The 144,179-nt window shown below is 36.3% G+C and overlaps 4 protein-coding genes across 70 annotated transcripts in view; all 4 read right to left on the bottom strand.

Moving 5' to 3' along the window:
- LOC18437511 (Putative adipose-regulatory protein (Seipin)) overlaps window positions 1–10,294 on the bottom strand; it is an 11,954-nt gene extending 1,660 nt beyond the window's left edge. The window contains exon 1 of the mRNA XM_006847720.4: window positions 8,161–10,294. Within this exon, the coding sequence (XP_006847783.2) occupies window positions 8,161–10,293 (2,133 nt within the window). The 5' untranslated portion in view covers window position 10,294. The remainder of the gene's footprint in view (window positions 1–8,160) is intronic.
- Window positions 10,295–21,069: 10,775 nt separating this feature from the next.
- On the bottom strand, window positions 21,070–40,349 carry LOC18437510 (uncharacterized). Of its 11 annotated transcripts, none has more exons than XM_088865218.1 (6): window positions 39,980–40,224; window positions 38,261–39,032; window positions 27,559–28,735; window positions 27,366–27,438; window positions 27,159–27,228; window positions 21,070–21,537 (listed from the first exon to the last, which is right to left on the bottom strand). In XM_088865218.1, the coding sequence occupies exons 3-5, from the start codon at window positions 28,587–28,589 to the stop codon at window positions 27,187–27,189; spliced, it is 1,146 nt and encodes a 381-aa protein (XP_088721344.1). In that variant the 5' UTR covers window positions 28,590–28,735; window positions 38,261–39,032; window positions 39,980–40,224; the 3' UTR covers window positions 21,070–21,537; window positions 27,159–27,186. The 11 variants fall into 11 exon arrangements, with proteins under 11 accessions (XP_088721344.1, XP_088721328.1, XP_020524875.1 ...); XM_088865202.1 differs by having other exon boundaries at window positions 38,978–39,032; XM_088865214.1 differs by lacking the exon at window positions 21,070–21,537 and adding an exon at window positions 21,913–22,211.
- Window positions 40,350–47,391: 7,042 nt separating this feature from the next.
- LOC148783829 (uncharacterized) lies at window positions 47,392–94,727 on the bottom strand. Of its 43 annotated transcripts, XR_016054358.1 has the most exons (7): window positions 94,618–94,727; window positions 89,453–89,602; window positions 75,758–76,914; window positions 75,583–75,655; window positions 75,388–75,481; window positions 74,595–74,671; window positions 47,392–47,719 (listed from the first exon to the last, which is right to left on the bottom strand). XR_016054358.1 is itself a non-coding variant. In XM_088865105.1 (6 exons), exons 3-5 carry the CDS (start codon window positions 76,852–76,854, stop codon window positions 75,428–75,430), a joined length of 1,224 nt encoding a protein of 407 aa, XP_088721231.1. In that variant the 5' UTR covers window positions 76,855–76,914; window positions 89,453–89,602; window positions 94,618–94,727; the 3' UTR covers window positions 47,392–47,719; window positions 75,388–75,427. The 43 variants fall into 43 exon arrangements, 27 of the variants coding, with proteins under 27 accessions (XP_088721231.1, XP_088721220.1, XP_088721121.1 ...); XR_016054340.1 differs by lacking the exon at window positions 89,453–89,602 and having other exon boundaries at window positions 75,758–76,970; XR_016054231.1 differs by lacking the exon at window positions 89,453–89,602 and having other exon boundaries at window positions 75,388–75,505.
- Window positions 94,728–96,639: 1,912 nt separating this feature from the next.
- LOC18437507 (uncharacterized) lies at window positions 96,640–124,406 on the bottom strand. 15 transcript variants are annotated; one of them, XM_088865146.1, is made up of 8 exons: window positions 124,275–124,406; window positions 121,506–121,630; window positions 120,415–121,162; window positions 119,382–119,478; window positions 106,307–107,537; window positions 106,121–106,193; window positions 105,623–105,692; window positions 104,567–104,916 (listed from the first exon to the last, which is right to left on the bottom strand). In XM_088865146.1, the coding sequence occupies exons 5-7, from the start codon at window positions 107,404–107,406 to the stop codon at window positions 105,672–105,674; spliced, it is 1,194 nt and encodes a 397-aa protein (XP_088721272.1). In that variant the 5' UTR covers window positions 107,407–107,537; window positions 119,382–119,478; window positions 120,415–121,162; window positions 121,506–121,630; window positions 124,275–124,406; the 3' UTR covers window positions 104,567–104,916; window positions 105,623–105,671. The 15 variants fall into 15 exon arrangements, 8 of the variants coding, with proteins under 8 accessions (XP_088721272.1, XP_088721301.1, XP_020524890.1 ...); XM_088865175.1 differs by having other exon boundaries at window positions 106,307–107,515; XR_016054427.1 differs by lacking the exons at window positions 120,415–121,162; window positions 121,506–121,630 and adding an exon at window positions 96,640–96,916 and having other exon boundaries at window positions 104,837–104,916.
- Between the last annotated feature and the right edge of the window lie 19,773 nt (window positions 124,407–144,179).

Here is a 144,179-nt window from a genome sequence, read left to right as displayed (position 1 = left end):
TGCACCCATTACATGAAACTTCAAAAATGCATATACAATAGGCTCGTGATGGTAGTCCAACTAGGAGTACAATAATTGTAGCATTATCCATTCATATGTTCTCACCGTGATCCACTCATATACATTGAGAAGACGAACTTGTTAATTCCCTTTTCCTTTCAAAACCTATTGAATGTAATGTGACTTGATGATTTTACTTGTTCACATTACCTTCTTTTTTTCTTTTTTTTTTACCCCTCTCTCTCTCTCTCTCATGCCATTTAAGGGCATTCTTGGGGTTGTAGCATCTGCTGAGATGGTACAGGAGAAAGCATAGCACTATGTTGTGATGCTATGGAGTGTAGCACTCTGGTTTGGTGCTACCATTTGAAAATGTTTGTTGTACATGACACGATAAATTCGACTAAATGTCCGGCGCTAATATAAGTTACTTACTCTCCTAGTAGCGAAGGAAAAGGGCTGGGTTTTTTTCGTAGCGTAGTAATAGTGGGCGGGTCTCATGAGATTTATGCCGACTGTCGGAATCAAACGAAGGAAGGTCGAAGGACCATTCGATTCATTAAGGGGCATAGATCTAGGCCTATTTGTTCAGTCAATCACCAAAGGGGGGGCGGGGCCGGGGGCAGGGGGCTATGGATGTGACGAGACCTCCCAGCCTCGATTCTTTTGCATAGTCCATGAGCCAGCTGCAGGCAGCAGAGCTGTGGGGCATAGCGGCACCCTCGCCTGGCGCCATTCCCGGACCTAGCAACAGACGAGCGGGAAGGGCCAGAATTCAGACTGGACCAGACTCTTCTTTGTTTGAGCTTTTGATTGGCAACTTTTGAATTTGTATTTGAAATAGATTATGAGCTTAAGCAAGCCCTCTTTTTCTTTTGAGTTCTCAATAGACAAGAATCCTAGATCTAGGTTTGCTTTCCATGTGTCCAAGGGGTTGAGGGCGTTCTCTTTTTCCATCCTCCAGTGAGAAATCTAGATCTTGCTTTTTGATAAGGAGAAGTGTTGTATCTCCTCATATTTCCATGGTGGTGCTGATATCCTCCCCTTTTTTAATCTGTAATAGATATCTCCAAAACCCAAAACAGTTTGGGCACTCTCTTGCATTCGATAGTTTGTTTGATCAAAATCAAATATTCATTCCTTAGTCAACTTACATTGGTAATTTTTACTGATCTAGAGAAAGCTTATGATAGAGTGCCTGAAATTTGATTTGGTGGGTGTTGGAAAAGACATGTCTCTAGACACTACATCGACTTGGTGAGAGAAATGTACAAGTGCTAACTAGTGTACGAACAACTAATGGAGAGACGAATGAGTTTTCAGTGACACTAGGTCTACATCAAGGGTCAGCATTGAGCTCGTACCTCTTTGTCTTAGGTATGGACGACTTAACTAGGCACCTACAGGTTGAAGTACCGTGGTGCATGGTGTTCGCAAATGACATAGTTTTGATTGATAAAACCTGAAACAGCGTCAGCACAAAGTTGGAACTTTGGAGGAATTCTCTAGAATAGTTAGAACTTTGCAAGAATGCACTAGAATCCAATGGTTTTAAAATTAGTCAGACTAAGACAGAATATATGGAGTGCAAGTTAGTAATAATAGGAGTAGAGACGAGGAAGTAGTCAAGATTGACAGTCAGGAAATATAAAAAAGACCGCACTTTCGATATCTTGGATCGATAATCCAGGAAAATAGAAAAATCGAGGAAGATGTCGCACACAAAATTAGAGCTGGGTGGATGAAGTGGATATATGTAACTAAAATTTTATGTGATCATCACATAACAATGAGGTTGAAGGACAAGTTCTAAAGGGCAAGTTCTATAGGACAACAATGAGACCAGCTTTGTTCTATGGGGCAGAATGTTGGGCGGATAAAAAACAATATACCCAAAGAATGAGTGTAGCGGAGATGAGGATGTTGAGATGGATGAGTGGCAAGACAAGAAAGAGATAGAATCTGAAATGAATCTATTCGAGAGAATTTAGGTGTGGCACCAATAGGCGATAAAATGAGAAAGAGTAGCCTTAAGTGGGCTGGCCATGTATGGCGACGACCGAGTACAACATCTGTTAGGAGGTGCGAGTTAGTTCAAGTGGAAAGACTGAAAAGGGCAAAGAGTAGGCCTAAAAAGACATAGTTGGAAGTAGTCCGAAAAGTTATGGGGACTTATGGCCTCACTGAGGACATGACTTTTAATAGAGTTGAATGGAGAACCAAGATTCATGTAGCCAACCCCAATTATATGGAAAAAGGCTAAAATGAAGATGATGATGAGTCAACTGACATTGGTAAATCTGAACCAACTGGAATATCCACATATGGTCCACCACATTTAATTGTCTTTCTTCTTTTGTAGCATTGTCCATGGAAACTGGTTTTCCAATGGCTATTGCAATTCGACCAATGAGATAGGAGACAAACGGCATGATGGAAGATTTGGTTGTTGAACCAGTTGTGAATCAAATGAGTTTTGGGATTCCTAGCAGAGTCCCCTCCAGCCTTTGAGATGAAGAAATCAGTCATAACAGAACCAAAAGCTGCCATTTGTAACCTTGACTAAGTCTTCACAAGTCTGAAATTTAATGTGTGAATTCCTATTAGTGATGACTTGAAAGACAACCCATTATCTTTCAAATTTGTTCGATCTTTAGCACCAAAAACTCCTTTGAGGTCTTAAAAAAAAAACCCAACTAAACAATTCTTGAATTCATCTCTTGTTTGCTGTGATTCCTCTTCTAGGATTACCTTTGGTTTGCCATTAACATACTCCAAGGAAGGGTAGGTTTTCTGCAGGACGATCAATGGGATGCATGCAGATGTGCTAACAATGAAGAAGGATCTTAATTTGTTCAACTCAATGGTTTAAAAAGCGGACCGGTGACCTGGATCGGGCACCTCAAAAACCGATCCGGATATGCGAATCGACGATCCAGATCGGGAATCGGCTGAATCGGTAGGATTAAAGCTTCAAAAAAATTCGAAAAAATTATTAAAATTCATTATAAATGTTGTTTTTAAGGAATCCAATAAAAAATGAGGGTACTACATTATTAACTTTCATTTTTTTTATCAATTTGTGAATATTGAGATGTTCTTTCCCTGTATAAACTTATTTTAACTATTAAATTTGCATCACATAAAAGAAAAATCATAAAATTATCATGGATAAAATATATAATTATATATGGACTATTATAAAGAGTAGACTAATCAATGAAAGAATGGCCATTAAAATCTCGTTTTGGCGAAAAACCCTAACCCGCTAAAAAAACCCAAACTATTACAGCTTAAATAACTATAATCCAAAATTATTACAACCTCACTAATTATAATATTATATACTGAAATTACAATTATTAGTTTACATTTTATAATTATTTTATTAGACAAATAATAACAAATTAAAAATATTTTATAATATTATCTAATTTAAAATGTATTATTGACAACTGTAAGAAAAATAGTACATTACATGATTTCTAATGTAAAAATTCATAAATAAAATAAAAGATTTGGTTATCAATGTAAAAATTAATAAAATGCGTACAAATTTTGGAAATAACACTTCAATTTTTCAAAAATTTATTTTTTTAGGTTTCTATAATAAATTTAGTACAAGAGATTGTTAGTAGAAAGATGGAGATTTCAAATAGAATAAACTTTTTATTTTTATTTTTTTTATACCTTTCATATTATTTACAAAAATAATTATACCACTATATACAACAAAAATTAACTTTTATATAAAAAATTAATTTTTTTATTTTTTCATTTTTTTATGTCTTTTATATTATTTACAAAAATATTTATATTTATACCAACCACTATATACACAACAAAAATATTTATATTTATACCAACCACTATATATACAACAAAAATACAACACATGCCCGAGGGGATTCGAATACAACAAAAAAATTTATATTTATATTAACCACTGTATACACAACAAAAATGCAACACATGCCCAAGGGGATTCGAATGCAACACATGCCCAAGGGGATGCCCAAGGGGATTCGACCTTGGGACCTCAAGTAAAAAAATCAAAGTCATAACCATCAAGCCATCTAACTACGTGTGATTATAAATTGCTGATTAATAGACTATATTTACATTTCGTTTTCATTTAATGATGTTTGGGAATTATCCCACATCGAAAGATGGGTATTCAACTTTGGTATATAAATACCTATGCAATATGAAATATAAAATGTGTGTAAAAATACCTGTGCGCGTGTGAGTGTGCGTGGGGCACGCTCGCACGTGCGCTTGGACACACGTGTGCGCGTGTGAGTGTGCGTGGGGCACGCTTGCACGTGCATGTCATGCGTTACGTGTGTGAACCGGGCTGAACACGTGTGAGTGCGTAGCGCACGCTTGCACATGCGCTTGGACACACGTGTGCACGTGCGAGTGTGCGTGGGGCACGCTCGCACGTGGGCTTGGACACACGTGTGCGCGTGAGTGTACGTGGGGCACGCTCGCACGTGCGTGTCATGTGTTACGTGTGTGAACCGGGCTGAACACGTGTGAGTGCGTGGGGCACGCTCGCACATGCGCTTGGACACACGTGTGCACGTGCGAGTGTGCGTGGGGCACGCTCGCATGTGCGCTTAAGCACACGTGTGCACGTGTGAGTGTGCGTGGGGCACGCTCGCACGTGCGTGTCATGCTTTACGTGGCTGAACCGGATAGAACCGAATGGGAACCGGCGGTTCCACTCAAGAACCGGGCGGTTCCCGGTTTTTGGTTGGAACCGCCACGGGCACGCGTGTTTCCGAGGCGAACCGGACGAGTTCGGTTCGACTTGCTGTTTTTTAAAACACTGGTTCAACTGATTCAACTGTTCATGTTGATCCTTCTTCTCTTTGTTCATGGCACCAGCCATGTCATTGAAATAGTTGACAATAGGGAGGGAGGGGGAAATGGTTGTTAGGGTGGTAATAACGAAATGAGTGGAGCAGGGAAGTCTCCAATATTTGAGGATCTGTCCAGCCTCTGATGATGCTTGCTTAGCTTCGATATAATCATGATGTAATGCCATGCCTATAAATTTAGAATTTACACCATAATACCAAGCTCACTAGGGGAAAAAGTCAACATCTAAAAATGTCCTTTTCAAGAATCAATGACCATAATAACAATCTCCAAAAGCCTTCGACACTTGAGAGAATACCTGAGCTTCTGTCTAGTCTCTGATAATGCTTGCTTCATTAGCATCTACGGATTAGCTTCACCAAAAGCATGTCATATTGTCATGCCAATAAATTGAGAATCTACACCATAAATAAAACTTGCTAGGTGATAAAGACACCTCAGTGTGTTCAGTGTCCTTTTCAAGTGTCAATGACCTCAACAACAATCTCATAAAGCCTTTGACAATAGAGAGAAAACACGTGTGAGTGCGTGGGGCACGCTCGTACATGCGCTTGGACACACGTGTGCACGTGCGAATGCGCGTGGGGCACGTTCGTGCGTGCGCTTGGACACACGTGTGCGCGTGTGAGTGTGCGTGGGGCACGCTTGCACGTGCGTGTCATACGTTACGTGTGTGAACCGGGCTGAACACGTGTGAGTGCATGGGGCACGCTCGTACATGCGCTTGGACACACGTGTGCACGTGCGAGTGTGCGTGGGGCACGCTCGCACGTGCGCTTAAACACACGTGTGCACGTGTGAGTGTACGTGGGGCACGCTCGCACGTGCGTGTCATGCGTTACGTGGCTGAACCGGGCTGAACCGGATAGAACCGAATGGGAACCGGCGGTTCCACTCTAGAACCGGGCGGTTCCTGGTTTTTGGTTGGAACCGGCACGGGCACGCGTGTTTCCAAGTCGAACCGGGCGAGTCCGGTTTGACTCGCCGTTTTTTAAAAAACTGGTTCAACTGATTCAACTGTTCATGTTGATCCTTCTTCTCATTGTTCATGGCACCAGCCATGTCATTGAAATAGTTGACAATAGGGAGGGAGGGGGAAATGGTTGTTAGGGTGGGAAGTCTCCAATATTTGAGGATCTGTCCAGCCTCTGATGATGCTTGCTTAGCTTCGATATAATCATGATGTAATGCCATGCCTATAAATTTAGAATTTACACCATAATACCAAGCTCACTAGGGGAAAAAGTCAACATCTAAAAATGTCCTTTTCAAGAATCAATGACCATAATAACAATCTCCAAAATCCTTCGACACTTGAGAGAATACCTGAGCTTCTGTCTAGTCTCTGATAATGCTTGCTTCATTAGCATCTACGGATTAGCTTCACCAAAAGCATGTCATATTGTCATGCCAATAAATTGAGAATCTACACCATAAATAAAACTTGCTAGGTGAGAAAGACACCTCAGTGTGTTCAGTGTTCTTTTCAAGTGTCAATGACCTCAACAACAACCTTTGACAAGAGAGAAAACATTAATGCGGAAAAAGTCTGCAATTGCAACAGATATGCATGCTGCACTTATCCTAGCCAGGCTAAGACATGCCCTCTATCGCAATCAAATGGTCCGCCATGCCAGCTTGACCATTTAGTATTTCTAAATAATTTAAGTAATGGAATTGCATATAGAAAGCCATTCCATTTTATTAAAAAATAGCTTTTAAGATTTCTCTTAAATTTTCTCTTTCCCTTTTCTCCATATCTTTAAAAAATTTATTTTATTTTTCTTAAATCCCTTAAAAAGGAACACTAATAAGTGGAAAAACCTCTAAAATTTTGCCAGACTCTAGTGGAGTTTGCTATGGCAGGACAATGATGACCCTTGGAACATTAGGAACAAGGGAAAATAAAAAGTTCTGGTATGTTCTATTACAGCTAAAAAACCAGCAAAAGTGAGCACCTTGGCGTGTTCTGCTCTCAAAACCATTCTCAACTGTAGACATGGAAACTCCTGGTATGCTCTATTACAGCTAAAGAAACCAGCAAAAGTGAGCACCTGGGCATGTTCTGCTCTCAAAACTATTCTCAACTGTAGACATGGAAACTCCTGCTTCTAATGTTTCTCACTCAAACGTTGACCACACACGGATCCCCTGTCAACTAGAAAATGCTTTCTACCATGCCGGATAATTCTTCTAGGAACACAAAAGAAGTCCAGTATTTGTAATTTTTTCGACATTAGGGCAGTGGTGTTTGCTTTCCATTGGTTTACCCACTATAGGGTAGTCCTACAGAAACCGACATACAAATAAAGAAGACTCCAGCTCACAATTATTGCCATTGCCTTCACCATATGTAATAGATCTCCATATAGATCTCATATTGTATGTCTTTGGTTCTAACTTCTAAAGAATGCAGTGGAATGCAGAGGACATTCTAGCAGTTTGAGTTCCTTCAGAAGTTGACTAATGCTGCAGTAGAAGTCGCCCAGATACTGACCTTGCTCTACTTCATAACTCTGCAACACTGGTTCCATTATTTCAAATGTAATTCTTATTGCCAATTTATAAACATCTGTAATGTTGATCATGTGATGCTCTCCAAAAATTAGTCCAAAGAAAACTAGTGATGTTTTCGACTTTGCAAAACTTAAAAAAAAAGCATATCTGTAGCTGGGTGTGAGTGAGTGAATGAATGGCGCTTGATTCTAGCAAAAATCAGGTATGCTATAGCACCTGACACATTAGTTATATCCATCAAAAAGTAAACCAGCTGTTTGGGTTATCCACAGACCAAGTCTAGTATAAGAAGGATGTGACAATGTTGCAACAAACCATGTGTTTCCTACTTTTCATCTTTTTTGAGCGTCCAGCAGATGTGAATCAATATTCTACATAAGCATACATTAATGTTTCAAAAAAGTTACATCAATGACCATGCTCCAGGGTCCTTTCCATTTCGCTTTATTTTATTTTTTTTCTGGGGAGACCCTCTTTAGTCTAGAACATGATTCCTCAATTGATAGAAATCACCTTAAGGAACATTTCCTTGCATACTACCCAGTAATTATAGGCAAAGTGCCAAGTTCAAGTCACAAGGAGCAAAATTACCCAAATTTAACAAAACCCAAGGGCAACCAACCATCATCTTCCATGAGATTAAGACAGATTCTGTCATATGAAAACCCAAAAAGCAAAGACAAACACAAACCAATAAATATTAAATTGAAAGAAGCATCACAAAAAGCTAGAGTCGAGTACGCAATAAGACAATACCTGGAAGACTCCAAGTTTCCTGTTGTAATCTGATTCTGGCAAAGTTAACGAGATAGTGAGCTGCAATTTATGGTTGGCTGGGATAAGTCTTTGTCCTGTACACTTTACAGGCTTCAACTTTTCTCTATATTTCTCATAAGGAGCGCTCACACAACAGGATTTAATTGGCGATATCGCAACCGGACTGGACATCGTATAATCAAAATTCAAGGTCTCTGTCATCTGAATTGGTTTCTCCACAATATTTTGCATCACAATCCCCCCCATGAAAAAGGCCATAAGAAAAAGAAGAATCAGGATAGACCCAACATAGGATGACCAGAAACAACCCCATCCAATCCTCTTCACCAATTTAGCAATTGATAGTTCTTCCCAAAAATTCCCTTGAACAAACATACCAACCCGATCAGGTAGGAAGGTGTAAACTTTAGACAAGATGCTATTTGTGCTTTCCCTTGCAAGGATTACAATTTGGAATGGGTGGATGACACATTTTAAAGAGGTTTGAAGCAACCAAATTGGAAAACATATAAATTTAACAAATAAACCTAACTGAAATTCAATGGATTTAAGTATGAATCTAGCAACCCAAACCAAAAAATCTCCAATTGAAGCTACAGAATACCTCCTACTCAATCCTACATTATCTTCAGTATCGACAACCCCTTCAGAAACCACCGTGCCCAAACAACTGGACGCCAAAGAATCAACTACTGCTAAGCCTTTCTCAGATTCCCTTTCCTCAAATGGACCCTTAGAAATACCACATAACTCATTGTTACCACTAATTACGACACTACTTCTGCTATGATTTAAACCCAATCTAGATTTAAGAGGCAAAGAATCAATGCTTCTTATGCCTTCATGAGATTCATTTCTCTTGAGGAAAAGTATAGATGAAACATTTAATTTATCATCTTTCCTTCTACTGACACTATCACCACTGCCCACAATTGAACTGAATGCAGAAGAAGGTTGGACACCAACCCCACGACCTTCCACAGTCAATAAAGAAACCCCACCTGAACCATCACTAGTGCTACTGATTCGACCACTTCTGCCATTAATTTCTCCCGAACTTAGACCAGAAGTCAGAGAATCAGTTCCTTTCAAATCATCATCCATTTCACTTGTTGAATGCGAAACCCTAGATTTATCAGGGAAGCAATCATTTTTAAAACTGATTTGACTTTGACCCAACATAGAAGCTGAAGAATTTAGAAAATCTCCATCAAACTCATTTTTCATAGATGAAGCAGAAGAAATCTCATGTAAATGGTCCCTTCTATTGACATTCAAATTTAACTTCTCTGCGTCATACTCATTTCTCACAATTGAAACCGCGAAATTTATTCCCATGTTATCACTATCATTGCCAGAGTTAACCAAACTTAAATTCTCCTTCTCACATTCATTTCTAGCAATTGATACTCCCAAATTTTTGTCTTTAAAGCCATCTATGTTACTGAATCCATCAGAAGTAGAGCTACGGGACAATGAATCGCACCTTTGATATTCAATTTTAGGATCAAATATGTAATTCAGGGATCTTTTCTTTCTTCTCTTAAAAAGCTGGCGGCTTTCTGCAACAGAAGATGAATCAAGGGTTTGATTGCTCTGCGACTTCTCTTCCAAACTTTCAAGCACAGAAATATCACCCTCCTCTGAAAAATCACCAGTTGGATCTCTGCCCAACCTTTCTTGATAAGATGGCCGAAATTCATCAAGAGCATCAAAAAAACGCATATTCCTCCTCTTAAATAACTGGTTAATTTCAGTGACAGAAGATGATTCTAGGCCTCCATCGCGCTGCAACTTCTCTCTCAAACCTTCAAAAATCTCTCCCTTCTCTACAAAATGGACATCAGGTTCATCATAAGCCAGAGGTTCATCAAAAGCATCAAAGAAATCGATGTTTTTCATTCTACTACAGAGTTCGCTTGTTTCTCCAGCATTATAGAATTCTAGGGTTTGATCGTGCCGAGAATTCTCACTCCAACCTTTGGGGACAGAATTCTCTCTGTTCTCTGAGAAATAAGAGTCAAATCCATTAGAAGAATCCTTAGAAGAAGCTGGAAATATGTCAAGAGCATCGAAGAAACGATCGGAGCTCTTTATCATCGTCATCATCATCCATGAGCTGGAAACGATCGAGAACTAAAACACAGAGGGGCAAGGAGCAAGAATTTGTAGGTGCGCTCATCTTACGCCATTGAATGGCTCAAATGTGTTCGATTACATCAAGGCAGGCATGGGATGTGGTTTGCATGAGGTTGCGCTATTCAACAATCAAAGCTCAAATTTTATGATGGTATATAATTTTTATGTAAAATGTTATTAGGATTATCTCAAAATTTATTTTTATATCTAATTATAAAATTAATCTATCTTTATATCTGATTATAAAATTTTTAATTTCAAAAATCATTAAAATCAAGTAGATCAACGTATGAAAATCTTGAAAATGAACTGTGTAGATAATATGTTGTAAAATAAACTATTTTTAAGATTTAAAATCTTTTTATTTTTCATGATCATATCTCGATATCTAGATAATTAATGAATGGGTTTTTCAACATTAAAACTACCTTTTCGGATCGATTTTTGAGGTGCATCCATAGTTCTACATTATAAGGTTGTATCCTTATATAAACTTTTTCTATTTTATTTTGATAGGGCTGCAGCCCTATAAAAATAAGTAAATCCTCACCTCATTACTCATTTAAAATTGTAAGTAGAAAAGCTTTACATCAATCATCTTCTTGAATATTATGGTTGTGAAAAAAAAATAGGATTTCTAAGCTCTAAAAATAATACATATTGTAACAAATTATCTAAACGCTCTATTTTGCTTTAAAAATAAATGCTCATAGATCCACAAAATTTGTACCACTTTGTAAGTTTCAAAATTTATTGTTTGTATTAGAAATTTATTTTAAAATCATCATAGAGATTTTCGTTGTCCGAGTACTTTCAATACAAGGATGTGATGTGAGGCTTTATTTTGTTTCCATAAAGCCTAGGCTTTATAGAAACCTCATCCTTTATTAAAAGAAATAATTTTGTTGTAAAACATTTTTAGGATGGCCTCAAATTTTCATTTTTATTGCAAATTATAGAATTTTTTTTAAATCAAGTAGATCAATAAACATGTGAAAATCTTGAAAATGGGTGGTCCTAATAATGGGTTGCTAGATGCACTATTTTTAGGACTCAAAAATATTTTTTTTATATGTATATTTATACATCTTGATGTCGAGGTGATCAATTAGAGGGTTTTTCAACTTCATAACTGTCACACCCCAAGAATTTACAATACAGATATTCTTGAGATGTGACTGTCCAAAACATATATACAACTCTTGATAGGACAAATTTACAGTGGCGAGGTTTTACAAAGTAAATAAAGAAAGCTAGCACAACAACAATATCTTCCAAAGTTGATCTTGACTAGCACTCAAAATGAATCCGTAGTTATCCTGAAAAAAATGTTTAACATAGTTTGATGAGTTTGGCTACTCAGTAAGTGATCATCATAATCCTAAAAATAATCATGGTTGGAAGATATCAATATTTTCCAAAAGGAGATATATTAACCGAAATGCATCAACAGTTTCACTTTCAATAAATGCATAATTAAGTATAATTTGAATAATTGAAATGCATATAACACTTTAACGGTAGTGCATAATTCAAAGGATTTCACAAAATACCCTACTGGCGTCCCAAGTAGGTCACATATATACTCCATCAGCGTCTTGATGGGTCCACTTAATCCCTATTGGCGTCCCAGATAGGTCTACTTAATCCCTGGAGGTCCACTTATACCTCACCGGCGTACCGGATGAGTTCACTTAATCCCTACCGACGTCCCAGATAGGTCCACTTATACCTCACCGGCGAACCGGATGAGTCCACTTGCATACTTAAATTATTTCTAAATCTCTTTAAACATTCGAAAGCAGCAATATCATGTACTCAACATATCACTGGAATCATTAATATGAATCTCACTAAAACCATTAATAACATTCACTTTCAATAACATTTCAAAAATAACCAATTAAATATTTTGGGCTCAAATTTAGAAAGGTAGCAGTTCGTAAAGACATTCTAGCATAATTGCCAATTTAATATGTATAGAAAAACTCTTATAAAAATTTAAGAATACAAAATTATCACAATTTATGGGATATCAATTGACAAATGAACATTTCACAGACAATACTATAATCAAATGCAAAAATATCAGTTTTCAAATAATAAGGCAGTCATTTGCACATGAAATTTACAATGTCTAAATATTCAAAAACAGTAGAAAGAATTTTCACAATTTTACTAACAGCAGAAACATTACATTTATTTTTAATAATTTTACAGTATCTAAAATTTTCTAACAATAGACAAGAAAAATAAATAAATTTATTTTTCTAAGAATTTACAGCATTTAAAATTTCTAACATAGATAAAATATCACAATTTTTATTAAAAAGATTATTTTTCAAGATAATGAGGTCGCGTGCACATAAAATTTATCGCGCCTAAAATTCATGATAATAAGTAAAAATAATTATTTCATTTTATTTTTAAAAAGAACGGATTATTTTTCGAGACAATAAGGTCACTTACACACAAAACTTATAAAATAAAGATCCTGGACGGAAATATCACTATTTATTAAAAACATACTATTTTTCAGGAAGATGATGTCACTTACACACAAAACTTATAAAATAAATATCCTGAACGAAAATATCACTATTTACTAAAAACAGACTATTTTTCAAGAAGACGATGTCACTTACCTAAAATATTTTGTGAGAGAGCTTCCGATAAAAATTCGGTTAGAGAGAGAGAGAGAGAGAAACCTCGCCTCTCGTATTTAAACTCTTACGACACCTTATAATAATATTTTATGAAGTTACACCTCATACACGAGGTGTAACGTTTATATTACCTCTTATACACTTAAAGTCCACGTTCACTGGAAGTGGCAAGGCAGCAGCAAACAAACAAACTCAAACTAAAAGCTTTGAAAATGGTGATGGTTCTTAAGGACAATCATGCTCATATGGACCATCACTTATTAAAAGTTTCGTTTCTTTTTTTTTTTTTTTTTTTTTTTTTTTGAAAGTTTAAGATTGTTACAATAACCGTCTTTTTAGGTGCACCTTAATTTTATATTTTAATGTTGCTACCTTACATTAAGGGTGGCAATGGGCAAAGTCTAGGTAGATCAGTGCTAGCCCTAGCCCTGCCATGACCTTATTAGGGTCTAGGACAAACATAAATAAAGAAAAATATGAGGGAAAAATAGAATATATATATATATATATATAAAAGCCTATAGGTGAAAATGAACAGTGGTTTCGTCTACTCTCATCATCATCCAAACTTCATTGCACGGTCATAATTGTCTGATAGTGTTTTAATTTTTACTTTTTTCATTAATCAAAATGATATGAAATTTGGAACTTGTGTATATCTTAGTGAGGCGCACCTAATAAAAATACGAAAAAAATAATTCGTAAAATATAAATTGACCAAAATACCCCCAAATTTTTGGGGTATTTTGGTCAATTTATATTTTACGAATTATTTTTTTAATATTTTTATTTGGTGCGCCTGATGTACAAAAGCTCCAAATTTCATGTCATTCCGATTAGTGAACAAAAATGAAAAATAAAACACTACCGGACAACTATGACCTTGTGATGAAGTTTGGATGGTGATAAGGGTAGGCAAAATCACTGTCCATTTTCACCTATAAGCATTGAAGAGATGGGAAGAGTTTTCCATATATATATATATATATATATATATATATATATATATATATATATATATATATATATATATATATATATATATATATGGCTTGGCCAAGGCCTAGCCTAGCCCTCCAACCATATTTTATGGCTCATACCCTACTTTTTAGGGCCAGCCGAGGGGACCAGGTTTTGTGGCTCATACCCTACTTTTTAGGGCCAGCCGAGGGGACCGGGTTTTGTGGCTCATACCCTACTTTTTAGGGCCAGCCGAGGGGACCGGGTCGGGCCTTTATGGTGGTAAATATATTCGTGTTCTCATCTATGTTAATGATATAATTAATAGTGGAAATGATCCTACTATAATTGGATTTTGAAATGGCTTTCTCTAGGTTTAGTGAAATATTTCCTGGCATAGATGTGGCCAAGTCCAGTAAGGGCCTTTTTCCTATGCCAACGTAAGTATACATTAAAGATACTCCAAGATATTGGCATGTTTGGAACCTTCATAATTTCCTATGGACCAAAACTTAAAGTTAAATTCTAGTGATGATGAGCTACTTGAAGATTCTTCTTCTTATAGGAGGCTCATTGGCATACTGATATTTTTTACTATTACTTGTCTGGACGTTATTTTCAGTCTCCATATCCTTAGTCAGTTTATGCAAAGCTCACATAAACCTCATCTTGATGCAGCGTTATGATTACTTCGGTACCTCAGGTTTGCCCTGGGACTTGGCAATTCATTATCTTCCTACAGTAAACTTGATGTTATTGGATATTGTGATTCCGATTGGGCTAGTGCCCGATGACACGACAATCTGGCAGTTGTTATTGCACTTTTTTTAGTAACAACCCAATTTATTGAAAAACCACGAACAAAACACAGTTTCCTAGTGTTTTGTCAAACTCTATAGCACTTCTAAGTTGTGAGTTGACTTGGTTGAAATATCTACACCCCGATCTTGGTATTCTTCACTCAACCCATTACGATGTTTTGCAATAACAAAGCCGCTCTACATTGTGGTCAATCTAGTTTTCCACGAAAGAATGAAGCATATAGAACTGGATTGCCACCTTGATTGTAAAAAGATCAACTCTGAACTACTTCGACTTCCAATCAATTCGGGATACTTTTACAAAAGTCCTCAAGCACAAACGGTTCAATTATGTTAGTGGCAAGTTGAGCATCATCTTCATTCATGCTCCAAGGGGAGTATTGGATATAGATTTGCCATGTATATTAGTTGTACTTATTCTTATTTGTAACCTATCATCTCCACAATTATGGGATATCCAATAAATCTTGGGACGTTACTGATTCTTAGGTTTATAACTTTGAGATTACAGTGTACATAAATAGAATAAGCAATTCAATTCACGTTTTACATGGAATATTTGACAACGGTGGATGATTGTTGATTATAAATTATCCATAAATCCATTTATGCACATCGAATTTGCCAATTTTTAAAAAATATTGAACATTACACGAATGCGCACCAAATTTTAGCATTTAGTCAAATTTAATTTTAAATAAAATCTCTTAAAAAAAAAGTTGGGAAAAGTATGTATATGTCTGTTATAGTTTCCGTTATTACCAAAATACTAAATAGTTTCTGTTATTACTGGAATGTCCGTTTCTTTTACTTCATAACAAAAAATTTAAAATATGACTTTTTTACCCTTTTTCGTTTGTTGAACAACCAAAAATATGACAGAAGATTGGAATTTGCATCCCTATTTTCGGTTGTTCAAAATAGATCATTTTTTGTTGTTCAACATCCGAAAATGTCTTATTTTCGGTTGTTGAACAACCGAAAATATAACAACTTGAATTTGCATCATTATTTTCGATTGTTTGACAATCGAAAATATCCACAACCTAAAATAGGACATTTTTGATTGTTCGACAACTGAAAATATGACATTTTCAATTTTTCGACAACCGAAAATAGGACATTTTCGGTTGTTCGACATCCGAAAATATGATATTTTCAGTTGTTCAACATCCGAAAATGTCTTGTTTTTGTTATTGAACAACAGAAATTAGGACTGCAGATTCCATAAACTTGTTAGAATACACAATCATATTTTCTATTGTTCAACATCAAAAAATATGACGTTTTCGATTGTTCAACATCCAAAAATGTATTGTTTTCGGTTGTTGAACAACGGAAAATAAGACTGCATATTCTATAAGCTTGTTGGAATACACAATCCTATTTTCGGTTTTTCAAAAACAAAAAATAGAATATTTTTTGTTGTTCAACATCCGAAAATATCTTGTTTTTGTTTGTTGAACAACTGACAATAGGACAAAAGCTTGGAATTTGTATTTTTATTTTCTACACTGATATATAAACAAATGTTTTAAATATTTAAACGAGCTCCGTTATTTACGGTTGTTCAAGAACCGAAATGAGCTTATTTTTTGTTTTTGAACAACCGAAAATCCAACAAAAAAAAAAACGAACATTCTAGTAATAACGAAAACTATTTGGTATTTTGATAATAACGGAAATTATAACGAATGTATACATAATTTTTCCAAAAAAAAAAAGGAGTTCCATCAAATTGTTTCTAAACAACCCTAGATATATCTATACCCTACCCTACATGTGTATCCAAAAACATACGGCTTTATGTGAGTTAAGATGGACGTTGTCTAGAAGTACACTGGACATAATTACATATGGACGTTGCACAAAAAATCCCAATAAAATACATCTCCAACTTTTAAATTTCCCTTTTTTTCATATTTATTATCAACTCTGGCTAAAAACTTTTAGAGGATAAAAAAATCCATCTTCAAGATGAATTTTAGAGGGGGCAGCATAAAACCCCATTCATTTCCATATATTTACAAAAATATATTTAAAGTGCTTCAAATAAAAATATTAAAATCATCACTTATTAGATTTTTTTAAAAATCCTCCTAAAATTTTCAACTTCTTTTCTCTTGCTCTAGAGCTGGTTAGGCATCTCTCTCTCCATAATCTCCTCCCTCTCATGCCCCTCTCTCACTCTACATAATCCCCTTTATCTCATGTTCTTTCTCTCCATACCCCCTCTCATGCCCTCCTCTTTCTCTCTCCCTCTGCTTCTCTCTCCATATGTCTTGGTTCAGTGAACTCATTAATTAGTTAGATTAGGAGAAAGAAACTCTATTAAAATAAATATCATAGTTTTTAAAATTTATGGAGAAAAACAGATGTCACAATACCGGAATAATATGTTTTTAATGCAACAATATCACAATAACCCAAGACTCACTATCAAAGAGATAAAAAAAGAACAATCAAAATGAGGTGGAAGAAAAACAACTTTTATTTAATTAAAAAGCGGTACAAGCATTACGAACTTGATACATGTGACCCAATTTTCGCACCACACACATTTCTTTAAATAAAGGTTTTTATAACCATATTAACTACAATAACTACCTACTTACAACAATAACGGCCTATTTATAACAATAACTACTAACCACCTAGTAGTTTCATAACTTCCTATTACACATAATTACAAATACAACCTCACTACATCACTCAAAATAAAACAAGAAAAGATTAATAATATTTCTAAAACATACACTTTAACAATTTTAACACTCCTCCTTAATGATTTTTTAGAAAGGAGACAATGCTTAACTCTCAAATGTGATGCAATCATCTCGATCACTTCCTGAAATCGAAAATCCAGACATTCAATGAGCCACCAAGGATATTTGCATAGCCCACCATTGAATATAAGTCACATAGGGATGGATTATACTCCCTCTTTAACCCATGAATGACACGCCGCTTTATTTGCGCGTCCAAAAGAGGTTCTTCCATATCAACAAGATTGATCTAAACACGGATTCTTGATCTTTAAGATGAATTAGGAAATAGAAATATCATCTTGAGTTGATTTCCCAACTCAACAATAAAACTATTTGACCTTCCACATGAATATGTCTTTAAGAAGACAATCAATCTTCACCAAGGGAGTCAAGACAATATTACCACCACCCTTATGGCTCTAATACCATGTAGAGCAAGACGAATGTCACAATATTATGACAATGTACTTCTCAAAAAGTTTAAAAATGTCACATTAGCCTAAGACTCACCACCAAATAGATGGAAGAACAATCAAAATTAGGTGAAAGAAAAACAACTTTTCACTCTATGATGAAAAATAGAGTTCATTTAAACATTACAAACTTCATACATATGACCTAAATTTTCTTCACAAATCTCTCTTTAAATAAAGGTTCTTACAACCATATTTATTACAATAACTCTCCACTTACAACAATAACCATGTATTTACAGTAATAAGTACTGACCACCTAGTAGTTCCATAACTTTCGACTACATATGATAATAAATACAACCTCACTACATCTCTCAAAATAAAATAAAGATTAATATGATTTCTAAAAATATACTTTAACAATTTTAATATTCCCCCTTAAAATGATTTTCTTGAAAAGAAACCATGTCTAGCTGTTAAAAATTATTTTTCTTCCAAAAAAAAAAAAGACAATTGAATTTCTTCGCCAAGAGAGTCATCACTACCTTTGTGGCTCTTATATCTTGTGGAGAAAGAAGTATGTCACAATATAGAAACATTATGTTTCTCAATTAGTGTAATAATGTCACACTGATCTAAGACTTACCACCAAAGAGATTAAAGAATAACAATCAAGATGAGGTGGAAGAAAAATAACTTTTATTCGATTAAAGAGGAACATATAAGTATTACAAACTTGATACATACGACATAATTTGTTACCACACACGTCTCTTGAAATAGTGGTTCTTACAACCATATTTACTACAATATCACTCATTGATAACATAACTACCTATTTACAACAATATCTATTTACCATGTAATAGTTCCATAACTTCCTAATATAAATAATTAATACAACCTCACTACATCACTCAAATAAAATAATATAAAAACTAATATGATTTCTAGAAAATACACTTTAACAATTTTAATGTTCTACTTAGAAGTGATTTTCTAGAAATGAGACAATATTTAGATCTTAAGTGTGATACGATCATCTTCATCATTTCTTGAAATCGAATATCCAGACATTTGATGAGCCACCAAGGATATTCTTAAGCTCCACCAAGGATGGCTGTGTAGCCCACCCTTGAGTAGAAATAACACAAGGAACATACTCCTTCCTTACTCCATGAATGATGTGTTGCTTCATTCAATATCAATAATAGAGATATCTTAACAAGATTTTTTTATCTTTAAGAAGCTGGGAAATAGAAAGACCACCTTGAGTTGAGTTCCCAACTAAGTACTAAAATGTTTCGACCTTCCACCCAAATTTATTTTCAAAAAGACCATAGATCTTCTTCACCGTGGGAGTCAAGACAATATTACCACCACCTTTGTGGCTCTAATACCATGTGGAGAAAAACAGATGCCACAACACCGAAACAATCGGCTTCTTAATTAGTGTAATAATGTCATACTACCCCAAGACTCACCACCAAAAAGATTAAAAACAATGGAAGAAACAAACAATTTATTCAATTAAAAAAATGGTACATATGCATTACAACCTTGATACATGTGATCCAATTTTCCACCACACATCTCTCTTTAAACATAAGTTCTTACAACCATATTTATTACAAAAACTACCCACGTACAACAATAATTACATATTTATAACAGTAACTGCTAACTACGTAGTAGTTCCATAACTTCCTATTACACATAATTACAATACTACCAGATCACTCAAAATAAAATAAAGTATAATATGATTTCTAAAAAATACACTTTAACAATTTTAAAAAATCAAATACATAGCATTTGAATATTTTAGAAATTTTTTTAATCCTCTTAAAATATTCAACTTTCTTATCCTTTTTCCACTAGAGATGGGAAGTTATCACTCTTCATAACCCCATCCTTTCCTTCTCTCAATAATCTTGTCCCTCTTTATGCCCTTCTCTCTCTCCCTCCCTCTCCCAATACCTCCCTTCTCACACTCTCTCTCCCTTTGTATCTCTTGGATTTGTGAACTCACTAGTAGTTTGATTAAGAAAAAAAAACTTTTTAGTGATAATATTATAGTTGGTAAAATCCCCCTAAAGATAGTTTTTTAATATTTTTTAGAGCTTTTCTTGTCATACTCCTAAAATTTTCTACTTTTTTCTCTCTCCTTAAAATAGATACATACAACTTTCTTCTTTCTCTAACTATTTTCCCCTAAAGATGGGTAAGCTCTATCTCTCTCTCCCAAAAGATAGTTATCTATCCTAAAATCTCTATAGCTCCTTTCTTCTTTCTCTAACTATTTTCCCCTAAAGATGGGTAAGCTCTATCTCTCTCTCCCAAAAGATAGTTATCTATCCTAAAATCTCTATAGCTCCTTATTTTTGAGATGTGTCCACCTCTTCAGCTTCATTGGTATATTGGTATATGATCGCCGCATACGAATGAAACTGAAGGGGAAGTTCTATAAAATAGTTGTGATACCAACTTTGTTTTATTGGACATTATATTGAGCAATCAAGAAACAATATGCCCATAGGATAAGTGTAGCTAAGATGATGATGTTGAGATAGGTAAGTTACGAAACCAAAAGCGTTAAAATTCGAAATGAATACACTAAGGAGAAATTAGATGTGGCTCCAACAGGTGATAAGATGAGAGCAATAGACTTATGTAGGTTGGTCGTATGCAGCACAAACCCAGTACAACACATGTTAGACAGTATATTGAGCAATCAAGAAACAATATGCCCATAGGATAAGTGTAGCTAAGTTGAGATAGGTAAGTTGCGAAACCAAAAGGGTTAAAATTCGAAATGACTACACTAAGGAGAAATTAAATGTGGCTCCAATAAGTGATAAGATGAGAGCAAGTAGACTTAAGTAGATTGGTCATATGCAACACAAACCCAGTACAACACATATTAGAAAGTGTGGGTTGGCTTAAGTGAAAGATTCAAAAAGGTTAAAAGATAAGCCTAAAAAGATATGGTTGGCAATAACGAGAAAAGATATAGAGATTTATGACATCACTAAAGACATGGCCCTTGATAGAGCATAATAATGGACCAAGATTCTTGAGCTGGCCCCAAATAGTTTCGTGAGCTGGCCTCAAATAGTTGAGAAAAAACTTTGATGATGATGAGATAGATTCCAGATACATGATTAAAAAATAAGAGGTCAAACAAATCTTTCCTAACAATCGTCTACACACTATCATGTAACAGAGAACACAAACTTCTTTTATTTTTTAATTATTTTTATTCTACTTCCAGCTTTGATAAGGAAGATGCGTACTTCTCGACTGATCTTCAGTGCATAATGAAATACCTGATGAATTCAAATTCATAAACCAACTTCTTTTTTGGTTTATTCTGAGTTGCTTTGCCTTTCCAATGATCTAATCTCATTTCCCCCTTCAAACAGATAAAGCAATAAATAAGAAAATAACTAAGAATATAGGTTTCCCAACTGAATATTTGATTCCCCCATTTCCCCGCCCTCTTTTTTCTCCGAAAAAAAGTGCCTCCATAAGATCCAATTGTGAAGAATGAATGCTTGAGTTTTGCAGTAGAGGAATTAAGGCACTGTCATGAGCATCCAATATGAATTAATCATTAGTCTTGAACTAGAGGTCGAAAACCTGAAATGAAAAGCTAAATTGCTAAATGAAGAAACCCTAATCAATAAGCATACTACACTACCAAACTTTGCACAACATCAAAACAAAAATTACGCCAGACTAACTCTGTGCTCCCCCTCTCCCTCCCTGTTTTGATGTTGAGAGGACATGATAAACGAAGATGTGAGGTGCACAGCAACCACAAAATGAATAAGCACAAGATCTCTCTAACAGGTCAGAATGTAAAAAGCAAAAAACCAATATTTGGGATTTCGGAGCTTGCAAAAACTAAGAAATAGCTTAGATGAATGAAGAAAATGAACATTAAAAGCACAGAGAATTCATGTCACCCCAATTTTGCATTCTCAAGTTAATATAACATGGGCAGCAACAACTATTCCAAACAAGATACAAAAGTTTACAGGAAATTTTGTACACGATACAAGAGAGAGAGAGAGAGAGAGAGAGATTGCAGACCATCGAATATCATTTAGTAACTCAAAATTAGTTTCAATTTGGCTGATGAAACCCTCTGAGGTGCTACCCACTGACTGCCTCATAAACTTTGGTAAATGAATTATCTATAGGGAGAATAGATTGCAGTCCAATGATTCAGCCATCCTGCGACCTGCACATACCCTTCTAACACAAGATGAAATCTCAAACACTCTCAGCATTACAATCCAATCTATCCTACATATATCTTGTTATATCCATTTGCTGTCAACCTTATGCAATCATATCCTCCCATTTCAATTGATTTCATCGTACATTGAAAATCATCTAGTCATATCCTATTAGACAGAGTCAGACAAATAGATTTAGTGCTGCTTCAGAACCCAATTATGAGAGGTATTCAGAATTAGGGCAAGAAATCTCTCCATATAGCCTTAGTAAATAGGATTTTTATGCATGTGTTTTTAGGCATATGTAGGATTAAGATAAATTATCATTTTAAAAAAAATTATCTTTCCTCAAAGAAATAAGAAATATGACACTCTGTTACATTACTTATGAACATTTTATTCTATAAAACGATTTGCCAATTTAATGTAAGTAATAAAAATAGAGGCCTAATAAATAAGGTTTCCATAAGAGGATTAAGCCAAATTTTAGTTCTTCGATTTTTAACAATTCTTTCTAAAAATTAAGTAATATAGTTTTAAAGAAATTACCAAAACCTAAAACTAAGGGCCAGTTTGGATGTCAAATAAATTGTTATCCAATAAAAATACAGTTTTTCAAATACCAATTGCAAAAACAACCAAGCCTTCTTTCTTTTCTTATAAAGCCGTTTGGGTGTTAAAGTCTATTTTTCTCGCTGCGATTCTCTCCCTCGACAAGGAGGGGATAACTACGCAATTAACGCTCTCTCTCACCTCGTTGCGTGTTTCTCCCTCTAACCTTGATGCAACCACAAATCCATGAGCAGAAGAATGGAGCAAACCGTGAAGGTGAATTAAAGATCTCCTTGCTTCCCTCTTCTCTTCTCCCCTTTAACAAAAGACCCAAGCTAGCAAACCCCAATAGTAAATTAAAAATTTCCTTGCTTCCCTCTTCTCTTCTCCCCTTTAAAAAGAGGCCCAAGCTCCTGTTATTGTTGTTCTTCTTCTCTCATCTTCTCTGCCTTATTTGAGCTTCCTCTTTTACCTCTGTTTTGGAGGTATGATGAGCATCTGCCCCTGGTTTTAGAAAAGTGAGCGATATAGAGGGGAGGAGCTTGGTCATTCTCGAGAGAGACAAACAGGCTTTAGTCCAACCTGCTGTGGAACTTCTGTAAGCAAACAGAAACTCCAGTGGTTGTCTCCTTCAAAATTTCTTTGTGACAGTTGATTTTCCTTGGAAGATTTCGGGTTGATGTAGTTTAGAGAGAGAAAGAGAGTAGATTTAGGGTTTATGAGGTAAAGTGAGAGTAGATTTGGGGTTTCTGAGGTAGAAAAAGAGAGTAGATTTGGGGTTTATGAGGTTGAGAGAGAGAGTAGATTTGGGGTTTCTGAGGTTTCAGGTGTGGATTGTTGGGTCACAACGTGGGGTTTGCATGGGGGTGAGAGAGCCACACTTTCATAAATAAATAAAAAACAAGTCCGACTTGAATTTTGTTTTACAGTAACTTTTGCCTTGAGACTGCAGAACTTTTTATTTCAATCTAAAAATATAGTAGTGCTAGTTTGGATGTACCCAAAATTGCAATATTTTTGGATTGCACTCCAAAAATCTTGTGAAATAGATTTGACCCATTTGGACAACCATAAGATTTTACTAGATTTTTAGATTGAAATAAAAAATTCTGCAGTCTCAAAGCAACAATTACTGTAAAAAAAAATTCAAGTCAGGCTTGATTTTTTTTTTTATGAAAGTGCGGTTCTCTCACCCCCATGCAAACCCCACCTTGTGACCCACCAACCCACACCGTGAAACCACAGAAACCCCAAATCTACTATCTCTCTCGACCTCATAAACTCCAAATCTACTCTCTTTCTTTACCTCAAAAACCCCAATTCTACTATCTCTCTACCTCAAAACCCCAAATCTACTATCTTACTCTCTCTCTCTCTCTCTCTCTCTCTCTCTCTAAACTACGTCAACGCAAAATCTTCAAAGGAAAATCAATTGTCACAAAGAAATTCTGAAAGAGACAACCACTTGAGTTTTTGTTTGCTCACAGAAGTTCCACAACAGGCTGGACTAAAGCCTATTTGTCTCTCGAGAATGATCAAGCTCCTCCCCTCTCTCTCTCTCTCTCTTTTCTAAACCAGGGGCAGACGCTCATCGTACCTCCAAAACAGAGGTAAAAGAGGAAGCTCAAATAAGGCAGAGAAGATGAGCGAAGAAGAACAACAATAACAGGAGCTTGGGTCTCTTGTTAAAGGGGAAAAGAGAAGAGAGAAGCAAGGAGATCTTTAATTCACCATTAGGATTTGTTAGCTTGAGTCTCTTGTTAAAGGGGAGAAGATAAGAGGGAAGCAAGGAGATCTTTAATTCACCATTACGGTTTGCGCCATTCTTCTGCTCGTGGATCTGTGGTTGCATCAAGGTTGGAGGGAGAAACACACAACAAGGTGAGAGAGAGCGTTAATTGCAAAGTTGTACCCTTCTTGCTGAGGGAGAGAATCGCAGAGAGAAAAAAAGATTTTCACACCCAAACTGCTTTATAAAAAAAGAAAAACACTTGGTATTTTTTGCAATTGGTATTTGAAAAACTATATTTTTATTGGATAATTTATTTTTATTTGACATCCAAACTGGCCCAAAATCTTGTGGCCGTCCAAACGGTTCAAATCTATTTCACAAGAGTTTTGGATTTCAATCCAAAAATGTTGCAATTTTGGGTACATCCAAACCAACATATAAACAGATTATCTCCTTACACAACAGATTGCTAATAAATTCTCAAAATTATCTTGAACTCCTTAATTTTTTATTTTCCAATGATGGAAAAATTATATCGTACCTTATTTTCCAAAGTTTAAGAAGTTTTATTATTTTGGAATAATTTTTATGATTTAGAAGTGTGAAACTCACCATCATCATCATCTGAACCTTATCCCAACTATTTGAGATCAGCTATTTAAAGGTGTAAAACTAAACAAAAAAAGAAAAAAGAAAGGGATTGTATACAGGAAAATTGTTTCATGAGGGTTGGACCACAGACTACATATGCAATCCAAAAATTGTAAAGCATCCATCTTAAAGATGGATGCAAGTAGGTGTTCCATCTAAAAACAATGGAAACTAACAGTTCCAATGTTTTCTTTCTAGAGTTATTATTTCTAGTTTTTTAATTTTATTTATTTTTCATATTCATGATCTCTATGTTAGAGATTACATGTCCTTAAAAATTACGTCCAAAAATCCATCTATCAATAGGCCCGCATTTGTACATATGCGGGCTTGGCCGCATAGAAACCGGGTCCTTGTATACAGTGAGACCATTTACCTTTGGTATAGGGAGGTCCCAATTACCTACAACCATCCGATGTGAAATTTGAGTGTGTCACAAAGTTTGAGAAAATTTCTTTTGAACTTTGGGCTTTGTCTATGAAATAATTGCAACAACCCAATTTCACATCCAATGGTCAAGAATAATTTTGACCACCTTGTACCAAAGGTAAATATTCTCATTATATATTTTCCCACAAAAAAAAATAGTAGTTTCATTGTTGTGCTTGTACATAACACCAGCTGTTGACTAGTAACATATAAAGTCATAGTTCTACACAGTGTTTTCAAAATTGCCAAGCCAGCTCAAAACTGACCGAGCTGGCTTGGAACAGGTAGGAGACCGGTCCAAGTCCCCCACTTGGGACTCACCTCCTAAAAATCATGTTTCTACGAGTACAATGTCACAGAAACAGTTTTTTTAAGATTGATTCGACAATCCTAAACCTCGTTTAAAAATTTTAAGCAACCAAGATTTAAATTTTAAATTTTTTTTAATTTCATTGAGTTAGTTGAGCCCGACGAACCAGCTCGATGAGTCAGCTCCACTGGCTTGGAACCTGTGGATGGGCAATTTGACCCACAGATCCAATTTTATAACACTGGTTTTACACAGAATGGAAACTCGTGAACGAAGGAATGGATGCTTAAGGCACAATATCATGATGAAGACAATTAATCTGACAATAGAATCAAAACAAAAGCCTATCATTCCAAAATATAAACATCACTTACAGCCAGAGAGAGAAAAATTAAGCATTCTAAATAAGAAATGTAGGGGTGGGGACCAAAACAAATAACAAAAAAAAAAGCATCCTCACACCAATTTATTTGCGCTTCTAGAGATCAATTCAAGGACATTCTACAGGTCCACATTAATTAATGGTAAAAATAAAATTTACAGAAAGCTAGAGGGAGAAAATTAGCCATGTTGCCACTGATTGTAGTTGTGTACTATGCAAGAATAGAGGAATGAGATACTAAACTAAACAATCATATGACTTCCATCAAAAAAGCTTCTTCCATTTCCATGGAGTAGTTATCATGACAATTACTGTGTTAAATATGTAAAGATCAATTTTCTTTCATGATGTTAATTTCTTTTGTTAGTAATGTTTATATCTCCCATAAAATGAGTGTAGTTGAGATGAGGATGTTGAGATGGATGAGTGGCAAGACAAGAAGGGATAGAATTCGAAATGAATCCATTCGAAAAAGTTTAGGTGTGGCACCAATAGGCGATAAGATGAGAAAAAGTAGACTTAGGTGGGCTGGCGATGTGTGGCGTCGACCCAGTACAACACATGTTAGGAGATGCGAATTAATTCAAGCAGAAGGATTGAAAAGGGCAAAGGGTCGGCTAAAAAAGACGTGGTTGGAAGTAGTACGAAAAGATATGAGGACTTATGGCCTCATTGAGGGTATGGCCTTAATAGACCAGAATGGCGGAACAGGATTCCCCAATTAATTGGGAATAGGCTATGATGATGATGATGATGAGTAATGTTTATATCCATTTATGGAAAAGACAAACAAATCAGGCAAGAAAAGGGAAGGTAATGCGTGCATAGCGGACATATCAAAGAAAATCAATTACCACCGATATATTCATCTTTAAAAAGAGAATACCGCCTTATTCTCTCATACCTTTATCCACAATATTTATCTTTCTGCGTCATGCTCCAAACCCAAATCTCTGAAATCCTCCAAAAGCAACCTGCAAAGAAATAAAAATAAAAATTGAAAAATAAAACTCATCTAAAACTGCAGGCAATTGATAGTTGCCAATGTGAACAGTTTGTAATTCTTTAACAGTTAAAAAGAGTCAATTTGAACATATGCAGTGGGTTATACCGTGGAGCTAGGGTCAAGTTCATGCTCAGGAATGGCACTCATTGGGACAGCCACAGCATTGTTAGAAGTCCACCTGAGAAACAATGTATAAATATAGACGATAATATTTTCCATTATCAGTAGTTGGAAACCCCCCTCAAAGAAAACAAGAAACATGGGAAAAAGTTCTAACAGCAGCATTTCACGCTGTTACCTTGAACAAGTGCGCTTGTCATGACCTTGCTGCTTGCAATTAACACATGTCTTTCGCTTCTTTGATGCATTCTCCCAACCGAGATTCAGATTAGTAGTTGGAGGGCACCCTGTTTTGTTTGTATGTTGAGGATCCCCCAGAGTCACATTCTCATTAATAGAAGCTGGTTGACTTACTTTGTAAGTATTATCTCCTTGAACACCACCATTTTGTGTGAATGTCCTCAATTTGTTGGCAATGACGTCTTGCAAAAGCTTTTGTATACCACGCATGGCAAAACGGTAGCTCTCTGCAGTTGTGGCCCCCTCCGCCACAACTTTAAGGGCATGATCACGTAGATCAATGTATCGCAAGGTCAAAGGCTCATGAGAGTTATCATCTTGCTCTTGCATATTGCATTCTCGACTCTTGTTTTCAACTTGGTTCTCGAGTTCTTTGTCAAAAGCGCCAATGAAGTTTAAGTTTTTTGCTCTGTTAGCTGCACGCCTATGAGATCGAAGAAGCACAACATTGGAAGGAGAGACCATTGCATGAGAATGCTCCTTAAAAAACTTTTTAATGACCCATTGTCCAGACTCCACTCTCTTAGCATAAATCCTCGCTTTGCACCCTTCTCTCGTATGTGGTCGTGGATTCTCACTCATTAGGTACTTTTTTCCTCGGTGACCTTGCCTAGAGCACACATAGTATTGACTGACATTCTGACCATTCTTTGCACGGCGATTGCCATAGATGCGGATGCCAAAACCCATCTGCCGTGCATATTCATTATAAAAGGCCCTCACTGCTTCTTCAGATTCAAATACCATGCCTTCAAATGGCTCCATATTTCTACGAACTTCACAATCAATTGTTGCATTCCCTGGTGAATTTTTCCCCATCTTGTCATTCCTGTCCTCCTGCGAGTGCTCAACTTCATTATTGGCATGCAAGTGCTCATTTTCCCCAGAGTCATCTATCGCCTCAACATTACTCAAAGCACGCACATTACTATTAGAAGTGTCTCCAGATACAGGAACAGTCGATTCCATTCTCTCAAACTTGTCTCCCCAGAATCTTATATCACCTAAGTTTGCCCATGCCACTTACATTTCTATATGAAGCTTCTCAAATTCAAGACTGCTTAATTCAAATCTTCTACCAGAGAGCTCAGATAATAAGACAAATCCCTTGAAATCTACAAATACAGTCATATCTTTAGTTCTACAAAAAATGTAGAAACAACGCATATGTTTACACAATTGAAAAGAACTCTCGTTTACTCAAAACAATACAGGTTATGTGCACAACTATATGTACATAATATTAATTATATGCATATTGCTATATCAATACATTACAAACTGCTCTCGTATAAACAAAGTCCAAATAAGCTACCAAATAGTCACCAAACACTGAACGACTAACAATTTTTAAAATAAAAAAAAGTCTCCTTTAAAAAGTGCTGTTCAACAAGAAAATCTACAAAAAAACATAAAGTAGGCAAATCTTAAAATCAACCAATTTAAATAACCACAGTTTAGAAAAAATAAATATGAACAAGCATACAATAAATTTATGAAAAAGTAACCAAACAAACCAGAAGTTTGTATAAAATTGCCGAAAAAGAGCATTGGTTCAAGTCATAAGAAGATAATTAATAGTCCCTCTGATTGGCCCAAAATATAATTAAGGGACCTAGGCCCTCTAAGAATTTGACAGGATAAAAAGAAATAAGGAAAAATGTCCTTACCAAAGGGTACCCTAAAACTCAGTTTGCTGCCAAGTTAAAAGACTGACAGTGCAATAAAATAGATTGGGTTGTCCTGCCATCACGTGCTTCTGGAGAAGGGCTAAATAAGGAGTGCACTTTCAAGGATGACCGAATGTGCATATTGACAACCGTATACACAACCATGTATGGGCCAAATGACCCAGGTAGAAAGCAGTACTGAGTGGAACTACATGGCCTTCAGACTGCAATAGAGTGAGGGATCCAGTAATATCTAGGCTGCATTGATTTCTCATCTGGGCTTACTGGAACAAAGGTGCCCAGGGATGACAGTCATTTATCAAATTCACATAGACAATGGTCAAGAATTGGGAGGGATCCATCAATATCTAAGTTGCATTGATTTCTCATCTGGGCATACTGGAACGAGGTGCCCAGGGATGACAGTCAATGACTTAAAAAGCCTGGTCTGACCATATGCACATGCTTCTAGATGTACTTTCCCATGTGTTTTGGCCATGTCCTTTTGTATTTGGCAATATAGGACCAAGTGTTTTAGCCTCAAGGAATTCATGAAAGTATGGCCCTTCTCTTGTGAGGTAGGAGAGGTTGTTGGCTTTCTCCTCACCAAAAACCTTCCAAGGGAATAAAATCAAGTACAAGGCATAGCATAACATGGTATTCAACCAATTAAAATATAGGAATGAGATGCTTTTCCATGAGATAGCGAATCGACATGAGGAGTGTGAGGGTTCAAGATTCAAATTAGTTCCAAGAAAAAGTCAAGAAGATCACTAAAAAAAAAAAACTAATGAATTGATTGAAATAAAAAAGGAAGCTAACAAGCCTAGTTTCAATGATTTCACCCATCATCAGTGACTGGACTCTAGACACAAGGAAAGCTAGCTAGAATTTGTAAGCTTTGATACGGACAAGGTTGATTACCAGCTAAGGATAAAAAGATGGACATGGATACAGATAAAGGAGATACGAGTTGACATTGCTCGAAATCGAGCAAATGATATGGACATGTGTATCCTATCTAATACATTGATACTTATCTAATACAACTTATATGGTACACAGAACATGTGCATCCAACACATTTTTAAAGGACATGGTATTTGAATCTAGGACGTAGTGCTGCAATCATAAACACTAAACCAATCAAGTCACAGCTTAATTCCCAGGTATTTAACAATTTAATACCTACATATGCCATATTATAACGCATAATATCCATGTCATATTTTCAGTATTTCTATTAAGAGAAATGATCCTATAGAACCCTCCCCCACCCATGTATGTAGGACCCCAAAGGATCACCATTAAATTTGGCACGGATCTCTAAAAATGTCGAGTCCCACACCCATGTGATAACTTTTCCAGAGATCCATGCCAAATTTAATGGTGATCCTTTGGGGTCCTACACACATGGGTGGGGGAGGGTCGTATAGGATCATTACTCTTCTATTAATACCAGTACACTAAGAATAAAAAAAAATTCGACTATATCAAAGTTTGCAGTCTTTTGGGTGCGATGGTAGACCAAAGGGTTTAAGGGAGTCTTCACTATCCTAATCAGACTGACAACATAACCAAGGCAAGCGGCTAAAATATGTACAGAAGACACTGGTTACAGGGCAGGCAACAATGTGTCTAATATTTCAAAGAGATATTAAGATTCAGAGGTAGGAATTTTGTGGACCCTCGGGGGGTTTTGCGACAAAGACTATATTCCAAGTAGCAAATGCAATATAAGGCTATAGACCAAGGAGATCTGAGGGATTTTCATGTCAAGAGCTCATAGAACATTGGCAGCTAAGACCACAAATAGGCTGGTGTCAAGACTCTTGGGAGCCAACACCATATAGGATTGTGGAATTTGGGTGGCATATATGCAGCAGTACCGTAACAACGGATAATATTCTACATAGGGGCTTACAAAGCCCTAGCATGTTTTGTGTACCAAGACAAGAACAAGCTTGTTCCACCACCTACTCATGAATTGCAATGTTGAGAGAGCCAGGTGGTCACATGCTTTAATTCTAGAATGACATGGATAGACCTTCTATTGTGGAAATTAAACACGCACATTTTATGCGGGGTTGGTTCTCCAAACCCTTTAAGGGAAGGGACGATACCATGGAAGATATTTGCCACCATAATTACCAGGGGAGGAGAGAAAAAAGCTTCGGGGTCGAGAGTAGAAGAGCGGAGAGAGGAAGAATCAAAGTTCTGTGGTCGAGGGAACATTTTCCGTAGATTGGAAAATGTAGGGATCGAGATCCCTGACTTTTAGGGATCGAGTGCCATATCTGCAAAGGAGTGAATCCCCTATGGGATGGGATTGCAGTCTACCATGTTAGGATCGAGGTTCCCAAAGTTCAATTATCCGTTGTATTGTAATTTGGCAGTGAGTTCTATTTAACAATATTTTAACTTTTTCCAAATTCACAAACAAAAGTATCAAGGTAAACAAGAATCATCATAGAAAATCTATTGGACTTTTGGTTATCAAGGGAGTAAGATTTAAAAAATGAGTCATGATACAGAAAGCAATATGGCCATATAATTCTTCATAAACTCCTTGGCCATGATCTCTCTCATTCCCTCTCTCTCTAGCTCTCTCAACAGCTGGTGAAGAGATACATTCACTAGAGACTTTTATGGATTTCTTATTCTCTTCAAATTCCTTTTATGGACTCTTATCATAATTCCAACTTCTTCCTTTCTTTGAAACTAGACAGAAGTCACATTTCACAAGGTGCGTAAAGTTGTGAACTATAAAATATACAGGAAATAATGGCATTTAGAAAGTTTGTAGCTCATAAAAGTTGTAGATCCACACTCCATTGTATATGAACCCAAAAAATGTGTCGTTGAAACTCGCACCCAATGCATAGGATACTTGATTCCGTGTTGGTGGAATCACGGTTCCGCTTACTCATGACACGATGATTTTTGGTATGGGAATCTGGGTCCCATTAACATAGGATCAAGATCTTTCATTTCCCTAATTGAGATCCTTAATATCAAGGAATCCCCATATATGATCCCATGTTTCAGATCGTCGGAATGAAATCGTGCAGAAGCAAACCCTCAAGAGAAGATCCTAATAACTACGTTTACCACCTCTTATTCAGGAACTTTTATGGAATATAATAATCTTATCTTTAGAAAGTCGCTAATTAAGAATCAAGGTCCTCTAAGAGTGATGCAGCCCAGAATACTGCTCTCTAGTAACTAGATAAGAGAGACAAGTTGAAATTTACTGGAGGAACCACACGAGAGCAACTAGTCATTAAATATGTTCTTTTATATTTTTTATTATTTTTTGAGATATTTTATTTATTGAGTGACAAGTAGTAATTTCCAGAAAGTCTTTTTATTCACTTAAAGTTTTTTATAATGAATATTCATGATTAGATTAGTAGGATGGTCAAGATTAAGTCTTGTTTAGAGTTTTCTAATAAAGATATGTAATCAAACATAAAAGAAACATCGTGTTATGGACTTTATTCAAAACCCTAGAGCAATAAGTACCCATTCTTTTATCAATGATTTTTTAATCTTTCTTTAACTTTGGATCTTCCCTATTTCTTCTTTGCTAAAACCCTAGCTCCAAGCTACTAGGTCTGTGCTAGGTTGGTATCAGAGTCTGACAGTCTGTATAGATAGTACTATAGCACAGACGATACCATACAATGTTCGGATGGTATCGTAGCACTGTACAGATGGTATTGTAACATCGATTTTTGTGTCCTAGATCAACAACCATGCCTCCACATAGAGGAAAAGTAGTAATTCATAGAAGCCTTTGATGCTAAATTGCAAAAAAGGACTGTAGATCTGAGGTGATTGGTCGAAGTCCTAGCTCTGCGTTTGGTGCAGATGGAACCCCCGTCTCAGAATGATGAGATTGAGGCAAATGTGGAACCCATGAATCCCTTCAATGATCAATCTTCAAGGAGAGAGGTAGCTGATAGTACTGATAGGGATAGTAGGAGGTAGGAAACCACTCTCAAGGTTGAGATCTCGGAGTGTTATGGAAGTCTATCCAAGGACAACCATGCAAAAACTTTCTTTTTAGCAAATGGTTCTCAAGATCAACACGTCGTGGACTGGGACTAACAACGAGTCTTTGACAAGTACCTAGATGAAGATTTGGGTGTTGTGAAGGACGTGGGAGATCATAGCTTTAATGGTGATCCAATCCATAAAGAGGATTAAGAAGATGATCCTACCATTGGAGAGGATTTTGTGGATGCTCCTATTCTTGAAGAAGAATAGGGTGGATGTCTAGGAGTTATTCCCAAAATATTGAAGGTAATTGATTTTTTAGTCCCAAAGAAAGTAGCGAGGAGAATGGTGTTGATGGATGTAATGATCCTAATGTTTTTCTTCTTCGAGTTTTACCTGAATTTGGGGTATCACATAAGGTTCACACCAAAGAGTTCAACGTATTTTCTCCTGATCTCTCAATTGATGAGTTTAATATAGGAGATTCTCTCCAAAAGGGTTGTTGAAGTCATTCTTTATGAGAGAACTCAGGCTGACTCTGCTCTGCTTTGATGGAATAACCAAATCTAATCCTTATCATCTTTCCCTAAAACCTAAGCCTAAGGAACCTAATATTTGCATCTCGACCTCACAAAATTCAGCAAAAGCAAGCCTTAAAGTTCAAAGATTTTCTTCCACTCTAAGAGCAGAGTTTTCCTTAGGTATGTCTATGATCGATAGTGTTGTGTGCTTGCATCGCACCAGTGTTAGTTTTCATTTACACAAAACATGATGGATAAGATGTATACGAGAGGGAACATAACCTGGAAAACATTGATCTCTAGTTGTTTTGAATTGTATATCTTTAAAGTCGAGTTACAATGTTTCCAAAAGATGAAATACTCTGGCTTTTGGTCTTCTCAATCCACCCTTGCTGGTATTGTTGCATCAATATGGTGTAGTGGACAATTGGAGAGTATGGAAGCAATTAAGCAAGCACATGTTAAAGCTGTGAAACGTGGGTTTGGCAGTAATCTTTGCACCGGCATTGCACTCTCCGAGGACGTATGATTGGAAGTGATTCAAGATTCTTCCCTCCTATGCTTGTTCATGGCTCATAAGTTGAGCCAGCACAAGATTGAACCATGCGAAGTGGTGCAGAAGATTAATGATAATGCCTAAAATTGAAGCTTCCCAGCTACATTCGCACTTCCAAAGTTTTAATTTCAAGCATCTCATTCCATATCATGGTCATACCTCCAACGACGAGTCGTCGTATTCGAGGGCGAATGCTTCTAAGGAAGGGGGGCTGATGCTAGAATACTACTCTTGAGTATCTAGATAAGAGAGACAAGCTTAAAGTTTAGAGGAAGACCCTAGTCATTAAGTCTGTCCTTTTATATATTTTATTTATTTCTTGAGTCATTTATTTCCTTAAGGGCATGAATAGTAATTTCTAAATTCTTTTGTCTATTTAATCACTTAAGTCTATTATAGTAAATGGCCAGGATAAGATTAGTTAGATGGCCAAGATTAACTCTTGTTTAGGTTTTCTTATACAAAGATTTTCTTATCAAGCATAAGGAAGTATCATGTTCTGGACTTTATTCAAAACCCTGGAGCAGCATGTGCTCCTTCTTTTATCTCTCGCTTTTTAATCTTTATGCAATTTTGGATCTTCCCAATCTTTTTCTTTGTCAAACCCTAGCTCCAAGCTACTAGGTATGTGCCAAAAAGCAAGCCTGAAATTGATGAGCATAGCTAGAGAAGAGTTTTTTGTTTTTTGGTAGCTAGAGAAGAGTTTCCCCTTTGATGGCTATTAAATCTCCCAAGTGACTACAATAGGGGGTGATTCTCCTCAATCGTGAACATCTGAATGAACCCGAGTTGGTCTGGGTACCTGCTAGGCGCTTAGAAACTAAAAGAGATGAGATGCAGATGGGCAGGTTGTAGTCTAAATCTCTGAACTACTGGGTGCGTGTAACTCTTACTTTGTAAATGCAATATCGATCTTTGTGGGTTTCAAGCTTCATGTGGTGAAGCATGAGACACTAGACATAGCAGAACCGGATTGCCTTAGTGTTATAAGGTACGCAAGGAAAGAAAACATGCCTCTCTAGTAAGGACTTGCTATATTTTTTATGAGGTTTATAATATTCATAATTTGAGTATATTCCTTCCAAATTGTAGCAAGGGAAGCTAATGATGTGGCAGATGCCCTTGAAAGAAGTGACTGCTACAGGGTAGCCTTCTGGTGAAGGGTTTAATATCGGCTACAGAGATGTCTCCTTGTCATTGACTTGACATGTTTATTTTGGGGTCTTGTATTGTGATGGTTCTCTAATAAACTCTGGTAAATGATCCAAGGAAAGAAAACCAAAAACCCAAAGAAAATAACCCTAGATAATGGTAACCATATAGGCCACAACACAAGCACACACACAAACAAACAATGGGATGGAGCTAAGAGATAGAGACTCCCCTCCCCTTCCCCCATTCCAAAGACATCCACCACCACCTGCTTGCCAGCCAGTAACTATCAACACCAGCCACCACCATTTCCCAATCCCTCCATCGTCTCAATCCTCTTCAAAATCACTCTAAGAGCAAATGCGTCAGAATATGTATCCAATATTGAACCTCCGACCAGGCCAATGCTTGGGTTGCTGCAAGTGTGTTCTGGAAAGAGGAAAGCACCCATGTTCTCCTTGGTCGAAAGCCAAATCATTCTCTGAAGTTCTGCAATCTGATTCAAACCCAGTCTTCCCTGCTGTTCTTATCCTTCTCCACAGATTGTTGATAGCAAAAGTTGTATATCCCTTGACAAAAAAGAGGTTCAACACACAATGGACAAATTCAATAAACTGCTTGATGGGCTATTTCTTGGAGAGACATCCTTAGTGGAGCCTTATGGTTCAATGAATTTGACAAACCTTGAAGATAACTCATCACTTTGAAATCATTTCTAAAGGTAAATCTCATTCATTTTCAAGTTCACAAATTAGGATAATTTTGTTAAAATGGAAAGTGCGGGACCCTCGTTCACTGGCATCTGTTACATGCACTTTGAATAAAGGCAAACTTCCCCAGATTACAAACTCAAATAGATTCCCATAAGGCTGACTTACTAGATCAACATCAATACTGTTAATGACCCAAATCATTGGATTGTATTGCTGCTGCTATTGGGAAGCCAATATCCATGGATACTGCGACCAAGGAAAGCAATTAGCATGTGCTGGAGTCTGTTATAAAAATTTAACCTGGTTCATCTCTACAATGGTAGATTCTGATAATGAACTAAACACCCAAGTTTTCTCTATGGGTCATGAAGAAGCTTCCTGCACACACAAAGAGGTTCCAGTGAACCCTGTTGCAGAAATTTGAGAAAAACCAAAACAGACAAAGGAAAGGGAACAGATTCGATATGAGGGCAGGAATGGAGGTCTGTCAACCAGAAATACAAGAGCTCAAACGAATCCAAGAAAATAGTGAAACCTCTGTTTCCATGTCATCCTCACCTTTGCAATTTCAGCACTGGATGAAGTGCCGGAGTCACAGTTGAAAGAGGATTAACCTAAGGTGGCTATAAATAAACAGAGGCAAAAGAGCTCTCCTAGCAAAGAGAAAATCAAATCCAAGGAGAAGAACTAGATGGATTTGATGGGCTAAAGGAACTCAAAACATAGTAGAAATTTCCAGAGGTTGTGTTTGAAAATGTTACAGAGCAGCCACCAAAAAGTTGGAGGGCACTCCATTCCAGCAGGATAAGAGAAAGGAGTTACACTAAGAAAGCCCAAAAGATGGTGGAAAAACTTCCTTAGAGAACCATGAAATTTTCAGTGCAAAAAATTATCAATATATACAAAAGAAAACCAGTCCAAAAGTCTTGGGAAACAAGAAGAGGGAGTCTTTGCCAGGAAAATAGGAACAGATGAGAGTTTGCTTGAAAATCAGGAAGCAAATTTCATTAACAATCCAGTGCTGGAATCTCCTCTGTCAGCCACAGATGCCCTAAATCACTGGCCACCCGAAAACATCGGCTTCCCATTGGCTAGATCAAGCTTAGATCCAGATCCAGCCACCTCATTAGCCCTTTAAAACTTCAAATCTGATTCTTTCAACACATTGGATGGTTCAAATTTGGGATAAATGAGCAAGTATGTTTGGGGGGCAACGAATTTCAAAACAATTCCAGCCTGAGGTCAAATATTATACTCCGTAAAAGACCAAATTAAAGCACCAAAATAGTAAAGATATACAATAACACCACAAGATGCTACAAGCACCACCATGCTATATATAGAAATGGTAATGAATGCTACGAGTTCGTTGCGTATACCATTAGCACCTTTGAGGACGAAGAACAGTGTGCTACTCAGAGTTTAGCAACTGATGGCCCTCATCGCAAATGTGAAAACTCAGTCCATATGCTACCAAGAAGCACATACTACTAATAATAATGAACATGCTTTAAATATATGCCTAAAGAAAGACTAGGTAGCATATAAAAAATAAAAAGAGAAAAAGACAGAAAAAGATAAGAAGAAATGGAAGAGATATCCTTTGCAATAATACTGGCAGAATCCCTTTTATCCACAGATTTCCCCAAGCCCTGGCCCAAAGCTGGAAAAATTATATGGAAGGCTTCCACTGCTGCGCTTATATGGGTTATTTGGATAGAAAGGAATAATAGGATATTTCAGGGACTCTTCGACAGTGGCCTGCACTTCTCCACAAAGTCAAGACCTTGGTTACCTTTTGGGCAACCAATCACAAAGTCATCGCTGGTACACCTACAAACTTTTTTCTAAGCCACTGGGATAATATCCTATTTCATCAGCAGCGGAAAACTCAAAAATCCAATTACTGGCAACCACCTCCGAGGGGAACTATCAAACTTAATTTTGATGGTTGCTCAAAGGGCAATCCAGGCCCCGCTGGGGCCGGTGGAGTCTTCCGAGATCACGAGAGGAATATTTTACTTACGTCTGCCGAACCCCTAGGCCACACGGACTCACAACGTGCTGAAGCAATGGCACTGTTGATGGGGCTCAAGCTCTTAAACCCCTCTTGGGGATCTCACTTGATAGTTGAAGGGGACGCATACAATATTATTTCTTGGGCTTCTAGAAAGTCTACACCAACTTGGTACATAGCTTCGATCTTTGATGAGATTGAATTCATTTGCAGGGATATCAGCATCTCATGGAGGCATATCTTCAGGACGTCCAATGAGCTCGCACATCTCATGGCCAATGACGGAGCCGATCTTACAAACAGTCTTGGACCTCCTTGAAGTTAGCTGCAGATTTCCTCTCCCAGTTTTGCTCACCACTTGTATTCATGTTGTAAAAAAGGGTGTTTTACAAACCCTTTCACCATTTGGCTGTGCCAACTTTTTGATGTCACAGCACTGGACTGTTGTCCTTTCCTGTTGCTTCTGTAGAGGGATCACCTAGACCCGTCAGTGCTCCGGTAGGTCCCAAGTTTGTATGGGATGCTCCTAACACATGTACATACTACTTCTTTTTTAATGATACAGTTAACTTTATCAAAAAAGAAAATTAATAATAATAATACTACTGGCAGAATCTTGAAAGCCCCAAAAGCCCAAAAAAGTCAAAATCTAAATGACAAGCAAAGTAGTAGCACATCACAGAATCTCTTATGCTAGAGTATAGAGTTAGGCATCACGATACGAACTCTTGTACTCGTCCTCACATTTGGACAACAAACTATCGAGCAAATAGTCTTCGACCTGTTGTACATAATATTTGAGATTAATAACTGGGGGGCCGCCGGGGCAAACCCTACTAGCCTAGAGAGAAAATAATACAAAAAGTAACATTGAAATAACCAATAACCTTTGTTTTCATTCTCGTCACTAGACCCTGTGGCATTTCAAATCCAAAGAACAAAAATGTGATAATCACAAAAAGAAAAGGCCAGATCAAATTTAGTAGTTTTCACAAGTTTTAGTACTTCATGTCCAAAGAATTAAAACCAAAAGCAAAGCATCATCATAATCACAAATGAATGTCATTTTTTCCTTTTTTTTCTTCTTGTTTGTAAGTCCAAACAAAGAATAACATTTTTGTTTTCTTGATCATCTATAGAAGGAATGACATTACCCTAATTCTGAGCCTAAAAGCAAAAAAAAAAAAAAAAGACAATCAAACTTATTACACAATCAGTTTCTGTTTTCCTTCCCCAGTTACACATTACTAGAAGTTAGAAGCACTATCAATATCAATATCAACTCACATCTAGGAAACCAGTTTCTTTTTTCTCCTTGTTAGTATACGCGGCTCACATTTTTCTATTCTGAGTGTAAAATATATGTACATATTTCTTTGAACGTATGAATGCAGGATATGTTAAAGTCAACTTCCACAAAGAAGAAAATCAATAGGCATATATACGAAGTTACGGCAGGACAAGAAGAAAATGCATTAGGTCAACCCAAAGTGAAAATTCGTTTCTTCTCTGATACCCCTTTACTACTATTAATATCATTGCTCAACTAAACAAAGAGAAAATAGAGAGGAATAAACAAATAATGAAAAATTCCACAGAGAACCAGAGAAACATATAGAGAGAGAGAGGGAGGGAGAGTGGTGGGGCATGGAAAGAAAGAGAAATGGGGAATAGGGTGGGTCAGAGAGAGAGAGAGGGTGGTGGGGCATGGATAGAGAGAGAGAGTACCTGAAGTAAGTTGAAGGCGGGGTATTGGGAAAGAGGAGGGCGGGAACAGGGGTTGCGGACGAGGAGGAGGAGAAGGAGGAGGAGGAGGAGGAGGAGATGGAGCTGAGAGGAGGCGGCCCTTCGTTCTACAGGCCGCATGGTACATGTGCCACAGTGTTCAGTCATTTTGCTTTGTGGATTTTTGAGCTTTGACCTCCGTTGCTGATTTGCCCGGTTTTGGAAGGAAATAACATCAACATTCCAGCGACCGCTGCACTGAGCCATGGTTGTTTTACTGCAGGGACCGGTGAAACGGATAGCTCGACGACTTAAGGATCGGGCGAATTCATGATACGGTAAATAAATAGCATTAATATGCTTTATTTTTGTTACGAGAAAAATGAAACAATTTGGTACTTTAGTGGAGACTTTGAATTTTTTTTAATTTGATATAAATAAATTTGGTATTTATATATAAAAATAATAAAACATATCAAAATAATAAAAAAATTTAAAAACTTTAAAAATTAAAAAAAATGTTTATATATAGGTATTTTTTTCTGAACGAAGCTTTGGCCGAAGCAGATCGAATCACGCCGAAGCAACAGCACCACGTTTCTCTTTGCTTTGATTTATGCTTAATATCCGAAAGCTTCGGCCTCTTCGGCCGAAGCAAAGTGAATTTGATAACATTGATTATTATGCATCTGCCCCCCTCGATCAAAATACCTAGCAGAGTTGATTGTTTCAGTCTAAAATTTTGTGACCATTTAATAAGTATTAGATGATTATTTTTAAAAGAAAATTTTAAATTTTGAGTTTTGTAACATTATAGGACCAGTTTCTATGTGGGCAAGCCCATATATATGTAGAAATGCAGGCATCTTAATAAATCTATTTGTTGAGATGGATTTCAAGACTTAAGTTTTTAGGACATGTAATCTCTAATACGGAGATTATGAATATAAATAAATAAATTTTAAAAACTAAAAATAATAATTCTAGTAAGAAAACATTTGAATCATTAATTTCCATTGTGTTTGGATGAAACACTTACTTGCATCCATCTTTAAGATGGATGCTTTACACTTTCTGGACTGTATATGTAAAAATGCAGTTCAGCCTACATGAAACAAGTTTCCAACACTATATCAAGTCGTTCAAAAATTGGACTATCTCTCTTGAGGTATTTGTTTTTTCTACTACATATAAAGTTTATTTGTAAAATTGTTTCTAATATTATTTTATGGGTTGTCCCCAAATTTGACTTCTAAAAAGTATCCATAGCATATTTTGCCTAAAAGAGGAAATGGATAGTATATTCCCTCAGGAGGAGGAAATCTTTTAGAGGCCGTTTGGATACCTGAAAATATATTCCTAACGTAATACATTACTTGCAAATAGATTATGACTATTTGGGTAGTATTTAGATGCAACCTGGAAAATACATTGCTACGATTTAGCTATGTTTAGAAGAAATATAGAAAATGCATTACCAATATTTTACCAGCACTTGCCTATAAACTATAATTTCTTTCTTTCTTGTCACAAAATTCTATTGAAATGTAGAATTAAAGTTATCGTCCCACCATTCCAAAAAGATTTTCTAATAATAACATAATTTCCAATCCAAAAAGATTTTTTAATAATAACTTGTATCATTCTAAAGTCATCATCACACCATTTTCTACTTATTTTGCATGCCTCTTTGGCACTTATATGGAATCCCATATCTTCTAACATGACTAGACTTTGGTTTCAACATGATAAGTCATTGGAATATTATGATTGGATTAACATGTTCTTATTGTGATAGGTTTTATGTTTATTTATTTTTTATAGAAGTCTTTCAAATGTCTCTATATAATTTTAAATAAGCAATAAATTTATGATACCAAATTCAAAATCTTTATGGTACAAGTTAAAAAATGAGAAGAAGTTTGATTAGTAAACTAGAAAGTTTGATAATTACAGTAGAAATTTTGAGGCATTGGAGGAGACTAAAGAAGTAAGGCGTATTCACACCAAAATAACTGGTTAAAAAAAAGGTGCACCTTATGCAAATCAGGGTTTAAGAGATAGGAGGCGCGCTTAGAGAGGATGAAACATGCAAATCAGTTATTAGCGCTCAAGAGAGAGGGGATGGATTTAAAGAGGGAGTGAGCACTTATGCAAACCAGTTATTATAGCTTAAGAAGAGAGAGGGTAGAGCTTACCGTGAAAATACATTGTTACTGTTTGGGTAGTATTTAGAAACACTCTATGAAAATCCCGTGATTCATTGTTTGGGTAGTATTTAGATGCAACCTAGAAATACATTTTTACTATGTCTAGAATAAATATGGGAAATACATTACCAATATTTTATTTCTTCTTTTTTGGGTTTATACCCAAAACATAGTTGAGCGTGCAATCCTTATTAGTATGTAGCTCAAACTTTATAATTGCATCGGGCATAAGAATGAGCCACACCTTTTGTATGCCTTTGCGTCTTGACTTGGAATATTCAAGATGTTAACACTTTGGAATAACATATTTTTATTATGATAAGCCATCATGATTTTTATGTTTTTTTTCTTGTACTAAAGCGTATCAATCATCTCTCTCCATAAAACTTCCATAGGCAAATTCAAAAGAAAAAAAATAGTTTGGAGAAATTGACTAGTAACCAAGAATGTTATAATTGAGATGTATTGAACGAGAAATTACATTGAGGCATTGGAGGAGATTGAAGAGGTAAATTAATTTTAAAAAGTTTTGAAAAAAAAATTGAAGCACACTGATTTCATGATTCTTTGTGAGCGAACTCAAGTATTTCAAATTTATCAGCAAACAATAGCAGCAAAAAAACAGAAAAAATAAAGCCAAAAAAATAAACATAATGATTTTAGAAGAGAACCCAAATCTTTTTTTTTTTTTTTTTTTTAACAATATCTGTAACTGTGATTGCAGAACCCAAAAAATAATCTTAAATAGCTACATTCGTTTTATTAAATAAAGGTAGCTATTGGTTCTTGGTCGAAGAATATGGGCTACTGCGTTTTAGCTACTAGTTAGAAAACTATTTTTTTTTTTTTTTCTTTCTTTGTGGTTTATTAAGATGAATTACGGGATTTTTTTTTTTTTTTTCTTTCTTTGTGGTTTATTAGGAGATGAATTACAGGATTTTTGAGAAATGTGCCCAAAAGATTTCTCCCGATTACCCATCAAGGGCCTAATAGATTTTTCAACCTTCACAAGATCGTAATAGATTACTCCTTAAACGGTTGGAGAGGCATTTGAAGCTCAAATTTGAAGCAAATATCTCCAAAAACATCTAGTAGCAAAGGCTTGACAAAGATATCAGCTACTTGATTACGAGAGGAAACAAAACAAGTAATGAGTAATCCAAGAGTAACTTTTTCATGCACAAAATGATAGTCTAACTAAACGTGCTTTGTTTGTACATGAAAAATAAGATTAACTGTCATGTAGAGAGCACTACTATCATCACAAAAAAATGTTAGTGGCTGAAGAAGAGAAAACTCAATATCTCGAAGAATTTAAAAAAAAAACCATATCAATTATACAGTAGTGGATGTCATAGATCGGTATTCAGCTTCAACATTGGAACGAACCATAGTCGACTATTTTTTAATACTCCAAGATATGCAGTTGGAACCAATATAGGTACAGAAACTAATGGTTGGATACACAACCTAGTCCACGATATAGCTTAAGGGAACTAATAGATAAGATTCTTATACCATATAATTGTGTATTATTGATATAACGAAGAATCCGTTTAAATGCCTAAAAATATGCAATTATAAGGGCATGCATAAATTGACACATTATAGTAACACTATGGGAAAAGATTGATTCGGTTATGGTAATGTATTGGAGTGCACCAACAATGCTATTATAAAAAGATAGAGTAGAAATGGATCAGAATTCTCATTAATATTATTTTTCATTGCCATTAGTATTGAAATAATTTTGGCACCGAGCATCTGAGCACGATCAAGAAGATCCTTAGTATATTTGCTTTGTGAGATTTGTTTGTAGCATAGTATCGAAGATATGAAAAACACCAACAACCAAATACTCGAAGTGATGAGTAGTGTGGTAAGCGTCCAAATAATAATGAGTATGGTAAATCCATTTTTAAAATGGTAGAAAGAATTTTATTGATAACAAATATTATAGTATGAAGGGTTCAACCAAAAAACGTTTAGGAATTCATGTATGAAATATCATTGTAGGGCCTAATTCTACAATAATCTTATATTTCCTTTCAGCTATTCTATTTTTCTCAGGGGTTCCCAAACATGATAAATATTATATGATTTCATTGTTATTAAGATAATCAATAAATTCTTTCTTAGCAAGCTCATCACCTCCATCACATTAAAAAACTCGAATTCTTTGATCAAACCTCCTTTCAATAAAATTTCTTAAATGCAGCGAAGAATTCAAATTTTAGTTTCAAATTATATGTCCAAGTAAAACGACGATAATCATCAACAATTACCACATAACTCTAATTAGATAAAATTCGAGCAGGACCCCACAAGTCTAAATAAATATTAAATAGAGGTTCAGTAGAGGTTTTATCAATACCACTAAAAAGAAGTTTATAATTTTTTCCCATCTGACAACTAGCACATACATAATGAGATTTATTACATGCATCAACATTAATCAACTATTTAGATTCTAAGTAACGAACAACTTTATTTTGTAGATGTCCAAGATATTGATGTCACGCGGCTTTTAATGTTCTTTTATTCCGAATAGATAATAGAGGTTGTTTCACTTCTTCAAGTGCATACAATCTTCCCATTCTACTCATGCTGGTTAGAGTCCTCCAAGTGCTCATTTCCTTAATCAAAAAACCATTTGATGAGAACTCAAAAATACAAGGGAAATTTTTGAGAGACACACCTGAAAGATTTCTCTCAATTATTCTCCCGATTTCCCGTCAAGCACCTAATAGATTTTTTAACCTTCACGAAGGCGTAAAAGATTTCCTGATTTTTTTGGAAATTCTGGATCATCTTTCTCACTTCCTTATTATTAAAGTGTACCCAAATAATGGAAATGTCTTATCTATGTGTAATCTATTTTCATGTAATAGATTTTCAAGTTGTTTTCATGTAATAGATTTTCAAGTTCCAAACAACGCTTAAAGTGTACCCAAACAGTCGAAATCTCATATTTACTTTTCCTTACTATTAAAGTGTACTCAAAAAGTGGAAATGCCATATTTCCTGGTAATCTATGGTCATATTATAGATTTTCAGGTACCCAAACGGCCCCTTAGGGAAAAAATAAAAACAAATGAAAGATATACAATGTGTTTTTTTAGCACTTAATAACAACCAAATACTTAAAGGGTGCAGTTTCTATAAGGTTGCAACCTTAAACAATCCAATTAAGGCACACCTCCAAATTTTATCATAACATGTAATTATGTTCTAAAAAATTCTTAGGATTATCTTAAAATCTATTTTCATTTCTAATTAAAAAATTTTAAACTCCAAAAATAGTTAAAATCAAGGAGATCTATAAACATATGAAAATCTTAAAAATTGACAGCCTAGATAATGTATTGCAAGATGCAGTATTTCTGAGACTAAAAAACTTTTTTTTATATATTCATACATCTCGATGTCGAGATGATCAAATAAAGGGTTTTTCAACATTAAAACAACCTTTCCGATAGATTTTTAAGGTGTATCTATACTTTTACATTTTAAGGTTGCAACCTTATATAAACTTTTCCCATACTTAAATAACAATTAAGGGTGACATTTGTATGAGGTGGGAAAGAAATTTGAGAGAGAGAGAGAGAGATGAACTCTTTGATAAAATAATTATGCTCTACACAAATCTTGTGGTGGTTCTTTCATTATATATATAATAATAATACAATAGTGTAATATACATTAACCTATCTTGTCATATTTAATATATACTTAATTATCTTGTTATATTCTCATCTCAAAAGGAAAGAGCAATACTTTTGTTTCTATTACTCCTCAAACATGGTTGGAGAGGCATTTGAAGCTCAAATTTGAAGCAAATATCTCCAAAAACATCTCGTTGCAAAGGCTTGACAAAGATATCATCTACTTGATTACAAGAGGAAACAAAACAAGTGATGAGTAATCCAAGAGTAACTTTTTCACGCACAAAATAACAATCTAACTAAACGTGCTTTGTATGTGCATGAAAAACAAGATCAACTGTCATGTAGAGAGCACTAATATCATCACAGAAAAATGTTGATGGCTGAAGAAGAGGAAACTCAATATCTCGAAAAAAAATTTTTAAAAAATGTATCAATTATATAGTAGTGGATGTCATAGATCGGTATTCGGCTTCAACATTGGAACAAGCCATAGTTGACTATTTTTTAATGCTCCAAGATATGCAGTTGGAACCAAGATAGGTGCAGAAACTAGTGGTTGGATACCCAACCTAGTCTACATCAGAGAAGGCATATAACTTAAGGGAACTAATAGATAAGATTTTTATACCATATAATTGTGTATTATTGATATAATGAAGAATTTATAATTGTGTATTATTGATATAACGAAGAATCCGCTTAACTGCCTGAAAATATGCAATTATGGGGGCATGCATAAATTGACACATTGTAGTAACACTATGGAAATGGACTGGTTGGGTTATGCTGGAAATATGCAATTATAGGGGCATGCATAAACTGACATATTGTTGTAGCACTATGGGAATGAATTGGTTGGGTTATGGTAATGTATTGTCGTGCACCAACAATGCTCTTATAAAAGATAGATCAGAAATGGATCAGAATTCCCTTAATATTATTTTTCATTGTTATTAGTGTTGAAATAGTTTTGACACCGAGCATCTGAGCACGATCAAGAAAATCCTTAGTATAATTTTCTTTGTGAGATTTGTTTGTAGCATAGTATCGAAGATATGAAAAACACTAACAACCAACACTCGAAGTGAGGAGCAGTCTGGTAAGCGTCCAAACAATAATGAGTATGGTAAATCTATTTTTAAAATGGTAGAAAGAATTCTATTGATAACAAATATCATAATATGAAAGGCTTCAACCCAAAAACGTTTAGGAATTCATGTATGAAATATCATTGTAGGGCCTAATTCTATAATAATTTTATATTTCCTTTCAGCTAGTCCATTTTTCTCAAGGGTTCCCAAACATGATAATTATTGTATGATTTTAATTTTATTAAGATGATCAATAAATTATTTCTTAGCAAACTCATCACTTCCATCACATTAAAAAACTCGAATTCTTTGATCAAACCTCCTTTCAACTATACAATAAAATTTCTTAAATGCAGCGAAAAATTCAAATTGTCATTTCAAATGATATGTCCAAGAAAAACGAGGATAATCATCAACAATTACCACATAACTCTGATTAGATAAAATTCGAGCAGGAACCCACAAGTCTAAATAAATATTAAATAGAGGTTCAGTAGAGGTTTTATCAACACCACTAAAAAGAAGTTTACAATTTTTTCCCATCTAACAACTAGCACATACGTAATGAGATTTATTATATGCATCAACATTAATCAATTATTTAGATTCTAAGTAACAAACAACTTTATTTTGTAGATGTCCAAGACGTTGATGTCACGCAGCTTTTGATGTTCTTTTATTCCAAATAGATAATGGAGGTTGTTTCACTTCTTCAAGTGCATACAATCTTCCCATTCTACTCATGCTGGTCAGAATCCTCCAAGTGCTCATTTCCTTAATCAAAAAACCATTTGATGAGAATTCAAAAATACAAGGGAAATTTTTTGTAAATTGATTAACAAATAACATGTTATTTTTTTTAGGTACCAAAAGAACATTAGAAACATTGAATTTTCTATATGCAATCCCAATATCTGCATCACCAACATGTGAAATATTTAATTGTTCATCATTCCCAACCATGACTCTATTTGTGCCTCTATATGGATAGAGATCAACTTACCTGGATCTCCTGTCATATGAGTGGAGGCACCTGTGTCTAGGAACCATTCTAAGTCTTGTGAATAAGCTATAGTCATTTGCAGTACGGGCTTAATGAATATCTTTTGCTTAATACATGTAGTTGAATTGATGCCAACACTTTAATGCCATATGTCCAAGTTTCACACAAATTTGACACTTTTTTTGAGGTGTTTGAGTAGACTGTTGTATTTGGAAATCTTATTGGAAGCCTTCATTCATATGTCACAAAGACTTTCTTGATTTTTCTAGCGTATCCCACAATACATCTAGCTAGTTTAAACAAACACAACTCCTCGAGAGTTGAAGAAAAGTTGACCCCCAAAATTGTTCCTCCCTCTAGCTCTGTAATTTCGAGTACCCTTGTTGGGTCCAAACTTTTTTTGTTGTCCTACAAGGGCTATGTTTTGATTTGGATCTGAGTGTTCTTTAGAGATATATAGCTGATTTTTTATTTCATGGCTTTGAAAAAGAGGTATAATTTCATAATATGAAGGAATAAAAGGCTTAAGCATTGCCGTAGCAAGACCCTCATATTTTGAGCCAAGTCCATTAAGAAGCCAAAAATACTTATTTTCATCATGTACATGTTTTCCAATAGCCACTAAATCATCATAAATACTTTTGAATTTGCATATGTATTGAATTCCCTTTCTTGAAGAGTTGAAGCTCCTTAGCTTGAGAATACCTGCATAGGCATTCTTCAATCATTTTCAAACTTTTGCTTAAGTCTTGCAGTCAACAACAAGGTCAAGACACTCTTCTAATAATATCAATGTAATCCAGGCATTAAGAAGCCGATCGGACTTCAATCATGATTTGTAGTCTAGCTTTTCAATTTTACTCTTACCATCATGAGGGGAAATCCTTTGACTTTGTGTAGGGAAATCACCGTTAATAAGTCCAAAAAGTTCATGACTCTCAATGAGAGAGCATTTGAGTTTTTCATAGTAAATGATTGTTTTGTGTCAAACTTAACTGACACAAAATTTCCTATATTAAAGGTAGAGCGATATGGATACTTGAACATTGAGGATGTAACATTAATTCTAGCAAAGAAATATTTGGGAATAAATTGATGAGCTAACAGAGGCACAACAAAAATTGGAGCTTGGATTCTTTAAGAGCGAAGAGCAGCCTCACCAGTTCAAAAGCATAAGAATTTGGGTTTTAAGAGATGAAAAATGAAACAGAGCATACAAACTTGCAAGACGAAATTTGCAAAGGAAAAAAATTGTATTTCCAAACGGACAAAATTTTAGGACGAAATTGGCAACAAGAGGGATGAACACACAATGATGATAAAATTTATCGTGCACCACTCTGAATATTGAGGGCTGATAAACACGCTTTGCATCTTAGCCAAGTTTTTGCAAGATGAAAGACGAAATTTGGTTTGCAAACAATACAACAATTGGTTTGCAAACAACTTGAGAATGGCCGGACCCTTGCAATACATTTTGGTGAAGGCAAAAATTCAAGACATGAAGGAGAAATATTGTATAGAGAGAGACATACCTCTAACAGATGAAGTCTAGAGGGATGGACGTACAGGAACAACTGACATGGAAGCTGAAATTGAAATCAATGATGCTCTGATATCATGAGGAAATTTTAGAGAGAAAGGAATTTTTTGAACAAATAATTATGCCCCAAACAAATCTTGTGGTGGTTCTTTCTTTATATATATATAGTAGTAATACAATGGTATAATATACACTTTCCTATCTTGTCAAATGCAATATACACTTTTCTTATTTTGTTACAATGTCATCTAAAAAAGACATAAGTTTGTTTTATATTATTTTTGGTGTCAGAAACCTTAAAATGGCTTGAAAATCCATATTCAATCCTAATTAGTAAATTTAAAATTTCAAAAAATAGTAGTGATCAAGAATATCTATAAACACTAGAAACTCTTGAAAATGAACTGTCCAGGTAACTTGTTACAATATGCATTATTTTGGGACTTGAAATTCTTTTTTTCTTTTTCTTTCTTTATATCCATACATCTTGAAGTTGAGATGATCAATCGAAAGATTTTCCTACTTAAGAACACTCTTTTCTATTAGATATTTATGGTGCACCTTCTATAATATAAGGTTCCAATAAACTTTTTCCAACAATCAATGACATGTTTTTCCCTTCGGGCAGGAGATTTGTATATAATATATTACTGCTTAAAAAATCGAATTGACTCAAAATCACCAAAACCTATAGGATTCAATTTTCACTAAAAACTAGGGTTTTTGTTTTTTGTTTTGTTGGGGTGGGGAGTAAACTAGAAAACTAGATGTATCAGTAATGCTTTAATACTTTTTTGCATTTTTCAACCAATAATCAATCTCTAACCGCCAAAAATTCACTATTTTGATAAAAAAATTGCATTTGGTTGAAATTTTAATGAAAATCTCACCATAATTAGCCTAAAACCTAATTCACTTTTCTCGCAATCTCTCTCACATTATCAACCACATCATCTGATCTTGATTCAAAATGTTGGTGATTGAGCCTTTACACTATCTCCTAGAATAATTTGTTGGATCATGAAACAAAATAGAAAGAAATCAAGATTTCAGATATTGGGGATTCTTTTAACTGAAATTGAAACTACTTGATTTCGCTCTCAAATTTTCACTAAATTAACTTGACCTAGATTTCTTCCAAAAAAATGTTCCTAACAAATTGATATGCAATTCCCTAACAATTGTTTTGAATCAAAACCAAAAATATCAAATATCAATTATATATATATATATATATATATATATATATATATATATATATATATATATATATATTGGTCAATTTATTTCATGTAAAATATTTTTTTGATATTTTTAGAAGATTCACCTGTTTTTTATAAACACACATCTAGAATTTCAATGATTTGGATTAATAGAAAAATAAATAAATTTCAAATACTACCGGACATCCATAGTCGTCAAATTGGCCCAAATTCAATCTGGGCCGTTGGGCTCATATGTTCATATGAGCTAGTGGGTTAATCCCAACTTTTTCTATATATATATATATATATATATATATATATATATATATATATATATTCGAAAAATATCAAAAACGTATTTTACATGAAAAAATTTGATCAAAATACCCTCGAAAAGTTTTGGGGGGTATTTTGGTCATTTTTTTTTAAATAACTTTTTTTATATTTCTATTAGGTGTGTCTTGATGAGAATAACATGTACCTAAAATTTAATGTGATTTGGATTTGTAGAAAAATAAATAAAATTCAAGCACTATCGGACATTCGTGATCGTTAGATCGATCCAGATTCAATCTGGGCCATTGGGCTCATATAATCCCAGCTTTTCCCTATATATATATATATATATATATATATATATATATATATATATATATATGCCATGATTTCATGCAACCGTTGTATAGTAATATGATGCAACAATACTAAAAAAATAACTTAAGGCCATTTGTTTGATCCAAAATTTGAAATATACACTCTTTTCATTCTAATGAGCAATCACAAAAAAGAAAAAAAATTGAAAGCACAATCTAGAAAGTATTTTTTTAGCCCAATTAACATAGGCCGTTCATTTTGGTGAGATGCATAGATCTAGGCCTTAGAAGGATTTTTTCATTTCCAAGTTATTTGGATGGATTTATTATCATTAGATGAACAATGTTAAAAATGGAAAAAATGATTTTGAGTTTATAAAGGTTAAGATCTTGAAATTCACAAAATGAATGGTCTAGATTCGTTTTTGGAGGGGACGCATTTTGACCATATCTAGGGTTCATATTAAACTTTTTTTTTTTGGGGATGGATTATTGAGATGAAGAGAGTGTGCGTGCAAAATTTGGGGTCATACAAATACCACAAACATGGTTTTTTAGAAGTGTCGTTTCATTATACTATGATACAACCGTTGCATTGGATCATTGCTATATATATATATATATATATATATATATATATATATATATGGGTTTGTCTAGAGTTAACAATCCTTGAAAATACAAAGGTTCAAGTTAGAAAGGGTTGTGATGGCTGTATTTATCAAAACAATCATTACTTTGTTTATTAAAAAATTATTTAAATATGTAATTTTACCATTAAATAAGGGTAAATTTGAAATTTTCATAAAAATACAATGACATTTTGGAAGATAGTATCCTGGAGCTTTATTTGTAGAGTGATATTGTCCTTTAGTTAAAATTTCAACTTTACCGCTTATGGAGATGACAAAAGTACATTTTGTCTTGTAGTAATATTTACAAAATTACCTCACAAAAGTAATATTTTTTAAAGATAGACTAGAAAATTAATAAGTCCACCCTTTACAACTCTCTTTATCTTGAACCTTTGTAATTAGAAGGGCTGTGCAGTTTAGATTATCCCTATAGATATATATATACATATAAGAATCTAGACCGATCCAATGATCATGATTGCATTTCGTATTTTAATTTTAAATTTTTTTATATAAATCCAAATCACTTGAAATTTTGGATGTGTGTTATTTAAAATATTATAAACTAATAAAATAGTAAAAAAATATTTCGTAAAAAATAAATTGACCAAAATACCCCGAAAATATTTTAGGTGTATTTTGATCAATTTATATTTTGTGAATTAGTTTTTAATATTTTTATTAGCCACACATTGATGAGAAAAATAGAAGCCTAAAATTTCACATGATTTGGATTTGTAGAAAAAATTAAAATTCAAATATGAAATGAGATCGTGTCAGTCAGATCGGCCCAGATTGTTGGGCCTATATATATATATAAATGGGTGCAGTTGGCATACTGATGCATCCGTAGGTGTAGAGGTAAGGTGCACCATCAAATTTTATCATGGTATATAATTTTGATGTAAAATGTTCTTAGGATTATCTCAAAATCTATTTTTATATCTAATTATAAAATTTTAAATTTCAAAAACGGCTAAAATCAAGTAGATCTATAAACATATGAAAATCTTGAAAATGGATAGTGCAGATACTATGTTGTAAAATACATTATTTTTGAGACTTAAAATCTTTTTCTTTTTCATATTCATACATCTAGATGTCAAGATGATCAATCAAGAGGTTTTCCAACATTAAAACTCCTTTTTTCGATGGAATTTTGAGTGGCATCTTTAATTCTACATTATAAGGTTACAGGCGGTCTTTCTTTGCCACGGGATAAAGCTCTAGGCCTGGATGGTTTTTCTTTAGCTTTCTTCCATAGATTTTGGGAGCTGATTAAGGTGGACTATTGGAATTTGTTAAGGGTTTCTTCATCAGAGGGGACATTTTTAAAGGGGTGAACTCTACCTTTCTAGCCCTAATTCTGAAGAAATCTTCGAATGCTAGTTTGTCGGATATCCGCCCTATTCGCCTTTTAACTAGTCTTTATAAAATCATAGCAAAAGTGTTGGTAGAGCATTTGAAAAGTGTTTTACCTCACCTTATCTCTAATACCCAATCTGCCTTTATCAAGGACTGTTAGATTACATATAGTATTATGATCGCACAAGAATGTATCCATTCGAGAGTTCAAACCAATATGTCTGGTATCTGGCTAAAATTAGATATGGAGAAAGGTTATGATAGAGTGGAGTGGGGATACTGCAAGAAATCTTACAATGTATGGGATTTTGTGACAGATGGAGGAGTCGGATGGTTGGATGTCTTTTCTCAGCCCATTTCTCGGTACTTTTGAAGGGTAGCTCGATTGGTTTTTTTTAAGCGTCTAGTTTTTCAAGCTTCTAGAGGTCTTCGCCAAGGGGATCCACTATCTCCCTTCCTATTCACTATTTCTGCTGAATGTTTCAGCTTAATGCTGAGTAATGTGGAGTGACTGGGGTATTTCTCAGGGTTCTCGATTGCTAATTCAGGTATGGTGATTTCCCATCTGCAATATGCGGATGGTACTCTTATCTTTTGTGATGCAGACCCTCTACATATTAAGAACATTGTGTTATTCTTTAAATTTTGTGAAGTTACTGTTGGCTTTAAGTTGAACTTTCATAAGTCCTCCTTGGTAGGCATCAATTGCCCTGATTCTGTGACCGAGTCTTTGGCTACAATGATGGGCTGTAATGTCGGCTCCTTTCCCCTTATCTATCTCGGCTTACCAATTTCTGATTCTAGATTTCCTTTAGCAGTTTGGGATAGAGTGCTGGAAAGAGTTCAATGTAAGCTGGATTTATGGAAACCTAATTACTTATTTCTTGATAGAAGCGTGACGCTCTTAAGATCTTGTTTAGCAAATCTTCTAGTTTATCAGATGTCATTGATTAATTTGTCTCGGTCGCAAACAAGATTGAGAAGATGATGAGGGACTTCTTTTGGGGATCCACTAACGAGCAGAGGAAATTCCATTTGCTTAGATGGAAGAGGGTGTGTACTCTCAAAAAGGAAGAGGGGCTGGGCATTAGAAGTATTAGACTGGTTAATCAAGCTCTTATGTGTAAATGGTGGTGGATGAGCCTCTATTTGAAAGAGCAGTTGTAGTTCTAAGTCTTTTTGGTTAAATATGGGTTGGACAGGTCCGGAGTTTGGCTAGGAGGTGGTAGAAGAGGGGCTACCTCCCATATGCAGAGGAATATTGTATTATGCAGACCTATGATTGTTAGTTACTTTAGATGGTCTGTAGGGTGTCACAACCTAATATCCTTTTGACATCATAAGTGGGTGGGGGAGTTTCCTTTTAAGTATCTTTTTCCAAAATTATTTCAGATTAATTCAAGACCAAATATCAAGGTCTACGAGGTGATTGAGAGAAGAGGTGATTCCATTTTGTAGAATATTCTATTGCCCTATCCAAGACTAAATGACACACTCTTTGCCCAATGGTGTGCGTTAATGAAATTACTTGAAACAATCTATATTTCTGCAGAGGCGGAGGACCAAATGGTATGGGAGATTGAGAGTGACGGTTTGTTTACAGTCAAGTCTTGCTACAATCTTCTTTTTTACGATCGATGGAGATGGTATCCGCCCTCAGATTGTACAAATCTGGAAATGGTCTATACCCCATAAATTTCGCTGGTTGTAATGAACATGGTCCTAACTATTGACAAGCTGATTAAAAGGGGTAAGATTCTAACAAATATTTGTTTGTTTTGTAAAACTGATGGTGAATCTAGTATCTATCTCTTTATACACTGCCTTTTTACAGTCTAAATTTGGTACTGGTTGTTTGGAGTGATTCATATTAGTTTGGCTCTACCTTTGACGGTGGAGGGTATTCTTACTCAACTCTCTTTACCCCACCTACCGGAGTCTGGTAAGTCTTTATGGAAAATTACCAAAGGGGTTATTCTTAGGGAGGTTTGGAAAGAGAAGAATAGAAGAACTTTCGAAGGAGTCACTCTACCTTTGGATGATTTGATTCACTCTATTAAATGTTCAATCTGGTCGTGGCTTTGTGTTTCTAAGGTGGGATGGGGTACGACCAAGATTGACGTTTTTGCCAACCTCAACAATCTTTTGCAGTTGGGTGCCATGAGTTATAGACCTAACAATCTTTTTCAGTTGGGTGCCATGAGTTCTAGACCTAAAAGCTTCTGGATAGCACCTACTATGGGTACTTTGAAGCGCAATTTTGATGGAACTTCCTTTGGTAACCCAAGGTTAGCTGGTATTTGTGGCATTTTGAGGGACTGTGAATGTAAAACTCTCTTTTTGTATTCCTACCGGCAAACTTTGCTGAACTGTTTACGTTTTATCAAGGTTTGAAGATTTCTAGAGAGAGAAACTATGGCCTTTCATGCTGAATAAAGGGGGATTCTCTTAATGTGGTCAAGTGGTGTAACAAGGAACAGCTCATTCCGTGGAAACTAAAATATCTTTGGCTACGTATCATGGACTTATCCTTTACCATCTCAGTTTCTTTCACGCATGTTTATCGAGAAGCAAACTCGATGACAGACTGTCTAGCCAAAGGGGGAATCGCTTTATCTTCTCTTATTATCTCTGACAATGTAATTACATTCCAAAAGCGTTAATAAAATTATCAACATTTGGCAAAATGTTACATCCTTATATATATATATATATATATATATATATATATATATATATATATATAATCAAGTAGTTGATTTTTAATGTTTGATTGTACACTTTTTATTTTTTACTCTTTTTCTCGACTCTCGTGCTGTAATAATCCTAAAATTTCAAAAAAAAAGAAAAAAAAAAGAAAAAGAGAAACTTTTAATAAATGATGGTCCATATGAGCATGATGGTCCTTAGGGACCATCACTACTTTCAAAAGCTTTGATTTAAGTTTTTACTGCCTTGCCACGTCCTTTAGTGGACGTGGGCTTAAAATGTTCAGGTGTAATATAATTGTTACACCTCATGTATGAAGTGTAACTTAATAAGATAATATAATAAGGTGTCTTAAGAATTTAAATAGGAAAGGCGAGGACTCCCACCCTAGAAAATTTTTGAAATCTTTCTCTCTCTAGTTGAAACGCAGTGAGCTCATTCTCTCTCTAGCCGAATTTTTATCGGAAGCTCCCTCTCAAATATTTTAGAGCTCTTTCTCTCTCTAGCCGAATTTTTATCGGAAGCTCCCTCTCAAATATTTTATGTAAGTGACTTCATTGATTTGAAAAATAATCCGTTCTTTTTTTAAATAAAATGAAATAATTACTTCTGCTTATTATCATGAATTTTAGGCGCGATAAATTTTATGTGCAAACGACCTCATTATTTTGAAAAATAATCTTTTTAATAAAATTATGATATTAGAAATTTTAAATGCTGTAAATTCTTAGAAAAATAAATTTATTTATTTTTCTTGTCTATTGTTAAAAATTTTTAGATACTGTAAAATTATTAGAAATAAATGTGATAGTTCTGCTTTTAGTAAAATTGTGAGATTTCTTTCTATTGTTTTTGAATATTTAGACATTATAAATTTCATGTGCAAATGACTACCTTATTATTTGAAAACTGATGTTTTTGTAATTATTATAGCATTGTTTGTGAAATGTTTATTTGCGAATTAACATCCCATAAAATGTGATAATTTCGTATTCTTGAATTTCTATAAGAGTTTTTTTATACATATTAGATTGGCAATTATGCTAAAATATCTTTACGAACTGCTACCTTTCTAAATTTGAGCCCAAAATATTTGACTGGTTATTTTTGAAATGTTATTGAAAGTGACTGTTATTACTGGTTTCAGTGAAATTCATATTCATAATTTCAGTGATATGTTGAGTACATGATATTGCTGCTTTCGAATGTTTAAAGAGATTTACAAATACTTTAAGTATGCAAGTGGACTCATCCGGTTCGCCGGTGAGGTATAAGTGGACCTATCCGTTCCGTCGGTAGGGATTAAGTGGACTCATCCGGTATACCGGTGAGGTATAAGTGGATCTGCAGGGATTAAGTGGACCTATCTGGGACGCCGATAGAGATTAAGTGGACCCATCAGGACGTTGATGGGGTATATAGATGACCTACTTGGGACGCCAGTAGGGTATTTTGTGAAATCTATTGAATTATGCATTGCTGTTAAACTGTTATACGCATTTCAATTATTCAAAATTATACTTAGTTATGCATTTTTAAAATTGAAACTGCTAATGCATTTCTGTTAATAGATCTCTTTTTTGAAAATATTGATATCTTTCAATCATGATTATTTTTAGGATTACGATGATCACTTACTGAGTAGCCAAACTCATCAAATTATGGTAAACATTTTTTCAGAATAACTGCGGTTTTATTTTGAGTGTTTGTTAGAATCAACTCTGGAAGATATTGTAGTTGTGCTTAAACTTTCTTTTGTTACTTTGTATGAATTCGCCACTGTAAATTTGTCATATCAAGAGATGTATATATGTTCTGACTATCACATCTCAGGAATATTAGTATTGTAAATTCTTGGGGTGTGATAAATATGGTATCAGAGTAATAGGTTTAAGATTCTTAAGAAATTTAAAAAGAATCTACTTAAAATCACATTTATTGCGTGTACGGACTGGGACAATATCAGAGAAAAATATCCCTATCTTTTTCAATAATCAGGTACACAAATTTAGAGGACTAAATTTTTTCAAGGGGAGAAGAATGTAATAATCCTAAAATTTCAAAAAGAAAAAAAAAAAAGAAACTTTTAATAAGTGATGGTCCATATGAGCATAATGGTCCTTAGGGACCATCACTACTTTCAAAAGCTTTTGGTTTAGGTTTTTGCTGCCTTGTCACGTCCTTTAGTGGACGTGGGCTCTAAACGTTCAGGTGTAATATAATTGTTACACCTCATGTATGAGGTGTAACTTAATAAGATAATATAATAAGGTATCTTAAGAATTTAAATAGAAAAGACGAGGACTCCCACCCTAGAAATTTTTTGAAATCTTTATCTCTCTAGTCGAAACGCAGTGAGCTTTTTCTCTCTCTAGCCGAATTTTTATCAGAAGCTCCCTCTCAAATATTTTAGAACTTTTTCTCACTGTAGCCGAATTTTTATCGGAACCTCCCTCTCAAATATTTTAGATAATTGACTTCATTATCTTGAAAAATAATCCGTTCCTTTTAAAAATAAAATGAAATAATTACTTCTGCTTATTATCATGAATTTTAAGCGCGATAAATTTTATGCGCAAGAGACCTCATTATTTTGAAAAATAATCTTTTTAATAAAATTATGATATTAGAAATTTTAAATGCTGTAAATTCTTAGAAAAATAAATTTATTTATGTTTCTTGTCTATTGTTAGAAAATTTTAGATAGTGTAAAATTATTATAAATAAATGTGATATTTCTACTTTTAGTAAAATTGTGAGATTTCTTTCTACTGATTTTTAATATTTAGACATTATAAATTTCATGTGCAAATGACTGCCTTATTATTTAAAAACTGATATTTTTGCAATTGATTATAGCATTGTCTGTGAAATATTTATTTACGAATTAACATCCCATAAATTATGATAATTCCGTATTTTTGAATTTCTATAAGAGTTTTTTTATACATATTAGATTGACAATTATGCTAAAATGTCTTTACGAACTGCTACCTTTCTAAATTTGAGCCCAAAATATTTGACTGGTTATTTTTGAGATGTTATTGAAAATGACTGTTATTAATGGTTTCAGTAAAATTCATATTAATAATTTCAGTGATATGTTGAGTACATGATATTGCTGCTTTCGAATGTTTAAAGAGATTTACAAATACTTTAAGTATGCAAGTGGTGAGGTATAAGTGGACCTATCCAGTACGCCGGTAGGGATTAAGTGGACTCATCCGGTACGCCGGTGATGTATAAGTAGACCTGCAGGGATTAAGTGGACATATTTGGGACGTCGATAGCGATTAAGTGGACCCATCAGGATGCTGATGGGGTATATAGCTGACCTACTTGGGATGCCAATAGGGTATTTTGTGAAATCTTTTGAATTATGCACTGCTGTTAAAATATTATACGCATTTCAATTATTCGAATTATACTTACTTATTCATTTTTTAAAGTGAAATTGTTAATGCATTTCTATTAATAGATCTCCTTTTTGAAAATATTGATATCTTTCAACCATGATTATTTTAGAATTATGATGATCACTTACTGAGTAGCCAAACTCATCAAATTATGGTAAACGTTTTTTCAGGATAACTGCGGTTTCATTTTGAGTGCTCGTCAGGTTCAACTCCGGAAGATATTGTAGTTGTGCTTAAACTTTCTTTTGTTACTTTGTAAGATTTCGCCACTGTAAATTTGTCCTATCAAGAAATGTATATATGTTCTGGCTATTACATCTGAGGAATATCAGTATTGTAAATTCTTGGGGTGTGATACGTGCTCTCTCTCTCTCTTAAAGACTAGCCGGCCCAAGGGCCAATTAAACCCTCACTGACCAATTGACTGATTAATCCATATTTTTAAACATTTAATACGCACACACGCACGTGTGTATGGCATGGGATTCCGACCGCTTAATGGCACGATTATCGACGATTCCAAATCCAAATTAGAGTATTTTAAAACCCTAGCAATCATTGTCGTGATAATAATTCTTAGGGAAAATTTCTTATAGAACCTTAATTCCTCATATTATTTCATGATAACTTTCTTTATGTCGATTTCACACTACCCCTTCATCTCTTGTCTCCTCTTTTATTGACTTTTGACCATAAAAATTAGCCCCAATAAAAATTTTAATACCATTTCATCCCAAAAACTTTTTAAACCATCTTTTTCCCTTTCCAACCATTAAAAATGTTTTTAGGTTGAAATGATATAAAAAGATTTGTTGAGGTTAATTTTTATAATCAAAAGTCAATAAAAAAAAGGAGATAAAAGATGATGGTGTATGGTGAAATCTTTAAGGATTTTCGTATGCTCCTTGAAACAAAAACAGAAAAAAGGTCTACCATGAAATAATACGAGAAATTAAAGTTCTATACAAAAGTTTCCCTAATTCTTATAATGATATTATTACTGGATGGTTTTATTGGGATATTAACATTTGCCTATGTATTTGGAAGGTTAATTGTTTTATGTGGGCAGACGGGCATAAAACCACATCCTACTTGGAAATCTATTATATAGGTTATCTTGAGATTTTCATATATTATATTAAGTATACTATTTATTAAAAAAAAGTTGTTATTGACATAAAAAAAAATTAATTCGAATTAAACAATAAAAATACAAATGTATCAAAAAAGTTTATAATGACAAACTTGAAAGTAAATTTTAATGTAAACCAAATTTAAAATATTATAACTTATTTATCGACATCACATCTTTAACTTAATTTCAATTATTTTACAAATTACTCCACTTTTTTTTATTACGATTTTTAGAACTATTTTTCAATAAATTTAATGTTTCTTTTCAAATTCCAATTAGTAATTTTGCTTCGATACTACGTACAAGTTGTTATCGGGAACGGTCTTTATCATATGATAATAAGGGGATGCCCTAAACTAATGGGATAAATTCATTTTACTGAGATGCTATTGGGCATCTTACAGATAACAATTTATATGGAATTTAATATAAATATCACTGTGGTACTAAAAGAATGTGCCACAAGTTTTACAGGCATGTCCTTTGTTTGCCTTTTTTTGGGATTTTTTTATTTTTTGCCTCAAAATGCCTTCATTTCAGAACTCGAAGAACCAAGGTAATTTCTTTTTGATTGATTTTCAGTTTGGAGCTTTAAGTTCCAAACCTACTTTTTTTTGTTTAAAAATTAGCATAGAACTTAAAGTTCGAAATAAATTATACTATAAAACACCATACTAATAGTTAACTTAAGACTTCTTATTCAAAATATTTTGACCATATAATACCCCTATATATTTAAAAATCACGTATGACCAAATATAGTTTTTGTATTTTAATAAAGGTATTTTTGTCATTTTAAAATTCCTACAAAAATTTCAAATTTAAAAAGGTTCTTTAGACTTTTAAAATAATAATTGGAATATAAAAGTAATTTAAAATTACAATAAGCCTTTCTCAAAATTTTCAACAAACTATTGGTAATGTAACTTTTATGTTTATGAGGACATTTTATTGTTAAAAAGTTTGGAATAGACAATTTTAAATTCACCATTATGAGTTTGTCAAGTGTTAACGACACCTCAAAATAGTACAATTTTTTTCTTTTGGTGAAACAAAAAAAGCACTAAGGTTTTTATAGATGAATAAAAAATGCTAAGGTGAATTCCAGAATGGATTATGAAGGCTATATTTATCAAAAAACTCATAACTTTTTATTTTAAATCTATTTTTTATAGGTAAATAAATTATTAAGTAACAATAAATTTAAAATTTTCACAAAAGTTCAATAGTATTTTAGTATTCATCAGGGATGATATATATATATATATATATATATATATATATATATATATATATATATATATATATATATATATATATATATGGGTGCGGTTTGTATAGAGCCTAAGCTCTAAACAATCAAATTAGAGTCTACCTTCAAATAGTATCAAGAAATGTGGTTTCCATACTTAAAATCTTTGTGATGGCCTTAAAACATATTTACATCTTTATTTATAAAGTTCAAAGCTTCAAAAATAGTGTAGATCGACAGATCTATGAAAACTTAAAAATCTTGAAAATTGACGGTCCAAAAATGCATTACAAAATACATTATTTCCAAAACTTGGAATCCATTTTTTTCTCATGTCCATGCATTTTGATATCGAGGTGGTCAATTTGAGGATATTTGGGTATCAAAACAATCTCTTCTAGTGAAAATTTTGAGGTACGCTCTAATTTGATTTTTTAGAGCTTCGGCTCTCTATAAACTTTTTCCTATATATATATATATATATATATATATATCATGGGGCAATGATTTCATGCAACCGTTGTATAGTAATATGATGCGACAACCTTAAAAAACCATCTTATGTCCATTTGTTTGATCCAAAATTTGAAATACGCAATCTTTTCATTCTAATGAACAATCACAAAGAAAGGAAAAATTGAAAACACAACGTAGAAAGTATTTTTTTCGTCCAATTAACATAAGCCGTTTATTTTGGTGAGATGCTTAGATCTAGGCCTTATAATGATTTTTTCATTTCCAATTTTTTGGATGGCTTTATTATCATTAGATGAACAATGTTAAAAAAGATAAAAATGATTTGAGTTTATAAAGGCTAAGATCTTGAAATTCACAAAATAAATGGTCTAGATTTGTTTTTTGGGGGGGACTCATTTTAACCATATCTAGAGTTCGAATTGAACTTTTTTTTTTTGGAGGGATTGATTATTGAGGTGAAGAGAGAGTGTGTGCAAAATTTGGGGTCATACAAATGCCACAAACATGATTTTCTAGAAGTGTCATTGCATTATACTATATTGCAACCATCATTGCTCATATATCATGAGTACTATTCATGGGTATTGCTCACAGGGATAAAATGAAAGAATTTTAAGTTTAAGTTAGAATATATGGGTCAATGTATTATTTTATTGGACACTTTGCATACTTGGAACATTAAATAATAATATATAAGAGGTGTGAAGGGCCTTGAGGGGGTCATTAATTCGACATGATTTTTAAAAATTGAAATAGAGAAAAGCTTAGGCTTTGAAACCCTAGCTTAGTTTCTTTGAATTATACTTGTGTTTAACTTTGTTTCTTGTCGATTTGACTGTTCCCTTAAATTCGTCCTACATCAAATTGGTATCAGAGCCTGTGATCTAGACGATAAGTACTATAGCAGTGTATGAAGTTACTGTAGCATCAAGGTTTTGGTGCCTTAGGTCAACAACAAAGTAGGGAAGTTATAATGAGAGTATAGGATTTACTGATTTTGGTCAAAGTTTTGTCAAAACAACCTAGATCTTGTTGATTTCAACTTTTTTTTGGTTGATTATTTACCTAGGTTTTGTGATTTTGATGAACCTATGGCAGCGAGAGGGGTCGTAGAAGGGGGATTTTTATAGATCCACTTAGTGATCCTGTAGATGATAGAATTGAAGAACTTGAAAGGAAAATACACTAGCTAGTGCCGCAGTTCACGAGCCTCAATAATGGGCAAGACGATGATCTTTCTGCCCAAGTGGATTTCAAGTACAAGACTTTTTCACTTTTGCGCTCCGCTTAGGGATATGTGTGATAAGAATAATGACAAAAGACCGAGATGTCATTGATCTCATAAATACACTCGTTGTGTGTTTTAGAGCTGAGTTTAGGCAAATTCAGCAGGGTTACATAGCTGAAGTCGTGCAATTTCAACAAATTAATATAATTAAAAATATTCTACCGACATACATTGACCCTTTCCTTGAGGGTTTCTCATTTCTAATGTACAATAATTGTGTTTTGATTAGTGTAGTAACTCACGAGTCCCATGATCATGCTTACAATATTCGAGTTGAATAATATTGTCAAACTAGTCGAGAAAGAGGAAGATTATTTTTATTTTTTATTTTTATTCAACACTAAAGGATATATATTATAGTTTTATCTTTTAGGGTTTATTTCTAGGGTTTTTTAGTTTTTTAGGAATTCTAAGGATTTTATATATTATTTATTTATTTCATGAGTACTATTCACACGTATAGTTCGCAGGGGTAAACTTTTCATTATGAATTTTCAGTTTAAGTTAGGATATATGGGTCAATGTATTATTTGTTTGGACACCCTTTGTACTTGGAACATTAAATTATGGTATATGTGAGGGGGCAGTGATTTCATGCAACGGTGGTCTAGTAATATAATACAACAACCTTTGAAAACTATGTTAGGGCCATTTGTTTAACCCAAATTTTAAAATATACACTCTTTTCATTCTAATAAATAATCACAAAAAAGAAAAATTTGAAAATGCAACCTAAAAAGTGTTTTTTTAGGTCAATTAATATAGGCTGTCCATTTTAGTGAGATGCGTAGAATGATCTTTTTTGTTCTCAAATTTTTCAGATAACTTTATTATCATTAGATTAACAATATTAAGAAATAAAAAATTGATTTTTAATTCATCAAGGCCTAGATCTTGAAATTCATCAAATGGACAGTTTAGATTCATTATTAGAGGGGACTCATTTTGACCATATATAGGGTGCAAATTATTATTATTATTATTATTAGTTTTTGAATTAATTATTGAGATAAAAAGGGTGTGTGCAAAATTTTGAGTCATACAAATACCACAAACATGGTTTTCTAGAATTGTGGTTGCATTATACGATGATACAACCGTTGCATGAAATCACTACCCTATATGAGGTGTGTGGTGCTTTGAGGGGGGTCATAATTCCACATGATTTTAGGGACCATTTGAGTTGCAGATCGTAATGCTCCTAGAGAGACATATTTCGAATATAGAGGAGTTCCTGTTCCCAACAATCAACGAGATCATAGCCCCACCCGATCTTCTATGAACCGTACGAGCACGTCCTTCGTCAAGCCCCCACCCCACAACCGTGCTTACGGTTCTATACCCCAACCCAACTTGCTCTGGTCCCGGGTCATCCCTTTCTATTCCTCAGTAAGCTGACTTCTACAGCACAACCCTCCTTGGTCTCTTCACGACCGCAGGTCTGTAGTAGAGTGAAAGGATGTGATTGGGCAAGTGATCGATTGACGAGGTTTCTTCCTCGCATTCAGATGCGGCCCCTCTCCGCGACAGGTGGTTCGGGCAAGGTACACTCATTAAGATCAATAAGACCTCTTAAAAAAATTGTAAGAGCGAAAAGCTTAGGCTTTGGTACCCTAGCTGGGGGTATGGAAAAGAAACTCTATATTTCTTTGAAATATGTTTGTGTTTAGCTTTGTTTCTTGTTGATTTTATTGTTCCCTCAAATTCTCCCTACATCAAATCCTTGAAATATTAATCCTAATTTTGCATCTCAAGTCAAAACCCTAATTTATTTACACCATTAACTTCAAAACCCTAGGACTGGTTGTGGAGACTCTCAGGATATGATTCAAAGTCTATTCTACACCATTTTCTTCTCTTTAGGTTGTAGGTTGGCCTTATATTGATTGGAATCAATTTTATTTAGGTCTTCAATGCATCAATGTTTGAAATTTCATCTCTCGAGTAATACAACAAATTCCTAAATTGCATGTTGATTTACATAAATTTCTTTATTAAGTTTTATGGATGATTACCTGCAAACATTTTAGATGGACAACCTTATTTGAATTTGAAGTATTCTCCAAATATGTTTTGAGTTATTTTAATAAACTATTAATGAGTATTGATATTAGTTTTGAGTTCGTTTGGTTATCAAAGCATGTTCTGTCATAAGGCTAGAAGTTTGTTTCTGATAAGGATCTATCCTAGAGCTTTAAGGTGTCTATCAGAGTTTTCTTTTTTTTTTTAATGTTAACAGTAAATATTCATTAATATAAGGAGATAAACTTCAATAATACAATTACAAAGAGAAAAAATAGGGTAAGAAACCCTACTTCAAAGAAAGACCAACCAACACTCCTGAAAAACAAACAATCACTAAAACTCGTAGACCCTAATCTATCGAGAAGCTTGAAAAACCCGTTATCTACCTGAAGCAAGAAAGCTTGTTCCTCTCTAGTCCCTGAGCCCAATCCTCACCAACTCGAAACCACACCAAAGCACCATCTCTTTTGTAGGAATCACACATGCCGGCGTTGGGGAAACACCCAAACGACACTCAAAAATGCCCATAGTGGCGTCAAAAGGAGTCGGCAAAACCAGCGGCCAAAATTTGGGTATAAAATATAGAGAAGGAGGGGAGGGGAAGGGAAGAAGAACTAATGAGGGAGCAGATGAAGAACCAAGGTCATTGATAACTTGTCTAGGATGCTATATAGGCCATAATTGGAGATCTTACTTCTTAGAAGAAAAAATTCCTCCATGATAAGGGAGAAGTGGCTTTCAATCCTGTCTTGGGAGTTAACCACAAGAAGAAAAATCCTCCATGACAAGGAAAAAAACATAGCCTTCAACAAGGCCTATTATGGCTTGGGCGTTAATCACAAATGACCTAAAATAGGGGATGACAAGGTCTCAGATCCCCAAAGAAGGGAAAACCCCATCTTAGGCGTTAGTCTACCTAGATGAGGTGAAAGTCGAGGGAAAGAGATAAGAGTGCAAGAGAATTAGAAGATCTATGACGAAGGTTGGAGATTGGCATAGATGGAAAGAAGAGACGACAATAGAACAGAGAGAGGGGGAGGGGGAGGGAGAATCCCCCCTCCCAAAACGTCGAGAAGCTCTATGCTACCTTAAAAATGAAAAAGCAACCGAGAAAGACTTCGAAAATGGGTTGGAAAATCTAACCTCTAGGAAGAGGAGGAGAGAGAGAGAGAGAGAGAGAGGTAAAGCTAGAGAAAGAAAGAGAAACGAAAGTTAGATTCGCCTCACCGGATACGGGATTTGGCCCACAAGAGGCTATATCTGACTCAAAGGAGTTGAGATCAGGGCGGATGCTCTCTCTCTTTCTCAAGGCAAAAGCGGAGGCAGCTGCTGCAGAGTGATGGCGGTGGCTACTACTGCTACTTGGCGGTGCCTGCTGCTGTTGCTAGGCAATAGTGGTGGGCTGCTGCTGCTTCTAGGCAGCTGTGGCGGTGGATGCCGCTGCTACCAGGTGGAGGTGATGGTGGCTACTCCACTGGATGGCTTGAACGGAGGTGGAACTCTTGACTATGGCTAGCAAACCCTAGTAGAGCAAAAACGATTACTTAATTTTTGTTATAAAACTGTGTCCATCGGGTCTTTGAAGTGCTTTCTAAGTTTGTGATATTGTGCTCCTCAGTATTTTCAGTGTCGTCCCATGGCTAATAGAGAGTTTTTGAGGCCATTTGGCTGATGCCCTCGATTTTCAAACTTAGTAACTTCGGTCAATTGGCCATCTAGAGCATATGAAGTGTCCTTCCTTTGGTCAAGGAAAATTCTATATTAGTGTCAGAATGAGTTTACATTCCATGGCTGACCAAGGCAATGTGAACCAGTGTCATGGTAAAGGCCGTGGGTGTGTTCAAGTCACATGTGCACGGTAACAAACGTTTCAACAAGGTCTTGACCTATAGGTAGGGAGCAGTGGGGGCAGATGCTTTCTCTAACCCTTGGCAAGAGCACATTTAGTTCTTAACGGTGTCAAATTTGAGTTTGTAGAAAAACAAAATAAAATAAACGCCACAACACATTTAATCCAGAGGCCTGGCACAAATAGGTGGCATTTTTCCAAACCACGAAGGCATTTCTCTTCTCTCCTTCTCTTCTTCAATTGGGAGGGCTAACTCCATAGAGGCTGAGACCCGTGCCCTACTCAAAGGTTTGAGGCGGTTCAACCTATCGTGGGCTCTTCCCTTACTATTGAAAGGGATTCCAAAAACATCATCTCTTGGGCATCAAGCATATCTCAACCCCCTTGGAGGCTTTGGCACATCTTTGATGAAATTCATAATCTTTGTAGGTCTACTGGACTCATACTTGGAGGAGGCCAATCAAATAGCCGATGACCTAGATAAACAAGGAGCTTCACTGGAGTAATCACTAATTTCAGATGGCGCAATCTGCTTTGCGTTTTGTTTTTGGTTTTTTGACAGTTTTAGTTTTTTAGGCAACTCTTCTTTTTTTGTGTTCCTCAATGACCTTTCTCGGTGACTTTGACTTGCCCTTTGGTCTCTTTTGTATCTTTTGTACTTTCTATTTTCCTTCAATGCAATATTAACAACATAAAAAACAACTATAACAGAAAGATTTGGGGTCTCGATTTGCTCGGGAGTTCATTTTCTCCACTGTGAAATTTGTACTTTCCTGAGAGGTCATGTTGATGGAAAAATTAGAAGTCAGATGAGCCAGAGAGATAAAAAATTAGAAAGTAAGAGAGAATTCAGACGAGCCAGAGAGATGAGTGTCCAAGAGGATATTGGTTTTCAAAGACGGTCATTCTTATGCTCAAGCGCTTAAAAGAAATGTTTCCCAAGAAAGTGTGACCAAAGCTAAACAAGAGAGTGGATGTTTGATTGAAGGTTTTTCAGAGTCTGTACCAATTCTAAATGTCTCGAATGAGATCTGCAATGCAAGACAGAAAGCTTGGCGATCGACAATCTTGGGATCTTTCTCATCATCTTTGACAAACACTGATGGATTTGGATCAATGGGTCTTGAAGGTATGGAATCCCACTGTCAAGCATTTTGTTAAATTCTTTAATAGTAACAGGGTTTTATTTTTTCTGGCTTCGAGTGATGTTTGTGATGAGATTCTTAAAGAGCCATTGGAGACTTAAAGGAAAATTGCTGACTATCAAAGATTGGAGTGTATCGATTAATGAATAAAAAATTTTACCAGAGAAACTTTGGATTAGGATTCTTGGCTTACCTTTACATATCTGGAATTTTTGATGCGTTTCAATCTATTGGGTTCAAAGTGGTAAATTTATAGAAATTGATTGGAATTCAATCATTAGTTATAATATTGGGATTGTTCGTATCAAGATTGAAAGGGTGAAGGGAATGCTAATACCTGAAAAGATTATTATTAGGACTAAGAATTTTGAATTTATGTTGAATATCAAAGTAGAAGATTTACAAGATACTATTAGAAAAGAAGATCGTCAGATCAAGAGTTTGGTGGTTGATCATGGGGTAAAGATGGATGAAAAATGACAGATAGTGAATGATAGAAAGGGGGTTAGGGGTAAAACTCATCAATGGCGGAAACTGAGTGATCTGAGAAGAAATTTGAATCAGGGAAGACGATGGACACGTGGAATGGTAGGGACATGTGGCATAATTGGGAGAATGACGTGTGATACCTGTGCAACTAGACAAACCTAGCAATTTTCAAATTGGAGGAAAGAGGAATTTGAGCACTAAGAAAATTTGGAAGGTTAAGGAGTATAAAACTCAAGGCGGTTATAATGATGGATCCCTTAATCGTAAGGCTAATGTCTATGAGACGATAGACTCTACGATTGGGATTGAATCATCAGCTATGTTAGATACACATATAGACAAAGGGCAAAATGGGAAGAGAATTTCTGATGGAAGTGAATTGTCAGGTCAGTTTTTGAAATCTCGAAGGACAAATTGTAATCAACAGGTGGAGGGCATGGGTGCCTTGGTAAGAGGTGATGGGTAAGGAAAAACGCTGGAATTTAGGGATACGTTGTCTCAGAATTTGAAGAATGGCTTGGAGGAAGTTATTCAAGACCGGTTTATAAGTGCAGAGCGTGGCATGGTGAAACCAGGGAAATCAAAGTTCATAATTGAAGAGATGAATGGATTTCGACGTCTTCTCCCCTACAGAAAATCGGTGTTTGCAAGAAAGATAAAACTCCCTAATGAGTCTGATGGTAGTGACTGGCCTAAAGAACTTGTTATTGTGATCGATAGGGAAAATTAAAATAACTCCTTGAATGACAGTTTGATGAAATCTCGAACGAAGGTGGGAGAGTTTTCAAAAAGTTTTAGTGGCGAGACGAAGAAGTAATCGAAGATGCTATTCCTCTGAGAATGGTGCCAGCTATTGCGGGAGATCAGTATGAGCATGATCAAGTGGTGCTTATGCTTGAAGGGATGAAAGTGCGTTCTCCGGAATCAACATAAGAAATAGTGGAAGCTGTGACAGCCCTACCCAGCCCTGATTGTCAAGAGAAGAAGAAGGCAGATGGAAAGAAAGGGGGAACATAAGGAATCATCCAGCAAGCTTACAACAAATAAAAGATGTGTTGTTTCTTCTAGTGGAGGTAAAGAAGGTAAGAAGAAGATTGTTGGTTAGTCTGGCTCTATGCCTGCTAGCAGATATGCTACCATACACATCTCATCTATTTCTAAATGATTAAGGTCTTATCTTGGAACATTCAGGGTTTGTGTGATAGAAAGCATAAACTTGAGCTTCTAATTTTGATTAAGCATGAATGCCCTGATGTGGTTTTGTTGTAAGAAACTAAAGTAATTAGCCCTACTTTTTTTGCTGTTAAATCTTTGTGGGAGAACAGACCTCTACAAGTTTGCTGCAAAGATTCTATAGGTGTCTCTGATGGTATTTGGACTTTATGGGACCTTAGTGTCCTTCAATGTATATAGATCGTTGTTGATATCTAGTCTGTTTCTTGTAGCTTTTTGCTTTTATCCGGTAATTTTTATTTCATGATTACGAATGCATATGGGCTGAATTCTCCTATGTTACAATCGAGATTTTGGGATGAAATTTCTAAATTTGGTAGGGAATTCTCTTTTCCCTGGACTATAGGTGGGGATTTTAATGGCACTAAATGGCCTGAAGAATCTAGTACCTCTCACAAGATCAATTCTTGCATGAGAGGTCTTTTGAATTTTATCTCTGAATTTGGATTGTTGGACTTTCGAGCAACTGGGACCAATTTCACATGGTCTAACAATTGTTGTACTAACCCTATTATGACTAAATAGGATGGGTTTCTAGTCAACAACAGTTGGGTTGAACAGTTTCCTAAGGCTGGGGTCAGAGGCCTTCCTAAACTTTCATAATATCATATCCCTCTGATCTGGAAAAGTAAAACACCTATACATAGGAGAGGGTATTTCAAATTCGAAATGGCATGGATTAAGAATAAAGATGTTAATGAGTTGGTGAAGAATGTTTGGTTAAATGCAGGGGTGGTAGGTTGGAGTGGTTTCAGAGTTTCTAAGAAGGTGCAAAGTGTAAAAAAGCAACTTATTAGATGGAACCAGAATAATGGTGTTAACTACAAGAGAATTCAAAATTTCTGAAATTGACGTGAAAGAAGGGAATTCGGGAGTTATAGAGTGTGAGGACATAATTCTTAGAAACAATCTTAATAGGGAATTATAGGGATGTTTGATGGAGGAGGAAATTTATTGGAAGCAACGAGCTAGGGTGAGATGGCTGAAAAAGGGAGATCTTAATACTTGCTTCTTCCATGCTACGACAAATGCTAGGAAGAGAGCAAACATTATTCAGGGTTTAAAGCTTGATGGGGTATTGGAAGATCGACTTGGAAAATGCTATTGTAAAGCATTTTCTGGAAGCCTTCTCTGCTAGGTTTGTACCCAAAATTGATTTCAGTCAGGTGCCATTCTCCAAATTGTCTCTTGAGTGGTTTGAATGGGTGGTGAGACCTTTCTCAGAAGTAGAGATAAAGGAAATTGTGTTGAGCTTGGCAGGAGATAGAGTACCAGGACCGGATGGGTTCCCTCTAAGGTTCTTTCATAATTATTGGGTTTCCTCTAGGTTGAAATTTTTTGTATGGTTAATGAATTTTTTGATAGAGGGGTGGTTAATAGAAGTATCAATTTAACCTTTATTGCTCTGATCCAAAAAAAAGGGATTATTGAAAGCCTAAAAGACATTAGACCTATCAGTCTATTGACAATTATGTATAAGAATTTGGTAAAATGTTTGGCAATTAGGCTTAAAAGAGTATTACCCATGGTTGTTAAAGGGCCACAGTCTGCCTTTATCCAAAACCGACAGATTTTGAATAGTATTTTATGTGCCTAGGAGATTATAAGTTCAAGGATTGCTAAGAATAAACCAGGAATTATATATAAGATTGATTTGGAAAAATCATATGATAAGGTTGAGTGGAAAATCCTATTGCAAACCATGAAGGTGATGGGTTTTGGTGATAGAAGGCTGAAATGGATTAGGGGTTGTTTGGAATCTACTCATTTCTCAATTTTGATTAAAGGTAAACCTAAATGTTTTTTTAAGGCATCAAGAGGGATTAGGCAAGGGGATCCTCTCTCTCCTCTCCTTTTTACAATTATGGGGGAAATATTTAGTGTGACCCTAATTTCAGTTGTTGATATGGGTATTCTTAATGGTTTTACAGTCACGAATAATGGGACCGTGGTCTCACATCTACAATATGCTAATGATACCCTTATATTTTGTGGGGCAAATGAACAAGAAATTAAATCTCTCAAGATATTCCTAAAGTGTTTTGAGGTGATCACTGGTCAGAAAGTAAATCTCCAAAAAACACACATTTTTGGAGTGGCATGTGATGAAAGTAAGGTTAGTGAGTTTGTTGAATTAGTAAACTGTGGGGTTGGAAGTTTTCCTATTAGGTATTTAGGACTGCCTCTAGTATCTAGTAATAGACCTTCGGCTTTTTGGGATGTATTGGTTCAGAGATTGCAATATAAGCTGCATCCTTGGAAATTTAAACTGTTATCTCTTGGAAGAAGGTTTACTCCCATTACATCAACTTTAGCAAATTTGCCGATTTATTTTCTCTTTACCAACTACCGTCAAGAGTGATAAACATGTTGGAAGGGATTATGAGAAGGTTTCTACGAGGAGAAAATGAAAATAAGACGTACTTTTATTTAGTTAAGTGGAAAAAGGTAAGTACTCCAATAATTGATGAAGGGGATGGGGATTAAGAGACTAAACCTATGAATAGTACTCTCTTAACTAAGTGGTGGTGGAGAGCTGCAAATGAGAAAGATCAATTATGGAGGAAAATATTGGGGGAAAAATATGGGTGTGATATTGGACATGGCCTTATTGCTAGGGGCAATAATAAAAAGGGCATTACTTCTATATGGAAAAGTATTGTTGCTCATTGGATTTTCTTTCTAAGTAATGTGCAAGTGATTGTAGGAAAAGGTGATGAAGTTAGATTTTGGCAGCAAAACTGGATAGATAATTGCCCTTTAAAGTTTCAATTTCCTAATCTCTTTGCTGAAGTTATTACTACAAGCAAATTGGTCAGTGAGATGGTAAATGGTAAGGCTTTAACACAATTTGGGATATTCAATGTTCTTATCGAAGGAGTTAGTAATGTGATGGCATATCAACTAATTAATTATCTAATTTTGTTGCAGCATCATTTTTATTGCCCTGATGAAGTTGATAGATATATCTGGCTTCCAACTAGTTCTGGTAAGTTTTATGTTAAGTCTGCATATCAGTTAATGTATTATGATAGCGTGAGATGGGAAGATAAAAGTCTTGCAAAAGTTTGGAGATGGCCGGTTTCCCTTAAGATTCGTTCCTTTATCTGGTTGTTAACCCAAAAGAAACGGTTAACAGTAGATATGTTGATAAAAAGAGGGAAAATTTTTCCTATTGTATGTTCAATATGTAAATGTGATGAAGAATAAGTGGAACATTTGTTTTTTAGTTGTCCTGATGGGAAGAAGATATGGGGATGGGTGTTTAAACGGTTGGTGGTACAAGTAAATTTTCAAACACAAGCTTGTAGATTCACTGCTGAATGGGATCTAACAAAAGTTGGTAAGAAAGGAAAATTTATATTGAAAGTGGTCAAAGCTGCCGGGAGATATGGAAAAAACGGAATAGGCGATGTTTTGAAAGTGTAAGCAAATCACTTGGGGAGATACAAGAAAAAATTAGAACTACTGTTGTAGAGTGGGGAGATACAGGAAAAAATTAAAACTACTGTTGTAGAGTGGTTAGCTATTAACAAGATGTGGTGAGGGGTGTCACAAACAGATTTGATGTATAATTTGCATATCCTGCTAAAAGAAAGAAGTTCTAAAGAGGTTAGAATTGGGATTTGAAAAGCACCTGAGGATGGGTGGATAAAAATGAACTTTGATGAAAGTTTATTGGGTAATCCAGGTCCGGCAAGGGTAGGTGGTTTCATCTGTGACTGTCGAGGAAATGTTTTGTTAAAATTTTCAGATACAACTAATGAAGCTGAACTCAGATCTTTGCTTCAGGGAGTTAAAACTGAGTTAACAATTTAGCAAACCAGTCTTCATAGAGGGGGATTCACTTAATGTAATTGAGTGGATAAAGAAAAAATCTGTCTTGGATTTTACAGGGGTTAGTAAGAGAAGCGACTGCTGAATGCAAAGGTATGATTGTGAGATTTGATCATGTTTTTCGTGAATCAAATATGGAAGCTGATCGATTGGTAAACGATAGAGTTGCTTTGTAAGATTTAAATGTTTTGTTGTTTTGATAGTGTTTTTATTTTCTTGTATTTGTTTTTTTTATTTATGTTTGTAATAGCCGTTTTTCTGGTTCTCTGATGATTGTACTCTGTTGAAAGTTTGATGAAATGAAAGGTTAATTAAAAAAAAAAAAAAAAACAGTTATAACGGTGACAAAAATATACATAAACTGCAAGTAACACTTCCGTCACATGAAAATGAAAGAGAGAGAGAGACCAAAATATACAGGGGTATTCCAGGCGCCTTGAAGTTGCCCACCTGATAACCTAATGAACCTCGGTGAATGAATCATGCAGACCTTGGATTGCTATCCTATAATTCAAGATTGATATCACCTACATGGATTCGTCCAACACAGGATGAAAACATTAAACAATCAATCCAATATAGAGACACATCAATAAAAGTTAGCTCTTCTCAAAATATCAGTCACACAATTTTACATGGAGGAATGAACAAGTGAAACAATGAAATCGGTGCTCAGCTAATGATCCTAGTTTTCATTTGACAAGTACAAAGAGAAAACGTATTTTCCCATCCCCAGCGTAATTCAAGGAAATTATGAAAAGCCATTTGATAATCAAACCCAATAATTTAAATGTTTAGAAATCAAAAGATTGAAAGAACTAATTTATTTTTGTACCATGCAATAGTAGGGGTGTGAGTGCTAGAAGAAAACATTTTTAAGGATCCTGTGCTTCAAAAGATCTTTCTTGTATTTTCACGGTGCACTATTGTGATGATTTCATGAATTGTGAAAATGCACAACACAATTAAACAAGAACATTGAAACTTTCATCTTCACAAGTCAGTAAATGATTCGTTCACTATTGTGATGATTTCATGAATTGTGAAAATGCACAACACAATTAAACAAGAACATTGAAACTTTCATCTTCACAAGTCAGTAAATGATTCGTTCTCTTTATAAAGTATTTTTTATTTTATAGAGTGATGTTTCTATCAATTTATTGGAATGATAAGATCATTTAACAGAGAAGTGAATTTAAAGCACAACACATATATTAGATAAAAATCACTACCAACTTACTCATCTTTACAAGGGAACACAGCACCTTTATTTACAATGTTCATCTTTCTGCATATCCTCCAAGCTCAAATCTTTGTTGTCCATCAATAGAAACCTGCAAAACCAAGAAATAAATAATCTAAATCTATAAGCAAGTAAGCAAATCCTTAACAATAGATAATAGTGATTTGAGCAGACAAAGCAGGTTATAAATACCTGAGTGGAATGGACAAATTCATTCTCAGGGACGGCACTCGTTGGAACACACGTAACATTATCAGAAGTCGTCCTGAGTAACAAAAATAACTTCCAATTATCAAGGGTTGAAAATCCCCCATTAAAGAAACAACTGTATTATGTGAAAAATTCTAAAAGCAGCCTTTTCAATTACCCCCTTGAATCTGAATATGAACAGGTACGTTTGTCATGACCTTGCTTTTTACAATTAACACATGTCTTTCTCCTCTTTGATGAATTCTCCCAGCCTAGATTTAGTCTAGTTGTGGGGGTGCAGTCTCTTGTCATTGTCTGTTGAGGATCATCAAAATTCACATTCTCCAAAGTGGAAGCTGGTTGACTCTCGTCGCTAGTATTACCTCCTTGAACACCACCTATATGTGTGATCATCTTAACTTTGGCCATGATAACCTCATGCAGAACCTTTTGTATACCACGCATTGCGATACGGTAGCTCCCGGCCGTCGTCGCCCCTTCAGCGGCAACTTTAAGGGCGTGCTCTCGGAGATCATTGTATCGCAAGGTCAGGGGTTCACGAGAACTATTATTGTCTCGCACTTGGACATTGAGTTCTCGACTCTTCTCTTCAACATGGATGCTTTGTTCTTTGTCAAAAGTGCTGATGAAGTTTTTTTCTCTATTAGCTGCACGCCTATGAGATCGAAGCAGCACCACATTGTTTGGAGAGACCATTGGATGAGAGTGGTCCTTGACAAATTTCCTAATGATCCACTGTCCAGATTCCACTTTCTTTGCATAAATTAATGCCTTGCACCCTTCTCTTGTATGTGGTCTTGGCTGCTCACTCATTAGGTGCTTCCTCTCACGGTGACCTTCCTTGGAGCACACAAAGTATCGACTAATATTCTCACCATTCTTACGGCGGTTAACACTGTTTCGGATGCCAAAACCCATCTGGAGAGCGTATTCATTATAGAAGGTCCTCACTGCTTCTTCGGATTCAAATACCATGCCTTCAAATGGCTCTATATTTCTACGAACTTCACAATTAATTATTGCCTTCCCTGCTGAAATATCCACCCCTTTCTTGTCCGTACTTTCCTGCTTGTTTTTGTTATTTTCACCCGTATTCATGTTTTCATTATTTGGAGATATATGCTCATTTCCCTCGAAATCTTCTACTGCTTCAAGATCAGTTGAGTCACACATATTTCCATTTGAAATCTCTCCAGATACAGAAACATTTGATTCCATTCTTTCAGAATTGTTGAACCCAGAATCATCAATCATTTAAAACTGCTCAAGCGACACACATACCATCAGAAGGTTCTCCAAAAGATGAATACACCCCTGGAATTTTTAAACAGAAACCTATCTCAGTTATATTGAATAAACAATGTGTATGTCTGCAAAATACAAAACAATCATGTTATAATCTTCTACTCAAAACTAAACCAAGAAAAAAAACGCACGCGGAAATGTAATAGTATTCCTTTTTAGGAGATCTATTGTATCAGCACACTGCAAAACTTGTTAACAATGTACACAAAAAATACAAAAGGAGCTACAAACCAACAAAATAATAATGCAAACATTTTCTCTCTCTAAAGTGCTGTTCAACAAGAAAATCAACAAACATCATAAAAAAGTGCGCAAATCAAACAACCAACAAAATTCAATTACAATCCTACAGAGGATACTGAATAAGACCAGAATAAACCACAAGTTAATGAAAAATCTGACAAACCAAAGGTTATACAAAAGTGATGAATAAAGCCTTATTTCAAGTAAATGAAGATGGTTAATAGTCCTAAACCCCTCCACCCACCATCTTATAAGATAGAAATAAAGCCAAAATTTGTCATATGCAAAGGGCACCCACCATCCCAGTTTTTCTGCTATGCTCAAGAGACCAAAGGGTCTATAAGAACATTGAAATATAAGTTACTTCATGAGCTACAACTGGGAATAACCCACGTAGACAATTACCTCAATCATTCTGAATCCCAATGAACAAATATGACCAGCAAGAGATAACATGAAAATCGAGCATTATTTGTTTCATTTCCATGAGACTAATTAATTGTTGCAGAATGAAAGTCATTACAAGCCATATCATTTGCATTTTCATCTGCAACTTATTTCTAGATCTACACTAGCACTATTACAAACTGGCTGGAATAGCAATATTCTATAGAAGGGGGGCACGTGTCAATGTGTGGCAGGAAGATTGATACTACCCCAAAGGAATTAAGCAGTGTGAGGAAGCACGAAGCCATACAGAGGGAGGATTTTTCCCACTCTGGGTTTCCCTGAAGTAACTTATAGGGGCAGGCAGGAGATTCATCAGGTTTCAAAGTGGATTTATATAAGAGAGCAAGGCAAGATCAGAAAGATATGGCTATACAAGCTGCACACGAAACAACATAAAGGAAAACAATGTGCATAGTCAAATGAGGTACAATTGGCCTCTTTAGCAGTGCCATTGTATTCCCTTGTGAAGAGGGCCAGGTGAAAAGCGGAGCACTGCTCAGATCCATTTGGATGTATGCTACAATGCCAGACATGATGCAAACCAAGTTTGGAAGCCAAGCTGTTAAAAAGTTCGCAATAGACTGGGTAGAACTGATCGACATTAAGGTCTTTATAAGATGAGAACCAGGAACTTAGGGGAAGAAGGAAGAGCCTACTTATGCATAAATGGGATTCTTTGTTTACTACCATACCTACATCCTAAGAAGGCAACTTTGAAGAGGTTATGCAGCAATATAAGCTACCAGATAGAAAGGAGAAAGCACAGTTCATAAAGGAGGAAAAGGGAAGCGAATTGGCCATAGGAACTCAAAACCAGGTGAGATCAGTTAATTATCATACCAACATGTAGGCTAGCAGGTGACGTAGGGGTATCAACTTCTCAGTCAAATTATAATCCCAGAAGGAAGGAGGGTTAGAAGATCCCATAAAAAATAGTGACATGATTCTTTTCAGAAACGTAAGAACAATGAGAACTAATAATGGGAGGGTCCAGTGATGCCTAAAAGCGGGATTGCTTCCTCATTTCAGCTGAGTGGGAAGTACTGATTGACATTAATCAATGCCATACAAAAACAAGTTTACTGATTGACGTTAATCAATGCCCTACAAAAACAAGTTTCCAGCAGCCCCCCACAAACCCAAAAAAAATCACAAAAAAGAAAAAAAAATGAAAATATTTTCCCATGCATTTGGGTCACCCTCATTTCAGAATTGAGAATTTATGAATTGAGCTGCCTGGTCTGAAGGAATTGGGGGAAGAATGTTGGTTCTCTTGTGAGTGAGAAAGCCTCATCTTGTGCCTCCCCAAAGAAATACAAGGCCTCAAAATCAAGTCAAGGTTGGAATAGAATGGTGTAGGGTCCGTTGGAGGATAGAAAGGAGATTGCTTCAAGTGATGTCGGAAGAAGAGATAGGAAGGAATGAGGATCTGATTGAAGAGGACATGGCGTCACAAAATAGATCAAAGAAGAATAGGAAATTATCTTGAAGCAAGAGACTGTATAAGAGACAACAGTCACGAGTTGAATGGAAATAAGGGAGTTGAAACACTGCTTGCTTCCATAGGATGATTTGTGATAGATAAAAGGCAAATATTAAAATCTCAACTGACGTGGAGGAAAGAAATTTCATGACCAAGAAACAGTGGATTCCACTACTATGTGTTTCTCCCAAAGGTCATGTAGCACTCTGACATGAATAAGCACCCCTGGGTCTAAACAACTCCTACCGCCAATAGACAAGTTGCAGGCTCCCTTTAACGTGGTGTTCTAGACAGCAGAATTTGTCAAGGTGATGATCGACCTCATATCCAAACAAGTTCATCATCATCATTTTAGCCTTGTCCCAATTAATTGGGGTCAGCAACATGAATCCTGGTTCTCCAATCTACTCTATTAAAGGTCATATCCTCAGCAAGGCCATAAGTCCCCATATCTTTTCGGACTACTTCCAACCACATCCTTTAGGCCTACCCCTTGCCCTTTTCAGTCCTTCCACTTTGAACTAATCTGCATCTCCTAACATGTGTTGTACTTGATCGGCGCCACACATAGCCAGCCCACCTAAGACTATTCTCTTTCATTTTCTCGCCTATTGGTGTCACACCTAAATTCTCTCGAACAGATTCATTGTGAATTCTATCCCTTCTTGTCTTGCCACTCATCCATCTCAACATCCTCATCTCCGCTACACTTATCTATGGGTATATTGTTTTTTGTCTGCCCAGCATTCCGCCCCATAGAGCAAAGCTGGTCTCACCGATGTCCTATAGAACTTGCCCTTCAGCCTCATTAGTACGCAACGATCACATAAAATTTCAGTTGTACATCTCGACTTCACCCACCCAGCTCTAATTCTGTGAGTGACATCTTCCTCGATCTCTTCATTTTCCTGGATTATCGACCCAAGATATCAAAAATGCATTTTTTTTTTGTACTTCATGGACGTCAATCTTAACTACTTCCTTGTCTCTACTCCTATTATTACTAAATTTGTACTCCATATACTTTGTCTTAGTCCGACTAATTTAAAACCTTTGGATTCTAGAGCATCCCTCCAAAGTTCTAACTTTGTGTTGACATCGTTTTGGGTCTCATCAATCAAAACTATGTCATCTATGAACAACATGCACTTTGATAGCATTATAAGGAAGTCATGATCTTCTGGCCATACCTAACTTGTAAATTGTTAAAATTGAGAGAGAAGTAGAGAGAGGAAGTAATATTCTAGCACCAGATTGTCTAACTATAGATGTATATTCACTCTATACAAATCATGGCGCATTTTATATATACACATCGATCCCTTATGGGAATTAAAATATAGGTCAACATGCATAGGAGTTATAGTAGGAAAATTAGTTAAAATACAACACACCAGTATTGTTGGAAACAAGGTTTAAAAAAAAATTGGATCAGTGACCTGAATCGGCCTCCCCAAAAACTGTGTCAGATTAGTGGATCAGCATGTCAGATCGGAGAATCGGTTGAATCAGTAAGTTTCGGCCCAAAACAATTCAAAAAATCACTAAAAATCTCTAAAAAAAGTGTTTTTGAGTTTTTTTAAAAACATTCGGGGTGTATATTATGTAGATTCATTATTTGCAAAAATATGTGAATATTGAGAAGTGATAAGTTGCTTCTTTGTTTGGATGTCTGTATAATTATTGATTATAATATAGTATTTGCTTCCTTGTTTGGATGTCTGTATAATTATTGATTATAATATAGTATTTGCTTCCTTGTTTGGATGTCTGTAAAATTATTGATTATAATATAGTATTATAATAGAACTTTCTTATTTTTATAAATAACTTTGAATCTATTAAATCACACACTCACAACCACCCGATTTAAAATTTTATGGAGTGATTGTGACCTCCTTGTGTTACAAGTAAATGGTCTCTTTGTATACAATAAGCCCCTAATGACCAAGATCGAAGGAGAACAACGAATGGCCTAGACATGTGAGTTAGTAGGATTTGGAGCGAAGTAGGGGACTGATGGAACCCAAATTTTGTGAACATGGTCTCAATGAGGTGCTTCAAAATAAAATTCATAAAAATTGAGGTAAAATGAGTCTGTTTTTGTGGCTTGTTCATTTCATCTTGACTATGTGACTTATTATAGATCCGGCGGGCTGGATTATGGAAAGCTAAAAATATTCTTTATGGAAAGAACTAAAAGCCTATTTGAAACATTGGACACTTTATTTTTGTCCCACAGAAGAAACGTGGGAGGAAAAAGCGGTACAAAAGGAGTTCAACCCAACCGTTAATTGCCAATAAGAGTAGGGGTACCCAAGGCTACGTTTGTGCTTTAATGAGTGCACCACATGTTGGTGTGCCAAGGGGGCTACTTATGACCTTTGATGAGGCAATAAATGTGTCAAGGGTACTGGTGGGGGCCACCCTTGCAAATCTTTAATTAAAAAAGTTGGAAAAAGTTAATGAAGCATTAGAACCAATTGGGGCGTTCGGTTTCTTTCTGACAGAAGTGGTACGGACTGCTAGTTCAGGAGGGGACTCGGCCAGATCCCATATTATTCGTGGATCCGGAACAGCCCCGACGATACCCGATCCAGATCCGGCGAATCCGGATCGAAGTGGCGATTTTTTGAACCTTGGTTGGAATAAAAGAGTATAAGAAAGATCAACATCTAGGGAAAGAGAAAGTTGGAGAAAGAGATGAGAGAGAGGGAGAGAGTCACGTGAGGAAGAAAAGAACAGAGGGAAAATAGAGCCATGGTGGTCTCCTCTTAGACCACCACGCCCCACATAAATTCTTTATTTTAAAAATAAAAACATGAAGTACAAAAATGCATCTCAAGAAAGTTAAATGTTAAAATGTCCTCATGGATTTAAATACAAGAAATAGATAAAAACTTGAATTATCCACAACATTCCCCCTCAAGCCAATGCATATATATCTCTAATGCCTAGCTTGCTTAAAATCATTTAGTCGAGGTTTCCCTGTAGCATTGGTAAAGAATGTCTGCTAGTTGGTCTTCTATTTTAACATACAAATTGCCTTAGTGGCAACCCTTTTTCTGGAATGAAATGACAACCCATTTCTATATGCTTCATTCTGTCATGTTGGACCGGATTATGGTTTGTAATGATAGCTGCTTTCTTGTCATAGTATAAGGACATTGACCCTTTCACGGGAAAACCAAGTTCTCGTAAAAGAAGTTTTAGCTAGAGTACTTCACATGCACCATGAGCCATAAATCTATACTCAGCTTCTGCACTTGATCTTTCTACTTCTGACTACTTTTTACTCCTCCAAATTACAAGGTTCCTTCCAACAAAAGTACAGTACCCAGATGACATTCTTCGATCTATAATTATAATAGAACCAGCCCAGTATGCATCTGTATAGGCTCAAGCCCTAAATACCCATGATTAGTAAATAGCAATGATTTTAGATACCCAAGTACTCTGATAGCAGCCTCAAGGTGGATAGTTCGTAGAGAATGCATAAACTGACTGATCACGTTCACAACATATGCAATGTCTGGACATGTAAAAAAAAGATATATCTGTTGACCCACTAATCTTTGAACATACCCACATCCTTGAGAGCTTCTCCCCTTTTGTCATCAAGCTTGTGATTTTATTTTATAAGTGTGTCAGTTGATTTAGCCCCAAGCGTTTTAGTTTCCTTATGTAGATCCAATATATACTTAGTTTGATAAGAAAATTCCTCTTCTTGACCTGGCTACTGCTATTCTAAGAAAGAACTTCAGGGGGCCTAAATCCTTGATTTAAAATTCTATCGCATGAAAACCCTTAAGCTACTGAATTTACTTACAACAATTACCAATTATAACAATATCATCCACTTACAGAATTACGAATGTGGTGCTGGTCTTAGTACGTATGATAAATAAGGTATGGTCAGCATGATCCGATTCTTTGGATAGCCTCACCGAACATCTCAAACAAGGCCGAGGAAATTGCCTTAGTCTATAGATGGCCTTTCTCAGTCTCCAAACTTTCCCTTCACATCCAGGTGCACGAAATCCAGGTACCATATATAAGGCATTCTTGACATCCAATTAATGCAATGGCCACTCCAAGTTAGCTGCCAAAGACAGAAGTACTCGAATGGAATTCATTTTAGTTCCAAGAGCAGATGTCTCCTAGTTGTCTATTTCATAGGTCTGAGTAAACCCCTTGACAACTAATCTCGCCTTGTATCTCTCAATAGTACCATCAATCTTGTTCCGTTTGCAACCAACTAACTTCTTCCCTTGGGAGGGAACCAACTCCCAAGTATCATTCTTAAGTCATGGCCTCATCTCCTCATACATAACCTCCTTCCACTTAAGCTAAGCTAGAGCTTCTGTAACACATGATGGACAGAAATAGATGACAAAGAGGACACAGAAAGCATGGTAGGAAGGAGAGAAGGATTCATAAGAAACAAAATTGCTAATTAGGTGAGAAATACAACCACGTTTACATCTTCATATAGCAATGGGCAGATCCAATTGATTACACTGAGAACTCATGAAATTCGAATTGGATTACCCGGATCAGCAGTATGAGACTGGCTCCGAGGCATGTGAGCTACGATGGTCTCCACTTCTTTTGGTTTCTATTAAGTATAGAGCTTTAATTCATTCTTTTTAACTCCAACATCACAAGGCTGTCCTCCACTGCTCTGATACCAAGTTAAAATACAACACACTAGCATGTTGAGATCGTAAAGTATAAGAAAGATCAAGATCTAGGAAGAGAGAAAATTGGATAGATAGATAAGATAGGGAGAGAGAGAGAGAGAGAGTCACACGTGAGGCACCAAACACTTCATTGCTTTTCTCACTGTTGATGTTGAGTTTCTTCTTACTTATGATATGGTTACATTCAATGCCCTTGCCATAGAAATTCAATGCTAACTATAGAAATTACCAGAGGAGATGTATTGTTCCACTGCATAATGTGAGTTTGGGAGTCGAGTACAATCTAAGCTCCTAGGATGGATAGGTGAGGAAGGCATTGGTGTGGAGATGCGAGGAGAGGACAGAGTGTTGTCTGTGACATGTACTATCCAACATCTTGAATCCCTAGTACATGTCTCCTCTGATATGTAAATCAAATACTAGTATGACATGAAAATCTCTTTGGCAGTACACTAGGAGAAACTATAAAGGCATTAGAATCAGAACTATCCGACAACGACTTACTTGCCTCAATAATCTGTGTTGCATTAAGTCTTCATAATAGGAAAAGGTTGAAGAAGATTTGGTGTACTCATTTTACATGTTGTCCCATTTACACAGAAGCATCTATAATTAGAACTAGATCCTGAGAAAGAATGTAGTGCAAGTCAGTATTAAAAGAAGAACAGTATGAATCTCAAAGATAATGTGGCAAGATGCAATCACTCTCCATGTTTAGGGAATACTAAATTTACGAGACTTACAGTCAGGACTGTAATGAATATTCCTCAAAATGTGTTTGGTTGAAGTTTGTTGTGAAGTAAAGAATTTAAAGGCACAAAACATGTGCAACCAAATACACTCAATCAAGAGTAATTCATGGAGATTCTGTAAAGTTCATAATAAGGGGTGGTTCCTAAAAAGCACTAATGTAGGGAGGCGATCAATAAGCTCGCTGCTGTCAGGAAACGCCTATCTGTTTCGGTGGTTTTTGAATTGCTCTTGAAAATCTAAAAGAGTCTTAGCAAGGTTTATCTGAAGTCAAAACGCAAAGGGACCCCAATTCATCCATCAAATGAGATTAGACTTGATCTCTATAGGTCAATATTATAGCTTAGATGAAAATTCCTGAATTTTGGATCAACCTTGGATCTGATTTTGCCTTGAAATCTTATCCACTGTCAACATCAATGAGGGGGCTCAATCCAATAGTTCGTTTAGCAATAAGCTCTAAACTTGAACCAATAGATTAAAAAGATCGAAATATGCAAAATTGACTAACTTACACAAAATTGGGGGAATTTAGGTGTGGCACCAATAGGCGATAAGATGAGAGAAAGTAGACTTAGGTGGGCTGGCCATGTGTGGCACTGACCAAGTACAGCACCTGTTAGGAGGTTCGAGTTAGTTCAAGTGGAAGGACTGAAAAGGGCAAGGGATAGGCCCAAAAGGACGTGGTTGGAAGTAGTCCGAAAAGATATGGGGGCTTATGGCCTTACTGAGGATATGACCTTTAATAGAGTAAAATGACGGACCAAGATTCATGTAACTAACCCCAATTAATTGGAAAAAAGCTATGATGATGATGATGATTGCTTACACAGTAATTTTAAGCTGAAATTTCTTATCTACAATCAATAGACGTGGGCCTCCCATCATAAACTATTTGTCAGTATCTCCGCCTCTTCCTTTATGCAAGAATGCGAAAATCTCCTTAATCTTAGCCATCACAGGGATAAAAGTGTCCCTCGATGGTCTCCCCCTTCAAAGGGCCATATAAAGCTCAACTTCAATGGATGCTCCTTGGGAAACCCTGGTCCAACATCGGGGGAGTGTAGAAGTCCTTCTCACCTACTCAGAATATATAGAAATAGAGGACTCGCAAATAGCAGAAGCCAAGGCCCTGCTAACTGGAATCAAGGATTTTAATCATTCTTGGGGTAGTAGAATCTTACAGATTGAAAGAGACGCCAAAAACATCATTAAGTCGGGTTCTGGGAAAAGCAATCCACCTTGGTATACAGGTCATATTTTTTATGAGATCAATCACTTATGCAGGGACTTGGTAGTGACTTGGAAGCACACTCGGAGGACCGCAAACGCAACCATAGACGCACTCGCTAAAGCAGCTGCTCGACAACATATATAACTGGATGATAATTAGATAGTCTGTGTAAAAGCGCAAATTTATAAGCCCCTACCCAGTTTTCTTTTGTTCACTTTTGCATAGTATGTGTAAAAGGAAAAATCTATAAGCCCCTACTCTGTTATCCTTTTGTCCGCTTTTGTAACTGGGCATATTTATAAGCCCCCTCTCATTCTTCTCTTCTAGTCCTCCACTCAAGGACCACAAAACTGCTGAGGTCCATGCCTGGTGAACCTCATGGTACCAACAGTATCAATGTAACTCATTTTTATTTAATGTTAAGTTAACTTCCATCAAAAAAAAAATAGACGTAGGTGGCTTACACAGGATTTTTATCTTTTAAATTTGAGGCAATGAACTGAGAAATTGATAGAAATGTGATCATAATGATCAAATGATCAAATGCATATTAAGATTTAAAGTTAATGCTAAAATACTGCTTATTTGAATAAAAATCAAAGGCTCCAAGGCTCGTATCTGTTTATCTGAGGTCAAAACTAATACCTCTCTTATACTCCAAATTTGAGATCGTTTTTTGATAAAATTCAACGCAAATATACCCCGAGCCACCTGATTATAACATGCACAATGGCAACAGTTTCACACATTCTATTCGAGCAAAAAGCTCACAAATATACATCAAACCATGTAAATAAAATACGGAGTTATGAACTTTGTCCTCATTCGAGGTCAAAAATCACAAAGGGACATCTTTGTCATAAAACTTTGATTATAGGCATGAACATCACATATAGATGTGTCCTTAAGCAATTGTCATATTTCAGACAGTTTTGACAAGTATTGGTATGGGATTAACCCATTTGAAAATGGGTGGTTAGGCAACACGCCCCTTACCCATAACTGTCCGCAACTGCTCCCTTATTTGTGAAATTTGAAATCTCATCAAAAAATTGATGAATATTAGCAAATTCAGATGGTGAGACAATCCTAAAGAGAGAATGCACAGAGACAAAAGAGAACATTTTTAAGAAAGTCAGAGAACCACAGAGAGTACGATCATATACAGAATACTGAACAAGGACCAAAAGTGAGATTTCTAAGAGATTGTCAAGAACACATACCAAACACAAAGCAAGGTAGGGCACTATAATGCGCACTTTTTCTTCATGTTTCCCTCATGCATTAATTCTAAATCCGTGCTGATTGATTAAACAGAGATTCTCTTTCACAAAAGTTGGAATCAAATGTATTGGCATCTATGAGCGCCCTCAGACTGATATCCCAAGAAATCCAAAAGGGTTATTTTTGGGTCATTTGATTTGTCTTTTTTTGGTCTAATTTTCTTAAAGTCTAAATGCATGTTTCAAGTCAACATTCTTCCCACAGAAAGGTAGGAATATAAGAATCAAACATCATAGATAACGCAATCTCCAGAATATGTTGATACCCTTTGTTAAGCAATCCCATCGTGTTGTGGGGTGTATGTACTTGAAACATGTAACAGGATTCCATTATCATTCTGGTAACCTTGAAAACCATGTGAAGTATACTCTCCCTCATGATTTGATCTCAAAACTTTAATGTGTTTCCCAAAATAATTTCTAACACTGGGTTGAAATAGTTTAAAGAATTTCAAAACTTCATAGTTAAAAAATAAATCTAAGTATATCTACTGCAGTGATCAATAAGAGAGACCATTATTATGGTATTTATACATAAGAATCCACAGGTGAAGTCCCCAAACATCCGAATATTAAGTCAAAAGGTTCATAAGTAATATTTTCGTCAGAACCATCACAAAGAAGGGCGATCATGCACACTTTCCCAATTGACAACTTGTACATAATGAAGTAAACCAAGTAAAACTATCAAATTAAGAAATCATTTCCAAGTCTCCGAAGGGTCTTCAAACTAGGATGCCCAAGTCAATGATGCCAAAATTCCATAGAAGACTAGTAGCCATTGTAGAGCAAAGACATGATGATCCTCAAAAAGATAAAACCCATTTGCGCACCCCTTTGGAATCAGCTTCCCCTTCTCTTGGTACTTAACAACAAAAAATATAGAAAGAATACAAATTTTCATTTGAAGTTACATTTAAGTTGACATACCAACATTAACTTCTTGATTTTGAGAACCACAAGAACATCCGGTATTTGAATCTTTCCCAAAGCAGTTTTTATGAGGGTCGTGCCAATATGAGATATTGGAAGTGATGACCTGTCACCACCTATGACAGAGCACCTACCTTTGTAGGGAATTAGAATATGGTAAGAAAATGTGTTGTTGCGAACATGGCTACCAGTCATAATCAATGGTCCACAAAGTACCACCAGAGGTACTTGCAAAGGAATCAAGAGTGAAGGCATTTCCATAATGAGCCAGGCTGCACATTTCAGTTCATGGGGGCTATAGAGCAGTATTAAATTTATGGTACCATGCACGAGCTTAATGACATCTTTTACTACAAATTTGGATATCATAATGGAATTGGGCTTCGGTTGAGTCCAATGCTGTGGAGACCTTTACCTCTTCCTCGTCTAAGACATCCACTTCCATGACAATCATGCATGCTCTGTTGTCCACATCCATAAGGAAGATGCTCTTAGCACTCTTACTGTGCAGGTAGACTCTGATTGTTTTCTGAATTTGGGATGTTGATAAACAAGCTCTCATAATTCAGCAAGATAGGGTGTAAATCTCCAAAGGATGAGTAAGGAAGTTGCAACATAAGAGACGTTTGCATTCCTCTCCATGGCCATTTAAAATGAATAGAGTTTTATCTTCATTAGGTACAATTTTATGTATAACAGCATGATCATTACAAATAGTCTTGAAAGAGCTCAATATAGATGAAGACCCACACTTACAATTTTGTATGTCCACTCGGAGTTGCATATCTCTGGCCTTTGATTTTTCAGCAAATAATTTTTCCACTACAACGCAGATGTCAAGAGCAATTGGGAGATCATTGACATCTGTATGTATGTATAGGGCTATGGAAGCCGATAGCCAACTAACCATAAGCTGATCTTGGCTTGTCCTTGTGTCATATTCAGGGATCTAATCTGAAGTGCTTCTTAAGTTTGCTCAATTGTTGATTTTTTCAGAGATATAGAGTACAAGCCCAAGAGCCATCAATAATGCAACCATATTTTGGCTTGGCATAACTTGAAGAAACTGATTTTGGTCTACTTCAATGGATAAAAGAACAAACACATTTGATGATGCCACGAAACAAAAAGGAAAGAGGGCAAAGTTAATACCAGGGTTTTGGCAAGTAGTCAGTGATGAGTGTACAGGGCAAGCTCAAAGTATACAACTCTTAAATCTTTTTTAATACAACACTTATGCACAATTTGAACAACAAATGCTCTTACAAAATTACAGCCGCTCAATCACTTTTAAAAACACTTTAAGGGCTTCACATACACTCCAAAAACAAACTTGCATGACCTCACATCAGTCCCCTAAACAATCCCTCTCCTAAACACTCTTGGAGATTTATAAATCACTTGACTATATCACATAAATACAAAATTGTATAACTTTCTCAGGAATACATTCAAACACTTGACTTACAAATACGATTCGATTCAATCTCCAAGTTACAAGACCAAATGCAAACACTTCAGCCTTTGATCATGGGAAGCCAAAACATAGAGCTCGTCGTGCCAGGTTTATAGCCAAGGACTTAGTTACACTCCATGAGATAGCCACTTCTGAATTTCCCTGTCACATAATTTTTCCAAAAATTGAATTTTAAATACATAATTTAACAAAAAAAAATTGCCCACGGTTTTGTTAGCAAATGTGGAAGACAGATATGGTAGGAGGGGCATGCCTCTTAGTCCAAAATATTTTCTCACTCTAATTCTCAAGTTATTTGGTCAATATACTCTCTCTTAAAACTAATTTGCACGTGGTTCCAATGGAAGAGTGGCACGTGGGACACAAGTGGTTATGCACATTTGCACTTGTCCTTAGGGTTACAACCAAATATCAAACGTTGTGCCCCTTCTAGATAAACATTTGCACTCGTCCTTAGGGTTTCAACCAAATATCACACATGTACCTGTGCACACACATGTACAAATTAACACCACGCTAAATTTCTAACTTAAAGCACATAATACAATAATACACATATCACCAACAAGTGCACAACCAAACACCATCTTAACACAACCTCCCCATGTTTACGACACACATACCATCATTGATCCAAAAGGCAGACCGCCCAGCGCCTAAACGATCCAGAGGGCTTGGGCGCCTCGCCTAGGCCTAGGTGATCTACCTCTGAGCGGCTGCCTAGGTGATACGGCACTTGCCTAGGCAAGCGCCCAACGCCTAGCCCTGGGCGGCCGCTTAGGCGCGGAAATGCCCCTTTTTTAGGGGAATTTTTGGATTTTTATGGGGGGGAGGGGGGGAAGGGTTGAAAGGTAGATTTTAGGTTTATTTGAAACTTAAACCCATTATAGCCCATTTTATTCCTGAAGCTATCAGATAGAAGATTAAGCAATATATGAGTTCTATAAAACACAAATAGGAACAAAATCCTTGTCATTTGAATAGGTTTATTTCTAGTTCTGCTAGAAGAAGTGATTCGGGTTGGAAGCATGGTTATAACCCGAAACCAAACGATAAAAAATGTATAAGGTGTAATTTTTGTGAAAAGGATACTAATGGGGGTATTAACTGATTCAAGAAAGATCTAGCCGGTATTTAAGGAAACGTTGCTTCTTGTAAAAAGGTTCTTGAAGCTATTAGGGACGAGATATGATAATATTTGAATTTAGTAAATCCAGAAAAGGAAGAAAATGAGATTTGTCATATGGAAATATCTCCTCCAGGTTCTTTTAGAAGTGGTGATCTAGGTTGGAAGTATGGTCATAACCTGAATCTGAATGACAAAAATTATATAAGGTAAAATTATTGTGGAAGGATACTACTGGGGGTACTAACCGGTTCAACAAACACCTTGCCGATATTAAGGGGGATGTTGCTCCATATAAAAATGTTATTGAGGCTACCAAGGAGGAGATTAAACAATATATGAGTTCAATGAAACACAAAAAGCAAGAAAAGGGTGAAGAGGCACCAGGTGCAGCCAAGACTCCTAGGGCCTCATCTGCACACAGTAAGAGGGGGTAGAAGAAGAGGTGGAAGAGGCAGATTTAGAAGAAACAGAGGACGAGCGTAATGTTGAAGAGGGAGATGACTCTCATGATGATGGCCTCGAATTCGATGCATATGATAAGGCTTACCCTACTCCTTCTGATGATGATGACGACGACTGAAGATGCTTGACTCTTGGTGTTGAGTCTTCAACTGTATATTGTTTTTTCTTATTTTCTAATTTCTACTATCTACTCTTGTGTGTATGCTTGTATGGTTGTATCATTGTATGAAAATATGCATTATGGACTATCTATTATCTACTCTTTTTATTATCTATTCCTATTTTCTTATTTTTCTTATGGTTTTAGGCCACCCAGAACAATGCCAAGGTTCTGGGCAGTCTAGGCGCTAGGCAGCCAATGTGACATGAAGTCCACACAGTGCCATGTGGACAAGCCATGTGGGGCCCATTGGTCACTTAGGCCCCACATGGGCCAAGCATGGGTTTGTCCTTAACTGGAATTTCTTTGAAACAATTTTTTAAAACTCATTTCTTGCTCTAGAAAAATTCTCTAAAATGATCCAAAATCCCAAAATTCATTTTTAAGCTCATTTTAACATTTTGATATATGATTTGAAACCTCATAAAAATATTTGAAGGGAAATTAGAATCCTTAAGAAAATGAAACTTAAATAGTCGGGCACTCCACTCGATTAGTCCTAGAACTCTATGTCATTTTCTCAAATTAACCTCACAAGACCCATGACCCACTATCACTAATAGGGGCTCATGCTTGGCTCATAAAAGTCAACCTAATATATGGTCGGGTTCTAGAATTGTAGTGGATTGCAAGTCCGCAAGGACATGCACTCTTGTGGATGTAGGATTCTATGAAAGAGTGGCTTCCCATTCGCAACTGCATATACACATGCTATGAGATGGCTCAAGGCCAGGGATTTGGCTCATGTCCTCTCAAAACCTAGCCTTCTCACATGCTCACAGTAATTCTCATAGTAATACTAAAGATGTAATAATTCTCTAATCCATAATCATACATACATAGAAATACTCAAAACATGTCCTCGCTTTCACAATATGTGGAAATCTTTTGCCGGCCATGACTAGGGATAACCCTCAATTCTTTCCGCTCAATACCCCTTACACACTCAATCCTCATGATCTGGGGTTTTGTAACTCTATAAACACAAATTTTGGATGCAAGTTTGCAAAGATATTACGAGTCAATAGTGTTCTTGTTCACTCCCATTCTGAAAAAGAACCATAAACGAGCGTGTCAAGGTTTTAGGGAAGAATAGGAAAAATTTCTTATGTTTCATTTCCTTACTTTGAGGATACATAAACGAGCCCCATTATGGATATTGTACAATATTACACCTAGAACAAGTAATAAAATGTCAATAATAGTTAAAAAGTTGGCTGCCTAGCCAGCCAGGGGCCCAAAACGCCTAGGTGTGACCTCAACAAGCAGCCTAGTAGATCTTGCTCCTAGGTGCCAAAGGCACCGACTAGGCAGTCACCTCAACGCAGCTGCCTTGGCAGTGACTCGAAGCAACTTGGCCGAGAGCAGAAAAGGCCCCTAATCAAGGGGCAAAAAGTACTCCCCCCCTAAAAATGGGGGGAAAGGGTCCCTTTTTTTTTAGGTGGAGTGTGTGCGTGTGTGGGTGGGTGTGTATGTGTGGGTGTTGGGGGAGGGGAAGCACAAGCCCCCTTAGGAAAATAGTTAACAACTATCAAAATTGTTAAGGGCTTAGGGCCCTTCTCTCTCGCTCACAACCCAATATGCTCTCTCTACATATGAGAAGAAGAAGAAAAAGAAGTTGGTCCCAAAATGTTCGATGAGAGGCCTCTCTCTCTCACACACACAATCACATAAAAAGACACACATATGGACCCATATGCTCTCACTCTACGTACAAGAAGAAAAAAAAGACGAAGATGACCTCGAAGTATTCGATGTGAGCCCTCCTCTCTCTCATGGATTCATATTCTCTCTTTACATATAAAAAGAACTAAAAGAACATGAATGCTCTCCCTCTCTTACACAAGCACGGATGCACGCACACACACACACAAATGCGCACCCCCACCAAAAAATAAAAATAAAAAAAAGAAAGAAAAAAGCAGAAACACCTTATAGCACCCATGTATCTGGTTGCCAGCCAAGGCAGCTAGGACCCTAGAAGCCTAGCACTTGCCTCCATTTTTCTGAAAATTGCGTCAAATAATAGTATGCACAATACATACAACAAATGCATGTTAAGTATAACCTAAAAACAATGACTTCCATGTTTTAGTTTTGAAAACCTCATAAGTGACTAGAAGGCAGCTTTCCTCCCCTTGAAGGGACCATCAAACCAAGCCCAAGAATGTCTAAGTAGATTTCATCTCTTTGAAGCTCAAATTACACCGGTGGTGTTCCTAGAGATGAAAATGGGTAAAGCGACAAGAATATGTTTTTGTTCTCTTTGAAACGCACCATCAAGCCAAGCCAAGATGGTATGATTTGCATTTGTGTCTTTTAGAGTTCAACTGTGGCAGTTGAAGTTGTCAAACAAATAAAGGGATGAATGATATTCTCATATGCTTTCATTATCTGGCCCATTGTATGCCCACACTGATCCTCCTGGGAAGCAAGAGCTCTCCACAAGGGTCTCTTTGCATGTGGATGTCATGGTAGAACGGCTATAATGTTATAAAGTTATTGATGAAAGAGACACATCCTAGGTGGAATGATCTTTTAATAATCTTTATAACATTTGTTTATTTAATCATGCATTCTTCCAGCATGTAATAATGGAAGCTAGTGAAGTCATGAATACACTGGCCTAGACAATAGCCTTTGGAAAGATGGCTCAGTCACTAAGATCTTGCCTACCTATCTCCTTGACATGCCTTTGTTGGTGTACGTCTCGTGATGATCCCGTAATAAGGTTCAGTAATAGATCGAGAGAAAACCAAAATTTTCAAGGAGGCGAACACCAGATAATCCAATTTATTTGCCTTCATTTTATCTAGTCTCCATGCATTTTGTAGAATTTCGTGGACAAGCATCCCACATAAAGAGCATCATTGCCCTCACAAAATGAATGCAAATTATTTTGGGAAGTATTCACAAAGAATGACATTACCCTTAAGTTCACCTTATAGCTGACAAATTTGCATTAACACTCATAATTAAAAAAAAAAAAATACTATTATTGCTTTGATAAGTATTCAAAAAAAAAAAAAACTGATATTTCCCTTGGTGATCTCTAAAAATATTTTTCACACCCATAGAAGCAGGAGATCAAAATTATCTATCCATTCAATTTCATTTTTCTGAATGAATTGCCAATATCAGTATCACCTCGCACCTAAAAAAACCAGAAAACCAGAGACTGAGGCTCATATATTTCCATACTAAATGCAAGAAAAATTCAAATCAACCAACACAAACCAAAAAAAGCAATACAATAAATCCGAAGGTGTCTCTTCACAAGAAGGAAAGTTATGCTTCTATTTCCTAATCGGGATTTCACTATGTTCAACTGAAACACAGAGACGAGAAAGGAGGGTTTGGGGGGAACAAGAGAGCCAAGGTCAAGTTTAGAGAGAGAGAGAGTACCTGAAGCTGGTTTTTGGTTGGAGGCGAGCAGGGGCTGGGCATGGCGGAGGAGGCGGTGCTCCGTGCTACTGTTTTACATTTGTCATGGTACATGTACCATAGTGTTCGATGGTAGATTCTTGTATCGACCACCGTTTAAAAACAAGTCCGGTTTTAGATCGCTCTCACCCACGGTATCGATGCGAATCTGCCATTTGTCCGTTATTGTCGGCTGCATATTCAAAATTGAAAAGAAATTATAGAAAAATAAGGGAGGGCACGTTTGGTTATTGGGAGAATATTTTTTAGAAAATATTTTCACACCAAAAAATTCGATCTTAGTGCACATTTTCATACCAATTGACAACAAATTGATGTAAAAATATTGCCACCGCATATGAGCATTTTTCATGTAAAATGTTTTCTAAAAAACGTTTTCGCGCGAACCAAATGTGTTATTTGTAAAAATCTCTTTTTTATAGTTGTATTTAAAAAATATTTTATATATTTTAAATGGGAAATGTTCTTGGGAGACCCTCCCACACCCATAGATATAGGATCTCAAAGGATCACCATTAAATTTGGTACAGATCTTTAGAAAAGTCAAGTCTCACTCTCAAGTGATAACTTTTTTAAAGATCTGTGCCAAATTTAATAGTGATCCTTTAATGTCCTATACACATGAGTGTGAGAGGGTCTCATATGATCATTACTCATTTAAATTAGAAAGTTTATATAAAATTGTAATTTTAAAATATAGAATTAAGATGCATTATAAAAATCTATCATAAAAAGTTGTTTTTTATATTGGAAAATCCTCAAATTGATCATCCCAATATCGAGATATATGCCCTATGAAAAGAAAAAAAGATTTCGAGTCCAAAAAATAATGTATCTTGCAACACATAATCTGGACGGTCCATTTTTCAAGATTTTTTTGTATTTATAAACCTACTTGATTTGAATTATTTTTGAAATTTAATATTTTATAATTAAAGATGAAAATAGATTTTCAAGCCACTCTAATAATTTTTTGAGGAAATATATAATAAAACCATTTACCTTTGATACAAGATGGTCACAATTAATCTTGATCATTTGATGTGGAATTGGGTGGCTGCATTTATTTCATTGACCAAGCTCAAAGTTCAAAAGAAAATTTTTCGAACTTTATGACACATCCAAGCTATCAAATTTTACATCAAATAGTTGTGAGTAATTGTAACCTCTCTATATTAAAGGTAAATAATCTTATTGTATACAATTCCTAAAGTTTTTCACCAAATTTGAATTTATAATAAAATTTGGAGGTTCTCTTTAATGTGATTTTTGCTTGTGCATTTACGCTTGTGCATTTTATTTTTTTTGGTAAGACGTTAAAAACTTTATTAATGGTAATGGATTTACACCATCGAAAACCTCTAGCAAAGGTAAGGAAGCACCCCTCTTAGCAAGGCAATTAACATCAATAAAAGATTGTCTTTTTTTTCCTCCCTAAATTACCCCAAGTGTAGAATTCCAAGTACCTAATGGCGTTTTTTCTTTATTTCTTGAATCAAGTTTTTAGGTTGGGACTCCAAGTTTTTATATGAATTTTTCGTAAACAATTATGTCCCAAGTTAAAGATTTTATCTATTCATTCAAGAAACAAGTTTCTAAAATCGGATAGAAACTTCATGTTGAAGTAAGCATTTTATAAAAACATTGATGTAAAAAAATGGATCATAGGTTCAAGAATCGCCCAGGAAAAATACAAAAGTTTTTTGAAGACCAAATCAAAACTTCACGTTCCAATCCCATTATTTTATAAAAAAATTCGGGTATTAGGGTAAAAATCTGAGTATAAGTTGGAGACAACCCATTCATTCCCAAAAAAAGATTCGGCTTCGTGTCCTGTCCCAGTCTTTTACGAAAAAATTTTGCGTCGGAACTATAAATGCTCCAAAAACTACATAGAAAAGGAAATCCCCAAGTCGGAAGAGTCGCAATCTTGGGGCGTTAACACAAGGAAGTTCTCTAATACAAGTTCCTGACTTAGCCATAGAAAAAAAAAAATCTTTTTAAATAATTAATAACAAAAACTTTCCAATACGTTCCATTGTAGCACTTTATGTGCATCAAACATGGGATTTGCTATAGAGTTAGGGACTTATTTGTTCCGAAGAATAAATTCCCCCAAACAAACGCACCCTAAATGTTCGAACATTAGACCTTTTGTGAACTTGAGATTACGGTTGGAAGGAATTGGCGGTGAGATGTGGCGTTCATTAGGAAGTTGATGTTCCTTGCAAACACCAGACGACACGGCCCAAATACTTGTCTGTACATGTACATGCAGTGTGACATCAGTATTTTTTAATATAGTACCGATACTCTAATAGAAGTATCTTGTATAATAACATGCATCCTATTATCAAAAGACATGGCCCAAATACTTGTTTCTGCATACAATGTGAGATCATTATTTTTTCATATAGTATCGATACTCTAATAGAAATATCTTGTATAATAACATGCATTCTATTATCGTAAAACGACGACACTGCCCAAATACTTATCTGTGCATACAGTGTGATCAGTATTTTTTAGTATAGCATCGATGCCCTAATAGAAGTATCTTATATAATAACATGCATTCGATTATCATAAAATGTTTGAAGTTCTAATAGCTTGCAAGCTTCCATTTTCATCCTCATTTTTTTCAATAATAAGCAGTATGCTCCTAATGGGAATCGAGAACCTTCCAAGAAATAGAATTTTCGTCAATTGTGAAAACATGCTAATGCACCTTGTATAATTTACATGCATTCTAGTATAACAAAATGTCCAAAATCCTGTTAGCTTGGAAGCTTCGTTTTTCTTTTTTCCTTTACCCTCCATTTTCAATAATAAAAAGTTAAACATGCTTCTGGGATGAATAGACCCTTCCAAGAAATACAACTTCTATCAGTTGTGAAAACATGCTAACGAGGGGATCTCTACCGCCTATCCATCTACTTACTTCATGTTATAAATTATTTTACACATTATAAAAATAAATAAAAAAACACCTTTTATTTATGCAAAATAAATATAAGATTATGTCTAACAGTATTAGCTTCTCAGGCTTACATATTAGATACATTCGACACTTACAGGCACAAACACAATGATCACTTGTATCCAATCTAGAGCATCCTATACCTAAATTGTATAAAAAATTTAAGAAAGAAAATCTGTAATTGATTTACGACTGGTAGACAAGAGGATCCACATCTACATTAAGATGAATGAAAGCCAAAAGAAGGCACAACCTTTCTCTTCTCTCTTGTAATGACTACAATCTCTCTATAAAATTTTATGGTATCAAAATTGTCCCTTTCTCTCTCTCTAAATCTTAAGCAACCATTTCTTTTTGTCATCAACTTCTATAGACATTCCAAACATCAACTTCTATAGACATTCCAAAAGGGACAAGTTTATATAAGGTTGCAACCTTATACTGTAGAAGTAAAGGGACAAGTTTATATAAGGTTGCAACCTTATACTGTAGAAGTAAGGTGCATCTAATAACTTACTAGGAATGAGTGTGCCAAAGTTCGGAAACCTATAATTAATCATCTTAACCCAGGATGTATAGACAGAGAAAAATAATAATTTTAGGTCGTAAAAATACTACATCTTGTAAGAAGTTAATTGGACCATTTATTTTCCAGATTTTCAAGTACCTATAGATCTGCCCAAAATGCATTATTTTTAGAATTTCAAATATCATAATTAGAGTTGGACATGGATTTTAAAGCCATTAGGACGTTTATGACACCAGAACTACATGTTCGAGCAAAATTTGGAGATGCACCTTACTTGTGTAGTATAAGGTGGGCAACTTATACAAACCTCACCAAAAAATGCCATCGCTATTACAGCCACAGATTAGTTCGGCCACCCGCAAGGACAGCCTACCTGGAGTGGCTCTCTCTAACAAGCAGCATCTCTCTCTACAATCACTAAATGGAGCATCTCTCTCTCTCTCTCTCTCTCTCTCTCTCTCTCTTCCCCACAAAAGTGACATTAACTCTCTTTCCCCAAAAGAGCTCTTTAAATCCATTGAATTCCTTTCTCAGCTTGTCATCAACACACGGGATGGAATCAATTTTGTTCCTCCCTTAGCACCAACACACTGGATTGAATTCCTCTCTTATCTTTCTTACTTCCCCACTAGTCACTTTATCTCTCTTTATCCAAAACATCTCTCTGAGACCCATTGAATTCCTCCGTCGCCTTATCACCAACACGCTGGATGAAACGAGTTTTCTTCTTGGGCATAGTCAAGTAACTGCAATAGGATTCCCTGATTCATTCTTGTCCTGATCCACAAGGGCCTATGGAATTTTCGGAATCTACAAAAAAAAAAAAAAAAAACTATAGGGCTCGTACTTCTCAAAGATCACAAGGTGCTGAATGGAGTGGCAGGAGAGGGGGGTTCCTTAGGTTTGTTTTTGTGAAAGGGATTCTCTTCTCATGTTATTGCTGGGATCAACCGATTCTTTCTTTGTAACGAAAGAACTCCCCAGCTAGAAATAGATCGAGCTATTTCTTTTTTCTTTATAGTGGAGGAGGGAGCCATTCCATTTAGGGCGAGACAGAATGGGCGGGCACGAGCGGCGGTTCAGATGATGACTATTGACGGCCACCATTTATTTTGTCATTTAGAAGGCGCACTTTCCTTTGTCCTCTTGGAACCAACTACTACTTCATTGGCTTTACACCTATCTTACTCCTAAAGTTATGGGGGAGATCTTTTTAACATTCCAATGACAAAAAAGTTTGGGACTCATTGCAAGAGACTTATTCTCAAGTCCCAGAAGTCGAAGTTATGCAACTTCTTCTGGAGGCTCAACAGTTAAAGAAAAGAAGCTCGAGTGCTGATTACTTCAATAATTTAAGTCATTACATGATCAGATTTCTGCTATAAAAAAACCACTAAATGAAGCTGAGAATTATCTGAGGAAGATACTGTTGCGCAAGAACCCAAACCCGATTAACTCATCACTAACTACTTCTTAGTTGGCTTTACACCTATCTCCCTCATAAAGTTGTGGGGGGGATTTTTTAACTTTCCACTGACAAAGAAGTGTGAGACTCATTGCAGGAGACTTATTCTCAATTCCTAGAAGTCATAGTTATGCAACCTTTTCCAGCAGTTCAGCAGTTAAACAAAGGAAGTCTAAGTTTCAATGATTACTTTAACAATCAAGTTGTTACGTGATCAGCTTTCTGCTTTACAGAAACCACTCAACATGAGAAGGTGCTCTATATTCTGGCTGGCCTTGGAGAAGAATGTAAGATATTACCACATCTATAACTACTGGAAAGCCATCGTCTACCTTTGCAAACTTTGCCCCTTTTGCTTCAACATGAAGCAGTGTTTAGCCTTGACCAAATGGTTCCCGGTTCCTACGTCAGATGTTTTACATTTTTCATCTCATAGTAGTCTCCAAGGTCAAGGTTAGAATCACGGCGACAGTCGTGAAGGAAATTTCATCATAAATAAGGCGACTGTTATGGGCGGCAACAATCTCCTATCAAAAGCATTCTGCGCGTCCCTCCAAAGAAATTTATAATATGTCAAATATGTGGCAAACAAAGGTTTGTTGTGCACAATTGCCATTGACATTGTACATGCCTTCCTCAGCATCATGCACGTTTTCATGATATGTCAGCTTTATACATGGGATCTACTTCTGATTCCTTACGTTATCCACATAATGGAGCAACAAATCATACAGCCACAGATCCAGGTATTTTCGTGGACTTGATGTCTTGTACAGAGGTTATCACAATGCATGGATCTTCTCATAATATTTCACATTGGTGAATTCCCTACTTCAAGAAGTTAACCAATTCCTAATGTTTCTTAGTTCCTAAGGTCCCAAGTCACATCTCATTATAGTTGCTACTTTATTTTCACACCTGATTTGGATCTCAAGGTGAAGAAAGTGATTGCTAAGAGAAAGCATGGTAGGCTACATGCATTGGATCGCACATAGCTACATTCCATATTGGCTATGGGGAAGACCAAGGAACAGATGCCGAAAGTTTCCGCTTCTATTTGGCATCAAAGATTGGGCCATTTAATTTTTTCCTCTATAAATAAGTTGGTCTCTAAAAAGGTTTTGCATTCACTTTCTACTTTCTAGTAAGTTCTATGAACATTGTCATGGATGTTGAAAAGGAAAGCGTACTGCTTCCTGATAATGCTGAAATATGTTTTCATTGGATCGTATTCATACTCATGTATGGGGACCAGCTCCTGTACCCTCTAAGCTGGCACAAGATTTTATGTTGTATTTATTGATGATTATGGCTGCTTGGTAAGGATCTTTTATTATCATCATTAATTGGTAACGGCTATGCTTGGTACTGATCTCTTTTCTTAAATATTAGCCGACTCCAAATAGTTGGGAAAAAGTTATGATGAAGATGATGATGATTAGTCTGAAATGCTTAATGCTTTTAGCATCTTGATAAAGTTGAAGAATTTGAGAACCCATTAAGAAATTTTGAAGTGGCGGTGGTGAATTTATTTTAAACAATTGCATACATATCTATAGGACAATGGGATTTAAGGCTAGTTCTCGTGCCCCACTACTCCACAAGAGAATGGCATTGCGGAACATAGGCACCATCACATCACTGAAACTGCCATCGCCATTATGTTCACAAGTTCATGAGTTTGGATTCTTTGAAAAGAGGCAGTTGAGATAGCAGTATATCTCAACAACAGATACCAACATCTCTTCTGGGTGGTATTCTCCTTTTCAGCAGTATATAAAGCCGTTCCAGAGTGTACTCTATTTTGTGTCCCATTGGTTGTCTATGCTATGCCCACATTGCTCCATCATGTGCTCATAAATCCAACCGAAGGCCCAAGTTCAACTCAGTGGACTCCACTATTCCTCTGGCAGTTCTCGCCTTTTCCATCTAGACAACTTCATAACAGTACTGCTTCATGAATAGGTCCAGGGGCTCCATCATCTCCTGCTCCATCTCCAGCACCTTTGTCAATAGTTGATATGAGAAGCCTCACTTGAGAAGATTCTTCTCTGCACAACCTGGTGTAAGTGAAGTATCATCCCCTTCTGTACCTACAAAAAATGCTCCCATCCTTCATTGATATAACAACCAAAATACCATAATTCTTTCATCTTAGAATACATATCTTGTGAGAAACTTCTGGTGGAGGATCTTGTACTACTTGGTGATATTGTCTAGGACACTGTCCCTACTTCCTTCTCTAAAGAAAGACAAGATCCACAGTGGCATGCCCCTATGGAACAAGAATATCGGGCACATCCCAAAAATAAAACACCTATGCTTTTTCCAGCCACTGTTGATAACCATCTTGTTGGTTGTCAAGGGATTTACACTATAAAGCAAAAAGCAAATGGAACTATATTGAGATATCTAGTCCTATAGTGAAAATGATCTAGCTTGCATGGCAAAGTGAGCTTTTATCCAAATGGATGTTTCTAATGCATTTCATCATGGGGACTAGCAATAAGAATTTTATTTGACACAAGGCCCTGGGTTTCAGAAAAAAAAAACAACCATCAGTATGCTGCAGGTTATCCAAAGCCTTGAATGGTCTTAAAAAAGCAACGTACTTAGTATGAAGGCTGCCAGTGCATTATATTACTATTTCTGTATGTTGATAATATGCTGACTACTGGCGGTGATATAGATGAGATGTCTAGCATCAAAGGTAGCTTCAGCAAAACCTTTCAGATGAAAGACTTGGGATACCTTTAATTTATCTTAGTCCTGGGAATTTCTCACTCCCTCAGGAATGCTTGTTACACTCTACAGCATGCTATGGACATCTCCTCAGAAATGGTTATCACATGCTACACACATGCCATGGATATCCTAAAGAGGTCTAACATGGTGGATTGCAAACTGATTCCCACACCATTTGTATTTGACAAGAAACTCTCTGTACAAGACACTATTCCTCTTCTGTTCCCACTGTTTATTGTCAACTGGCACAGAGGTCACAATACCTCACTTTCACGAGACCAAATATTGCATTCACGGTCAATCAGATATGCCAGTTCAAGAACCATTCGATTGCATAGCCACTAACAAGCATCTAAATGAGATCTCCCCTATCTTAAAGGGACACTGTATCATCGTTTATATTATTCCTCTGGGTCCCCACTTGCCCTTGGAGTACATATGCTGATTCAGAATTTGATGGCTCTCCTAGTAGACGATCTAAATGTTGCGATTGTGTTTATTTGGGACCAATCTTATCTCATGTATCAGCAAGAAACAATGGACAGTTGCTAGGACTAGTGCTGAAGCACAGTATAGAACCGTGGCTAACACCGCTATCCAGATTACTTGGAAGACATCTGCTTTGAAATATTGATGTTCACAGAGCCAATCTGTTCCCCTCTGCTGAGACAACAGAAGTGTAATCTCTTTACTAACTAAACCAGTCTTTCATGCTTTAACAAACATATGAGTTGGACTATTTAATTTAAGAAGCATAATCAAAAGAAGTAGTGCCAAAAAATTTTCCTTCAAAACTTCAAGTAGAGGATATATTCACAAACTCCTAGGTCAGGATCACATTCTTTTATACCATCCAAGCTCTCTCAGCATGGACCAGCATATTGGCTTGTGGGAGACTAAAAGAGACACGAAGCAACAAACATGTATCAGTGTAAAACCAAGTTTATAGGGAAGTACATCAATATCGAGTGTATCATATCTAACTTGTATCCAATCCAGATTGTATCATATCTAAACTGTATAGAAAATGTAAGAGTAAATCTGTTTGTATGATGTGTTATAGACATGAGAATTCACCCCTAAGGAAGGCATGAACTTCACTTCATTGACTAAAATCTTTCTAATAGAAATTCAAACCCTTATTAGGCAAAGCCTGAAGCTTCTCTCAGACAAATACAAAGAAAACCTTAAATCCGTGGTGCACTTATAGAGCAAGAAACCAAAGGAACCTTCAATGGAGTGAGCAGATAGAGGGTTTTAGTCCTAGATACATGGAGGAGAGAGCTATGCAACCACTGAGAAGAGCAACCTTCAACTAAACCCTTACCCCATCTAAAGGGTTATATACTGAAATCGTTTGGGAAGTTGCATAATTAACAACATTAGGCACACAGCTGGACACACTAATGGTCATATCAAAAGAATAGCCCCACTTACCTGTATGGGCAATCCTGACAATCGTACTCATTTTTTTGAAAAGGAAAACCTTGTTTTCTATTTGTAGTATCTAGGGCTTGGAAGGTTAATTAGTCTCTTTGAAGCCTTCAAATTTTAGCCCCTCCATGACATTGGATTGGATGACTAGTTGATCACTGCCATTCCCATAGCTCAATTAAGAGATCTACATATTGGATTGTGGAGATCCCCCACCTTTTGATCCACTAAGAACAGCAAGAAAACTACTAATCCAAAGTGGGTTGTCAACTTACAAAACCATGTGGATAAATAACCACGACATCATGATCTCTAAAGCGTAGTTCAGACCTGGCTGGAGACTTGGCCTAGTCCTATGCCAAGTGTCCCAGCCAAATTTAAAATGGCTTAACAAGTCATTTTCAAAAATAAAAAGAAGATAGATAAGTATCAGGCTAGTATAAGTTGAATAAAACTCAGGTGAGTTCTGATCCAAGCCCACTCAAGCGATTCCAGCACCTAACTTGCAGAGATTTTGTAGCGTGCTCTTAAGAAGAGGATAAGAAAAATGGCGCACCTTAATTTACATAGCAGTTTATATCATTGTGATTTGCAAACATACAATACCATTCACTTTGGTGCATGTACCATCAGAGGTCCAATGTCAACAATGGATGGACTGAAGTCACTTGGTCCTTCACTTGACAATGACAGCCAGATGCTAAAAGTACCAAACTGAAAAGTATGGTACATGCATCATGATATATTTTACATATAATGGTGGAATTCTGTTCATTTCATTAGAAAGCAAAGCAATACCAGACAAATTATAATTTACAATAAGGATTTCTTTTACACATGTTGTACAAAATTGTGGATTGCAATAGCAGATTTTTGAGAGAGAGAGGGGGGGGCGAAGAGAGAGAGAGAGAGAGAGAGAGAGAGAGAGAGAGTTAACTGAAAACATAGAATATCTTTCGGTATCTTTATTAGTTTCAGTTAGGTTCTATGGAGCACTTCTGAGGCACCACTGAACTGGTAGCCTTACCATATAAACCTTGATGAATTGGATCATCAGGAACCCAGATTGTTATCCACGATTCGGCCCTGTTACCACTTGCATATGCCCTTCAAACACAGGATAGAACATTAAACACGCTCAGTCCTTCTAATTCCAAAAACATGTAAAGTCACAACAATTTACACAAACAAAAGAATATACACTTAGGGGCAATTTGGAAGGACCATCTATATGGGTAAAACCATCAATCTGTCACTTTTACTATAAACAATTAAGAAGGGAATTTGGCCTGCTTTACTTAACAGGAGAGTCTGGATTCCCAGACCTGCTTATACACTTAAACAGGCCTTACTTCTGACCTGCATAAATTTTCGAAAACAAACTCTTTACTTGAGTAAAAGTGGTAGAATTATCAAACTATCCCAAGTTGGTGGCATGCAACAGCAGTGGTAAGTAACTACAAAAAACATCTTTATGACTACCATACATCATGAAAACTTTGTTGCATTTTCATGGGGTCCCACTGGAACAATTTTATGAATTGTGAAAATGCGTAACTTGAGCAAACAACAAAGATTGAAATCATTATGTTGTGAAATCAAAAACCAAAATATCAGTCTTTTTAATAATGTTTATTTGTTTACTTTTTATTCTATAGTAATGTCAATATCAATTTGTTGGAATGGAAGCGAAACAACATAGGAGAAAACGAAGACATCTATTGCATAAAAGATATATAAAAATTTATTTATTAAAATAATATAGATATATAAAAGAGAAAACCACTTATCATCGCTTCATTGATCTTCATACCTTTACTTGCAAATGTCATCTTTTTGCATTGCACTCCGAGCTCAATTCTCTATAAACCTCCAAAAGCAACCTGCAAAAACCAGCAATAACTCGTATGAAATATAAGAAAACCATAATAGATTTGAAAGCACGGCAAGTAATGACGCACTGCACATAGCACACTTAACTAACAAACTAATAGAGTAGTAATATATAACATTTCCTACCTATTAAAAAATGGATAGATTATAACATTTACATTTTCTATAAATACTAAAAAGAAGTACTGATAAATTCAAGACATTAAATCTTTTATTACATTTCTATGTTCTTACTTAAACTCTCTCTCTCTCTCTCTCTCTCTCTCTCTCTCTCTCTCTCTCTCTCACACACACACACACACACAGCAAGCACATATACAGACCCATTGCACAGGTCTCAAACTAGTAGGTAATAATCAACATGAGAAAATCATTAAGAACAGATAATAATCAATTGAACAAATAAAGCAGCTTATACCAGAGAGGAATGATCAAATTCATCCCCAGGGGTGGCACTTGTTGGAACACCCACAACATTGTTAGAAGAATTCCTGAGAAACAACATACAGATATATACAATAAGACTTCCCATAATTAGTGGTTGAAAACCCCACCAAAAAAAAAAGGTATGGGAGAAAACTTGAGAGAATCATTTCAAAATTACCCCTTTGAAACCAAATATGAACATGTACGCTTGTCATGGCCTTGCTGCTTACAATTAATACACGTCTTTCTCCTCTTTGTGGCATTCTCCAAATCAAGATTTGGTCTGCTTATCTCTCTTGTCTTTGTTTGTTGAGGATCCTCCAAATTCACATTCTCCATGGTAGCCGGTTCACTCACTTCGCAGGTATTATCTCCTTGCACCCCACCTATTTGTGTAATTGTCTTAACTTTGGCATTGATGACCTCCTGCAAAACCTTTTGTATACCATGCATTGCTATGCGGTAGAACTCTGCAGTGGTTGCCCCCTCAGCCGCAACTTTAAGGGCATGTTCACATAGATCATTGTATCGCAAGGTCAGAGGTTCATGAGAGCTATTATCTTGCACTTGGACATTGAGCTCATGACTCCTTTCTTCAACTTGGATGTTATGCTCTTTATCAAAAGTATTAGCAAAGTTTTTCGCTCTATTAGCTGCACGTCTATGAGATCGAAGCAGCACCACATTGTTTGGAGAGACCATTGGATGAGAATGTTCCTTGACAAATTTCCGAATGATCCATTGTCCAGATTCCACTTTCTTTGCATAAATCATTGCCTTGCACCCTTCTCTTGTATGTGGCCGTGGTTGCTCACTCATTAGGTGCTTCTTCTCACGAAAACCTTCTTTTGAGCACACAAAGTACCGAGCAATATTCTCACCATTCTTCCGGCGATTGACACTGTTGCGAATGCTAAAACCTATCCACCGTGCATATTCATTATAGAAGGTCCTAACAGTTTCTTCAGATTCAAATACCATGCCTTCAAATGGCTCCAAATTTCTACGGACTTCACAATCAACTGTTGCATTCCCCATTGAGTTATCCACCATCTCATTATTTGTACCTACATGCTCATTTTTGTTATCCATGTCCATGTTCTCATTTTCATTATCTGTAGCCATGTCCTCATTTTCACTATCTGTACCCCTGTGCTGGCTTTCATTTTTCACAACTACATGCTTGTTTACCCCGGATTCTTCTGCTGTATTAAGGTTACTTGAGTCGCATACATTTCTGTTACAAGCTTCTCCTGATTCAAAAACATTATGTTCCATTGTTCTAGAATTGCTTCCCAGGAATCCTCTATCATTTCAAAATTACTCAAGCGACACAAACTTCTATCAGAAGCTTCTCAGTACGCGGTTCAGTTTTAATATGAGCGAGCTGGGGGAATAAGAACAATGCACTGAAATTTATAACCAAAACTAGATCTTTAGCCATATAGAAAACATATAAGCAATGCACATGTCAATGAAACGGAAAAAACCATGTTATGCACAAATCAAGAAAAATATCTGCAGGCTCAACTATAACTAAAACATATTTCATCATATGCAGTCTTCCATCAACAGGGTACAAACTCTGTAGGTAGTATACATAAAAAGTATCAAATAAGCAATCAAACAAGCACCAGAAAAACATTGCAGATTAACAATACAAACATTATCACTTTTACAAAGTGCTGCCTGACAAGAAAATCAACAAGCATCATAAATAGGTGGGTAAATTCAACAATCAGACAATTTCTATCACCACATTTTAGAGGAAATCTACTATGCTCCAGATAACCTCAAGTTTAGAAAAAGAAGCCAAATAAACCAAAAATTTATACAAGATTGCTGTAACAAATATTTTATTCAGGTCAAAGGAGATATTTAACGGTCTTCATATGGATACCAAAGAAAAATAACAGGCCAAGATCCCTTCTCCAACAATTTAATAGGCAATAGCAATAAAGAAATTTGATAGAATTAACAGCAATAAAAATTTGACAATACAAAGAGCACCCTAAATTCCAATTTGCTGCCAAAAGCAAAGGACTAAAATGGCATATGTGATGCAACTCAAAGTCACCTAAAGCAGAAAAACAACTAAAAAAGAGGCAGCTTATTTGTGGTGTGTGGTCAATCCTTTCCAGATCTCAAAGAACCTAAAGATTCAACATATAATCATATAAAAACTTATCTATTTTCTGTCATTTAATTTCATTTTGATATGACAAATTAATCGACATATTTGGAAAAGGTATTGTTAGCCAAAGAGTTTCAATTTCCATCGGCAACTTATTTCCATATCTACACTATAATTATTACATAATGGTTGGAATACTCTGTCAAAGAGGAGGTTGAGGAGCCAATATGCTAAGGAGTAGGAAAGCAGAGAGTTGGCACACCAAAAAGATTAACAGTTGGAATGATGCAAACACTAATACAAAAACGACACAATTTGAAAGTGATATATTGAAGTTTCAAGGGGATTACGAGAGAATCAGAATCAGAAAGAAGAACAAAAACATAGGGCCACAAAAATCTAGAGATGAGAAAGCAATACACGTAGGTTGATGATGAACAGTGAGAATTCACCTGGGCATTCGGTCACATTACATAGTGAATCAGATGGAAGGCAGTGTCCAAATTTATAGAGTCGTATGTGGTAGTGCCTTGAAAATGCGACCCAAGTTTGTGAGCAAAGTCCATCAAAAACTGGACCAGAAACCAGGAAAAAGTTACACAGGCTGTTACAGAAGAGTTTAGGATGGACACAGGTTTAGGAGACAATTAGGAACTAGGGGAACAAGAACGGAAGAGGATATTCCTGCATCGATGGGATTCCTTGGTACTCCTCTGGATTTTTTTTTTTTTTTTTTTGGGAAACTGCTGTGGATTATTTTTTGAAGGTGACTTTAAAGACGTTATGAGCTACTAGATAGATAGAAGAAAGATAAAGTTATAAGGGAGGAAGAGGGAAGGAAAAGGGCATTTAAGAAACTAAGAAATAGTAAGTTATTTATGATATGAGAGTTGGGAGAACCCACGAAGAAGAGAGCGGTTAGAACATTTGTTCGAAACAGACCAATATAGCTATGTTGCAGGAGGCAATTGTAGCGGAAAGAGCACACTTGTAATGACGGATCAGGTTCTCCTCCCACTTCTTGGTGCTGTGAAGTGTTCAGCAAGGAGGAACACATCAAGGGGGAGTTCTGCTCATGCCTATTGATTAACCTTCATAATGTCAAGGATGGCCTAGTGGGCACAATGAAAAAAGATGATCCAGATAGAACGGTGCAGCTCGAATTGACTAGTGGCTTTAGAAATGGAGCAAGTTGAACAGTAGGTCCTAGTTGGGGACTTTAATATGGTGCTGTAAACCTTCCTGAAGAAGGATGGCAGGCATATCATGAATAATGTGGGCCGATTTTCAAATATTGAGGGTCTCCATGAGTTGGATGATCTTCCATTTTGAAAGGCCAAATTCACACAGTATCATAATGGGAGGGATCCCACTATGTCTAAGTTGGATTACTCCCTAGTCTGAGTTTACTTTTTCTTTTTTATTGCTAAATTTGGGTTTACAAAGAACAATGACAGAAACCAGCTTCTGACTGCATGGCCTTATTGCTTTGTACTTCTATCCATGTGTTTTCTCCTTTTATGTTTGTCACTGTGTTGAATGAGTCGCCCAGACTCAGGGAATTGGAAGAAGAATGTTGGTTCACTCATGAGGTAGGGATTCGTGGGGTTTCACCTTAACAAAAAGACTAAATATTAAAAAAGGTCAAGGATAAATTAGAAAATGGTATTCCGCCAGTTGGAAGATGGGAAGGACATGGCTTCAAGTGTGATGACAGATGCACTTACAAAGGAGCATGATGGTCTGACCGTAAAGGAGGTGGCTTCCAGAACTAGAATCGCTGACTTGAAGATAGAAGACATACACAGGCGCCAACAGTCACAATTCAAACTGATTAAATTATTAAAGACGGTGATCAATACATGGACTTCTTCCATCCGACGGCCCCATGTAGAAGGAGACTATCTTCGCGATTGATGTGAGAGGAAAGAGATGAAGAGCAAGAAACTGTGAGTGTCTTGCAATGATTATATACAGCAGATAACTAGCGTTCAACCATCTGCAGTGCACCGGTGCACAGATGTGTGTGTGTGTGTGTGTGTGTTTGTGAGAGAGAGAAAGAGAGAGAGAGAGAGAGAGAGAGAGAGAGAGAGAGATGGTCAACTACTTGGAAAGAAAATTGGATAAACAGTTTAAAAAAACCTATTTTTAACAAGAAAATGTGATAATAGAAAAGTCCTAGAGAACAAAGTATCTTAAATTCAAATGTATTTTTCAAGTATTATTAAAGTATTACAGCACATAATGGACTTGCAATTAATCTAGTTATTACAAAGCATTTTCCCAAAAAAACTTTTATTCCATAGGTGTAAATAAAAAAAGGAGTCATCTTTTGATGACAGAAATAACATATATGAGCTGTGTTTTTAGGAACAAAATTTGGCACATGGATGCCCCTTGAAACCTGCTACTAGTACTATAGTCAGGATCGGACTCAGCTATATGTAGATGACCTGCAAATTGATAACTTCTTGATACTACAGGCCCCCTTTGCGGAGGAGGGAGTCCTGTCATAAGTTCTCACAGTCAGTCATGATCATGCTCTTGGTCCAGACAGGCTCACATTGGCTTTTAGCCAGGAATTTCATGATCCACCTAGAGCAGGAGGCAATGGAAATTTCTCAAAAGTTCTATGGAAGGGCTAATATCAAGAAGGGTAGAATTTAGTTTTGTTCCCAAGGCTTGAACATATTTGATGTTAACAAGCTTATCAGTTGGCTTGAAAGCATTTTTAAGATTATCGCAAAGGCAATAGCATCCAGACTACCTTGGGCTCTAGAACAAATCATTTCACCCTTTTGGTGAACTTTTTACCAGGAAAGGCAACACTAAGTGTCATCAAAATGAAAAAAAATAAATTAAAGTGAGACATTGGGAATGGAGAAGAAGTCTCATCGTCTCAAATACCAAGTGTGCCAACAGATTCCACATAGGTCTAATTGGTCTATTTTTACCCTTTCTTTTCACAACTGCCTTTTAACTCTCTCGCTCTTCTTGTACATTTGCATGCAAAATACCCAAAAACACTGCACTCTTACTGTCCTTAAGGCCAATGATCTTGCATTCCATCCCCCCAGAATCCCCTCCTCTTCTCTCTTTAATAAAAAATTAACACATGCCCAATCTGTCACTTCCTTTTATTGTATACATTCACCATCCCTCTCACTTTTTTTGTTGCAAAGATTAAAACTTTGCTCTTAAACCCAACAATAAATTCCCAAAACCCATTTACCCAATCCCATTCTTGGACCATTTGAGCTCCCAAAGCCTTCAAAATCCCCTATAGTTGCAGCGCCATTAAGGCTCCATGAGGTGGCAACCCATGCTTCCAATACATGACTTCTGCACTCTTTATTTTCTCTGAGTTTTGGCCCCTCAACTGTTTTGTTGAGAGAGGATATTGCTCCAATCGCATAACTTTCTTATCGGCCTACTTGATTTGGATGCTCCTCTCTACAACTTTACTTTTGCAAAAGGTTTTGTATCCCATCGAACTAACATAAAATTTCAGGCCAAAATAAAGATACAATATTTCTCTCTCTCTTGAAATGTTGTTTGATCTCTTCAATGCATTTTGATCAATTTATTCTCCCAAACTATAGATTGTCTTTTAGCTAGGTTTTGATGTATTTCTCCCCTTTTGTCTCTCTCCTGAAATTCTAGATTAACTTCTTCTAGCTGTTTGTTCTATCTACCTCCAAGAGGGTAAATCAATGAATGTGGCCTATCTCATAGGCATCTTGGGAAGAACTAAAGTTTGGTTCACACTGTGGTCCATTAATGGGGAAATGCTCAATGGTTCAACTTCTTGGGTTTAGGGCTCGATGTTATGGTGGATGCCGGTGTTTTTATGACTATAGGCGGCATCATGAAGCTCTACGCATGACTAGGAATTGTGGTCTCATGTTTGTTCTTGTGCTCTTCCTATGCTCTTTGACACACTAAGTTCGTGGGGAAGGAGGAGAAAGAGATCACTGGGAAAAGGGGAGAGAGGAAAGGGGCTAGACATAAATAGGAGGCTTGCAACGAGGGGGGGGAGATAGAGAGAGAACATAAAAATGATTGAACAAGAAAACTCCTGGCGGGCACTCCAGGTTAATTGGCTTCGAGATCCTTTTACTCGAGAAAATGAACAGTTCAAAACTCAAATACATTCTAACAATATATATATATATATATATATATATATATATATATATATATATATATATATATAGCCATGTGCACACACACACACACACACACATAATAACCCATGCCACGTCAGGGTAAAGGGGCTAGGTTATGTTAAGTAGGCAGTCGATGTAAAACTTTACCAAAATTTATCATGAATCTTGTACCAATAGTATTTCAGAATTGCGAACGTGTAGCCAACCCCAATTAGTTGGGAAAAGCCTTTGACGATGATTATATATATATATATATATAAAAGAAAAGGATGAGATACATACACTCGCATGTCTCATCTTGTGTGCCAAATGCCAAGATTGAATCTAGGCCATTGGATGGCCCAGAAGTGTTGACGTGTTTTTTGTTTTAATTTTAATTTTTTAAATACTTGTAACATGAAATTTGGGGCATCCCTACATCAAAACAAGGTGCACCCAATAAAAATAAAAAATAAATCAAATAAAAAAATTTGACCAAAATACCACTAAAATTTTCAAGGGTATTTTACTCTTTTTAATTTGAATTATTTTTTATTTTTATTGGGTGCCTTATTTTTAATGCAAAGACCCCAAATTTCATTTAAAAATCACTTTCTAAAAAATTAAAAATAAAAAGACAAAAGGCAGATGTCCAATTGGCCAAGATTAAATATGGGGTGCTATTCCTTCGGGCCGTTGTCATACAATAGAGAGATCTAACATGTGGGTGTGTGTGTGTGAGGGTTAAGAGTGCTTTACTCTAATATCGTTCATGCACATGAGATATTACAGTTGAGTACCTTCCAGGATAATAGACATTAGAACAACAAATGTTACATATATGGCATTTACATGTACAATACAAATATAAAGTATCGTATTGCTACTAGCCTCCTACAAGAATCATATATTCCAATTTCTCTTAATCAAGTAATGATCAGAGCTGTTCTAACCAAGGGTTGTCAGTGGATGTCAAATCCAAGATACTTTAGCAGTAACTGCTGCCATAAACCTAAACTCCGCCTTGATGCTTGACAGGTTCGTTGTTTTCTGCTAACCCATGAGACCAAACTATTTTATAAACACATAGTAATTAGATATAGAACGACAAAACTGTGTATACAACAAGTCATCACTAGCCATTGCCTTAACAAATTGAAGTATGCATTTCATTGTCTCCAAGTGAGTAGAATATGGTGCATGCATAAAATAGGTGACAAGACATGGTTCATTGCAACAACAATGTCAAGTTGCAAGAATATTGGATACTGGAGGGCACCAACGATACTACGGTATTGATGTGGATCAAAAACAGGTTCACCCTCTTCTACTTGAGTCTCTGATGAATAGGTGCGGAAGTCATGACGGGTTTACAATCTTTCATGCCACTGCAAGAAAGTAAATCCAAGGCATACTTACGTCGGCAAAGTATAATTTTGTCAGCACCTCAGTACTAGGGAAATACTTCAATGCCAAATTTTCTGTTTGAAATCCAAATCTTTCATTTGAAATCTTTAGTTTAAAAAATCCATTATGGTTTGAATATGATTAACTTGCCAATTATAGCAATAAAATCTACATACAGAAGTAAAATCGTGATTCTTTGGTCACCAAAGAATAAGAAGTCTTCCATTTGGCTATGCTTAAAACCACGAGACGTTATTTCCTTGCAAAAACAGTTACACCATGCTCGAGACACCTCCTTTAGACCATAAAGTGCCTTGTTGAGTCATGCATTCTTTGAGTTTTGGATCGCCTACACTGTACCTACGTGTCTACTCCATGTAAAAAGCTCATTCAACATGAAAGAAGACATTTTTAACATCCAACTACTAAAGATCCCAAACATAAGTGATTGTTAAGAAGATAACAGTGTGGATTGTTCTCATTTTAACTATGGGGATGAATGATTCGTCATAGTCCAAGTTCTCTTCTTGAGTATGCCCCCTTTGCCAGAAAGCAATCTTTGAAGTGTTCAATGCTACCATCAGCCTTTTTCTACCCTCCCTTGCAATGTTCAAAAAATTTATCAGGCTGCATCCCAGAGAAGGCAAAAGAGTTCTTTTTTGGTCCGATCTCTGGATAGGGCACGCACCGCTAAGGGAATGCTTCCCTTCTCTCTATGCTTTAGCATCCAAGAGAGATTCCACAATCGATGACGAACTTAGACCACAGGGTGGTAGGAGACGATGGCAACCTTCTTTTAGAAGAAATCTTACTAAGGAAGAAATAAATCAGTTCCTTTCTCTCTCGTCTATGATGCACGGTACCTTTATTCCGGTCCATGGAAGTGACAAGCTGGTAAGGTCCCTAGTTCCATCAGGAGAATTCTTAGTGGCCTCCTTTTACAAGATCCTATCTCCACCTCCCACTTTCCCTCTCAGTCCCACCTCGATTCTTTCCCAGGTATGGCAAACTTTAGCCCCCCCAAAGGTGCAAACTTTCAATTGGTTAGCTGCATCTCATAAGGCACTAACTATTGATCACCTGCAAAGAAAAGGGATCCCCATTCCAAACAGGTGCAGCATGTGCTGAAGCGAGGAGGAGTCCAACTTTCACCTTTTCCTCCTTTGTAAGATAGCACATGACCTTTGGGGTTGCGTATGACAACTTTTTGGGGTAGACTAGGTGATTCCACAGTTGATCAAGGATCTAATTGCTCTGAACCCCTACTCCCATTGGCCGAAAGCAGGGAAAATCGTAGGGAAAGCTTCAGTGGCAGCAACCATCTGGACACTTAGGAAAGAAAGGAATGCCAGAATTTTTAGGGGACAAGTCACTCTGGTTCCAACTCTTTTTTTAACAAGTAACAGCCTTAGTAACTTTTTGGGTGACAAACAATGACCATTTCAATGGAATTCCAGCACACTCCATCCTACCTCAATGGAAGAACATCTTACTTCACAGGCCTAGTAAGAACACGAAAATCGTGGCCACATGGAAACCACCCCCCCAAGGAGCAGTCAAACTTAATTTTGATGGCTGCTCCTTAGGTAATCCAGGTCATGCAGGGATAGGAGGAGTATTCCGAGACCACCAACACAATGTCCTCTTCACGTACTCAGAGTACATAGGGGTGCAAGATTCACAACATGTTGAATCTCTTGCGCTACTCAAAGGCTTGCAAAGTTTCGAAAGCTCTTGGGGACAACATCTTATTGTGGAGGGCGACCCCCAAAATATTGTCACTTGGGCCTCCAGGGAAGTGTCGGCCCCCTGGTATCTTTGGCCTTTGTTTGATGAGATTTAACATATTTGCACGGGTATGTATGTCTCATGGAAGCATACACCGAGGACGTCAAACGCCTTCGCGGACCTTCTGGCGAAGGACGAAGCTAAAGCCCATGAGGATGACTAGATTTGGCCTGCTACACTTTTTTGCATATTGCAGGCCTAACACTGTGCAGCATCTTTTTGTTATTTTTTGTAAAGTGTTTGTGGATATTGTATGGGGACTGTTATAACCCCATGTTCAGGTACTTTGCAAAGGAATATCACTTACCCCTTTTTTGTTTACTTGTGAGGGGGCAGTCTTTGTATCACATTTTGTATAAGGCCAGTGGCCTATTCTTTTTTGTAGAGAGTCTCGCCCACCAGGGGACTCTCATTAACTATTTTAATAATATTTTTGTTAACACTCAAAAAAAAAAAATGCTACCATCAGCCTTGTACTCAATTTTGGAGACCCATTTACAGTCTACCACATACTTATTCAAGGGTCTATCCATAATCACCAGGTAAGTCACTCATTAGTGCTCTCATCTCTTCATCCATTGCTTCAACCTAGAGATAATTCGTTCTTGCAATTCTGAAGCTGGAACGTTATACATGTTTCTTAATCCATGCTAAGAAGATTTGATGATTAATGAGAAAAAACTATCATAGCTTACCCATTTATCCACCGAATGCCTCACGTGAAGGATCTGCAAACTGGAACAAGCGTTAAGTAAAAGATGGCAGAAAAGTGATAGGATGAACTGGGTATTCTTGTTCTCTGCATGGGCCATGATTGAGAGTCTCCTGAATTTTTATTTTATTTTTTGTAAGTTGTTAACTGTAGTGTTAAGAGAGAAAGATTAAGTACAAAGGGGAGGCAGAGGTGGCCCACAAGCTAGGCCACGTGCCCCAAAAAAGAATTTGAGTACCCTGGAAGGGTACTTCTGTACAAGAAAATGTCTGACGTTATACAAAAAAGAAACCAACCTTGATAAGATGAATAAAAACCAAGAACTGGACACAACAAGTGGCCCTTACAAAAGAGGACAATAGGCTAAAACAGAAACCAGCCACTCATAGGCCTGAGATATTAGATGTCGCTCCATCTTTAGCTAGATGATTCGTCATGTCACTGGATTTCCTCCAAATATGCTTCCATGAGACGGTGATATCTCTGCAAACGTGAGAAATCTCATCAAAGAACGAAGCCAGGTACCAGGGAAGGGGGCCAAAGCCTGCTGCCCAGGATATGACGTTTTTTCCATCTCCTTCCACTAAGAGTGGTTGAGGCCAGGAGGGGTTAAAAAGCTTGAGACCAGTTAGCAGTGCCATGGACTCTACCATTTGGGAGTCTGTGTGGTCAATGTTTTCGGAGAAGCAGGCTGAAACAGTGCCGAGGTGGCCGCGGAAGACCCCACCTACTCTGGCCAGACCTGGGTTGTCCAAGGAGCACCCGTCGAAATTCAGCTTGGTGTGGCCCTCCGGGGGAGCAGACCAATTGCTCGGTCTATGCACCCTGGGCAACTGGGTTTGTAAGATTTCCCTCCACTGGTATATGAAAGAGGAGACTGGAAGCCCTTTGAAGGCCTTGTGATTGGAATCCCAAAAGGCCAAATCAGAGGTTATTGTGTGGAATAAACCAGGAACTTCACATTTGGTTCCTCTAAAAATCCTCAAGTTCCTCTCCGTCGAAATTGCCCAAATGGTGGTTGCGATGGAGGTTTTCCAGAGTAGCCTCCCAACAGAAGGCCATGGGGAGTCCCTTGACGTATTAAAGAGGACTGGAATAGCTCCTGAATATTGTTTGCTATGTAATGATAATGTAAAGCCAACTAATGGACAAATCACAGTTATCATTAATGCTGCCAACACTATGCATGTTGTGAGGAGCTTGCTGACTTTCACCATCATTTGAGCCATCATGCATTCTACAATAAGTACCACTGCTGTCACCATTATTGCCAATAATCTCATAGAGCAGCATCAATCATGCTGTCATGACCACCGCAAGGACAATCGTTGTTGTCATTAATGTGCATGTCGTGGCTGCTATGAGGATCATGATTAACACTGCAAAAAGTGCCTTCAAAAAGTGCACTGGTATTGGAGTGATTGCTGGAGCATTATCATGAAGTTGAATACAGAAGAATGTGCAACATGATGGTATTGGAGTGATTGCTGGAGTATTATCATGAAGTTGAATACAGAAGAATGTGCAACATGAGGTAGGACTGAAGCCACATGACTGCCCTTCACTATTAAAGCTTACCAAGATTAGCTGATGCAACCAGTATAACAAAGCTTTCATTATCGAATATAACACGTCGAGAGATGTGGATACGTCAATGGGATTAAAACAGTTATACCCACTAAAATCATTGGCATAGCCTACAAATCGACATGCTCTAGCCTGTGCTAAAAATTTATCCCTCAAAGTGCTATCTACATAAGCATAGAAAATGCAAATGGAAATCATCAAGAAACCATAATCCAAATGTCATTCATTAACGAGATGATAACCTAACAAGCTTTATTAACGGCACACAATTTATAAGATAAACCATTGTATGAAATGCCTCACTGCAAAGGTCAACAGAGACCCCATTCATATGCATCACAATGAGTGTGGTTTATGTGATGCAGCAATGCTTGCATTCAGTTATTATGTTTTGTTCTAGCATATGTGGGCAAGACTTTTCATGACGTAGTCTATTATTTAAGAGGAACTTAGTGAACTCTTTGTGAATTCACCTCCACCATCACTCCTCCCAAAATTAATGATTTTTACAGCAAATTGGTTTTTCAATGAACAATTTGAATTGGAAAAAGACAGTGAATCTCTCTCTCTCTCTCTCTCTCTCTCTCTCTCTCTCTCTCTCTCTCTCTCTCTATATATATATATATATATATATATATATATATATTTTTTTTTTTTTTTTTTTTTTTTTTTTTTTTTTTGAGCAATGTCCCCGCACATCATAATGTAATAACTCAAAAGGATACGTATCTCATTTATTATGAGAAACAAATGGAAGTGCACGACTCTGGCATAGATGACAAATGAAACTAAACATTATTAGACTTGGGACTTAGAAATGAGGGTAACAACCCCTTACATCAAGACTCTCCATAAAATCATCATTACAATGACCAAGACGCCGAAGCCAGGCGTCGACCGTGCCTTTATTTGACTTAGACAAATGACTACAGACACCAAGACTGAAGAAGACTTCAAGCTACTTGGAAAGGGTTTTGCTCCCTTCAGATGTAGAAGTTCCCACATTGTTCTCCCTCTACAAATGCCTCCTTCTACATAAATAGGGAGGGAACGAAAACGACAAAAAATTGGAATTATCAACTTACTAAGAAACAGACACAAGATCAAACTTAACGTGGGGAGCAAGACGAGTATTTGGGAGAGATAAGGATGTGAAATGGTGATAAGGAATAAGCTTAGAAAATTTATTCCCATCAACACATGGTTGGCCGCCCCAGAGTCAAGAATACAACGGTCATCATCCGGTTGGCTGATGTTCAAAGTGGAGGAGGTATGATTGAGGCCAAGATGTTGGGTTGTAGGCTATGATGAGTAGTACTAAAGGTATTGTGATCATTCTCTTATATGTGGATGATATTATTATCACAAGAAATACACCAAACCTTAGTGCAAATATCAAGAGATTTCTCCATGACAAGTTTAAAATGAAAGATTCAGGAGAGCTGAGATATTTTCTAGGATTATAAGTAGAGCGAACCTGGAATAAAATCCAATTTTCTCAGCATAAATATGCACTGGATTTATTGGAGCACTGTAATATGTTGAGCTGCAAACCATCAAATACACCTGCAGCACTAAACAAAAGATTGAGAGCTGGTGAAGAAAAATTAATTGATGATCCTAAAAAATACAGAAGCATGGGAGGTGCACTTCAGTATATTACCGTTACTCATTCTGACATTGCATTTGCAGTAAATCAGGGATGCCAATTTATGCATGCTCCTACCAACGTTCACTTGGAAGCATTTAAACGTATAGTCCAATATATCAAAGATACTATCAATTAACACATCAAATATCATACAAATCACATAGAAGATGTGCATGTTGTTTCCATTATTCGATACTTGGATGACGATTGGGTAGGAGATCCTGACTCATGCACATCAGTTTTAGGATATTGTGTTTATTTAGGAAGAAATTTGGTTTCTTGGTGGATCAAGCACAGAAGCTGAATACAGAGCATTGGCTAATGTTGTAGCAGAGATTTACTGGATTTGGAACTTGATTATATCACTCTGATATAAGATGCAGCCCTCAAAAATTTATAGTGATAATCAGAGTGAACTAGCTATCGTAGCTAATCCTATTTTCCATGATCATACTAACACATCAACATTGTTTATCATTTTGTCTGATATGGAAGAAGATGCGATTCAAGTAGAAAATATTGGGACCGAGATTCAAACTGCTGATATCATCACCAAAGGGCTCACAAGTGAAAAGCATCATTTTCTACAGGACAAATTGCACATGTTCAAATGCGATGTACAATTTAAAGGGGCATTATAAGAATATGTACTTAATCGAAAATGAATGACTATAGTCATTTTATATTTTTTCTTTGTAACATGTTGTTATATCATCATAGTCAAGGGCATAATTGAACAATACATATATATACTTAATAAAAAAGCGATGCACTCCCCAAGTAAAATCAAGGGGGGTTTCACATGCTTCTTTCTCTCTCTTTCTCTTCAAGCTTTTATATCAATCCATTCTGTCCTCACCAAATCCATGTCCATAGGTATTGGAGACATTTGGAGTTCAAGACTTCATGTCCCTCATTGCTGGTCGTTTCCTTCAAACAGGCATTCAAAAATATAAAGCATTTATTCATGTTCCAGAGGTAATGGGAGCAACTCGGGAAAAAACTTGCTAATGGAGTCCATGTCATAATCAACGCAATCAATATTCTGTATTCCTTTCCCTAACCAACCAGCATGTACATAACCATTTCTAGATCATAAACTGGATCTTCATTGGCTGCTAGTTGATTGGACAAGATCTTTATCTTTGCTGAACAAATCAGTAACAGATCAAGAATCTCTTTGAACTTTTTGTGTCATCATTCAAAGCACAAGACTGGATGCTTGTAAGTATGAAGAATGAACAATGTCCCACAAATCCTTCATTGAAAGTGGTGGTCATCCAAGAGACTAAGATCTGATCCAAAGGATTACATGCAGTGAATGCCAGATTGTATGTCAAATAAGTTTCTGATTCCTGTAAATTTTGAATATATTCTAGACGCATCGGATCAGTACCATCAAGATGACCATGAGATTTGACCAAGAACGAACAGAAATATGTGGCATTTCCACATGACACAATTTGTGGATCAAGTTTAATGATATGGAGAAGAATAGAGGAGGAAAAAGAAGATTCAAGCAGGAGGGAAAGAATGAGAAGAAAATAAAAGGCTGTCCTTCATTTGCTTTGGATTGTGATGAGCAGGTCACGTGAATGTTACTTCACCTGAAATTGAAAAGCCAGTTCTTTAGGAGGAATGCAGGATGTAAAACAGTATTTTCTTTTTTTTCTTTTTGACGTGAACAGAGAGAAAGAGACAGAGAGAGCATTTTTGGCTAGCTTTTTTTTTTGGTTTTTTGCGATGCGCGTGAAGAGAGAGAAGTTTGACAGAGATTCTGGCTAGGGTTTCAAATGAGGATCATGTGAAAACAGAAAGAGAGTGAAAGAGAGATTTTGCTAGGGGTTTTTAATGGGGATTTCAGAGAGAGAGAGAGAGAGAGAAATGAAACCAGATTTTAGAGAGAAGGGAAGAGAAAAAATGAAGGGTAGAGATTCCCAAGATGCTTACTGGAAGTAGGAACGGATCAGCATTGAGACTTGGATACTCTGCTCTAATACCATGTGAAAATTCCGTCAAAATGAAGAAAAAGAAAATGTTGTGAGATGTTGGAATGGAGAAGTCATCTGGTTGTCCTGCATATATTGTATTGGGTTAACAGTAACTTACCCTTATAGCTTTCATGTACATGAGATATTACAATTGAGTAGCTACATGGATAATAGACATAAGAACATCAGATATTATAATTATACGGTCTATGAATGGCAGACATACAACTATGCCAATGCACAAGACAAATACAAAGTATCCATGGCTAATCAAAAGCACTCTCATCACCCTTTGGTGCTTGCACTCCAGACAAGGTAGGTAAGTGAAGACTTGTGGCTGCGCTTAACATGGAAACGGTATACTATCATGTTGTTTGGTACTTCCTTGACAATATTATGTAGAGATAACGTAGGTCTTAGTCTGAGGTGCAGAACCCAGGTTCCCAAATTGCTAATTAGGCAGTGGTAATAGGAGTTTGTGGAGCTCACACAGCATTACACAATGTCTATATTATAAGGAGTAGAGGAAATAGAAGGACATGGACACAGAAGATTTATGGGATCTATACATCAAGGATGTTTGTAAGGCATTTGTGGGTTAGGAAAGACACTGGCTGAACTGGTATGCATACCAAAACAGAATGGGGTTCTTGCGCATGTGTGGCACGATAAAACAGGGAACAGTTTCTAACATAAGAGCTACAAATCCCACAGAAGTATTAAATACCAAGACAAGGCAGAGTCAATTGACCACATCCTTATTCATTGTATGTTTGAGATAGCCATATCATCAGATGCATCCAACATGCAAGGGTTGAGGGTCTATTAAGGTTGATTCTCCAAACCTTTTCCTGAAGTAGAATTATACCATGGAAGATGTTTACCGTTTGTAAAGAACGCAATAAGCTTATATTCAGAGGGTTGCTAATTAGGTTTGAAGTCTTCCAGGATAATGGCACTGCTTACACCTTTTTAGAGCAGTTATTTTCTTCTATTTTTTTTATTCCCCCTTTTTTGCTCAGTAATACAGACAGGAGTTCCCCAGTTTAACTGCCACAGATCTCCGAAGTAATTGGAAGAGATGTTGCATTCTCATCAAAGGTTACCATCCAACTAGCCCGAGCGGGCTTGGGTCCCTCTGGGAGTCTTAGAAGTTCACACTTATAAGGTAGTACATAGGTATAGGCAGTACTTTAGTTATCTGATCTTATAAGTTTGCATGTGATTCTTTCTTTGCAAAGGCAAGTTCTCTCCTTATAGGCTTCAAGCTTCATGTGCAGAACCATGAGACAAACAACATGGTAGAATGGGGTTGTCTTAGTGTTACAAAATGGACAAGGAAAAAGAATCTGCATCCCAGAAGCCTGCTATAATTTTTTATGAGCTTTATAACATTTGTTTATTTATGTACATATCCTTCCAACATGTTCAAAGGGAAGTTAATGACGTGGCAGATGCACTTGCAAGAAATGGAGAGCTACATGATAGCCCTCTGGTGAAGGGTTCACACATGCACTAAGACATCTCCTTGCCAGCACATTGTCATTCTTATTTTGCTGTTTTGTATAGTGATAATTTCTAAAAAAATTAGTTCACAATCATGAGAACAGAAAAACCCAAGATTCAAGGAAGCTAACATTAGATAATCCCATCATCGTTGTCTTCATTTCCATCGCCTTTTTTCTATATAAATAAAATTTCATAAACGCCCTCATACTTTGTGGTGTTTCATATCCAAGAGCCAAACTGAAAGCATCATTGCTCTCACAAAAAGTACTCTATTACGCCTGTTAGGTTTACCAAAAAAAAAATTTACAAGCTGTCTTGTGTCAACAAAGGACAATCGAGGAGCATCCCTGGTTCACTTAAATGAACTTTGAGCATGGAAAGTTAGGAATGATACTCCTCGACATTCAGTTGTTGACATTAGATGTTTGAAACCAAACAGGGTAAGATGTTACACAGACTTATTACAAAAATAGCACTACCCCTAGTGCAACACCATATAGCATTTCATGTCCAAATAACAAATGCTGATAGCATCCTTGTCATAACATAAAGAGCAGTTTCTTGTTTTCAAAAAGTACATGGCAAAGAAAGAAAACACCCTTAGTGATCTCCAACAAGTAAATTCAAGCATAACTTCAGATTTCAAAATCTGTATCCAGTCAGTTTTAGTTTTTCTTTTTCCTTTTCTCTTATCAAAACCAGCAGAAGTTCAATATCGATATCAATTTGCACCAAGAAAACCCACAGTGTGGGACTCATATTTATCCCTTTTGATTGCAATAAAAACACACTCAACCTACAGATAGCCGAAAGGCCAACACAATAAATCTGAACGTGTATCTTCACAAGCAGAACAATCATATTTTTCTCTACCAATTTGAATATTATTGAGCTCAACTTAAACATAAAGATCAATAATCCCCATCAAATACAAAGAGGAATACAATATCGAGCACGCAGCTGTCAAATGGTAGAGAGAGAGTGCGGGATACAGAGAGAGAAAATTGGGGCAAGAGAGAGAGTCAGAGAGGGTGCAATAGAGAGGGAAAAGGAGGGCTTCCACAGGGAACGAGAAATTAGGGCAAGAGAGAGAGAGAGAATTAGGATCACCGAGAGGGAAACTGAGAGAGAAAGCGAGAGAGAGAGAGAGAGAGAATTAGGGCCAGAGAGAGAAGAATTAGGATCAAGAGAGAGAGAGAGAGAGAGAGAGAGAGAATACCTGGACCTGGCGAAAGTGGGTGGTGGATGCGAGAAGGGAGAAGGGTTCGGTTAGGAGAGGGCGGGAACAGGGCTTAGCGGAGGAGATGGAGATTGCAGGAATGCCTCTGTTATTTCATGGTACATGTACCATGCTGTTCACTGCTACCTGCTTCCCTTTTTGGGACTCGACCTATGGACTATGGTTTAGTGGTTTACCCCAGGGTTGGGGAAAGTACATATTATGTCCATATGACTACATAAAATATGTGATCTTAAGCGTAATTGTCGACCCGCTTGGTGGTTTCGTAGTCATGCCCATGGGATACCTTCAATTGCTTTTTCATAAAGGAAACCATACTGTTTGGCAAGCTGCATTTGCATTTTTTAAAAATGCGAAATTTTGAGACCTCATACGTTTGGCGCGTAGGGTTTTTGTGTTTTGTTTGATGGGTACAGCCTCTAGTGAACCTCAAAAGTGGGGGCCACATGAGGCTGCACCTCCGCATTATCTCCGCCCATAAATGTTCTTATCTTGGAGGATGGATGCTCTTCGGATAGCATCCACATGCAATCTAGAAAACACATATTTACTGTTTAGTTGGTTAGGAAGATACATTTATAGAATATCATTTTACACTGTCACATTTTTTACACGCTTTTCTCTACGAAATTGGGATTTACCAATTTTTTGCTTAAAGCAATGTTTCAAAGCCTGGATTAGTGGTTGAATCATTCACTCACAATCTGTGTCAGATAGTTGGACCAAAAAATTGAATCGGGTTTGGATCAGTCCAAATCGGTTATCTCGAGCAATGTTAACAATAAATGAAATAAACTTGAAAGGGGAATTTTATATAGAGTCGAGGCTCTAAACAATCAAATTAGAGCCTACATCAAAAATTTCACTAGAAGATGTTGTTTTGATGTCCAAATATCCTCAAATTTATCATTTCGACATCAAGATGCATAGGCATGAGAAAAAAAATGGATTTCAAGTTTTGGAAATAGTGTATTTTGTAACGCATTTTTGGACTGTCAATTTTTAAGATTTTCAAGTTTTCATATATCTATCGATCTACGCTATTTTTGAAGCTTTAAATTTATAAATAAAGATAAAATATATTTTAAGGCTATCACAAAAATTTCCAATATTGAAACCACATTTCTCGACACTACTTGAAGATAGGCTTTAATTTGATTGTTTGGAGCCTAAGCTCTATACAAACTGCACCCAACTTGAAATTAAGATTAGAATAAGGGCATATAGGGTGGGGATAAAGAGGGGGCCAAAGAAAACATTCATTTAACTTAGAAAAAAGAAAATAATATATAAAAAGGGCTTTGGTGGGAAACAAGTCTAGGACCATACCATCCTATATACAATTCAGTCATGATCGATTCCCATCTAGATCTAAGATTTGGATTGAAAATTGTCAGGTTTTAAAATATTACTTGGAAGAAAGAAAGAAAAAATGTAGTATTCAAATGGTCAAAATTATCCAATTTTTCAGTATCAAAGGAAACAAAGATTTAGTCTCATGGATCCGCCACAATGGTAACCCTACTTCCTGGCAATGTTTTTCCCATAAATGGAGTTTCAAAAAATTGGAATCTCTATGAATAACGGCACATGCCAAACAAGCATGCCACCCACTCAATCGCCAACATAAAGGAGATGTATTTCTATGGTTGAAAAAGGTTTAGAGGCCTTATCAGGCACTCTAAAACCCAAAAAGAGGTTGTGGGGTTGAGAGAGGGATTTCAGAGGGCCTGATAAGGCCGAGAGAGAGAGTGTGTATGTGTGTGTGGGTGTGTGTGTGTATTTTAAAGAGAGGGACAAAAAGTAATAAGATAAAGAGAAGAGCAAAAGCAAAGGATTAGTTAGGGATTAATTAATCCTTAAGCAATAATTATCATAGAAGAACTTGGTAAAAAGAGTCAAAACCATTTGCTTCTTGAATGAATTAATTGAGGGAGAGAGATGAACTAATAAGCTGGAGAAGACATAGCCATCATCGTACATTATTTTTTTTACCCAAAAGGGTTACCTATTGGTACGAGGACAACAAGGGAGATAGGAAAAAGTTAGATGGGAAGATAAACGAAGGGGGTGAGTATTGTACTCAATCGCCAATATTCTCCGAATATATCATTTTAAGGTCCGTGACTTGCCAGCCCTCTCAATCAAATTAGCTATCGGAACAGTCAACAACACTTGACGGTGTCCCTAATTAATATTATGATCACAGTAAAAAGAGAACTTTGATATGCTAAGTTTTGTCTGGGAACGGGGTTGGACAGGTTCACCAAATAACTCTTAGAGTATAAAGACTCTACCGGGCTTAGTTACCCAATTTGTTTTGCATAAGCAAACACAACTTCACTTCTATCTCAATAAATGCAAATGGAGTAAATATTTATAGCAAAAGCAAAGCAAAAAGTTGCCCAAAATATTATATAGTGATTTACAAAACAATGGGCTAAAACCATAGACGAAAATGTTTTTTTTTTTTTTTTTAAATTACAAATGTTCAAATTTTTTATTAATGGCTATATAAAAGAGATTGCATCAAAAGATATCATGAGAAAAGGCAGAGAAGCACCCCCTTTAACCAAGGTGTCAGCTAGTGAATTAGCTTCTCGGTAAATATGAGATAAAGAAACTGATAAAAGTTCCACCAGATCCATGATTTGCAGCCAAAGAGAACGAAGCTCTCAAGGAACCCGATGTTCTTTATTGCACCATTTAATAACATTCATGGAATCCCCTTCAATCTAAGCATTCTTACTAAGATTCCTCTCAATCAAAATTTTCACCCCATTTAGTAAAGCACTTAATTCAGCATAATTTACTATTTTGACCCCAATCGGACTAGCAAAGGAGAAAATTATAGTGCCAGAATAATCTCTCAACACCACCAATTCTAGCAATACTTGGATTACCAAGGGAACTACCATCAAAATTAAGCTTCACACATCCAGTGGAAGGAGAAGTCCAAAAGCTTCGTGGTCTACTTCTAACGCACCCAAGGAGAAAGAGACTGCTGAGATTTGATATAACATCAACCTTTGGAATACATCACCCTTCTTTTGTCACAGACAACCTCGACCAAATGGAATGCTTAATGTTGATTAACAGTCGTTCCAAAGACAAGGAGTTACCCTCAAATGTCCTTCTATTCATCTCCTTCCAAACTTCCCAGAGGATGGCACCTTTAAAGATTTTTCAAATAGTTTTCCCTATCGCAGGCAAATGGGAGATAGAGAATTGTGAAACTATCCCTTCAACCGATTGAGGAAGCGCCAGCTGAATCCTAAGAACCCCAAACAACCAATGTCAAATCCTTATAGCAAAAGAGCAATGAATAAGCGGATGAGCACCTGATTCCTCATCAGCTTTACACAATAAACAGATGTTGGGCAAAAATTTTCCCCTTTTGATCAAATTATCAATAATTAAAATCTTATTAAGAGATGCAAGCCAAATAAAGACTTGCACTTTATATGGGATTGGTCATTTCCATATTTGGGCAATTTTAGGATTGGTCCATCTAAAGCGGTCATGAAAAAGGAGGTTGTAATACAATTTAAAAGTGAACATCCCATCGTTCTCGATCTCCCAAATAATTTCATCATCTGCATTAGCTGCAATATAGACTTTATCCAGCTTCTCCATTAGGGCGCACCATTGGGAGAGAATGACATTGCTTAGTCGATCATAAGACAACATTTGTTGACCCCTTCGATCTAGAGCTTTCCTAACTATCAAGTTTGGCTGGGTAACTAGTCCAAATAGCCCAAGGAGGCCAATTTCAAAGGGTAATCCCCCAACCATTTATGATGTTGCAAGGAAACTTGACTACCACATCCAATATTCCATTTAGAATAGCCCGAGACAATCCGCCTACACCTGTAAATAGCCTTCCAAACCTGGGACACATCTTTCTCGCGTCCATTACCCAACCATATATTGAACCTATCAATCCCGTATTTAGCCAAGAGGACCTTAAACCACATATGGTTTTTCAAATGTAAGCTGCGCCACCACTATTTACACAAAAGCGCTTGGTTAAAGACTCTTATCCTTCTTATACCCAAACCCCCTTCTTCCTTTGGCATACAAACTCTATCCCACCTCAGCAGGTGAAATTTCCTCTCATAAGTACTAGAGCCCCAGAGAAAGTCCCACTTCATTTTCTCTAATTTTTTTCCATCTGAAGCGGGGCATATGATATAGTGACATTTGATAGACTAGGAGATTGGTTAGGCAGAATCTCAATAGGGTCACCCTCCCCCCCAAAGACAAGTATTTGTGTTTCCAAATATCCAATTTCACTTGAACTCTTTCAAGCACAATATCCCAGATAATAATAGAAAGTCTTGAGTCGAAGATAGAAAGACCATGATCACTTATAGGAAAAAAACCAATATTACAACCCATCAAGTTTGCAAGCCCTACTATCACAACTTCAGGATAGTTAATCCCAACTATAAAAGACTTATGAAAATTAACTTTGAACCCCAAAGTAACGTCACAATCTTCAGAAAACCTGATGACATTTGACACTTGGGAGTCTCCGCCTCACAGAAAATAAGGGTGTCATCAGCATATTAAAGATGAGAGATATGTATATCGGAGTTAGAAATCTGAAACCTAGTAAAGTGACCCAAATTTTCCACCCTATTTAGTATTAAACTAAAACATTTTGCATAGATTTGTAAAAAATAAAGGAGAGAGAAGATCCCCTTGGCGTAGCCCCTCTTGTAGCATTGAAGAAGCCTATTGGACTACCTTTATATAAAATCGAGAAATGTGAAAAAGAAAGACACCCAAAAATCCAAACCCTCCATCTCTCGCCAAAGCCCATAACTCTCAGAATTTTTAGCAGCACACCGCATTCCACCCGATCATATGCTTTCTTCATATCTAACTTAAAGAGAATACCCAGCTTCTTACTTCAAACTCTAGAATTGATACATTATTGGGCAACCAATACACCATCTGTAATTTGACGATCCTAGATAAAGATAGATTGGGTACTAAAAATAAGAAGAGGAATGACGGATTTTAACCTTTTAGCCAAGACTTTTGCAATAATCTTATACAAACTAGTCAGTAAGCTGATCCGCCTTATATCTGAAAGGTTAGAGAATATAGCCTTTTTAGGCACAAGAGCCAAAAAGGTAGAATTCACCCCTTTAAAGATATGCCCCCTAATCATAAAGCTTTTCACAAACTCTAGCATTCCCCCTTTAACTATGTTCCAGAATTTATGAAAGAACGCCAAAGGGAAACCATCAGGTCCAGACGCCTTGTCTCCAGGTAAAGCAAAGGCTGCCTTCTGTAACTCCTCATTTGTAACCTTCCTCTCCAACAGATTTTTCAATTTCAGTGATAGAGTTTTAAAAAGGATTCTATTCAAAGAAGGAGTAACATTAACTTCTTTAGTGAAGGCCTTTTTAAAATGATTAATTATTGCATTCTCAACTACACTTTCATCCTCTGAGTTAATTCCATGAATCAATAGACCAGAAAGATCATTTTGCCTTCCACCACTATATTCATCCAAGTAACTCTAATTAGGTCAACCACCTCTTTCTCTTAAAGCCATCCCAATTCGATCCGGAATGGTTTGGGGCCCATGTTTAACATTCCAATGTTAAGTAACATAAAACAATGGTCTGAGGATAGTCTTGGAAGAGCTCTAACAAAGGATAAGGGATACTCTTCCAACCACTCCATTGAAATAAAAAATCTATCCAACTTGGATATGGCCAAATTGGATCTATTGTTATTGGACCAAGTAAATTTAGCATCAATAATAGGGGGATCCATGAAAGAATCTCTCTCAATAAACGTACTAAACAATCTCATAGAGGTATTAATACGATTAGCAGCCAAACACTCATCAGGCCAACAGATTAAATTAAAATCCCCACCCACTACCACAGGATAAGCAAAAGCATGAATGACAGAGCTTAATTCAGAGAGAAAATCTTCTTTCAAAGCCAAAATAGATGGTTCATACACATTCACGAAGCCCCACTTTAACCTAACTTTCGAACCACTAAAACCACCCACCAAGAAATTATCCCTGATAATGGTTTCAAAATTCTAAATAACCGTGGGATCCCAGAGGACCCACAAGCCACTAGAAGAACCGCAAGCATCAATACTAGCAAAAGCAACTACACCAGGGCCCCAAAGCTCCTGCACCCCTGAAACATCAGGGCTAGGGAGTTTCGTCTCTTGTAGGACCAAAATTACAGATTTGAATTTAGAAACCAAAAAGAAAACATCCCTTTTCCTACGGGGGTTATCCAAACCCATTACATTCAAAGAAATAAAATTCATTAAAAAGGAGAGGGGTTTGAGGATGAACATGGTCCTACAGGACCAAAGGCAAGAAGCAACTCCATCATCATAACAGCATCACGTTCTTCATCACTTGAGGATGAGCTTGATGCCAAATCCACATCCACCACAGAGTTATCATGGAAGGTGATTGCAGATGACACCCCGAGCTTGGGGTCTTGTCGACGAACGTGTATCATGCATAGGCTTTAATAGCAACCTTCATCTTCTTCCCACTCCCAACAGTTTTCACTGGAGTCTTGGAGACAGAGGTGGGTTGCACCTTAGCAGGTTGAATATCTCCATTGGCCACACTACAATTGGGATCCTAGCCCGACGCCGCTCCTTTATCCCTTCTATCACTACTGCTAAAGGCACGTCATCCATGCCCATATCATCAATTAGCTTTTCCACTATTGGCATATCATCCTGGTTCATATGCTCCATCACCAATGACTGACTAGGTCCAATTTCCAAAAGCAGGGGAGATTGAAATTGTACCTCTTGAGATACCACCTCTATAAGGATCGCCTCCACAGAATCAGAGACAACCAAAGCACCACCTTGTAATTCCTCTTCCACAAGATAACACTTCTTCTTCTAAGACCACAATCGCCAAGGGGGTCGATTAGCGTCAAAATGAGACCTAGACTTCTTCCCCGATCCTTTAGCAGCAACTAGACGGAAGAGAAGGGGATGCATCTGATGTTTCAAAAGAAGAGCTAAGATCAAGTCCGAAGCTCTCTGCTTAAAACACCACACCGAAACTCTTCGCTGAGCAAGAAGACACATCAAGCCAACAAAGCTCAACAAAGAGAAGACCATATGGTTTTTGAGTTCTATCTCCTTCCAAAGATTAACCAGAGAAAAGCGCTTTTGACATCTGGATCGATACCTTGGGAAGGAGTATCCGCCACGTTTAAACATAAGATAGCAATGTTATCAGGCCCGTCCCCTTCGGTACTTCTCCCCGCGACCAAATCTACCTTTTCCGTATCTTTCTCAAAAGGAAACTTTGGTGCACCTGCTAGACCATCAGACGCAAATGAAGAAACTTAAGCAACAGTTACCTAGTACTGCCTCCTCACAACTCTCCATTTCGTTATCCACCTCCTTTAAAACCACGTCCAGCTGATTATGAAACTGAACCGAAAAACCCATCGAAAAATTCGAAAACCTGTTAACTTGAATCCAACGCTTTTTTATTTTGGGCTTTTCAAAATTTTGAAATTTGAATTTTCTTGTTCCTCGCAAATTACGACTCCACACGCCGTGTCGAGCATTATCAAAAGAAATTCCAGTCATCAGCTGTCCCAACTTCCCAAGGTTTGTATCTCCGGCCAAAAACACCCCCTTGGCATTGTTTGATAAAGATAAATTCTCCTCAACTGTGATTGATATCTCAAAAAATTCATTATTAATACTTATCACGTTCTTTCATGGTGGAGGCAACTTTAAACAAATCTCGACTTTCATTAATACAAACCGACAGCAGCGGCTAAGAAAGCGTCACAATCCATGTTCTGATAAATGCCCAAACGACCTGCAATATTTTTAATAATAGCTAAATTCCATGCTGATAATGGAAGGCCCCAAAGTTTGATCCAAACAATCATCTTTTCACGAAAAGATGCATGATCCACCGCCTTCCAACGATCTAGTGAGAGAAGGCTGCCTCTGACTCTACAAAACCTATGGGACAAAGCCTTTCTAATTTCCTCCTGAGATCTCAGCTTGAACACAACTTTGTTAGGGCCAATGATCTTAACATCAGGCCGATAAGATAACTCTCAACCTCGCTAAGCCCATTCCGAGAGGCCAAAAAAATCTTTAATTGGAGGGGAGAAAGAACTAGTAACAAAAAGCGCAATTTTAATCTCAAGGTCCTCCCATTCCATGCGGTTATTAAAAGTCACATGGGAAAATGTGTTCAAATCCCCATTAGGCATCCAATTCCCCTCTTCTTTCTTCCATCTATCACAACTAATCTCCAATCCATCGCTTCTCTTTCTTTCTCTAGGCTACCATTATTGGTCTCTCGTTTTCTCCCAAACATATTTTCTCTCTCTACCTCTTCCACCATGCACATCCTTTCATCTTACTGCCAAATTGTTGTAAACCACATATTCCTTCATGAACCTCCATAAGAACCTTGCAAGCTTCATCTCGGGTTAAGCACAACAACAACAAGCCATCAAAGCCTCTGCGATATAAAACCCCTAATAATTTTCTAATGTCGTAAACCTAATGATCAGAAGTACCCCCTATCTTTCTCTCTAGAGTTGCTACCAAGATAGGCCATGACACTAATAGAGCATTACAAGCTCAGATTAAAGAAAATGGAGATGTCAAGATACTTCTCTCCAATATTCAGTTGTAGTTATGCAAAGGTCCTTGCAGCTGCTGAAGAGAACCATAAACCTAATCTCAGTCCCAATGTATTCGAGCTTTCAGATCTAAAATTTAGTCCATAGGTGGAAAGTATTACCACTTTAAAAAAGCAAAACCTCATAGTATTACATCCACTCATCACTCATTTTTACTTCCACTTAAAAGTACACTCATCACTCACTATTACATTCACTCAAAAGCAAAAGAAAATAGTACAATTAAAAAGAAGTACTATTAAAAATGTAAAACCACTTTTATTTAGTAATACCACTAAAAAACCATGTGCTGCTTTATCCAAGATATTTTAGGATGATTTCGGTGTTTCATTGTCAAAACTCATGGCTTTACAATATTCTCCATAATGCAACACACAAAATTCTTCTCTAATTTGGCAACTATAGCATTTTTTAACACTTTTGTAGAAGCGGTCTAATAATTGTATTGATGTAGGTGGCCTTATGCTAGATGCTTCACGGTTGAAAAGCAATTCATCGTTATATCTCCAAATAAATCCTTGCTTAGTAAAATTGATCCTTAAAACATATTTGCATAAACCCTTTTCCTAATTTGTGTATCCTAATAATTTTGTCATACAATCTTTGGCAATGTTATTAGGACATAATTGTCTTCTAAAACTTATCAAATCATCCAAGATTTCCTTTTTAATTATCCAGGCAATTAGTTCAGGTTATAGGGATGTCCATCTAAAATAGTTTATAACTATACTGATTCTTCTAGAAGAAGTGAGAAAATAATCTATGTTAGGGTAAGACCCTACTGCTGAATCAATATTCACAGGTTGAGGAGAGAAATAACTCCTTATTTTTTGACAGTTGTTTTGTCTTTCTTCTGTGGTTTCTAAAATCTATGTTAGCCACGCTTCTTTCCGAACTGTTCTCATCATCTTCATTTCTCTTGTTAGTGCATTTGGAAGATGATGTTTTGTCCCTTGGACCTTTTCAATTGAAAAATTATATATGTGATTAGCCACCATGAATACCTTTTGTAATTTTGGACTACTGATAATTATCTTTTGCATCACACTGGCCAAATTTAAAGAGTCAGTTCTAAAGATAAATGTTTCTCCTATTAAAGCAGTGTCAAACTTTTCAACTCCTCTTTCTGCAACCAAAATTTCCTTTTCTGCGAACCAATAGTTTAGCTCATACTTCTTAAATTGACTGCTAGTGTAGGTACATATTTTCTGTTCCTTGTTTTTCTTTTTTAGTAGGACAGCCGCCCAAGTATCAGATGAGGCCTCAGTAGAAAGAATAAATGACGTCCATTTATAAGTGCTAGTGGGGGCAAAGTTTGTGCTTTAGCTTTGAGATGTCTTACTTCTTCAGTTCATCGAAATGATTATTCTTTCATAACTTTTCTAATTTTCTTGGTTTTCCCAGAAAGCATGAGAATAAAGTCTCGAACATAGTTGAGACAACCAAGAAACTTCTGGCATTGTAATTTTTCTTGTAGCTTCTCTGTAAATTTTTTAATATTTTGGATTACATGGGGCTGCATCTGAATTTGTATTTGGCCTTTGGAGATATGTACACCACAAAAATCAATTGATTATTTAGCAATCTGAAACTTGTCTTTTGAAGTTGAGAGGCCTATTCCTTGTTTTTGCATAGTTTCTGCAAATATTTTGAGATGATCCAAATGTTCCTGCATGCAATCAGAAAAAACAATAAATCATTTATATATTTAGCAACACAATTACAAAATGGGTTAAATATTGAATCCATCCTCCTCTGAAATTGTGGAGTATTTTTAGTCCAAAGGGCATCACTAGCCATTCTTATAATCCGTCAGGGTTGGAAAAAGTAGGTTTATGAATGTCTTATTCTTCAATTTTCATTTGGTGGTATCCTAACTTATAGTCAGATTTTGATAAAATCTTTTTTTTAGCAACTCTTTGTATCAGCTCTTTCTTATCAGTTAATGGCCATTTAATATTTGCTTTTACTTGATTTAGAGGAATATAATTAATTATCATTCTGGTTTTCTCCTTTTTCCTTCTGAATGAGTTTTTTACAATAAAGGCTGCACGTGAATAATTTGATTTGAGATGATCGAATTAACCCCTTTTCTGCTAATTCTGATATCTTAGTTTTCATCTCTTCTTCATCCTCCTTATTGCACCTCATAGGCTTACTTTGAACTAGAATGTAATGAAGAGTTGGTATATGGGCTTTAGGTGAATCTTTATCCCAATTCTCCAAGGTATGTTCAACTCAATATTTTTTTAGGATTCTGTAATTTCTCTTATGTCAAGTAATTTTGAATTGGCTTCAAAGTTCATGTCCTTTATTTGTCAGATAATTTCATATTTTCAAGTTCCTTTTCCAACTTTTGAACATCTTTCATAATTTTTGTTATAAATGGAATCGTTTGAATTTTGTTTGTCCTCATTTTGAAAGTTTGTGGAATTCAAGGTACAATTCCCTTTTTTCCTTTTATAGTAAAAATTATCAAAGCTTTTGATGTTGTGCAACAGTTTATTTCATCTAGAGTCTGAGAGCCTATTCATGTTTGATATCCTTAATACCCAATATTAACAAAATTGATCAAAATCACTTTGTGTCCAATTTTAACATGAACATTAATGGAAAATTTTATTAATTTTCTTCTACCATTCATGATGTTAACTTCTTGGCCTTGTGAGTCTTTTATCTAGTTTTTTCATAGTTCTTTGGTGCAAAAATTTATATTAGTGCCAGTATATAGAAATAACTCTATCTTTTTCCAATTTTCGCCTCCATCTATTGCAATTTTTGCTAGTGCTTGTAAAAGATTTTGAGAATGCACCACTTTTTGAATTTGATATATATTTTCTTTTGAATTATCTTTCACTTTGGATGGTTTTTCAAACATCATCATCATTTTAGCCTTTTCTTAATTAATTAAAATTGGCTACATGAATCATGGTTCTCCATTCTGCTTTATTATAGGTCATATCCTCAGTGAGGCCAAAAGTCCCCATATCTTTTCAGACTACTTCCAACGACATCTTTCCCTTGAACTAGCTCGCACCTCCTAATAGATATTGTACTTAGTTGGTGCCCATATGGCCAGCCTACGAAAGTCTACTCTCTCTCATTTTATAGCTTATTGGTGCCATGCTTAAATTCTCTCGAATATATTCATTTTGAATTCCTTCCCTTCTTGTCTTGTTACTCGTCCATCTAAACATCCTCATCTCTACCACATTTATTCTATGGGTATATTGTTTTTTGTTCGCTCAACATTCTGCTCCATATAGCAAAGCTGGTCTTACCATTGTCATATAAAACTTGTCCTTCAGCCTCATTGAGTATGCAGTGATCACATAAAGTTCTAGTTGCATATCTCTATTTTGCCCACCCAGCTCTAATTCTATATGCGATATCTTCCTCGATCTCTCCATTTTCCTGAAATATCGAGCCAAGATATTGAAAGTGCCGTCAACTAATTTAAAAACATTTGGATTCTAAAGCGTCCCTCCAAAGTTCTAACTTTGTGTTGATGCCGTTTCGGATATCATTAATCAAAACTATGTCATCTGCGAATAACATGCACCACGGTAGCTCATCATGTCGATGCTTAGTTTAGTCGTCCTTAACTAAAACAAAAAAATTATGGGCTCAATAAAGACCCTTGACCTATTGTTCCTGAAAACTCACTCGTCTCTCCACTAGTTGTTCGTACAGTAGTTACTGCTCCATCATACATATATCTCATCAAGTTGATATAGTGTCTAGATACGTCTTTCTTTTCTAACACCTACGAAATCACATCTCGAGGTTCTCTATCATAAGCTTTGTCTAGATCAATAAGGGCTAAGTGGAGGTCTTTTTTCTTCGCCCTAAACCTCAGTTATAGACCTTCCTGGCATAAAACTAAATTGGTTTTTAGATACACTTGTTTCATGCATTAGTCATTGCTCAATGACTCTCTCACAGAACTTCATAGTATGGCTCATAAGTATGATCCCTCAATAGTTTACGCAATTTTTTATGCCTTCATTGTACTTGTAATTTGAATGATTTTTCAAACAATTTCCCAAAATCTCCTTTATAGTCTCTTTGAAAACTCTGTTTGATTTTTCAACCTGAGTCTCTTCATCAGAAAAGACTAGTGAATCATCAGAGTCATCATTAGATAGAGAACTTACAGAATTTTCTTCGATTATTTGGTGATGCCAGTATGTTGAACATTCTTCTGTTTATGTGTTGTTTTCTCTAGAGACTACTTCCTTCCAAGTAATCATCTTACTTTGTCCCACAATTTCTTCATTTTCATCATCTGTACCTATATCTTCTGGAATAGGAGTAGGAGAAGAGTTTAAAACTTTTTAGATTTCCATTGCATAGCAAATTGTTTTTTATCACTATGAAATCAACTCCTAAAAATTCATTTTCTGAAATCTCAACAAACACTAAGCAGACAATTTTCTTTTGGGGCTAATTCAAATTCCATTTTTGAAATCTCTACAAATACTGGCAAACAAAATTTTTTTTTGAATGGTGGCAATTCAAATTCCCATAGTGGCATAATCAAAATCTTCTTCTTTGGGCGAGTTCACCAAATAACTATTAGAGCACGAAGAATCTACCGAACTTGGTTACCCGATTTGTTTTACACAAGCAAACACAACTTCGCTTCTGTCTCATTAAATGCAAAGGGGGGTACATATTTATAGCAAAAGCAAAGCAAAAGGCAACCTAGAATACCACACAGTGATTTCCTTAACAATGGGCTAAACTATGAGCGAAAAGCAATGCCATCCTAAAAAAATAAAACCTCAACTAATACATCCACTCGTCTCTCTTTTTTACATCCACTCGAAAGGTATACTCATCACTCATTATTACATTCAAAAGAATATAATACATTTAAATATTAATACATTGACCATGATTATGCACAATTATGCTATTTTGACTGCATGTAATTGATACCCAAAACCAAGAGGAGTACCTCTCTAGTTTTTTTAGGACTTAGAAAGTCAAGAATGTTAAGGTATTTAATGGTGAAATGAGATGGCATTAGATTTTTTGTGTTTCATGAGTCATGACCTGGTTAGATTGGATGAATTTGAGGAGAAGGGGGTAGATGAAACATGCACAATAGGGAAGGAGACTCGTTGTTGTGTAGGAGGTCGTATGCTCATCTTCACCTGGTTCATTTGGTCCACGGCCATGGTTTGGGGGGTGAGGCAGAGGCAGGGATAATAAGAGAGTAAAGGAAACGTTATTTCGTTGCTTCGAGAGAGATAGGGAATAGGTTCGTTGCTTAGAGGTAGAATTGGGTAAGAGGTTTTGTTGGTTATAGAGAGAATTGGGGAATCCGTTATCATCAAGGGAAATTTCAACCATGGGTTAGTCTTTGATTGTGAAGTAGTGTGGATGTTATGTTGTTGACCGGGGTATTTCTAAGCTTACAAAGAGAGGATCTTTAATTAATCAATGGCGGATCAGGGCTCTGTTGGTTGATAAAGGCCCTCAAAACATGGAGTTGTGGAACTGTTAGAGAGAGAAATGTGAGGTTCTGAGAAAAGAGAGAGCCCATCTTCACTTTGGGCAATCATTAGAGAAAGAACAATATACATTATCTTCTTATAAAGAGAGACAAAGACAAAGAGAGCTTCGCTATTTTCAATTTTTTGTAGAGAGAGAGAGAGGTCTTTTTGGGGGAGTTTCATGCTACGGGAGTGAGGTCTTTTTAGGGGAGTTTCATACCAAGGGAGTGGGTACTTCAATTTGTATTGCATTAAGGTTGACCTCTCATTGGAAGCGAAGGTGGGTTTTGTATGGTCTATGTAAACCAGTAGTGTATGCTTAAATACTCGTGAAATTGAAAAATCCAAGGTAGTCTCTTTAGGCCATGTTAGTGTAAGAGAGAGGAAGAGAAAGAAAAAGTTAAGAGATAAGTAATGTGTGTTAGAGCATCTTAAGGAGCCATGAGCCCGAGGGGTCCCTCGTATGCTTAGATCCTTAGATCATCTACTGGTTTTTCCTTTCATAGGAATCCATTGGTCTTAGTTAGGAATGATATAATTCTAGATGAGAGAAAAGGATTCAAGCTTTGGTGATTATTACATTTAAAGAACAATTCCGTAATATAGATGCTTTTCAATGATGGGTGGACAAAACATGGACGAAAATCCCAAGCTTGTGCAAATCTATCTCAGAGGGAAGGTTTGTATATTTTCTTGGATGACGAGAGGAGGATATTAAAGTAAGAAGTCATAAGGTTTGGAGATTCCAAGGATATGATCTGGCGGCAGAGAAGTGGATCCCTGCTATGGATTCCTCCCTAATTAAGCGTTGATTTGCTTAGTTTTTCGTATCAAGTATTCCTATTATAGCCTGGTCCACAAAAGTCTGTAAAAAAATTACAAAGTTGTGTGATTGGTTAATTAAAATTGATTGGACTAAGACTTCCTATCATTCCCTCATTTTTCTGGTTGAGCTTAAAGGATTGAATTTTCCAAGTCAAGGAATCTTAAAGCTAGGCGAGTTTGACCTCAGAATTTCATTCAAATTAGTTAGCATTATTGATAGAAAAGTTCTTGAGGTCAATAAAGCTCACATTCCTATGCAAGAGCCAGTATAGATGTCTAGGATCAATGATGGCCCACATCACGTAGGCTCATCAAGTTCGAGATACAATAATGTTGTCTCGGGGAAAGGGAAGCGAAATCAACGGCAAAGATCAAGGCACTCATTAATCATAGCCCTTGATTGCTAGTCAAAGGTAAATATGGGGTTGAAATGGATAGTCCAATAATGGATTGTAAAGTATGATAGAAATAAATCTTTGATTTCAAATTTCAAACATCCCGCCTCGAGAATTACACCTACAATTTGCATAATGCATAGGAGCGTCTTGGGAAGTTTCTACAATCAATTGTAGGCACATATATTGCTGGCACATCTCCTAAAGGCTTTCCCATTCTAAACAATTCACCCATTGTTCAACTTCTTAAATTTCTTGTCCATATCCAAGCGTCTAATCCAGAAGATAATCTTTGTCGTCCTCACAACAACTCTTCCCTCCCATCTTCAAGTAAGCCAGCTCATAACTTTTCTCATCAAGCTCTGCCAAAGAAGTTACTAAAAAAAAATAAAATAAATACATCTCTGATCTTGGTTTATGATCTGGAAGAGAATGAGGAAGATGTTAACAAACAATGCTTAGCACCTGGAATGAAGAATTTTGGAAAGAAAACGGTCCAGCAATGATGGAAGTCCTTAAAAAACCTATCGTTGTAACACCACTTACTATGAGATTGCTAGACGATAACAATGAAGTATTCAATGAAGGTTCAGTTGAACAGCATATGGTGGATAAGGCTCATTCGGATAAAAAAGATGAGCTTGCTTTGATTCTACACCCTCTGGAAGTCGGTAAGGTTCTAGAAGCAATGATGTTTATTATGGTGATTTGTTGGCTTCTATCACTGAGGCGCTGAAGAAGGAGCATGAACAAGAGGTGGTTGAGAAAACAGGAGGCACCAAAAGTAAGAAAACAAAAACAAAATGTCGAGTATAAAGGGAATTGAATAATATGGTCTACCACATCAACTATGACAACGATGAGGTAAGGGGTCGAACCCGTGCTCAATGTGAGCCGGTTGCTTCTCTGTCTAGTGATCCTTCGGATATCACCAAGCACAAAAATAGTTATGTTTCTGAATGACGATGTTTTGTTGAAATGTTCGAGGTCTCAATGGTGGCTCACGTAAGAGAGATGTGTTTTCTTTTTGCCAAAAGGAAAGACCTGATCTCTTACTCCTTTAAAAAACTAAAATGGAGGCCTCAAATCTCCCTACAGCTAGAGAAGTAGGGGAAGAAGATCTTTGGAATTTTTAAGGTTTTGATGCTGCTAGTTCTTCATGGGGTATCTGAGTTCTTTGTAATCCCACTATTTTGTATGCTTCTCAATATATTTTGTTACCTAAACATGTTTTTGTCCTATTCAGAGGCCCTATGGATGATTTTGTGTGGTGCCTTACTGTGGTTTAGGGACCTAACCTACATGATGAAAGGGCCATATTTTTGGATAAGTTGTCGGACATTTATGATATTAAAGTGTCATGGTGTGTTTGTGGAGATTTTAATATTATTATATGGCCTAGCGAGTCCTCTTTATCCCCCTATATGTCTTCTTGTATGCAGTTATTTAATAGATTTATCCAACAACATGAATTGATAGATATGCCTTCTATTGGAGCTAACTTTACTTGGTCCAATCATAATATATCTGAACCAGTTTTAACAAGGTTTGGTAGATTTTTGGTGATCTCTGAGTTTGTGAATCGATTTTCAAAAAGCAATGTTAAAGCTCTTCTGAAAATTACCTCTGACCATGTTCCCCTTATGTTTAACACGGATGGATTCATTTTTGGCCCTTCACTTTTTAGGTTTGAGCTTACTTGGTTGTCAGAAATGTCACTAGTTCCGTTAATTAAAAAGTTTTGGAAAAGTAATCAGATAGAATGGTGGAAAGACTATCAGTTATCTAAAAACTCCAATTGCTTAAAAGCAAAATTATTTGTTGGAAAAGAAATAATTTGGGTGATTTGCAGACAAAGATTGCTAAAGCCAGTGGACATGTTGATTAGATGAACAATACTCAATTTATGAGAGGTTACTTGTCTCAAGAACAAATTGGTGAAAGAAACAATTGGGTAGCATCCTATAAGAGTTTGCTAAGGCTAGAAGAGATTCATTGGAGACAAAGTTCAAGAATTAAATGGCTAAAGAAAGGTGACAGAAATACAAAATTCTTTTATGCTATAGCAAATGCTAGAATAAGAGACAATTCGATCCAAAATTTAATGATCCAAGGAGCGGACTGCGATAATATGTTGGAGTTAGAAGATGCTTTGATCAATCATTGCAAGGATGTTTTTATTGCTGAAAATCTTGAGGAGCTATGTATGCAACATATTTTTTTAAAAAAAATGCCAATAAATGAAGCTATGTGGTTGGAAAGAAAGTTTGAAATGCGGAAAATTAATGATGCAGTCTTTGGGCTCGGTAGAGACAAGGCTTCTGGGCCAAATGAGAATCCTTTAGCATTTTTCCAATCATTCTAAGACTTGTTGAAGGACAACCTACTTCAACTATTGGAGGAGTTTTATTGAAGAGACAAGATTAATATAGTTATGAATTCTACTTTCATTGATTTAGTCCCCCAAAAAAGTGTCATAGAGCTAGTGAAGGATATTCATCTCATTAGTTTGTTGGGGAGTCTTTACAAAATCATTGCCAAAGTCCTTGTTAATATGTTACGTCAGGTTATTCACGTAGTAATCAGAGGTCCTCAATTCAGCTTTATTAAAAGACAGGCAAATTATTGATAGCATTTTGATAGTCCAACAGTACATCCATTCTAGAATTAAAGAGAATAGATCTTCTTTAATCTACAAATTAGATTTTGAAAAGACATATGATGAAGTTGATTGGAAGGTTTTACATTGCATCATGGGAAATATGACCTTTATATCAAGATGAAGACTATGGATTCAAGGGTATTTAATTTCCACTCATTTTTCGCTCTTAGTTAATAGTAAAGTTGTTGGATTATTTAAAACTTCTAGAGGTTTTAGACAAGGTGACCATTTATCACGTCTCTTATATACTCTGATGACTGAAAGCTTCAATGTCATGTTTAGAGGAGTGGTTTCAAAAGGTATTATATCGAGTGTGAAGGTTGGGAATAATAGATTGGTAGTTTCACATCTTCGATATGTCTATGATACTATCATATTTTGTGATCCATGTAAAAGGGAGGTTACAAGTCTGTGGATTTTTCTTAAATGTGTAGAATTGGTTATAGGACTAAATGTTAACCTCGGTACGACCAAATTGATTGGAGTAGGTTGTCCAAAAAATACAATGGAAATGTTGGCTGCTTTGTTGGGTTGTAGAGTCGAAAGTTTACCTTGCAAGTATCTGGGGATTCCTCTTGTGAATTAAATTCTCAGAGGTCTACATGTGATCTAGTCATTGAAATATTTCTCAAAAAGTTAGATTTATGGAAATCTAAGACTGTCTCTTTGGGAGGAAGGTATACTCTTATCAAATCAACTTTGTCAAATTTACCAATTTATTATGTCTTTATTCGGGATGTTGAAACAGATTGTTAAACGTTTGGAAGATTTAATGAGAAATTTCCTTTGGGGTAAAGATGAAAAGAGGAAAAAATTGCATTTGGTAAGTTGGGAGAAAGTAAGTGTACCGGTGAAAGAAGGAGGTTTGAGAATTAGAATGTTGAAAAATATGAATTTTGACTTGCTTATCAAATAGTGGTGGAGAATTCATGGCCAACAATATTTATTTTAGGTGGAAGTTCTTAAAAGAAAGTATGGGATGGATGTTTTCTATAGCTTAATCAAAAGTCCCAGAAGTAAGTCATATTTGTCCCATGTTTGGAGGGTTATCGACTATGACAAACCTATATATCTGAGACATTTTAGAAAAGTGATTGGGAATGGGAAAAAGACTTTATTATGGCTTGACAAATAGCTTCATGACTTCCCACTAAGATATTTATTCCAGGAGGTATTTACCAAAGTTACCAACCCATTAGCTTTTGTTAAAGATGCTAATTGGGGTTTTTTCACTAACATTGTTTGGTCTTTACTTTACAGGTATAAAAGAGTTTCTGATAGATTTATAGATGAATACCAATCGCTTATGGAAATGCTTCAAAGCGTTTATATCTCACCAAATACGAACATGTAATCATTTGGGATCTTATTCACTCTGAAGCCTTTTCAGTTAAGTCAACCTATGATCTCCTTTTTTGTGATTGTAGTAAGTTAAATATTAGACTTTTTAAGATAAAAAAGCTTCGTGTGCCTTTCAAAGTACAACTATTTTTATGGATTTTGTGCCAAAATAAACTAACTGCTATTGATAACTTGAGGAAAGGGAGTTTCATTTTAACTAATGTCTGTATTTTTTGCAAAGCTGATAATGAGACGGCCCAACATCTTTTTCTTGATTGTCCCTTTGTGATGAATATATAGGATTGGGCTCGTTAGTGTCTAAATCTTTCGATACATATTCCTGAAAATATAAGTTGGCTTCTTTACCAATGGCTTACTCCTAGTTTTTCAAAGATGAGCTTAATATTGTGGAGATCAATTTGGGTGAGTATTCTTTGGGGTATATGGAAGGAAAT

The sequence above is a fragment of the Amborella trichopoda genome, chromosome 1, assembly GCF_054954075.1.
Source record: "Amborella trichopoda isolate Santa Cruz 75 chromosome 1, AtrichopodaSantaCruz75HAP2 v2.0, whole genome shotgun sequence".
Taxonomy (NCBI): Eukaryota; Viridiplantae; Streptophyta; class Magnoliopsida; order Amborellales; family Amborellaceae; genus Amborella; species Amborella trichopoda.
This window is presented reverse-complemented; position numbering and strand designations above follow the sequence as displayed.

Coding starts and splice junctions, on each gene's coding strand:
- LOC18437510 (XM_011626304.3), bottom strand. CDS start 28,589: ATGGAATCGACTGTTCCTGTATCTGGAGACACTTCTAATAGTAATGTG. Junction 27,439..27,558: donor GACAAGCGCACTTGTTCAAG/GTAACAGCGTGA, acceptor ATTGTTTCTCAG/GTGGACTTCTAACAATGCTG. Junction 27,229..27,365: donor AACTTGACCCTAGCTCCACG/GTATAACCCACT, acceptor ATTTCTTTGCAG/GTTGCTTTTGGAGGATTTCA.
- LOC148783829 (XM_088864995.1), bottom strand. CDS start 76,854: ATGATTGATGATTCTGGGTTCAACAATTCTGAAAGAATGGAATCAAAT. Junction 75,656..75,757: donor TCATATTCAGATTCAAGGGG/GTAATTGAAAAG, acceptor TTTGTTACTCAG/GACGACTTCTGATAATGTTA. Junction 75,506..75,582: donor AATTTGTCCATTCCACTCAG/GTATTTATAACC, acceptor TTATAGATTTAG/ATTATTTATTTCTTGGTTTT.
- LOC18437507 (XM_088865146.1), bottom strand. CDS start 107,406: ATGGAACATAATGTTTTTGAATCAGGAGAAGCTTGTAACAGAAATGTA. Junction 106,194..106,306: donor TCATATTTGGTTTCAAAGGG/GTAATTTTGAAA, acceptor GTTGTTTCTCAG/GAATTCTTCTAACAATGTTG. Junction 105,693..106,120: donor AATTTGATCATTCCTCTCTG/GTATAAGCTGCT, acceptor TGGTTTTTGCAG/GTTGCTTTTGGAGGTTTATA.